Genomic DNA, 111,762 nt, shown 5'->3' on the forward strand with positions numbered 1-111,762 from the left:
ACATCAATGAGGGTCTTTCAAAAATAGGTTGTTGGTCCAGAAATTAGGGTTCAGTTCAGAGCAAGAGTAGCATGAAGGCTTATCTTGTCTGCCTGTAATGTTAAAAATGTCATTAGGGCCACATGGAGTATCTTTTTTTTCACAGACACAGAATAAAGTCATATTTTTTAAGCGAAAAAGTCATAATATTACAAGAATAACGTCATAATATTGCAAAAATAAGGTCACAACGTGTTGTTTTAGAGGAGGAAAGTTGTTAAAGGGACTACAAGGACTTTCTGAAAGCGAAGTGTTTCCACACTGGTTTCACACAGGCTCATAGGAAATGTACCATGAGCCATTCTTGGACCAGCACGAGACAGACAAAAGCGACAAAGAGCTAAACGCTCGAAATGTTGTCCTTGTCTTTCTAATAAATTATTGTACATTTTGGGAGAACTACAGTGTGGCGAGTTTCCTCTTTTTTGTAGCTTTACCCCCCTGGACTCAGCACCTGGCTACTTTTTGGATGCGTGAGCTTTTTTCTTTTTGAATCTACATTACCCACACTTGTTAATGGGTCCATTTTCGATAAATATTTTGTTTTGTCTCGATATATTATTATTTAGTGGTTGACTCGCCCAGCGTTTCCTAGTTTTGGTTCGGACGCTGCCTGGCAGGTCATGGGATAACACAAAATCATTTATTCCTGTTGCCATGAAATATCCCAAGGACAGAAGTCATCATCATCATTATACAAACATGTCCCCTTTAAATGAGAACATGAAAATTAAAAGCGCCCAACAAACACACCTCAGGGCAAATTATTACACCATCCTCCACAATTAAACGTAGACAATCTCGGACTCCCTCCCAAAACCTCCTCACTTCAGGGCAGTCCCACAACATGTGCATTAAGAATCCTTTCTTCCTGCATCCGTGCCAACATAAATCGGACATCTGGGGGTTCATTTTATTCAATTTATATGGGGTTACATATGTTCGGTGTAGGATCTTCATCGTTTTTTTTTAAATTTTGGGCAAGCAACAAAAATCATGAATTCAGCTTGATTGTTATTTTGTTCTTACTGAACAATTTTATAAACAAATTTATAAAATGAAAAGTGCAAGTGTGTATGTGTGTGTGTGTGTGGGGGGTATTTTGTATTTCAAAATGAAAATAGAATAAACCAATGACTTTTTGTTTTTAATTCCCATTCATCAAAATAAACTCCAATGACCAAAAGATACACTGACTGCAAGAGCGTCATTGAGCACTACTGTACCTGTGTACCCATGGAGCTCTACTCAGATATGATTTCAGACATGGCAAAACAAGGCCTCACATCTACAGAAATCTGTGTGCATATCACACCAAAGTGGGGGCAGAAGATTTTTTTTGCAACAAGTTTGATGAGATTTTGAGCTGAAAATGGCAGAAGCTTGAGTCCACATTCTTCTTTTTGAGTATCAAAGAACAATTAACTAAAATTTAAAAACAGTTTGATTTTCATGTTCTGTTTCATGTAACAAAAATAAAATCACTAGACGACAGAAACAAAAAAACAAAGGGTTTTTTCATAATCTGACACTGGAAGTTGTCATTTACAAGGCAAGGCTGCGGGCCGAACTGGTCTATCAGGCCAGTTGATAGGGCCTGGGCCCGGGATGGGACGAGATAAACTTAGCCCCCCGCCCCAAAATGAAAGATTACATAGTTTGTTAAAACAGTATTCCATAATTTAATGCCCTGGGCTGGGACAGTGGGGGACAAAGTCTTCACATGCACACATGCACACTCACAACATACAGAGTAAGAGGGGAAATGGGGAGATATTGCAGGTTCATACTTTGGTTATAACTTTTGCCACGTTGGGGACTCAAGCTTCTGCCATTGTCAACTTAAAATCTCCTTTCTGCCCCCACTTTCATCTGATATGTGTACAGATTTCTGTAGATGTCAGGCCTCGTTTTGCTGTCTGAAATCCTATCTGAGTAGATTTTGGCCTACAGAACCACAGATACACAGGTACCATAGTGCTAATTGGCAGTGTCAAAATATGAAAAAAAGAAAGTGTTTTTGGTCTGTTTATTTGTTTCTGTTCACTGCTGATTTTATTTTTTTGTTATGTGACATAGAACACAAAAATCAAACTGTTTTTAAAATTTAGTTAATTGTTCTTTGACACTCAAAAACAAGAACACTTTGTGTTTCAATTTTATTTTTTGTATTTTAATATGAAATTTCAATGGGCTTTATGCACAGCTCCACTACTGTGTCTGACCATTGTTGTGAGGTCAGACACACCTGGAAATAAAGGGGCTGGCTTATTTCAGGAAGTAGTGGAGCTGTGCATAAAGCCCATTAACCAATCGTTTTTTGTTTCTTAAAGCAGAAGTAAGCGATCCGGTCGTTTTGGCTAACTTCTTGTCAGCCGATGGAGTTAGCAGTCCCCGCCCTCGTCATGGATCTATTGGTCCTTGTCCCTATGTCACCACATTCACGCGCGTCCCTTGGCTGCACACACAGCCCTTCATGCTGTTCTCTCTCCTCATTGGATAAAGGTTGTAGGATACAAGACGTTTTCTCCTGGGCTTACAGCAGAGCAGAGTGACTGACAGACCCGTGTTTCGGTCCAACACTCTATGTAAGTGATTGCTGTCGGAAAAGATATAACTATTTAAGACTTATATTAACACAAATATTCCGCTTACTTCTACTTTAATACCCATTCATCAAAAGAAAATCCAATGACCAAAAGATACACTGACCAAAGTAATAACTAGTAAGTAGCCAATCAGAGGTAAGGGGGCGTCACAGTCTCGCACACCAATTGAACCGAATATTGAGTGGTAAATTTGTTTTGTCAGTAAAAGCTTAACAAGAAATCATGGTGAGTGAATTCTTGATTTTTGTTTTGTTTTTGTTTTGTTTTTTCGCCTAAAAAAAAAAAAAAAGTCGTGGTTTCTAGATATGTGATTAATACCAAAAAAAAAAAAAAACATACCCTGGTCCATTACATCCATTTTTCATCTCCTAAGTATAAAACAGGACAGAATGGAAGTGCAAGCACCTCATAATATGCAAAACGTACAAGATGAACATGGATTACTAATCAAAAACATTATGAATCACTCAAAGGAACACATAAATGTTGGACAGTGGTTTGATTTATTACCAAGTTTTCTATGTACACATGGATTTCTTCACCATTTTAATCAGTCCTCAATGGTGCTCCTGCTCGCAGTAAAACACCTCTCTGTTTACACAATCAGTCAGGGAATAGCAGCCTGACATAGAAGGTTTTAGAAGATGGTGAACTGGGAAAATCTGAGCAGGATTTGTCCCTGAGTGTTTCCATTAATCATTTAAACCATTCAAAAGAATCAAGTAAAGCAGCTGTTAGCTGTTAGTAAATAGTATACATTGATGCCCCTTTTAATATACATAAAGACTTGTTGTGACTATTTGACTATATTAACAAAAGTGAAATGCAGGGACAGCAGATGTAGCATATGTAGGCTATCTGCTGTCCCTGCATTTCACTTTTGTGAAGACATTGACGCTGATGAGTAATATAGTTGAACATAACTATATTACTCATCAGCGTCAGTGTCTAACTTTGTGACTACACTACAGTACATAATCCTATTGCAAAGCTACCAATGTTTATTTACAAATGTTAGACAAAGTATTACTATTGCTTGGTGATTTCTACAAGCTAATGTAGTTACAACACAACAAACCACCTAATCCACATCACGACTGACATTTTAAAGGTCTGCAACATGGAACATTTTTTTAATGGCCATGCATCATCAACAAATGAATTGAGATATTTGGTACATTAACTAACAGGACCACTGTTACGATGACTATTTGCCTCCATCTCACATTGTCAACATAACAGATACAGTATCTATTTATTTGCACTTTGTCTTCTGTTCTGCTTTTTTGTTTGTTTGTTTGTTTGTTTGTTTGTTCAGTGTAAGGCAAATTAACTGCATGTTTAGTAAATATTATTGCAGTGAAAGAAATTCATAGAACATGGGCATCCTTTACTTTCATGATACCTCAACTCAAAAAGAGGCTTGTTCACTCTGGTGTCTCACAGAAAGCTGTCCTCACTGGCAACAAATGAGAACCCATTGAAGGCATTGTTGGAGCTGGTGCTGGCGTTGAGCTCCGGGGTGCGGCTCACAGAGTTGGGAACCAATTCTCTGGTGAACTCTGGATCAATATGCTGAGTGTCAGCTGGGCCTTTCTGAATGGGGAGATAACAAAGTAATGAAGTGAACTTTCTTTTAGCAGATGGCTTTCTCTACATGGAATGTGTAAAATCATTGTCATTGTTTGTACACATATTGCCCACACTAATTTAGGACAGTGGTTAACCTGCTAACCACTACTATGTTTCAGCTAAAACCTGACCTGTCACAGACTTAATCAGAACTGTGAAATTGCTACTATTGGGCCTTTAAGATAAACATGATAAGAGGTGAAAGTGAGTTGAGATTAAAATAATTATGATAAAACCTTTCCTTGGATTACATCTCATTAAAGTATGTGATGTGAGGAAAGTAGGATAGGATGACAGGATTTTAAATTTAAAAAAAGGAGAAGAATACAGGAGTTAGTTGATCACAGCAAAAATGTGATGTGGGTGAGAAAACCTTGGATGCACCATAAATGAGTGTGGAGGAGGTATTTGAGAGGGCATCAGGATGCCAGACACACGGATGAAGACAAAAGGCAATATAATGCCCTCCTGTTGTCTCTTGTTGTCCTTGGGCATTTGACATGGGAGGCTCATCAGCTGATGCAGCGTTACCTGAGCCTAGCAGACTATAAAAGCTGGTCCTGGTCCATGTGTTTACTTACCTGTCTTAATTACAATCAACTGAGAAGCAGCCAAACAAAACTCACCACATTAGGGTTGTAAGGAGGAGTGATTCTCTTGTGGTAAAGGTCATCCCAGTTAATTGGAGAAAAGAATGTGTGGTTCTTGATTTCTAACTGAAAATAAAAGAAGTAAAGAAAATAAAAGAAAGTTACATGTGTATTGCGTAAATATACTTGTGTTCTTCCTAGGAATTCAGGAAATAACCACACTTCCACAGAAGAGGCATGATAAATAAATTATGAAAAGGCCTACAAACCCAGCATGCTCAGGCTCTTATCCTGGTCTGCTGGCCTGGGTGATCCCAGACAAACCTGCAAGATTTTTTATTTCACTTTGCAGAGCGTGATGATGACAGAGCTGTCTGTGAACATGCAACATGGTGGCCACCAAAGAGCAGCTACTGTAGCCTACTGTTGATTGAGTGGCTGTAGACAGCAGCAGCCACTTTCTATTTTTTGCAAAACCGGCAAAAGTCCTAAGATGTCATTACTGGATGGCCATCACTCCTGCAAAACTACAACAACCACATTTGTTGACACATTTTCCATCACTCTCACACGGCATACATTATCTGGATCATTGTCAGCATCTGGCTGTCGGGAATAGAATGGTGTCTGGTCAGACATAGCCCAAAAAGGCTATGTGGTGACCTCCACATCCCACCATCCATAGGAAGAACCAGTGGGGTGGGTTGTACTGATGGGTGGCAGAGGTTGGCTCTGGGCATGTGGAATGTCCCCTCTCTGGTGCTGGAGGTGGTGCGCTACTGGTTAGATCTGATGGCTGCTCGCCTCAACGCTCTGGATCTTATCTCCTGAATAGGGGCTGGAATTTATTGTTCTCCAGAGTTGCCATGGGTGTGCTGTGCTTGTTATGATTTGTCCATTTGTCATTTTCTGTTGTACTTTGTAGTTTGGCCTTGGTGTCTCGCACTCTCTCTGTGTTTCCGCAGATCCACCGGAGCTCCATCTCTCTGCACCAGCCACCGCCTACATCGCCCCCCTCCCACCCCTTCCCCTGCCGTTAGACCGGCCTCCCCTCCCTTCCCATGGACCAGTCTGCCACCCAGTCCTCCCATCGAGCTGACCGGCTCTCCCTGCCCCCCCCTCCCCTCACCAGAGACTGCCTTCATCAACCCCTGCTAACATTTCCATATTCCGCACATTCTGTGACAAACTGTAAACTGTTTTCTTGTCTGTAACAACATCTATTGCACGTCTGTCCGTCCTGGGTGAGGGATCCCTCCTCTGTTGCTCACCCTGAGGTTTCTCCTGTTTTTCCCTGTTAAAAGGGTTTCCATGGAGTTTTTCCTCAGTCGATGTGAGGGTCTAAGGACAGAGGATGTTGCTACGATGCCATGTAAAGCCCTTTGAGACAAACTGTTTGTAAAAACGGGCTATACAAATAAAATTGCCTTGCCTTGCCTTGCCATAATAAACACAATGTGCAAACATAAGGATGGGAGGCAGGGAAGGAAGGAGGCAGGGGGCATTGAACCAGAATGGTTGGATGTTCAAAGCCTCTGTTGCCAAAGCTGTGGCTGTGAGCTGTAGTCTTATAGGGTCATAAGTAACTCAAGGGGCCTCGGACATTGTGACACCAATGGTCAGGGAAGCCGTCTCCGTCAGACTGAAAAAGGCGGACATCTTCAGTCGGAATGGTATCCCGGCCGAGAGACTCTGGAGGCAGTTGCAGGGTAATGATGGGCCCATGGGGTGGCAGCCTCAGCCAGAGCATTGGGTGTGGTAGGAATTCTGAGAAGCCATGGAGAGGAATTTTCAGATGGCACCAACGTGCTTCTGGGAAACTGGAGGAAAAGGTGGAAGCTGTGTACAACAAAGATGGAACCCTGTTGAACACAACTGAGGAGGTCAGTGGGAAGTGGAAGGAGCACTTTGAGGAACTCCTCAACCCAACTGCTCCACCCTCTGAAGAAGAGACAGAGTTGGAGGACTATGGGGGATCAATGTTAATTGAGCATCATAACAACATCCTCTGCCCTTAGACCCTCACATCCACTGAGGAAAAACTCCATTGAAAACCCTTTTAACAGGGAAAAATTGGAGAAACCTCAGGGTGAGCAACAGAGGAGAGAATCTATTGGGCACACCTCTTGTAAGTCTGAGGTAAATACACCTTACCCAGACCCATACTCAAACTCAAATGAGATTGACATGCATTAGCCAGGCTACTGGTCTGCTGCCCGGTCTACACGTTGTTATTGTTTCCACCATGGAAAGTTTGGACAGAGAGCTGGATGGCTTCAAATACAAAATTAAAATTTTATCTGATGTATTAATAGAAAGGGGCAAATATTGTTGAGCTGCAGCTACAGCTAGTTAGTTAATCAAAATGAACAGTTATTTATGGGTGATATCAGATTTGCACACATTTCTACACAAACCTGTGGTAAATCAGGCTCAATGGCTGTTGTGGGCTTGGAGAATGCCTTTGGAGAAGCCCAAAGAGAAGTATCTAGAACACTTTGCTTGAAATTCTACCACCACAACTCAACCCCAGTTAAAGGGATAGTTCCATTTTTTTGAAGTGGGGTTGTAATGAGGTACAAATGGCCACTAAGTAGGCTATAATATCCGTTTAATATTACGTGAATCAATAGCTACTCAGTATTACTGTATGAATTTGGTTGGTACCAATAAAAGTATTGAATTCCAGACTCATCCCTACTTGGGAAACCATTTGTTCCAATCAGTAACTACATTGGAAAAATAACACACTCACAAAATCAGCAATGGCCCCCATGCGCCTGTGCTGGTCCTTCTGCAGTAGAGCCATTAACAGGGAGGAAACGGCCTCAGACTTCCCTGGAGGCAGCAGCAGGGGCCTGTGGAGGATCCCATCATACATTTCTCCAACATCACGACTATAGAAAGGAGGCTGAAAAGTAAAGTAATGAGTCAGTACTGTAAAATAATGTCATGTATGTAGATTAGCACACCTTAAGTTTCCAAAGATACACACTTGTAAAGACACAAACTATTCATGTTAACTAATGCCATGTCCTATATCTTGTTCTGGACGTTAGGCAGGCACAGAGGAAAGGATCGCTACAGGGTGATGCAATTATCTAGATTCTATGCCAACATTTCCTACCTTTGCAGCCCAGCTGTCTACTACTGCTGTAGTCTGTTACATGTTAAAGTATTCTCATAATTTTATTTTTTTGACATATTCTAAAATTAGGTAGCTCCTCATTGTAGCTAAATATTTAGCCAATAAGCACATTTCCCCAACCACACAAAAACAAAAACACAGACACAAACACACACATACCAGGCTGTAGATCATCTCATAGAGCACTGCTCCCAGACACCACCAATCCACTGTCCTGTCATATGGTTCTTTACGAAGAACCTCTGGAGCCAAGTACTGCAGACAGAGAGACAGACCGCAGAGAAAAAAAAAACTGAGATAACATGTCTGAGGAGGATATACATATGACTTGGTAATACTTAATATGGATGGCGGCACATGAACAACGTGAGGCTCAACGTCTCTTACTGTAGGCTACATTCATATAGCACATCTGTATAGGAATTTATTTATTTAGGCTATAATCCCCATGCACTTCATATGTATGTTTTTGTTTTTATTATACTGGATATGCACTCTGGTCGATGCAAATTGCATTTCATTGCCTTGTTTTTTAACATGTGTAATGACAATAAATTGAATCAATCAATCAATCAATCAATCAATCAATCAATCAATCAATCAATCAATCAATCAATCAATCAATAATAGACCTGACCTTTATAATCTGTCAGTCAGTACATTTGAGTTGGCTTGTAACAGTTTGATGAAAACGCTGGACCTAATACCACTCCTGACTTGTTCTTGTCATGGTTTGCGTTTCCCCATTTATAGATAGAAAGACTCATATTAATGCGTTCTTAGCTGCCTCAAGTCAAGTTCATTCATTTCAGTCTTAGTGTCTATCAGCAGTGTTGTGCCTGAACGCGTTCATATTTTGGGCGAACGTGAACTGAACGTAGGTATTTCTGCTTGATGAACGTTATTGTGAACGCGTTCATTCTGGCGATTGTGAACGCCGCTCTCGACTTCGTTCAGGATTGTGCCAGATTTCCATAGAAAACCCAGCTAAAACACACTGTAAACAGGCGTTAATATGTAGCGGAAAAAACACCCAATCTGGCAACACCTACAGTATCCGCTGTTTGGATCAGCGGTGCATGGAAGAGGCGGAGTGATACAGCGCGTCGCGGAGCCTGTCTGTGTGGAGGAATACTGACCCAGTTGGTTAGTAAAAGCAAAGATACTCTATTTATTTTATAAACCGTCTTTGGTAAAAAGATAAACGGGGGTTACGCTGGGGCCACACCGGACGCGCGAGCCGCGGCCCTCCTGTTCACTCTCCGCGCGGTCGAGAAGCGCTTCTGCCCCTCAGCTGTGTGTGTGTGTGTGTGTGTGTGTGTGTGTGTGTGTGTGTGTGTGTGTGTGTGTGTGTGTGTGTGTGTGTGTGTGTGTGTGTGTGTAGCCTACTGTACGTGTATGTGTAGGTGTGTGTGTCTGTGTTTCTCTCTCACGCTCTGTTTGGATTAATAAACACAAATAGGCTACAAACGACACATCTAACTCATACTTTTTGGGTAAAGTAAAGTAGTAACTATAACTAATACTACTGGTTAAAACTGCTAAAATAATAGCTGTCTGGTTCGATATGGGCTGAGGCAATCATTTTGAAAAATAATAGCTTGTAGAAACATATTGGGGGAAAAAAAAGAAAAGAAAAAAGAACTATGAACTAGTTCAGCTTTGGAACCGTGAACTTAGTTCAACATTTTGAATTATGAACATGAACTGAACTAGTTCACTTTAAAATTTGTGAACTGAACTTTGAACTAGTTCATGTAGAAAGTGAACTTTCCCAACACTGTCTCTCAGGGACCTTACTTTGTGTTCTGGCCTGTCTGATGTCAGTCAAATTCAATATGGATTATGTAGGTTACTGTATATGACTTGACTTCTGATGTTTGTTTATATGCAGGGGTGGACAGTAACAAAGTAGGCCACATTTCCTTCAGTACAGTAGTTTACCTGGGTATTATTTTTCTTCTCAGAACTTGAAGACAATATTGTATCTTCATTCCAATATTACATAAATCACTGTATTGATGATAGGTAAAACCCTCATGGTTGAACCTGCCAGTCTCCTAACGATTCTACGTTTGAAAAAGATGAGGCAGAAGATCTGATCTAAGCTTAAGTCTGTATTTGAAGTTTTAGAGATAACAGAGAAAGATAAGATTCCTATAACTGTAAGATGTGTTGATCAGACATTACTGACTAAAACATGAAAAGTACAAAAACTTTAATGGTGGTCTGTTTATTGATTGAGTTGTGTTTTCTAACTAGAATATAAGATAAAAAAGACTGTCAGAATATGACACAATCATATTCTACAAGCTTTTTTTTATTGTACACATTCTACAGTTATTCAGTCAGGTTGCTTCAGTTTACCTTTTGGGTTCTGTAAATATGAAACAATACAACATCTATTTATGTGGAAATCTTTTTTGAATACTTGTTAAAGTGTAAAATGAGACAGAACAAGTTATGTCTGTCAACTTAAAGGGACAACGAGGAGGTTTGGAAAAGCGAAGCATTTTCACACTACATTTATGAGCCTCCGCGCGCACCGTAAAATTATTTTGACCGGCGCAAGTCGGACTCATGTTTTCATTCATCAAGAATTAAAGTCAGAGGTTGGAAGACGATCACATACCGTCGTAGTTCCGACCATAAACGGCGATTCAGCTGCGTTATTCTCATGACTCGTTGCGAAACCGAAAGTAAAAAACGCTGGTCGGCTCGACCAGCATCTCCGCCACCACTAATAATAACAAAATAACGATAGAGACAAAACGATATATTTATCGAAAATGGGCTCATTAACAAGTGTGGGTAGCGGAGATTCATCCACATTAACGTGAGACTTTTTTATAACCGAATAGAAACTCCTCGTTGTCCCTTTAAGTGACAGTCATAAAGTTTGTGACCAGAGGGATATAGTACATATGCTGACTCTTCTCGAGTTGTGGACTTGTGACTGTATTTACTCACTTCTGGAGTCCCACAGAAGGTTGAAGTGGTTCCCTCTGGCTCTACACCCTCTTTGCACAGCCCAAAATCTGTTAGCACCACATGGCCCTGCAAGCAGAGAACACAAGAAAGAATTCTTCTCACAATAGTGACAAAGATAGAGGGGTTTAGAGTTCACAACTACAAAACACTTACCTGAGAGTCTAAAAGAATGTTCTCTGGTTTCAGATCTCTACAGTGAAAATTAATAAGCAGACTATCAGTGTTGAAAGCACAATGAATCCCGTGATTTTTTCTCAGATTTTAAGGAATGACAAGTGTGTATGTATGAGTGAGTCCATTGGCCTGACCTGTATACAATGTTGAGAGAGTGAAGGTAACCGATAGCACTGGCTACCTCAGCGGCATAGAACCTCGCTCTGGGCTCAGAGAAACATCTCTCTCTTTGCAGGTGGAAAAATAACTGTCGAGACAGAGAGAGCAAGATAGATGGAGTGGCAGGAGGGAGGGAGGAATAACAATGATGATACATGATAAACAGACAAGGAAATATTTTAGTGGTAATTACACACATCTTGGGTTAAGCACCTGACCATTTGCAGAGCAACACAAAAGCAAGACAACGTCTGAATGTTTAAGTGTCTGAATGTTGGTGTATGGTTTTCTTTGTTTTCAAAACAAGATAAGACAAGATAAGAATTACTTCATTTATCCCTAAGGGGAAATTCATTAAATAAATAAAAAAATTAAACATCAAATATTCTATGACTAAAGGATTACTCTTAGGTATTGACTGTGCATCCTGCTGTGCCGCAGCTTTACAAAATGTTAGTCAGATGCACAATATGAAGTTAAACAAGTTAACAATTTCAGTTAATTAATTGATCAATTGCTTAATTTATCAATATTGGGGATGGCAGTGGCTCAGGTGGTAGAGCAGGTCATCCAATAATCAGAGGGTTGGCGGTTCAAATCCCGCTCTGTTGTAGCGTCCTTGGGCAAGACACTTTATCCACCTTCCCTCGAGTGAATGTGTATGAATAATCATGGTGGTGGGAGGGGCCGTTTGGCGCACATTAGCAGCCACGCTTCGGTCAGTCTGCCTCAGGGTAGCTCTGGCTACAGACGTAGCTTAACACCACCGGTGTGAATGTGGTATGAATGAATAATGGTTTCTGTAAAGCGCTTTGGGTGTTGGGAAAAGCACTATATAAATGTAAACTATTATTATTAATATATTCAAAGCTTAATTGAGGATTATTCAAGGTAATAGCATCGCTCATTTGTTCCTCTTTTGTTGATTAAATCCAATATATTCTGTAAATATAAATAAATGTGATGTTAAAACTTACTGTATGTCTGAATAATCACATCCTCAAGCTGTAAATAATTGAATCATTTCATCTTTGTTGTTTTATTGCAACCAGTGTAATCTATACAACAGCAGTTTCTTTTACCTCTCCTCCATTAACATAGTCAAGGACAAAGTAGAGTTTCTCTGGGGTTTGGAAGGAATAGTGGAGCCGAACCAGAAATGGATGCTTCAAACTCTTCAGCAACACATTTCGCTCAGCCATTATGTTCTTTTGCTAAAGACAGACAAGAAGAAAAAGGAGTAAAATACACATTTTTTCTATCTTTTCTGCCCATCAGGCACCACTAAAAGAGCATCTTTCAGTTACTGATTGGAGACTGAAAAATTTAAAAGGAAATGGACTCCGGACAATGGACAATGGTATCACATCTAGGCATTGTTTTTTCCCGCATTGGATACATGGATGTATTATATTATTGGATAATGCAGGCACATGAATTATGCGTCACGTTGCTCATGATTCATCAGCCACTGATATTGGATCCGTCATCCGTCAATCAAATGTCTGAGACACACACACACACACACCGAGCTCGGTCTCGCCCTCTTTTTTATACAGTCTATGGTCTCGCCCCAAACATTGAATATCACAAACCGTAGCATTAGCCGTAGCAACAAGCCGCGCCGCTTGAGATGACATCATCCACCGTCAGAGGTCAGTAGGTCAACCTACAGACCCCGGATGTTGATAACAGCTAACCCCGGACTCAGAGGGGAATAGCACTAGCCTATCAGAACTAAATATTGGTGAAATGAAGGAGTTTCTCTGCAGGTAATGTGTTATTTAGAGGCTGCATTCTGCTGCCCTGTAGACTCCATTATACGGATGTACGCGCCTCTCGGCTGGAGCTCATTTCGTTGGAACAACTTGTAATGACACCAAAGTTATCTGGGTGAGTAAATGATCGTATTTTATGCTAGAAATAAGGTCCAGATTGTAAATAACGGCCAGTGTTGTGCCTGAACGCGTTCAATGAACGATCGTTCATGAACTCGTTCATATTTTGGGCGAACGTGAACTGAACGCACTGTATTTCCGCTTGATGAACGTTATTGTGAACGCGTTCATTCTGGTGTTTGTGAACGGCGCTCTCTCAAAGTATGACTTCGTTCAGGAGTGTGCCAGATTTCCATAGAGCCTTCCAGACAAAAAACAGCTAAAAAACTGTAAACAGGCCTTAATATGCAGCGGAAAAACCACCCGATCTTGCAACACCTATCAGCTGTTTGGATCAGCGGCGCATGGAAGAGGCGGAGTGATACAGCGCGTCGCGGAGCCTGTCTGTGTGGAGGAAAAATGATCCAGTAAGTTAGTAAAAGCAAAGACACTCTATTTATTTTATAAACCGTCTTTGGTAAAAGATAAACGGGGGTTACGCTGGGGCCACACCGGACAGCCGCGGCCCTCCTGTTCACATCAGACACATTTTTTCCGCGATTCTGCCCCTCAGCTGTGTGTGTGGCCGTGTGTGGCCTACGTGTATGTGCGTGTGTGTGTGTGTGTGTGTTCACAAATAGGCTACTGTACAAACGTACACACATTGGACTCTGGTATTTGTCATGTTCTAACTCAGATATGGGCTGAGGGCAATCATTTTGAAAAAATAATTGTAGCACTTGTAGCAACATATTGGAAAAAAGAAAAAAGAACTATGAACTAGTTCAGTTTTGGAACCGTGAACTTAGTTCAACATTTTGAATTATGAACATGAACTGAACTAGTTCATTTTAAAATTTGTGAACTGAACTTTGAACTAGTTCATGTAGAAAGTGAACTTTCCCAACTCTGAAAACGGCAAATACCCATTAACTCAGAGATGACAAAATACAATTTGATGGTCTAATTCCACAATTCAGTAGATCTGAAACAAAAGGGCTAATTTTTCCCAACCACAAACAAAATTAGCTAGCTTTAACAGGATGAGTGGAGGAACCAAATGGAGGAGTCACACGTGTGGTGTATGAAAATAGAATATTATTATTAACTAACTGAATTACATACATGTTGTGGTTCACATGAAGTTTCAAATTGTATGGAGTTGCTAAGGTGATATTAGAGTCCTGAGTTTTTCATGTTGTAATATGTAGGCCTACTTAAGTTATGTGTTTTTTTCTGTTCCCACACTGTATTCCCCATTGGAGCATAGTCTGGGGTTTGCTTTTTCTCCTCCCCTCTCCTCATGTTATTCTGAATTTCTTACAAACTGAATTTCCCAGCAATGGGATCAATAAAGTATCAATCAATCAATCAATCAATCAATCAATCAATCAATCAATCAATCAATCAATCAATCAATCAATCAATCAATCAATCAGAGTCCTGTTTGGTGATTGGTCAATATGGAAAAGGGGTGACCGTTTGTGTGTCACCATGGTTACGATTCAGTCACCGGTGTTAATCGAGATGTTCTGTGCGATATAAATAAATAAGTGAGAAACTAAAGATCAACTATAGCTCGGAGTCATCATCAGGAACCCACACCCCGGTACATGACAACAAGAGCAATGTGAGTGGAGAGGCAGGGTCACAAGTGAACTGAGCATGAGGGAACAGGAGCGCACAAAGCAGCATTTAACCAAAAGAACTAAAAGGACACTGTTCAATGTTTCTTAACCTCTGGGCTGCATAGGAGGATGCAAATAACCATAAAGAAATAACCCCACATACTCTCAAGAAAAAAAGCCTAGATATTTCAAAATAAACATACTGTGTATTTAAGTGTATTTGCTTTCTCTGCCACTGAATGTGCTTTTTTTTTTTATTGTTGTCCGGACCAGGTGATTGTCACTGGTCTTTTTTTAAACAAGCAGCTATAATGGGCAGATTGGTGGCAGTGAGTCGTATTGGAAAATGCAGTGACAGATCGGAAAATTGGCTTATAGAACACGAGAAGAGTTAACATTGGTGTTGATTTCCACCTCTCTAGAAAACTAGGGAGAAGGAATGAAGTTTGATGCTGAACGCAGGATGTCTAGGCTGGTACGCAGAACACTAGCTAGCAAAAAATAACTATAGCATTTTAGCATTAAAAATGCAGCAGATTGCCCCACAAATTAAATAGATGCATCCTCCATTGTAGTTTCAGCAGTTTGTTTGGATTTCTTTGTTTTTTTCTACATAGCTTTAAATTGCTAAACTAGTCCAAATGATCTATGAGCTCCATTTAAACAGTGCCTTGACATTCCTGATGTCAAAATGTCTGGGTTTAACATGAGTCTTAAAGTCTAAATGCTGTCTCAGACAGATACTGAATCTTTGTAATTAATCTAATTAAAATTAAGAATTGAAGTGAAAATCAGGCTGTGAACAACAAATAAATATGCCATGCAACTCGGTCAGGAATCAGGGCAAATAAGTGTGGGGGACATCTGGTGTTTTAATTTATGGTTGAGAAAATGATAAACAGAGGAATGGAATGGAATGGAATGGACAGACCATCTCTATTCTTAACACTCAACAAGTGCTTGAACAGATAAAGTCATTATGACATAACACAACAGTGACCCAATTTAATTTCTAAGAGTCATAAAATATGTCCTTTGTACAGAACAAGCTGTAGATAAGATAAGGTTTGATTATGTTGCTGGGTCAATACTGTTCATTAATAACACTCAAAGATACCTGCGCTATTTATGCACTTTATTTGTCTGGGCTGAAGCTGGGATATGTTCCATCTTCATCTGCATAATCTGTGCGCATCAGAGCATTGCGTAGTTTAAAATGAGTGTAGTGGACGGTGTTTAGCTCAGCTGGTAGAGCAGCCGGCCCATGTGTTGAGGCTGTATTCCGCACTGCTGCCCGGTTCGAATCCCGCAAGTGGCTTTCCTGCACGTCATTCCCCCTCTCTGCCTCCCCTGTCCATTGCTGTCCGTGAAAAAGCCTAACTTTTGCTACATCACAGACAGTATTCAAATGAAAAGTAAAAATGTCAAGCCTGATCACAAAGTATATGGAAACAGAGTTATTTATCTTTTCTTTGTGAGAGTTGACCTCAGCTTTACAACTATCACAAGTAAGAAAATAAATACTGTCCTGGTTTGTGTTCATGTGGGGGCTGCCATTACTAAAAACTTATAGAATTAGAGAGGAACAACAAACAGCAGAGCCAACCTCCTTCTTCTTCAAGATGACTTTTTTCTGCAGCACTTTGACGGCGTAGAATTTGTTGTCAGCTTTAAGCTTGGCGAGCAGGACCTGCATGAAGGTTTGTTTGTTAGTGGTTTGTTTGGTAAACAGTCAGTGCCACCATCTCCATACACGCATCCAATCTTTCTGAGAACAGCACACACAACACAGATGCGTGATATGATGAGATACATGATATGATAAACAGGCGATGAAGAAAAATCTTATAAGTGATTGTTTCAATACCTTTCCAAATGTACCTTTGCCAATGACAGCCAAGAAGTCAAAGTCAGTGGGCCTGGCACTGAATACAAGACAAGAGTAGCATTAAATATATATATACTGTATTTGCAAAAGCAGATAAGTGCCATTTTGAAAAAAAAATGAGCTGAGGCTTTGTAATTATTCTTTGCATAGTGTTGTTTTCAATGAAACTTTATTTTTTTTGAGATATGTCTGTTTTGTTACATCTCAAAGTCACTCAACTTTGGTTTGACTGATATAACCTTATATAAATAAAAAATGATTCTAGAATTTTTTTTAAACGGAGTTATCTGCTTTTGCAAATGAACTCTTCATATATTGTACGTATTATAAGTGTATATCTTCTGAGAATATTAGAGTCATGTGGTGGTGCCCAAGCTACTGACTGTGGGTTTGCTGAAGGTCCCAGGTTGACATCACCATGAGGACAGGAGGAGGATGGTGAGCGCAACTGGAAAAAATGGAATAAAACAAGATGAACGGATTTTAAGCCCCTGTACAGACTTTTCATTTAGTGTTGATTTTGGCGGCCCCTGTGGACGAAAGCGGTGGTGTTTTGCCGGAATGAAGACTGCATTTCCCACCGTCGTGAAGACATTTGTCTGGCCAGCGCATGTAGATTTGTTTTGGAAACGTCGGAAAGAAGACAGGACTTTTTTTTTTTAGCAGCGTAATGTATCTATTGGTATGGTTTGGTCAGTGGTCCGACCCGACCATGCCTTCCACAGGTATAGAATTAGACTACTTAGAAATAGCGTATCTTCACACTGATGGGCTCATGGCTTATTTGCTGTTGTAGGTAACAGAGATACATGCGTATCCGGTTAAAAGCTCCGTACAGGGGCTTTAAGTGTGAATGGACAGTGCCTCTGATGAAAACCTCATGTTTTTATTTAGTGTGAGTTGCCACTCAATTCAATTTTGGAAAGGTTATGGGCTCTAATTTCGTACTTGTTTTCCGGCGCAAGGTGGCACAGCGTGGTGCAGCGTGGTGCAGCGTGGTGCAGCCCACGCAGTGCAAATTTCATCCGGCAAAACAGTGCGTGCAGCCAATCTGGCAATTTGGTAGACCAAGGTGCACTGAGATGGGTGTGGCAGCACCAAGCCGAATTTGTCGACACCTCCCCCTGCTGTGTCACCACACCTATCTCGGCACACCTCGGTCTGCCAAACTGACCGTGTGTCAATGCCCAGGGTTCGCCACCCTGCGCTCTGCCAGGAAACTAGGGCCTATCGTACTACCAACTGGCAAGGACACTCTGATATGTTGACTGGAGGAGCCTGGAATTAAACCTCCAACCTTCTAGGGAATGACCTGCTCCCTAGCCAAAGCCACAACTGTGCCTCTGTACTGACTGCGGTCAAGTCCCTTTACAGTAGAGGAGATGAGGACAGAGGTCAGATGCCTCGCATCCTGGATTGTAGATTTCAAAATGACCATAGTATGCTACAGGACATGGATTGGCTGGGTAACGGTGTCTTATGGATAGTGATGAGCAGCACTGGGGATGGTTATGGCTCTGTCTGGTGGACTTTAAATAAAACACTGAGTCTTTCCACATCCAGGAATATTTGGGTGATACAGCTATCAGGAATGGGCAGGAAGTGGAACAGGGATCTGATAAAGGTCTTCAGTGTATGGAACAGGACTGTCTCCTTCTGAACACCCCCAAAGCCAAGGAGATGGTCAGTGATTTTCTGTGGTCCGGTTGACATACACTATAAGGGGGTGCCGGGTTTCCCATGTTGCCTGTAGTTCTATATCATGGTCTTGGTTTGTGTGTGCACACTGCATTGGTACTCGGGTGGAGGGTGTGTGCTCCATGGTTACTTGTACTTGTGCTGACCTGTGCTTGTCAAGATACTGGATGGCATTGTGTTTTCTGTGTGCTCTGGACGCTTGTGGCAGTTGGGGCTTCTACATCGCTGTGATAAGTAAGGGACAATGCCCGATGAGGTGTCCACTTATCAGGAGTTAATGGAGAACATGGAGGTGTGAACTGGTTGCTTCCGCAAAGTTGGACACCTCGAAGGGCATTATCCTGCTTATACCTTGGTCACTTCCCAGATAAATAATTTAAATATTCAATAAAATTTGGAATGGACAGATGCTGTTTTTCCTCGGGAGGCTCAGATCCTTTAATTTCTGCATTGAAATGCTGAACAAGTTTCATCAGTCAGCAGAACACAAGGAGATTGCATAAACTAGAAAACTAAAATAATGTAAAATAAAAGCAACTCGCAAACATAAAATGGCCAATCTCAAAACATATACTTACATTACAGTGTGCCATGGCCATGACCCATTCCACTGCCACTAAAGTGTCAACAAGAGAAGAGAGGAGAGAAGCATTGGTTGAAGTCTGTGATTCTTAACTTAAAGTGTGAATGCTGAGTCCTTCACACTATTGTTATCTCATTTTTTGTATGAAATGTATGTTTTTTTGGCACCTATCTCAACCATTCAACTACAAAAATGTTCAGGTTGCCCAGGACATTCTAATTACATTTCTTATTTATGCTATAATAATCAAATCAATTTCAGCTCAAAGTTTGAATAACTATTTCATTATGCTTTCTAGTATGAAAATAGAACCTAGAGACACACACACGCACACGCACACGCACACACACACACACACACACACACACACACACACACACACACACACACACACACACACACACACACACACACACACACACACACACACACACACACACACACACACACACACACACTCACTCAAAGTATTAAGTCATTCAGTGTGTCCAACAAAACACTCACAGAATTGCATGTGGCAGGATTGGCAACTGCTTCATTATCTCATATTGTTGTGCTCATATATATTGTTCAGCACAATTCAGCAACAATATCTTACTGGAAAACTTGAATTTAACATTATTTGAGTTTCTAGTTTCAAGTGTGTGTGCGTGTGTGTGTTTGTGGGACACAAGATGCTGAGCTCAGTATGACAACCTGAGAATCTGGAGGAGCTGGTAGTTCAGGTTTGTAAAGATAACGGTGCTGGTAAAAGAAACATAAAGAAGGGCCCTGTTAATATATTTTGTGTGTGTGTCTGAGGACTGTATCAGTATACACGTTTACAGAGTAAATATTCCAGTGACACTCTAATCTCTGCAAAAGAAAAGACCTTCCTCTCTCACACACACACACACACACACACACACACACACACACACACACACACACACACACACACACACACACACACACACACACACACACACACACACACACACACACACACACACACACACACACACATTATTTGAGTATATTCTTTCTTGTGAAGTTCCATTCCTCCTCTTTTTTGAATAGTCAATAAAGACAATGGTGGTGAAAACTGAGCTTTGATTTTGCACAGTGCCTGTAATTTTATGTACTTCATTCAGATCTACAGTATATTAAATAAATCCAGGTACACCCTCAAAACATGCTGCAGCAATTCAAGATTTTTTTATCCTGAGTATTAAAAAATCTTGACACTCAATGCAAGAAAAATGTGAGGCATGGAGATCACTCATTTTTACATAATTAATAACCAATCCACCAGTGATAGACAATGCATTTTTTGCATTGAGGCTAAAATGCATATTGTCCAAATAGTTATCTCCTCAGAATGTGCATCATTGTATGCTAAAATGTCTTGAAAAGAAAACCAAGGCTTATCCCACACACTGTCCATCAGCTGAAATATTGTAATAAAGTGATATTGTCCGAGTGTAAGATTATTTTATTTTTTGATCACAAGTCCCTGTCAGAAATACCTCTGTTTTGATTATCTGAAAGTGTTTCATCAAAAATGTAAATTTTACAGAATCAGGGGCGACCTCATCCCATCCACAGCAATAAATCATGATAACCATCTTTTCGATTACAATGATCTTCCACACATGTACAAAAGTCTATTTTTGCCAGATACATTCCGGGAAGAGCTCCTAAAGCAAACAGCTGCTCTCTGACCAAACAGTTATTCCTCAGAGCTAACACGAGACTCTGAAACTCTGACTCAACAAAAGCTTGCTTTCAGAGCCTTAAAAACCCTGACAGAAAAGACCGCACATTTCTCTCAAAACAGTCGGAATCAAAACACTGTCCTGTCTTTGAAGCCAGAGCCAGAGCAGATATATATATATATATATATATATATATATATATATATATATATATATATATATATATATATATATATATATATATATATATATATATATATATATATATATATATATATGTGTGTGTGTGTGTGTGTGTGTGTGTGTGTGTGTAACAATGTTAGAACATTTAATTTAAATAAATAAGTTGTTTCATTTCTCTGCACAGATTCAACATCCTAGAAAAGTATGACCATGAATCCACTCATTAACCCAACTACACTAAAAGAGTCCAGGTAATCAGTTTGAAGTCAGAAGTTTACTCACCTCCCAGAGAATGCAGAGGTCAGAGTGCAGGCAGACCAACTTGGTTCAGGAAACTGAAATGATTTAAAACAGAGCCGTCAAAACTGCAGCTGATCTAAGGTCATTTCAGGAAGGTCGACTTCAGGAGAGTGAATCATTTATAAAGAGTTTCAGGGTTTCAAAGCGAGGTGGAGCAAGTGAGGTGACTGTATGTGGGTGTGTACGTGTGTGTGTCACAGGACACAGGTCTTTCAAAATAAGACAAGTAGCAAATAATCTTTTTTCATTTACAATATATTTCTTTTTATAGACCCTTGTATAAAACACACACACACACGCACATTGTCAGATCCTTAGGACATCTGGGACCACCTACTATGACTATAAATGTTTTGCACTTTTCCTTTTTTATGAAAATACATCTTTCATGCTGTTCTGCCCCTTTGTTGTTTTATGTTGCAGTCTTCTTAGCCTGTTCTTTCAAATGATAAGAACCCCGACCAGCTGCTATGGTACATTTAGCAGCTGAAAGTGAAGTGGGTAGACTCTGCTGTGTCAGCCTGCAGCAGCAGGTTATCAGTGACACTTGTTTTTCTGGCCTCTGTAGTGGAACATGAAGATAAGCAGTGAGAGGAAGAAGGGCGTGAAGGAGTTGACACCACCACAACCAACTGTTGACGACAATATGGTCAATAGGGGGACGTGATATATGCAAAGTAAGTTTATAGTCAACAGAAGACACCGGCAAGAACAGGAAATGTAGTGTGTGTGATCCCTTTTATCAGACAAGAAACAGAGACATGAATTAGACAGGACAGTTTTAGACATTTATTAATTCATGTGGATTGAATGACATTTGTGGCCCAAGATTATCTTGGCGCACGCACGCACACACACACACACGCACACACACACACACACACAACGCGCATACACAAATCCCACCAGAGAGACGCAGAGAAGTCAAATTCAAGATTCCAGGAGCCCTTAAAACTTTCCACTAAAATAACTTTGATCTCACAATATCAAATTCACATATAATCCCATTATCTAGTATAACACACAATGTAAACATTTCAAACACATTGTGAATAGAGTTTTGCGTACATGTAAAGAACGCCATTCCCTTCAAATCAAATTTATGTTAACATTTTCTAATGACCCAATGTGGGAATATCTTTGTGTGAAATCCATTTAGGTTTCACAGTTGTGCTAAATTGTCAATGCAGGTGTTTTGCAAAAAGAGATAAAAGGTAAAAACACTGTGTTGCTTCACTTCTCCTGGGTAACATTTTAAATCACAGCTCTAGCTGTTTTCACAGTTACAGTATAGCTAGGATGAACAATGTGGGGAATTTCAAAACAGTGAACACAAGAGACTTAAGAATGATTAACCAACCCAGCCAAGGGTCATTTCTTTCTCTCATGTGTCAAAATCCTCAACATCTTGAACAAAGTAGCTTGTTTCTGAACATCAGAATTAGAATTGTCTTTTTTTATTCATCAAAATGTCTTTCATTATTTCTCAGTTCCTTTTAGTCAATCTCTCTGTTTTGTTTTTTAAATGGTGTTTTTGTTCAAATCTGTAGTAATTTGTAAAGTTAGTTCTAATGAGTCCAAAGGTGGTCTGACTCCAGCTAACGTGTGTTGCAGCTTGCACTAACAGGACCTCTACTTGTTCAGAAGGTAAACTGACTAATAGTGTTACGTTTTTGAGTGTCTCCAGAATGGGTCTGAGTAATAGCAGGACACCACATCTACAGAATGACAAAGCAGGTCAATAGTTTTCTATTTAAAATAAGTGATTATGAGGTGGAAAACTTGGGATGTCCCCCCTCACCTGCCCCAGCCTGCTTCTATCCTCCCTCCTCCATTACTCTGAAAAAATACCTGCATGTCCTCATTTTCCTGTCTCCAGACTCTCCCATTAACCCCCTTTACCATGACTGGACATCAATAGCCTCCACCCCCCAACCCCCTCCTACTCTCTGATGGGTACGGGACACCAAATACATGAAAAGGGAGTCAGGGTCTTTCCCTGCAGGAGAATACATTTGGCACATGATGATTAGTGGCTCAACAGCCCCTGTGAATGAGGGCAGGATCACTTGAGTCCCTCATCTGTGCTCTTGAACATGAGAATGGCATTGGAGATCTTGAGGGCGGGACCAAGCTTGATGCTCATGATTTTCACAATGTCGGTCTGGGTGAGAAGCAGAAAGGCCTCCCCATCAATCATCTGAGGAGATAGATACAACAGTTATGATATGCCAAAATAGCAGAAATACTTTATAAAACAACATATTAGCCCTAAAAGACTAAGTTCATCTGTTAAAGCTGATCATGGTCTGTTTTCGTAGAGATCACAGGTGTATCTAAGGCCATAGTTTCTGGATTAAACTTAAGTCTTGTGTAATTGCTATATACTGTATTATTTAGATAGCAATGATCTGATTAATTGTTGAACCTCAGATTCAGGGGAGCACTGGAGATCCTGTCTTGAATGTGAACCAGCTTTTTCACCATTGCAGGAGTACTGAAGGGCCATGGGTGTTCTACATGTATACATCTGGAGAAGGCTTTTGACCATGTCCCCCCTCCATGTCTACGGAGGGTACTGTGGGATGTGGGACATGTTTTCAAGGTATCTTGGACTCCACTAAGGTCGCCCCTTGTCCCCAATCCTGTATGTGGTATACATGGACAGGGCAGGCAGCTGAAGTGAGTTTGTCTGTTTTGGAAGCCTGGGGATTGCATTTTTTTATTTGCAGATGGCTCTGATGGCTTCATCAGAATGTGCCCTCCAGCACTCACTGGGACGGACTACAGTGGGATGTGAATCAACACCTCCAAGACTGAGGCCATGGTTCTTGGCTGGAAAGCAACGGAGCCCTGAGTGAAGAGTTCAGCTATCCCAGGGTCTTGCTCACGAGTGTGGCTAAGATGGAGGGGGATTGACTGAGAAATCAGAGTAACAGTAATGCAGATTACCAGATTCACTCCACCCTGACTCATGGTTATGAACTTTATAGTGACTGAAAGAACGACATTGTAGATGCAAGTAGGTAAAATGAGGTGGAAATGGTCCTCATTTGACCTCCTTGCACTTGTTGCTGCGCACGCACACGCACAGCCTTAGAGATAGAGGGAGCAGCTTAGACGCCTGAAGGGAGCTCAGAGTAGAGTCACTGCTCCTTCATGTCCAAAGGAGACAAAGTTAGTGCAATTTAACCCTGACAAGTAAAAAGCCCAAACTTCATTCCCACCTGTTGTACCTGCAGAACCATGAACCTGTCTGTCCACAGTCACACTGCTACCTCAGCAGCTGTCTGTTCAGCTTAGTGTGCAGACAGCTGCTGACTGAAGCAGAAGGTGGAGCCGGACACATGGAGGAAAGGGGGGTCTGATTCCAAACCATGTTCCTCATTCTTTCTAAACTTCGGTCACTGTGATATCAGAAATGTCATGTCATTTACTGACATTTTAGATTGTCTCCAGTGAGATATTATTACCTGTATTTAGAATAATTTGGAATATGTTCAGAATGAATGATGCACTCTACAGTGTAGTATACAATTCAGCCTTTCATCTGCAAACAGTAATTGTTGGGAAACAGGGAAAAGGATAGCATTGCTGGGGAGAGGGATGTCAGGGATCCCCTGCTTTACCTGCTGCTATCCATACAATGTTATACTGATCACATGACAAGAGTTCACATGGAAACATTATGTCATTATACCAAGGACATATTTGTAAGCATTCACAGCAAGTTTAATGTCCACTGATCAATGATATGATGTACATATTAAAGATATGACTTAATTGGAACTTTTGTGGCTACTTTGGTTATGGTTGAACACTTTCAAAAAGCCATGTGTTGTTGTGATTCTTGAAGAAGATCATCTGTGTCAACTTGCTTGGGGCAAAGGCTGTCCAAGAGCAACAAACACACAGTTTCCACTAACATGGCAGGTGGATGAAGTACAATGACATTTCTTGACCTAAGACCAGTGCACCCCACTTTTACCATATCATTACAGACAGAGAGACAGAGAGACAGAGAGACAGACAGACAGACAGACAGACAGACAGACAGGTAGATACTTTATTAATCCCAAAGGAAATTCATCTGTTGAAATTCAGGGGTGTTTCTTAAACGTCTACAGGCAGACAGCTACTCCCAGTGTACACTAACACTCCACAACAAATGACAGAGGGGCGGTTTGCAACTAGAAGAAGAATACGGCATTTAGCAACTGAAGAGACCGATATCTCCCTCAGACATTTCTGAGATCAAAACAGAGACAAAAGACTAAAAGACTTTCACTAGGTGGACACAAACACAATTCCCAATGAATGCTAACATTGGGCCTCATTCACGAACCGTTCTTAAGAACAAATTTGTTCTTAAGTCCTACTTACGAAGTTTTTACGAAGATTGTGGCATTCATGAATGTTTTCTTATCCAGAATTTGTTCTTAACTAAGATCAAAATCTAAGAACAGTCAGGAGTATACTTAAGCACTTTTAGGTGCTGAGACTTCTGCAAAAATAACCGATTATAGCGTTTTCTTTTGTTCTGCAGTTGTATGACATTATATGATTTGAATAAGAATTATTTTCTTATCTTTTATGATGTTTTTAATAATCATTAATAATAATTGACAAATCATTGCAGTCTCTTAAAAAACATTATAGACACTAAATTCATATCATATCTTTTTTGGGGGGAGGGGGGGGGCATACAGCTGCGGATATGATTTTTTTTCCCCTAATTGCGGGCTGCAACAGTGCACTTACTGTAAGTGTTCACACTACACACAACTGTTTTTTTTTTTCATATGTGATAATATTTATGATGGCACATGTGAGAGTGTGGTCTCTCTGATAACAACCGAAGAGCTGCATCCACTGCTGACGCTACTAAATATAAATATAAAAATATAAAGTTTAAACTAAATATAAGCCTTTTGTTTATTTCTTTGTTTCATTCCTGCTGCAGTAGCGCCACTTCACTACTTAAGTTCTTTTTACGTTTGGAGTCTGGTGCTCCCTCCCAGATTTTCATTTGAGCATTCAACTTTCTTTCTCACTTCACCTCTCTGCTCAGCGCCTGTGGGTGCTGTTTGCACACGGCCCTGCAGTCTCATGCCCTTTTATGGGCATTGATGGGGCCGTTACCTATGCTAATCCTATGTTAATTAGACTCACCTGGCACACGCCCTCAACTTACGAGGAGTTGGCATAAGAACACAGCTGCCAACAATTCTGAGGCTTACGAACGCGTTGATGAATCTGACGTAGGGTTTTCTTAAGGAACTTCTTAAGAACAACTTAAGAAAGAATCTAAGAAGATTCTTAAGAAGATATTGGTGAATGAGGCCCATTGATCCATGCCAATGTGTAGGGCAACTGTGCACTAAACATTTTGTCATGTCACCTTATTGGTAATAATGGGTCTGTATCCAGATTGGTCATATGTTCCCTTGATTTGGTCAATGTGCTTATGTTCTTACAAGCACTGCTCACTAGAAAGATTACTGTGATAATGTCATGACATGTATTAGTATTAATATGACAATTTATGTATTTTGATCACATGTGCCGATAGTAAAGAAGAATGGTGACAATAGTAGATATTACCTGAGACTTATCAGGCTGCAAAGTTCTACAATTGTTTTTTCTCATCTTTATTTTAGCAGGAAAAACATTAAGCCATGTGTTTTTGGCCTGGCAGTTAACCAAATGAACCTGATAACTAATCACACACACTGAGTGGTCTCACCTCTTCTTTGAAGAGACGAGCCTGTTCTTCACAACCAGTGAGATTCTCGACAAACCTGAAGACCTGCAGTGCAAAATTCAAATGTTGAATTGTCAAAACGATCAGACACATAAGAGGAAGGAAACGAATAAATCTGAAACTAAGTGATAATATTTGCTGACCTCTTCAACACTCCATGCTGCCACCTGGCTGACATGTATGCCCTGAACGCCGGGTAACAGCTTACAGTGCTGCTCCCAGCACAGAGACAGAGTCCTGTCCGACTGACTACTCAGAGCTGACATGAACAGGGATGGATACACACCCTCTGAGGACATGTCTCAGGGGAAACACACACAGAAAAACATGTTTTTCACCACAGACATTTTGACACATAATAACAGAAAAGTGATGAAATCCATGACTTCACTGGAACAGATCCATGTTTAGCAGCATCAGTTCCACATGTGTTTTTTCTATGACAAGTCTGCTGAAATGTCCACTTTGACTGTTTATACCAAAACTACAATCACTTTTTCATGGTTGTCTACACCTGACACCCAAACTGGTTTCAAGTTACATCTTTGCTGCATGAAGCTTGACTTGTGACTATGAGGTCTTTTGTCAGGTCACTGTCACTTTGACCTTTTGACCTTTTGACCTTGAGTTCAACGGAAAGTTTGTGCCAAGTTGGAAGAAGTTTCTTCAAGGTGTTACAAAATATCATGTCCACAAGGATGAGAAAGACAGACAACCTCTGCAGTGTGGGGGAATAACACTTCTAAAACTTCAGGATATGCAGAATGCACTGAGAAGACTCACTCTGGTAGTCTCTTTGCTGATTCTTCCTGTATTTTGGAGGACGACCAATCCTGAAATGAGGAGAAACAATTAGCGTGAAACAATTCCTGCACACTTAGAAGGACACACACACACCCTCACCTGCCACGGTAATGGGTCTTCTTCGATCTCTGGCCAAAGAACAGGTTCCTCTTACACTCAGAGTCAGACAAGTCAGCCTTCAGCCTGCCCTGGTTCCGCTCAGCCAGTGGGCAACCAGATATGCAGTGATGGGCAGTGAAACGACCAGTCACATGGCCTGATCCATCACAACCAGGTGTTGGACATTTCCTGTTTCCAAGAAAAATGTCCACAGTCAAAGGGGAAATTGGCCTTAAGTGCATTATAAGATCTACAATAATCTTTTGCGACCCAAAACTGATATCAGAGTAAATCATTGATTATACAACTTCAAATTGGAATTGAGTTGAGTGCTGACCTGTTGTGGAAGCTGTATTTGTTGGTTCTGGGGTGGTTGATGGGTTTACAGGGGACAGAGGGGGGGTAAGAGGACTCGCCTGTAGTAAGAGGCTCCCTCACTCCTGTTTACATAGATACAGACAAAGACACGCGCACACGCACACAAACACACGCAATATGAAATTTCTCTTTTGACATGTTGAGAAGTGTAGATACAGCAAAATAAAACAACTCAACATACCAACAAGATACAGAAAATGCCTTATATGCCAGAAAACGGCTAAAACAAATAGAAAAGAATACGGATTGACTTATAATAATTAAATTCACACATACATACATACATACATTATGTAGGTGGGGGTATGTATAGGAAGTTCTACAAATTACAATGTATGAATTATAAAAAAGGTCAAAAGCAATAGAGCAGATTCTGGAGACAATATATTTATGGGATCATGTTCTAATACATTTCTGTACTAACCGAATCTAGCTTTCTAAAATTATACATTTTTCAAAGTCATTTCATTTAAGAATTGAGGTATGAACAGCCAGAGGTTTAGAAGTTGCTACCATGTGGCTGCTGTGTTTTGGTGTCTTGGGGGGGGACTTTGAGTGGGTGACTGGTCGCTTCACACCAGCCTGCTGGATGGATGTCTGGATAATCTGAGTCCATCCACTCATCATACACATGACTCCAGCCATCGTAATGGACCTGAAGAAGCAACAGAATTGGACACAGCTGAAACACATGCATAATAGCTACATGACTGGTTTGTTGAAATGTGTTAGAATAACTTACATTCACAAATCAGAATAGGTTGACTATGGTTATGTTCAATTGATCCATAATAGACCATAGCCAATACTGGAGTGCTTGCCTTTAAAATACCTCAGTCTTCAGAAGTGCATTTATTTTTATTTTTTTAACATCACCACAGTATTACACACAGTGTATTATTATTAGTATTATTACAGAGAACCTAAAGACTCTCAAACAACCTACTGAGGCACCAACTTATTGTAAAACCTGTAGAAAAAAAAAGTAGAATAGGATACCAAGTCTGTAGAAATGGCTATGAAAAAAAATAGGATCAAGCAAAAGGAGAGCCACACTGGTGAGGAGCTTTGTTAACTGGTGCCATGGTAACCCCTCAACACATCTAAAACCAAACAACTGGTCACAGACTTAAGGAAGTCTAGGCCAGTGGTTCTCAACTGGTGGGTCACGGGCCCATCCTGGATGGGTCGCAGACAGCTGGTCAAAAAAGTAAATAATATTTAATGCACATCTGATGTTGGACATGTCTTATTTTGAAAAATAACTTATTTTGAAAGGCACGAGACACGTGAACACATGCAGTTGTAATGGTCCTCCTCACTTTCTTATTATTTGCTCCATTTGCTCTGAATGCAAAGATATCAGTTTCTTATTAATGTGGCCTGCAGTGAATCTTGTTTTGTTTTGTGGGTCTTTATTTTGTGCAATTTGATATTTATTCACTTTAGTGAACATGCTCTGAATGCAGAGATGCATTAGTAGTCAAATATATCGTTTTGTTGGTCTCCATTTTGTGCAGTTTGATATTTTTTTATTCACTTCCGTACATGCAGTTGTCATGGTAACTCCTCAGTTTCATTCATGTGCCAATAAAGAGCAAAATGAGTTTTTAAAGGCTTTAAAAACTAATTATTGGTTTGAATTCTATAAAAGTGGGTTGCGACTTAATGACCATGGGACAATGTGGAGCCCAGAGTGAGACCAGTTGAGAACCCCTGGTCTAGACCATGTGTACATTAATCAGAGAATTGAAGAAAAAAACTAAACCAATAGTTACTTTCCCATTAAATCATAACATTTATGAAACTGTATTTTGTAAAGTAATTCAATTACTTCTTGAAAGAAGTAACTGTAACTGAATAGTAACTTGCCCAACACTGCTCAAATGACCATGCTAGTACAAGTTGTGTTGAAGATGTGGCCTCTTGAGGAGCATCCATAGAAAGATTGATGACAATAAACATAGTCTGTCCTCCCAAAAGACTGGAAGACTTTGTTTAAGCAGTTATCAGCAGTATGATGACATCAAAACCATTAGCACCAAGGCACCAACAGGCAAGTATACTCAAGTAAAGCTGTGGTGCACCTGGCGGAGCTGGAGAAACTTCTTTTTTTTTTTTTTTTTTTTTTACAATATCACACACATACAAGATCATAAAATTCATTCCAACACATCAGTATGTGGATTTACCTGAATACACATTCAGCCAGTATTACCTTAATGCGGTGAGTCTCAACCTCTTCCACTGTGGCCACTCTGATCAGACCAGGACTTCTCTTGTCCACAGCCTCTAGTTTCATCTGAGGCTGGAAGCTGTGAGCCGCCCGCTGGCAGCAGAGCAGAGGAGCAGGGGAGCAGGGAAAACAAGCTCAATCATACTTTAAAGGTGTACAGAAAAGAAAATTGAATTTGAGCCCACTCTGGATCATAAAATTAATGTAATAACTCATCTTTCAGACGATGTAGGTCAAACTTTGTGCAAAATTCTATTTTTGAGTAAATCCGGGATGAAAGTGTGTATTTTTTTTTTCGCATTGGATAATGCAGGCGCACGGATTATACGTCAGCCTGTACACGATTCACCAGCCACTGCTATTGGATCCGTAATCCGTCATTCAAACGTCTGAGACACACACACACACACGGAGCTCGGGCTCGCCCCAAGCTTTGAATATCCCGCCCGCTCGATAACGACCAATCAAATTCGTTTTCCTTACTCGGGTAAACTCGTGTTGCAGCTCGTGACAACTCGGCGCGACAAACAGGACAAACGGCCATTTCTGTACACCTTTAATGTGTGTTGGCTTAACCAGCTAAATTCATAATCAATTTTAATGCTGTTTTGTTTTTTGTGCTGGACATTTTCTGTATTTCATTAGAGAAACTATGCTGGAGAGATGACAGGAAATAAAGAGAGTTCTGCAACACACAAGCCAGGGATGTTGTCGTTTTTGGTCAGCATCTAAAAGTTTTTTTTTAATACAACTTGAAAGTTGCTTTGAAAGAAGTTCATATGCATCACAGCCCTCTCCAGGTTGTCATAGAGATTGACTGGTGACTCGAAATTGCTCATAGGGGTGAATGTGAGTTTGTGTTGTTGGTTGCTATATGAAGCCCTGTGATGGACTGGACCTGTCAACCACAACATCTGCAGCCTGGGACATCAACCACAACATCTGCAGCTGGAGCAGAGACTTTCTGACAGACCGCCCTCAGTCAGTGCAGATGGGCCCTCAGTACTCATCAGTCCTCACACTCAGCATGCCCCCCCCCCCCCCCCCCCCAAGGGCTGCGTCCTGAGTCCGCTACTGTATACCAGAGGTGGCAAGTAACGAAGTACAAATACGTCGTTACTGTACTTAAGTAGATTTTTCGGGTATCTGTACTTTACTTGAGTATTTATTTTTCTGACGACTTTTTACTTTTATATATATACGCAAAAAGATGTACTTTCTACTCCTTACATTCTAAAAACAGGCTCGTTACTTGTTTTTTTTTTGACACGACGTAAAAGCAAAAAAAGACGTGACGAACTAGAGGGAGGAGGGAGAAGAAGAGGGAGGGAGGAGGGAGGGGGGGCTGTACAATCAGCGCGATATAGAGCATTTACTGTTTACGAGCGGCAAAGCGCAATGCGACCGCACGCGAGAGAGACGGCAGGTGGACTGACTGGCAGAGATGAGAGGTGATGAAACGCTGTTTAAAAATTATTATTATTATTATTTTGTGAGTCTGTGATCCCAAACGTTGGGAACCACTGCCTCTGGTCAGTTCAATCTGGATTATAATTCTGTCTGAACTTTTTTTGTTGAACAAAATTATCAAATGATGTAGGTTTCATTAACGTTTCATTTTACTTTGAAAGTACATTTCAGAGCCTGTACTTTCTTACTTTTACTTGAGTAAAGGAGTTGAATCAGTACTTCTACTTTTACCAGAGTATTTTTTTTACACATGTATCTGTACTTCTACTTAAGTACAGAATATGAGTACTTTTGCCACCTCTGCTGTATACACTGTACACTTACGACTGTACACCATCACACAACAACAACATCTTTGACACTACAGTAGTGGGGCTCTGTCTGCTCATAGAGACCACATCCACTAACAACCTGCCCTCAACTCCTCCACAACCAAGGAAATGCTGATTGACTCCTGACTGCAGGAGAAGAACAGACCCTGCCCCTGTCCACATCAGAGGACATGTAGTGGAGAGGGTCAGTGACTTTAAAGGGATAGTTCACCCAAAATTCAAATTCCACTCATTATCTACTCACCCTCATGTCAACTAAGAGCTGTGAGAATTTTCAGAGTCCTCCGTTCCTTCTCTGAGTTACGGGGGGGGGTGGTATGGGGCAGTATTTGTCAACAAAACCCAGGACAGTTCCCACCCAGGCCCTCTGGGAGGCGCTACAGCTTCTACCCCAGCGCCATCAGGCAACTGAACTCACAAACATAGACGGCCACATGCCTCCACACTGACTGACTGACTGCACTTTAAAATGTACTGCCACACTTTAGAGGAATGTGCAGTATTGAATTTTATTATTGTTTTATTGGTGTTGCTTATGTGTCTTTCTTTTTCACTGATGTATTTTAAACCACATGGAGGTTTGCTTTTGAATGTCATTTATACCTTGGTATAAATGACAATAAAGGTATTCAATTCAATTTTATTTAATGCATATCCTCTGTTTTAGTATATTTTTTAAATATCTTTTTTCATTTACTCACATTCCCAACCCAATTTACTGAAAGCCCATACCACATACCATGCACCACTTCAACTGTATTAATGCTGTCAATGATATAAAAAACTAAATGTTGTTGTTCTCACCACTTTAAAGGCGTCAGCAGGCACCGCCGTAGAACCCGTCTCCTCCAGGTAGTGAGACCAGGAGAACCTGCCTGGGTCTGGGTAATCTGGTGTGCCAAAAAATGATTTCACATCACACAAACAATACAGACCCCCACACAATCATGTGAAAGTATCTACTATAAACCCATTCAAATATTATTTTAGGATATATTTCAAGGATTTATTTGCCAAACTCACATTTCTACATCAAGTATTTACTGTGAATAGACACGAAAGGAACATAAAGAGAACTGGGCAGAGCTTTTGAAATGCATGACCCAATGTATGACTATGAACATGATTAAATTCATGATTGACAGGGAACACATCGGTCACCTTGGGGTGGTGTTAGGGGCAGGGTCCTCTCCTGGCACCAACCAATAGGATGAATGTATGGACTACTGGCATCACACCTGCGTATTATGACAACCCACAATACTTAATACATAAACAGTGCTGCATTCTGACAGTTTGTGTGTATGTTTATGATTGTAAAATGACTCAATTTGCAGACTCGGATGCATTCGAACAAGGCTTTCATTGCTTTAGAGGCTTTTGCACAGGTGATTTGCTGTTATGAGAAATGCATTTAAAGTACACTGATAGGAGTTTAGGCAGAAATTGTTGTTATATTATTATAAACATGGGAACAGTTTTATGGACATATCCAATGGGGGGGGGGGGGGGCATTTCAGAGTGAAAAGAGATTAATATTTTTATAATGAGTTAGTTGAGTGCATATCAGGACTAAAAAGGAAATGTAATATTGAGCTTTATTTCATCAGGTGAATAGAAACATAACTTCAAAATGAGTGTTAATGTTTTCTGTGTCTGCTAGATGTCCAGGTATGCAATCTGCTTTAGCCACAGCAACTTAATGTGGAGATAATGTATCAGCCGGTTTTCTTTGTCTTAAAGGGATAGTTCACCCAAAATTCAAATTTTGCGGTCTGCGCCGGCGTCAGTGCAAATCGCGCGAGATTTGGACGGACCAGGAAGAGCAACACTGGGAGCTTCCGCTACAAACAAGCTTAAAATTAGGGCTGACCCAAAAAAATTGAAGTTTCGAAGCTTCGTTTTGACACCGGTTCTCATCGGCAATTGTTACATTACAATGAGTAGGCGACTTGGCATCCTGGAAACCTGCCTGATTTCGGAGACATGCAGTGTTCGTTTGCCATTACTTTCATTATTTCCACTACGCCCCCCCCCCCCCCCCCCCCCCCCCCCCCCCGTCAGACGTTACGATCGCGCACCCCCCCGGCTGCCGAAGCTTAGATTAAAATCGATTTTATGTCCGCGAAGCTTCGATTATCAAAATATGATAATCGGGTCAGCCCTACTTAAAATATAGTCTAATTGAATTTTTTTCAGAAAAATGTCTCATGTTGGGGCTTCAATACATGACATTACAGACGAGCACTATGGAGGTATTTGGATGTTTTTTGGTGTGTCTTTTTGGACGAAGAAAAGTGAGCTCTATTCGCTACCGTCATATGGACATGCAGTGCTGCACGGAGCCCCGCTGTAACTCAGAGAAGGCACGGAGGACTCTGAAACTTCTCCCAGCCCTATGGCGCTTTTCCACTAGCCCTAGTAACTTGGAACCAGGTACCATTTTTAGTACCTCCTCGGCCCTGGTTCCAAGCGAGCCGAAGCGATACTATAACGTGACGTCAGCCGACTGCCTTCCGCTGATTGGGCAGAGCGTCGGCGCGAGCGTTACGTCCGACATGAGAATCAAACCCGGAAATTTCAAAAACAGAGCGGCAACCGCGCCAGCTGATCTGTACCGAGACTGTTGTTACTCCTTCACCTGAGTTAAATGTTGCTGTTTGTAAAACCACTGTGGTCTGTTAACGAGGTGCAGACGAGTGAGTTTGGAGCTGACGAGTGGATCGAAAAAGGAGGTACTAGAAGAACTCAGCTGTAGTGGAAAAGCACCTTTACCGAGCCGTGCCGTGCCGTGCTGTGAAAGTGTAGTGGAAAAGCGCCATTAGTCGACATGAGAGTGAGTAGATAATGAGTGAAATTTGAATTTTGGGTAAACTATCCCTTTAACACTGCTTACACCTCCCTTGATGCCAGGAACGATGAGATCAACGACTTTGTTGTCAGTATTCCAAAACTACATTTAGCAACTTCTAAGCACATTGCACGGCTCAGTTTCTTTGGGCTGCTGCTGTGCATCATATTCATTCAATCGTTTCCAAAAGCCCATGCATCCAGAAAGATTCTGAGGCTCACCAGTAGTCATATGTGTCATCCCAGTTGTCAAAATGAACCAGGAAGCGGTCATCCACCATGTCGGTGACAGTTGCTACACAGATGAGGGAAGGGTTCATACGGTCGACAGCCTCCAGCTTCATTCCTATTTCAAAACCGCACTTCATATTGTTCTGAACAGATGGTAAAATGCATTAGAATAAGTATATAGGAGGACATAAACAAGCAGAATAAAGTTTGTACATTTCTTTTAGAATGACCAATGACCACTAATTATGAAACATAAATTGTGTGATTTTGCTTGTTTGAATGTTTTCTTTATGAATTTGTCAACTATCTAAGACAACAGCAGAACACTAAAACTTGATGTCTGCTGGGATTAAACATGAAAGTGCAGGCCAAGATCAATCCAGGCAGACATACATCTTTATGGTGTCCTCATATTAAATATCAATAATAAAACATATGGTGGACAGGGCATCAGATTTAGCAAAGCAATGCAGGTAGAGCCTATTAATACAATTCAATTCATGTCACAATTTAGATTTTGATAGATGGATAAAAACATGCAAATTATTTTAACTTAACCCTTTCCTAACCATACATCTTTCCCCTCATCCATTCATGCTTGTTGATAATCTACCATATATTATACTGTATAGTGGCAGTTACCCTCCCAGGACTGGCAAAGACTTCTTTGGGAGCTACTTGTGCTTTAGTCATTCTTAGGTAGTTGGTCCAGGTAAACTCCTCCTCTTTGCAGCCTGCAGAAACAGAAACATTACCAGGGTGTGTATTTTGGGGAAAAGAGCATAACACTTAAAGGAATATTGTCCATCCATCCATCCAGCCATCCATCCGCGTAAAGGAATAATATAAGACAGCAAATGTATTTATTGTCATGTCCAGGGTTAGATGAGAGGATCTGTATGGTAAACGTACCAGTACAGCTGAGAACAACAGGAAAGAGCTCCCTTAATTCTGCTCTTAAGCTGCTTCCAAATTCACTTAGCTGACCTGCAGCGGCAGTGTAACAGAGGTGCTACAGAGGTGCACATGTGAGTAAAAATATGGAAGTTTGGCGGTTGAAAATCAGAAGTCCTGTTTTCGTGTGTTGATAAACTGAAAATGTTCTACATGAAGCAAGTATTAAACAGATATTGGAATTTTGTGGTGGCCCTGTGCACAGATGCAGCTCTGCTGGACTGTTGGTGCTAAGTCAGCTGTTCTAACTGGCTCTTCTAGTGTCCTGACCTTTGGGAGTGTGCAGTTTGTGTCCTGTGCTTTCACACCAGCCTGGAGGATGGATGTCAGGGGAGTTGGCATTCACCCAAAAGTCATGGCAGTCAGAGTAGCCATCAAAATGGAGCCGCAGCCGGTAACCACACACCTTAACGATAACAGAACACATTAGAGAAAAACAAAGCAGGCTGGAGAATGCCATATAAGATGAACTTCTCTCACATCTTTCTTCTTCCCCATGCAAAGCAGGAGCATTCTGTTCGTGAAGCCTTAATTTTACTCCTAAAGAATCCTCCTGGTCATTAAAGGGATAGTTCACCCAAATTTCACTCATTATCTACTCACCCTCATGTCGACTAAGGGCTGGGAGAATTTTCAGAGTCCTCCGTGCCTTCTCTGAGTTACGGGGGGTCCGCGCAGCAGTATTTGTCCATATAATGGTTGTGAATGGATACCACTTTTCTTCATCCAAAAAGACACACCAAAAAACATCCAAATACCTCCATACTGCTCGTCTGTAATGTCCCTCTTGTATTGAAGCCCCGACATGAGAAATTGTTCCGCCGGTCAGTGCAAATCACGCGAGATTTGCACTGACACAGGAAGAGCAGTGAACCGAGACACTGGGAGCTTCCACTACAAACAAGCTTAAAACATAGACTTATTTAATTTTTTTCGGAACAATTTCTCATGTCGGGGCTTCAATACAAGAGGGACATTACAGACGAGCAGTATGGAGGTATTTGGATGTTTTTTGGTGTGTCTTTTTGGATGAAGAAAAGTGGTATCCATTCACAACCATTATATGGACAAATACTGCTGCGCGGACCCCCCCCCCCCGTAACTCAGAGGAGGCACGGAGGACTCTGAAAATTCTCCCAGCCCTTAGTCGACATGAGGGTGAGTAGATAATGAGTGAAATTTGAATTTCGGGTGAACTATCCCTTTAAGATTCATCACCCATGTTAATGGATACCTAGCTCACCTCAGCCACAGTAAGGACAAAGTACATGGATGGATGCTGGGGGTCGATTCCTTCCAGCTTCATCCCCTGTTTAAAACCATTCTTCACTGTTGGCACCCTCTGGGACTGAACACACAGGATGACACAGCTAAATATTTCAGAATGGGACATAAATGAATATACGAGTAGGTGAAAACTATTTCTCCTTGAGGGAACATCAGTTCAGAGTTGGGTTGGCTTGGATTGTTAGAGAAATAAATTACTTTAAATTGAGATCACGCTGACACTCTCCCTCAGCACTATGGTGATAAGATAAAAATATTAATGAATACAGGTAGATAAAGGTAGATATACTTGTCTTGTTTCCTCACTTGTCAAGATTGCAATTTATTTATCATCTAAGGCCAACAAAATCACTCCTATCCTGTAAAACAAAGCTGTAAATGTAGCAGTAAAAAGTCATGGCAAGGCAAGGCCATTTTATTTGTATAGCCTGTTTTTACCAACAGTTTGTCTCAAAGGGCTTTACATGGCATCATAACAACATCCTCTGTCCTTAGACCCTCACATCCACTGAGGAAAAACTCCATGGAAAACCCTTTTAACAGGGAAAAATTGGAGATGGGTAAACTGAGATAACGGAGCACTAGTTTAGGATGATACTTCAGTCTGGATATCAAACTCTAACATACCTCTTGGAAAAGCTTGTTGGGAGCAGCACCAGCTTTGGTCTCGTCCAGATACTGAGCCCAAGTCCACTGTTCTGTCTTACTGTCTCCAGCTACAGCAAAAATCCCAGTTAGTACATCTATTTATACAACGTGCTTCACCACAAGATATTGATGGAATGTAAGCTCAAACTAAGGAGAACTTTATGGCAAAACAAATAAGAGAAATTAGTTAGGAGGGGAAATAAATAGACTCCCTGGGCAGCAGCTCCTGTAAATTTACATGCTAGTTATACGTAAACATTTTCATTAAAAGAAAAAATGTTTTGTTTGTGGGAAAGACACAAAATAAATGGGGTAATTAAAGGTCAGAGAAGGACATGATCAAAGGGTTATGGGTGCACAGGGGCTGGATGATGAAATGGCTCAACAAAATTCAATGCAGCAGTCCAACCTCCTCTGATGTGTCTGCTGTCTGCTTTAGAGTCATCCACTTTCTCAGCCTAAAAAAAACATGTTACAAAAGTCACCATATCACTTACAATACAGGAAATGCTCTAATCAAGCTAAAACCATCAAACTCTTGAGACATGAGAATTTTTGGTTATATCTATCTATGGATATTAAAAGGAAATAACAATGCTGTCCCACCGTGCCCTCAATGTCAGACTCTTCTTCAGAGGGGCTCGGGTACTCTTTCCTCTTCCTCTTCCTCATTGATTTCAAGTGATCCAGATTAAGGGAGGAGACCCTCGCACCGGCTGGCACCTTCTCCACTCCCCCACTTCTCCTGAGGTGTAGAGAGGACATCACCAGACTCCTGGTTTTCTATTTCCATTATATTTAATTTCACCTTAAACATGCAGTAGTGAAATTGACTTTGCTGTATCTTCACTGTACCTTTACATATGTGACTTAAAATGCTATACACAGTGACTGAAAGTTTGGGACATCCTATGATTGCAGCCCCACACGTCCACTGCAGGGGTCCCTCACTGTCAAGACATGTTGCACTGTTGTGCAGGTTTGCTGCTCAATGATGTTCTTCTGATTAAAATAGTTTTTCTTGTCAGTATTAATATTTTGTTTTACAACACACACAGTTGCTCTTATTAGTTGGATGTGTTTTTGGTGTTCCATACCCAAAACAAAAAGAAAAAAAAGGGACAGCTATGCAGGGTGACATTATCAGTAGTTTTAAAGAGTTTAACGATTTAAAGTTAGTGATGGGATAAGTGTTAATAAATAATGACTGATTAAAAAGAGAAAACAATTATGAGTATACACCCACACACACAAATACAGACATGGACAAAATTGTTGGTACCCTTCCGTTAAAGAAAAAAAAACTGAAATAACTGAAATAACTTGAAACTGACAAAAGTAATAACAGATAAACATTTTGTGAAAATTAAAGCAGAAGTAAGTGATCCGGTGGTTTTGGCTAACTTTCTGTCAGCAGATGGAGTTAGCAGTCCCCGCCCTCGTCCCTACGTCACCACATTCACGCGCATCCCTTGGCTGCACACACAGAGAGGACTGCCCCTTTATGCCGTTCTCTCTCCTCATTGGATAAAGGTTGTAGGACACAAGGAAAGTTTTCTCCTCGGCTTACAGCAGAGCAGAGTGACTGACAGACCAAACACTCTATAGAAGTGATTGCTGTCGGAAGATACAACTATTTAAGGGCGTTTTCACACCTGCAGTTGTTCCGATTCAGCAACTAAACCGATACAACTGTTGCGTTCTTTTTTCTGGGCCGTTTGTGTTCACATTGCATGATTCTAAAGCGGTACAGCGCTTTGCGCTGTGGAACAGCGCCATAGCAACGGCCCTAACAACACCCCATCAGCTGATCAGCAACAATGGCAACAATGAACCGCGGGCTGACTTGCAGTAGTGAGGAGGTTCAATTTCTTATTAATATTTGGGCAGACGAGTAGCCTATTTAGTTGAAGTTCAATTAAAAAAAATGGCCAAGCTGACTGGTTTATGGCTGGGGCGAGACCTTGAAGTATGCCTATAACGTGCTATAGCTACAAATGTAGTCTAATAGGCTACATTATTATTTATTATTATTATTATTATTATTATTATTATTAGCTAGTGACCAAGCGTGCTGTCCGCTGTCTCAGTGCTGACACGTGAATGAATGACAGAGCGTGTCACTGCCCGTGAGAGAGAGAGAGACAGAGAGAGAGAGAGAGAGACAGAGACAGAGACAGGGAGAGGGGTGGTCAGGTTGTGTTGGTCAAGCTGTGTTTTCAGTTTCAGGTGTCATAGTTATGTCAGATGAATTGTCCTCTAACACAGCCATTCTCAACCTTGGGGTCCCTCCCGACCCCAGTCGATGTGACTGGAGGGGACGAATGAACGACATGTTTCTTGGCATGCATTGCTGACCTGGGCATTGTTTCTTAATAAATTAGAAAAACTTTTCTTGTCATTCCCCTTTTCCGTGCATGGTTGAAGGAGATTGGCTTGCATCCTCGCTCCACTCGCTCCTGCGCCGACAGGTCCTCGCATGTCACATAAACCAGCCCCGGTGTGTGGACACCGCATCAACTCGCCACCCGCATCTATTTAAACTCGTCACTTTGTTTTGTTCTTTTGCCCTGATGAAAACCTCCAGGTCGGAATATTGGCCATGGAGACAAACCTACAGCAGCCAATTATTTTTTTCAGTGCAGGGATCAAGAACTAAAAAGGCAAAAAAAAAAAACCCACCGCGGACAGCGCTGCGCTTTATTCATCATGCGTTCACACCGGCGTGTGTGTGTTTGTGTGTTGGGGCGGGGGGTCGCGGACAGCAGTGCATGTGAAATTGGGGGTCGTGACTCAAAAAGGTTGAGAACCACTGCTCTAACACACCCTACAGTTTGACTCTTTTTTTCTTCTAGTAAACGGGCAGCGTAGCATGACTAGTTATAGGGGTTGTTTGCGGAGCTCTGCCCGGTGCTGATCGCCGCGGGTCAGCTTGGAAAGGCTGGTGGACTCATGGCTTGAGTTTGCGTCTTTCTTTTCTTTTGGCCACTGGCTTTCCTGTTTTGTGTACATTATGAAAAGGCCAAGACGACACGCTGCTGATGCTCCATTATGTTTTTGGGGCAGTTGCCCGTGGTCCTCCTCCTCCGGTTGCCAGGTAACCAGTCAATTTGTTCCGATACATGTGTCGGTTGCGTTCTCACTACAAACGAACCGCTCCAGGGCTCGGATGGAAACGAGCCGAGACCGCCTCTCCCAAGCGATCTCGGCCCGCTTGTTTTGTTCCGCATCGAGCGCGATTGCTGTGTTCACATCTGACCAAACGAACCGATATATGACGTAAACGCTCCCTGTTTCGGAACAAATGGTCAGGTGTGAAAGCGCCCTAAGACTTATATTAACACAAACATTCCGCTTACTTCTGCTTTAACGAAAATCAGACACTGCTTTTGAATTGTGGTTAACAGAATTATTTAAAAATAAATGAATAAATAATTAAACTGGTCTGAGGGGTATTCCAGAAAGGAGGTTCAACAAACTCTGAGTCTATCCCTGAACTCTGAGTTGACTTACTCTGTGAAGTGAAACTGAGTTTTCAGTTCCAGAACAGCTGATCTGAGTTCGGTAAGTCGACTTTGAGTATGTTGAGCTTGTGTCTGACGACTAGTAAGAAGCCATCATCAATGGAGCTCCGATATTGTGATTCACCATGGCAACAGGGGAGAAAACAGGAAGCAGACATGTTCTGGAAAAAAAAAAGTAACACGGCTGTGGCCGTAGAAAGAATCACTGACTGAGTTTTAGATGCGGTCGTCTTTTCATTTTAAATTTACACATCACTTTCTTTTAATAAGGTTGGGTGTTGCTTGATGTTTTGTTTTATTTTATGGTACTGGTATTTAATTTTATTTAAATGCAGTCAGCTGAAAATGAAATATAAAAACAGTCTTGTGATGGCTCCTCACTTTGGTTTTATTCATATTCAAAATAAAAGTTAAATCAGTGGATATTTCAACGTGTATTAGCACCAACATGCTGATTAACACACATCAGTCTCCTAACATCCTGCTGAGAAGAGAGAAGACTTAGTGTCTACAGATTGAACTAGAAGTAATTTAATCTTATCTTAAAAGCAGCTGCAAATTAGAAACACGAAATTGTGCTGTTGGTAAAAATAGGCTATGAAAAAATATAATAGGCTATGCCTACTTATGGTTACTTTTATCTGTGGGAAATAAAGAAACCCAAGTGAAATGAGTTATTCCTCTTTTTTCTGTCTGATAGAAGGTGATTAACCTGCAACGTGATGGATTAAAAAAAAAAATGAAGTGGATCTGAGAGCGGTGACGACGTGTAGCCTGATAGTCAATGTGCGGTCGGAGGATCGGTACTGTTCGGCTCAGGGAACGAGAGCTAAATGTTGCTCCTGTTGTAAAACTATGTGAATTATTTCTGCTTCAACATGATCAGACTGAGAAGGAAAGGACAGCTCTGTCAGACTCAGGCTTTCTTCAGGTAAACCTGCCAGCGAGCAGGTTATGTTCACAGAGTCAGTTACCGTAGTAACAGACCCAGAGTTTCAGTTACCTCTCTTCCTGGAACTGAAAACCCAGAGTCATTCTTGTGTTTTTAGCTGCTGTGTGTTTTGTGTCACTACCCTGTTGGAGGACCCCTGCCTGTGGACTGGGCAGCACATATGGCTCCAGAATGCCTTGATAGTCTTGAGATTTCATACCTGCACAGATTCAAGACACCCTCTGACAGTTTTCTTTGTATGCTTCATTTTGCATCTGTGTATGATGAGCTGATGTGACTTGCCAAAAAGCGTTAGTTTTGGATCAAAAGGCTCTAGTTTTGTCTCATCTGTCCACAGAGCTTCTGGGAGAATGCCCTTTTATTTGATCCTCTACTTTTGTCAGTTTCAAGTTATTTCAGTGACAATTGTGAGTTTTTCTTTCTTTAACATTAGGGTACCAACAATTTTGTCCTCTGGGTGTGACTGGCTTTACTAATTGCATTAGTATTGTACTATACTATACTATACTGTATATTGCTGTTCTTTTGTACTGTTTTTGTCTTGTTGTGAAGCAGCACTGCTCTTGTCCGAGAGAAATTTCTCCCACGGGAGACTAATAAATGAATTTGAATTTGAATTTGAATTTGTATAGAGGGAGAAATAGCTTTCTGATAGATTCTCCATATGGTCAAACTAACTCCTGTTACTGTTAGTGTGTTGTTTTTTTGTTTCTTTCTTTTTGCAAAAGTCCATGTCACACCCTGACAAGACGCCACTCTGGGTGGCTGCCCACATCACCCATGTCCATATCGTTATCCATTATCACTTCCATATCAAATCAACAGTTGAGTTGTGTGCACACCTGTCACTGATGGCCTCTCCATGCAACTCCTCTGTGTAGGGCCTCTGAAGTCTGGGATCATAGTTATGTTGTCCTGGTCCGATGTGGACTTCAGGTTTGACCGGAACCAACCTTCCAGGCTCCACGGCTGCACCTCTCCCAGAGCTGACAGGAACCGACACATCTGACACACAACCACTAGGTCAGTTAAAAGACTACAGATGAAAACTTACAAACTTACTTACAATTAAAAATTGCAGTGCAGAGGTGAATATAGTCCACAGCTCCATTACTGGGGTCAAAGTAAAGCTCCTCCTAATCTGTTCAGTTAATTTTTTTTGCTTGAGTTTAAGTAGCTACTGGAGTATTTGAATGTAAAAAATAAAAAATAAAAAAAATAAAAAAAATTTAAAATGACTTTTTTTATGTTGACAAAATAGAGTTAAAAGCTTGTAGAATATGATATAAGAAAGGGCCCTTACTCACATGACCAACCACAGCATCAACCAATATAAACTGTCTGTTTATTTTGAATTAAATAAACATTACATATCTCAAGTTGAACAGCAAATCACCTGGCACATGAACTGTTCATCCCCCTCCCCTCAGGCAGAAGGTTGTGCAGCCTCAAAGCCAGAACAACAAGGCTAAAGTGCAGCTTCTTCCCAGAAACAAACACAGATTTCAGATCAGATCTTGGTGTCTTTCACCTCATCTTTTTTTAATGGAGCATCATTTAATTGCTGATAGATTCAAACCCCTGTTGGAAGCCTGAGGTGGACTGTGGCAACACACCGACACACTGCACTTTATATTATATATGTTTTTTTTAATTATTATTATTAGTATTTATTGCTTAGGCTTTTAGGATGAGTATTATTATTATTATTATTATTTTATTATTATTATTATTTTTTTTTAAATGCTGCTATGGGTATCTGGGAATGCCCTCAAATGGAAATTTCGTTCTATGATATACAATGACAATAAATCATCTTCTTCTTCTAAACGAGGGTAGGACAATAACACCAATAACAATAACAAAGTGTAATTACTTGAGTACTGTAGCCTAGTAATGTATATTTGGGCATTATTCTTAGAAGACGTAGTAGTGTGGTAAGATTTTTTTATTAAAAAGGGGGAAAAAGTATGCAGGGATAGAACAGAAGCTTCAAATATAAATAAGTGTACTTTGTTACTATCAACCCCTGGTGCACTGCAGTATTTCTGGTCACAGCATTAACTGTGACATAGGAGATGTGGTTTATCTGATATTAACTCATTGAGTGCCAGCCCTTTTATAAAATGGTCAGTGCCATGTGCCAGCGTTCTGGGGCATTTTGAGTAATATGTCAAGACCCAGAGAATATTTTGTACTATGACTCTGAAAACACCAAACAGCTCAAAGGAAAGAGGAGACTCTCTATTTAACTAGGGAAAAAACCATTTGTTTGTACCTTGTTCCATTCTTGATATATCTTAAGTTGAATTGAGCCTGGTTGCACCAAAAAGACCACTTTTTTTCTAGAAAGCTGAGAAAAATGCATTTTTGTGAAAGAGAGTCTCTCAAGAAAAAGTGTGATTTATCCGTTTTAATTTTGGCTTCAAAAACATGTAAGACATCTGAAAATCCCCCCCCCCCCCCCCCCCCCAAAAACAAAAACAAAAAAACAACAAAAAAAACAACAACAACAACAACAACTAAAATACAACGAGTACGAGCGGTTGCTGCCCCCTCAGCCTCTCCTACGCCCCCCTCCCTCTCCTCCCCCCTCCCCTCTCCTCTCCTCTCCTACTTCTCCTCCTGCTGCATCCCCTCGTCTCTGAAGGAGGGAGGGAGACGTCATGGCGTCTTCAGCCTCTGTGCTGGACGCGGCCGCGGCAGCGACTCACCGCGCTGATCTCTCGGTTCGTCGTCACGTCGGTCACTGACTCCGCGATCCGCCTCCGCTTTAGCTTCGGCATTTTGGTGCTGATCATCTAGATGAGTTTACCTTTCCTGCCTCCTCCGATCACTTCATGCTGGAGCTATGCTAATAGCATCCGTAGCTAAGCTTTCCTCCAGCTCCACGTTACACTTGTTCCAGGCTCTGCCCGTCGTTTTCTCTAGAAATAGAAACTTTTTCCGACTTTGTTATCTCCGTACCGATCGCGCTCGTCTTCTCCTCCTTCTTCACTTCTTGCTCTGATCTACAGTCTCATTTGTTCTACACATCCCAGAAGCCCCAAAATTACTCAGAGTGTGCGCGAGAGCGTCCCCATTTACCAGCCGCAGAAAACTGCATTTGACGTCTATGAACGTCAATGGCACTCAAGCGTTGGATTTTGATTGACGTCCATAGACGTCAATGGCACTCAATGAGTTAAGAAGTACTTCAAGATATTTTAAATCACCAACTATTGGTTGAGTAAGTTAGTGAAAGGGTTTCACTAGACTGTATGTTGTATAGTTGCTGACGTCACTGCAACATGTAGCCATGTGTCTACCTGTTTTTCCTGCTGGAGCACCTTCTGCATCAGCTGATCTCCCAGAAGTCCCTGCAGCTGGTTCAGTGGTGCTGCTGGTGGTCCCTGGAGTGATTAGTGTGCTCAGCGTTCCCACGTCACTCACACAGAACTGCAACGCACGCACACACAGATGTGTATTAGACATCTAAGCAGAGGTGGCAAGTAACGAAGTACAAATACTTCGTTACTGTACTTAAGTAGATTTTTCAGGCATCTGTACTTTACTTGAGTATTTCTTTTTCTGACGACTTTTTACTTTTACTCCCTACATTTATACGCAAAAATATGTACTTTCTACTCCTTACATTGTAAAAACAGGCTCATTACTTTTTTTTTTTTTGACATGACGTAAAAGCACCGGTAAAATACGTGAACTAGAGAGGAAAAGAGGGAGAAGAAGAGGGAGGGAGGAGGGGGGCAGTAGAGAGAGAACCGAGTTACCAACTTGTAGCCTACTGTAGTAGCAACATGGAGGCAGCTTGCATGGAGGAAGGAAGCGATGGTGGTCGGACCATCCGACTGGGGGGGGGGGGGGGGGGGGGGGGTTGAACACTGTACAATCAGCGCAATATAGCACATTTATCGTTTACGAGCGGCAAAGCGCAGCCTGTCCATGTGCCTGTGTCTGTGTGTACGTGCGCGCGCGCGCGCGCGTGTGTGCGCGTGTGTGTGGTGCGACCGCACGCGAGAGAGACGGCAGGTGGACTGACTGGCAGAGATGAGAGGTGATGAAACGCTGTTTAAAAATTCTTATTATTATTTAGTGAGAGTCTGTGGCGGCCCAAACGTTGGGAACCACTGCCTCTGGTCAGTTCAATCTTGATTATTCTGTCTGAACTTTTTTTGTTTAACAAAATTATCAAAGGATGTAGGTTTCATTAACGGCAAAAATTTATTTTTACTTTTTACTTTTACTTTGAAAGTACATTTCAGAGCCTGTACTTTCTTACTTGTACTTGAGTAAAGGAGTTGAATCAGTACTTCTACTTTTACCAGAGTATTTTTTTACACATGTATCTGTACTTCTACTTAAGTACAGAATATGAGTACTTTTGCCACCTCTGCATCTAAGTAGTGTGGCAGATCATAACACTTCAGTTTGAAAGAGCATTTACCTTAAGGTTGCTGCTGGGCAGGATGGCCATTCCTTCCTTCCACTCTAGGACATGGACAATGCTACAAGCCCCACCCATCTGTGCTGTCAGGGTGGGTGTGGTTGTCTGACCTGCCCTCCCTATTTTCCCTGGGTCTCCCACAGCAACAGTTGGAGTCATATCCACCTTCTGATGGCTTGGAGCACGAGCTGAAGAGAAATGGAATCTGATAATATAAGCTTTCTCACCTGAAGAGCATAATTGATCATGCATCATGTATTTTTTTATGAAAAGAGAGAAAATATCAGAAATAATATAATAAATTGTACTTTTTATGTTTTACTTTAGTGGTATGTCTTATTTCACATTCATGTTGAATAAATCTTTTTGCTATATTTTGTACTGTCTTTGCATGGATGTTCTCATAGATGAACAGACAGACAGACAGACAGACAGACAGACAGACAGTCAGACAGACAGACAGACAGTCAGTCAGTCTCTGGTCTACTAACTATCCATCCAGATACATGATAACAGATGGTTTCTGTAGTCTAATATCTATATATTTAGTTGGCTACCCCTACCCTTTGGCTTTTCATTAACCCACACGTGTGCCCTATGACTTATGTAACATGACATTAAGTGTTATTATCATTTTAAGATTCTTGGATAAAGACATAATTCCAGTGAATGAAATCAAACATTGTGGGTGTTTGGTTGGGCACATCATCTGTAATGATAGTAATAGTAGCTACAGCCTGGTCCTAACCAGTCTCTTGCACTTCATTTAATTTGTGCAAAGAGACTAGCCACTCTCCATTGAGAGATGTTTACTTCCTGGTAGGGGGTTACTCTGTTGAGGTTTCAAACTATTGGATCTGCATTTACCCAATCTTGGAGGTGACATGTCATGCCCCAGAACCAGCCGGAACGTAATGAAGCTGCATGCTGTAAACAACAACCATCCCCCACTGCAGTGAGCAGAACAAAGTGAGTGTGTATTAGATGTCCGTCAATGATAGCTGCAGGTTTTTCTCAACATATTTAAGTTGCAACAGTGGCACGAATGGATTTGCAAACATCTCTGGCGCCATTACTGAACTACAATTTCAAACGAAGTGCATAACCTCAACTTCATTGTCCTCAGCTACTCCCTCTGTTTGCCTATTGGGCGATAGACCCTCTGCAGGAGAAACGCTGCAAAAGCATTTCAATCCCAGGCGGAGTACTGAAGAGAAATGAAAGTTGAGCAGAAGTAAATAGGCTGACAGAGCCAGGCTACATACTACCTGGTATTATAGGGTGATTTGAATCTTTTACCCTCAGATAATCTTGCCCAGGCGACCTGACTTGGAGTGATCAGTTTCCGGCCCATGAAGCATTTAGTCCAGTTTGTTCCTCCTGATCCACAGCCATCTTGAAGCGTTCTCCTCTGTCTCTGGATGCTATAATCTTTGCAAGGAGAGCTTCCTGCAAAGCCACTCATCCCCACTTTGATGGGCAAGCACCATGCCCACCAACCCTTTTTTGCAGCGCTCCTCTACCAGCTCTGTAGCCTAGAAATGTAGCTGCACCCTAGCAGCAGCAAATCTCTTTGCTCCGTAGGTGGGTCTAGAAACGAGCCATAGGAACTTTTTGAGTCTCGAACACCGTTTGTGTTCACCAATCACAGCGCTCTATCTGTTTAGAGAGTCGTTGGGCGGCTTAACGCCATGACGACATACATTTTAATTGGCTTGTCAGGCTAACGTCATCCTGCTCTTTGCTCTGATTGGTCGTAGCGCTACCCTATTGCGTGCAGAGGCAGTTTGAAAGACAGCCTTCATCCCGCCCCCTGGATTCAGCCGAGGTCTACCGCTCGTTGCCAGACTAGACATGTTAATTACAGTCTGGCTTGTCAGGCTACCAGCTCTGTGTTTTTCTTCATCTCCCCTCTCACTGTTGTCCTCCATCCATACCTCCCAAGATACTGACAGTATGCAGTTCTCATCTTTATCATATAAGGGCCACTCATTCTTGGCTGATTGTAGTGATTGGCCCTTCTTGCTTGGGATGCCATCTAATGGCGCGTTTCCACTAGCGCGCTTCGGCTCGGCGCACTATTTGCGTGTTTCCACTAGCACGCAGTACCTGCAACCAGGTACACTTTTGGTATCACCTCAGCCCTGGTTCCAAGCGAGCCGAAGCGTTACTAAAAGGTGACGTCAGCCGACTGCCTTCCACTGATTGGCCGATGAGTGTCGTCACTGGAAGCATCATAACCGCGCGACGACCGACAACAGAAATGTTCCTGCTGAAGCCTGTTATTACGTGACTTTATTAAGTTTTAATATTTTTTCATGCGAGAAAGTAACTGTTTAGATCCCCAATGTGCGGTTAGTTTATCCAAACGACGGCTGTTTAGAAGTTTGCCCCGATGTTTTTGGGAGAAGTGAAGCTCCAGGTCCGAGCAGCGACTGCGACATCATAGAGACAGCAGCCCGGCTCCTGACGTGCTCCGCCGGGCCAGCCTACCATCGTCACCCCGAGGAGAAAACGACCGCTAATTAACTTACCCGATGGCTTTTAGAGGTTTACCACCGGCTGGTTAAACTCTTTTTAGGGGATAAATGTTGGTCTCATTGATGAAATCTAACAATTGTGGCTGTAGCAGAAGTTTGTTTGTGGTTAGACAGAAGAGCAGCACTGCCTTGGGGTCTGTACACACAGAAAACACCACATTTACATAAATAAATGTTTTACAATGAACCAGGCCGATCTCAGAGCTGGTAGACTCTCCGGTAAGGCATATTGAACGGTTAAATGCCGTTAACGGGACGAGAGCATAGGAGTCAAAACGGCGGTTTAAAGCTAGCTACAGCGAGGGTAGGTTCACTTCCTGTTTACAAAGTAAAAGCACCAATTCTATCGTAATGGCTTTCCCTATGATAAAAGGCAACGGGTATTTTATTTTGTGAAAATAACCGGAAGTGCGTTGCTCACTACGGCTAGCTTTAGTGACGCCGACTTCGTCGAAACAAAATTGTAAACAGCTGGTATTTAGTCAGATTTTCAACACGTTGGGGATCTAAACGACTACTTTCTCGCCTGAAAATGTTTCAAATGTTGCTAAAGTTATATATTTACAGAGTTTAGAGCGTTGCTCGGCGCCTTGTAAATGACGTCACGGCGGCACTAGTGATACTCAGTTGTAATGGAAACACAACCAAACCAAACCGAGCCGAGCCGTGCCGTGCTAGTGGAAATGCGCCATTAGATGGCCATCCAGTCCCTTGATTTGATTTATTTATTTAGAAGTCAGGACAGTGCACATTAATAAAACATGTACCGTAGTACGTGCAAATGTGCCAGATTGTAGCCCGTGGGCTAATTTCCATCTGGAGTCCTCTAAGCAGGTGGTGTTACAATACAATACAAAAGGTTAAATACATTTTTAAATAGAAAATAAGCTAACTAACCCTAACCCTTCATGGAAGTCACTGGCTGGGCCAGATTGACATGGCTGTATAACATCTACTGGGCATGCACTTTGGCACATTATCGGTGACAGTATGGGTCTATAAGGGACTGTCAGCATGACCACCTGTTTTGATGTATCTGAAACCAGCCCAATGTCTGGCCCATGAGTGCCAGACCAGAGCGATTGAGAGTGGCGATAGGACTCCCATAGAAATACCGACCAATTTTAAGTCATAAAGTGGTAATAATCTTTGCCATGTACAGTAATCATGTTGACATAACAAAATAAAATGTATTAGACTGATCGGTTAATTGTAAAACATTTATTTATTTACGTAAATGTGGTGATATCGGTACGTAGCCCAGAGGCAGCCCTGCTCACTTTTCATTCAAACAAACCGTTGAGACTAACATTAATCTGCTAAAAAGAATTTAACCAGCCAACGATAAACCTCTAAAACCGTGTGGATACGTTACTTGGCTCATTTTCTCCCCTGGGATGAGGACGGAGCCCATTTCTGTTAGCCCGTCTATGGTGTTTTACATTATACATTAGCATTAAGCTAGCGGACTTTATGCTTAGTTGTGACACTGGCTGTGTGTGTTTTGAACGTTGTTTTAAACTATGTGGGTTTGATTGAACATCTTTGATGCTTAAATATATATTGCCGCTATATTGCTTTACTCCTCTTCTTATTTTATGTGCCATGCATTTTTACTGTAGGGCAGGCTAGGACACTAGCCACTGGCTCGCGGTCCGGTTGTGTTGTTGTGCTTCAGATATCCGTCGCGCTGCGCGATGACGCCATATGCTCGACCAATCACCAACTCTGGGATTGGTCCTGGGTCCTGTGTGCTAGGTACCCCAACCAGAAGGGTTACAAAAATGGTAACGGGTACCATGGGACCAGTACGGTTCCATGGTAGTGGAAACGCTGAAATAAGCGTACCGACCCGTACCGTACCGCATAGTGGAAACGCTGAAATAAGCGTACCGACCCGTACCGTACCGCATCGTGGAAATGGGGCTATACCCCCCACCGCTCTACCTGTAACCTGAGACACACCGCTACAGCAGCTACACAGTCTATGGACGTAACGTAGCCTAACAACAACAACGGCCGACTACCGCCGGGTCTCTCAGACGCTGCGGCTGAATTGCGCCTGTTTAATCATCACTGATGGTCATATTTACTCTGACACGACTCCCTGTCAACATTTAATCCATGTTTGAGTTTGAATACAGCGGGGACTTCTTCTATTGAATTACAGCGGGGGACTTTCCGTCTTCTTCTCTGTCTTACAGTTTTTCTCAATCGCTTTGGTGCTTTTCTCACATCACTCTTAACATTTGCACAACAGTTAGTGCATTTCTCAGAACAATTATCACAAACTGCAAAACCTAGTGGATGACCTGCAAAAGTGCGTCACTTGCTCAAAATGGATAGTTCATCCCTCAAAAGCAAGTACTCATGTCAGTGAAACTGTCAGTGTCGTCAAAATGAGAAGTCCTGACACCATCGTTTATGAACAAGATGGTCAAATGGCTTTGTCATGTTTTCATTAGGACACTTTATTCTCTAAGTGTGTTCCAATGCAAAAAGTGATGATACCTGAACATGCTCCAGACACTATACACTACTTGTACAGCCATGTGAAAACTACAGTAAAGTTACACATTACTGTATTTAGTGGAGATACTGAATATGTATGTTTCACATTTCTACTGCATATGCTCTTTGCAATTCTGATTTGTTCACAGCATTGTGCAAAGGAAAAACACACTACAGTCAACTACAACAAACATAAGAAACACTCTTTGGGTACAACTTTACGTAAACAATGTTGCAGTACATATAGTAAGTGAACCTACAGAGTACTGTAAATCATTCCTGCACATCCAGACGTTCCAGTCACATTTTCATCTACATCACTCTGTCAATTGTAGCGATTGAAACAGATTCAATATTCCCAAAGATACAGTAATGTCATCCTTACATTGTATCTCTTTCAACCTTATGCCATTGTTTGTAATCACCATCGCACAAATGTCTTGTTCTTGTAGCAGAGTAAAAAGGGCTCAGTCTCTTCACCTCTGTGAGGTTGTGTTGTAATCCTATGTGATGCAGAGTAAAATTACAGTAATGTACAGTACATGTACTGCATCAACCATTATTACTGTAGTGTACAATACTGTCAAAGTGCTTCCTACTTGTAAAATGCTGTAGTACCGTACTGTAAAGATGTGGTTGCTGTAATACAATACAATACAGTAAATCTGTTCTCTAGTGAAGCTGTGAGTCTAAATGTAAATGTAAAAAAGTTCTTGTCCCACTGTATCTTACAGTAATGCCTGACACAATGACAGCAGTGCAGATTGTTTAGTGCTGAATTACTGTCCAATACCATACTACCTGTTGTTCCTTACTGTGAATGTTTGAATCATTGAATTCACAGCTTCTCCCAACATTTCAAATTAGTTTGACAGATTTTGAAAACTAGTTCAACAATTTTGTATGTAATGACTCAAGCACTGAAATGAGGACTATTAGTTTTATAGGGAAAGACTATTCAGCGTTCAGAAGTATAGTTCATTTTGACTGACAGGACATAAACAAATGATAATGTTGTAAAACAGCAGAGAATTGTATGAGAGCAACTGATACATGTCCAAAAGCATTTGCAATTTGTTCAGAGGAAGGAGAAACTGCTACGATGATGTGAACAGATGACTACTGTACATGTTGTGGAGGTTGAACTAATAGTTATGAGAACTTTCATTCTGATCTGAGAAAAGCACCAAAGCGATTGAGAAAAACGTTAAGTGTTTATGTGTGGCTCCACACACGCCTGGAGGATGTACTACAGCGTTTTGGGTCGTTTTCAGTGGATCCGTTTGGACGCAGATATTTCTGGAAACAATGCCGTGTTTACGGAGATTTTTTTCAAAACGATTAAGAAAAAGATCGGATTCAGTGAAGCCGCGTATTCTTGTGGACGGGGCTTAATATTGGTGAATTATAACACTTCCAATCTCCAAAGAGGAACAAGTTAGGGATCAACTGATTGACAGGAAGTAGCTCCCTGTGACAGACACAGACTAAAGTAAGAGAGCATTTGTTTTTGTTTTTTACTTCACTCAGCCCAGAGAACGGCAGCTGCAGGTCTTTCAAAGGAGGAAGCAAATTTTTGGCCTACATCATAAAATGTTTTCATTTATTTAATTAGATAATTTTCCAAATCTGGTCGGTAAAATCTTAGGACATTTACAATGCTAAATTGTATAACTTTCTCTGTATCCTGTAGGACCAGCGATGAGATACTAGAAGACAATCGTCATCTGATCATGAAAGTAAAGGAAATGTTTCTCAAAACTATAATGTACCAATGTTGTGTAACACTGCAGAGTGGCCTCCTGCCAGCAATCCAATCATCTGCAAGAGTGTGAGGGTCTTTTTTAATTAACTATTGTATTTCTGAGTTTTTAATTCTCTAAACAAATAACACTAAAACAGATGAAAATATCACTTTAGAAGACAAGAACAGAAAAGGAAAGAAAAATAACAAAATAATAAAAAGATTTAAAAATATATATATAAACACCCCTCCAAAGGATATGACTTATTAGGATTACCATAACAAGCACCAGTCAGAAAAAGCAGAGAGTGCATCTAAAGCATGTCACACTTAGCAAGATAAGCATACACATACAAACACACCAACACTCCTACCATCTACAAGCAAATATACTCTATACTGCATGTGCAGACATACTGCTTTACTCACTTAAAGCAGAAGGAAGCGATATATTTGTGTTACAGTTTTTCTCAATCACTTTGGTGCTTTTCTCAGATCAGAATGAAAGTTCTCATAACTATTAGTTCAACCTCCACAACATGTACAGTAGTCATCTGTCCACATCATAGTAGCAGTTTCTCCTTCCTCTGAACAAATTGCAAATGCTTTTGGACATGTATCAGTTGCTTTCATACAATTCTCTGCTGTTTTACAACATTATCATTTGTTTATGTCCTGTCAGTCAAAATGAACTATACTTCTGAACGCTGAATAGTCTTTCCCTATAAAACTAATAGTCCTCATTTCAGTGCTTGAGTCATTACATACAAAATTGTTGAACTCGTTTTCAAAATCTGTCAAACTAGTTTTAAATGTTGGGAGAAGCTGTGAATTCAATTATTCAAACATTTACTGTAGAGTAAGGAACAACAGGTATGTATGGTATTGGACAGTAATTCAGCACTAAACAATCTGCACTACTGTCATTGTGTCAGGCATTACTGTAAGATACAGTGGGACATTTACATTTAGACTTACAGCTTCACTAGAGAACAGATTTACTGTATTGTAGTGTATTACAGCAACCACATCTTTACAGTACGGTACTGTACTACAGCATTTTACAAGTAGGAAGCACTTTTACAGTATTGTACACTTCAGTAATAATGGTTGATGCAGTACATGTACTGTACATTACTGTAATTTTACTCTGCATCACATAGGATTACAACACAACCTCACAGAGGTGAAGAGACTGAGCCCTTTTTACTCTGCTACAAGAACAAGACATTTGTGCGATGGTGATTACAAACAATGGCATAAGGTTGAAAGAGATACAATGTAAGGATGACATTACTGTATCTTTGGGAATATTGAATCTGTTTCAATCGCTACAATTGACAGAGTGATGTAGATGAAAATGTGACTGGAACGTCTGGATGTGCAGGAATGATTTACAGTACTCTGTAGGTTCACTTACTATATGTACTGCAGCATTGTTTACGTAAAGTTGTACCCAAAGAGTGTTTCTTATGTTTGTTGTAGTTGACTGTAGTGTGTTTTTCCTTTGCACAATGCTGTGAACAAATCAGAATTGCAAAGAGCATATGCAGTAGAAATGTGAAACATACATATTCAGTATCTCCACTAAATACAGTAATGTGTAACTTTACTGTAGTTTTCACATGGCTGTACAAGTAGTGTATAGTGTCTTGAGCATTTTCAGGTATCATCACTTTTTGCATTGGAACACACTTAGAGAATAAAGTGTCCTAATGAAAACATGACAAAGCCATTTGACCATCTTGTTCATAAACGATGGTGTCAGGACTTCTCATGTTGACGACACTGACAGTTTCACTGACATGAGTACTTGCTTTTAAAGGGATGAACTATCCATTTTGAGCAAGTGACGCACTTTTGCAGGTCATCCACTAGGTTTTGCAGTTTGTAATAATTGTTCTGAGAAATGCACTAACTGTTGTGCAAATGTTAAGAGTGATGTGAGAAAAGCACCAAAGCGATTGAGAAAAACTGTAATATAAGTCTTAAATAGTTATATCTTCCGACAGCAATCACTTACATAGAGTGTTTGGACTGAAACACGGGTCTGTCAGTCACTCTGCTCTGCTCTGAGCTGAGGAGAAAACATTTATCGTATCCTACAGTTTTTATCCAATGAGGAGACAGAACGGCATGCAGGGCTGTGTGTGCAGCCAAGGGACACCGTGAATGTGGCGACGTAGGGACGAGGACTGTTATGGTGCGTTCAAGGCAGCCCGTAACTTGTGTTTTTCCGACCTGTGAAGTCGTACCAGTTCGATCTGGTACGAGTTCACGGGTCAGAAGTTACGAGTGGCCGTTATAGTGACTTTCACAGGTAAAACAGGTCGGAAAAACACGAGTGGGTTGTCTGGAACGCTACAAAGTCGTAAGTTGTGACTTGAAGCTGTAATTTACGGTTTCAAAAGCCTGCCTGGAACGCAGCATTAGCCAAAACGACCGGATCGCTTACTTCTGCTTTAACTGTGCGTTCACACCAAAAGCTTCCAAAGCGTCAAAAACGCTCGAGGGGGGGCGTCAGACAAGACAGCTTCCAAAATGGCAAATATTTTCAGCCGCTTTGGTCGCTCGTCACGTGACTGACGTCAAAGTTCGATCGCGCTGGTCATTGGGGAGCCGAAATACAAAAAGAAAAAGAAAGAAAAAAAGGCAGCCGAACCGCGTCATAGCTAAGTACCCTAAAGTTAACCAGGGCTCAACTTCTTGTCTGGTGACGCTTTGGAAGCTTTGGACGCTTTGGAAGCGCGGCGAAGCAAAAGATGACCTTTGTCTCTCGTTTGGCCTTCCAGCGTGTAAAAAAAAAAAAATCAAAAATAAATAGATCAATAAATAAATAATCAAAAATAAAGATAAAAATGATTATTTCCAGAAGCTTGGGTCTAGATTTAAGAGTCTGACAGCAGACGGGATGAATGATCTGGAGTAACGGTTGGTTTTCCGTAGTGGAGCTTTAAGACGGCGCCCTGAGGGCATCAGCACAAATTCAGATGACAGGATATGGTCATGCCGATTAATAACTGCTTTTGCTTTTTTAGCCACACGTTTATCTCAAAGGGAACTCAAGTCATCCTGCTGCACCCCTATTATTTTGGAGCACACCTTTACAATCTTATTCAGACAATTTTTGTCTTTAACACCCAAGCTATTGTGCCAACAGATAAAAGAAAAGGTCAGGATACTTTCAATAAAAGACTTGTAAAACAAGGACTGAATCCTCTTACTGACATTGAATGAATTTAACTTCCTGAGTAGGTAAGTCCTCTGTTGGCCTTTCTTAACAATGGCATCTGTGTTGACATCAAATCTTAGCTGTGAGTCAAAAACAGTTCCTAAGTATTTGTATGAAGCCACCATTTCTACCTCCTTACCATGAATAAGATTTGCAGGGGGCTTAGTACAATGCTTTTTCCAAAGTTAATGATAATTTCCTTTGTTTTAGACACGTTGAGGTCTAGGAAATTCATGTCACACCAGTTGACAAATGCTGTAAGAGCACCCCGTGACCAGATACAGGCCCTTGAAGGAGGGACAAAAGAACTGTATCATCAGAGAACTTAACTAAATAGCTGTCCTCTTGGATGGACCTACAACTATCCGTGTATAAAATAAAAAGAAGGGGTGAAAGAACACACCCTTGGGGTGATCCTGTGCTCGATATCAGGACATCTGATATAGCTCCATTTACTAAAACCTTTTGCTTCCTCTCCGTTAAAAAAGTATAAATAAGAAGCAAAAGCTGGTGAGGAAGATTAAAATAAGCATCAAGATGATTGATTAAAAGATGCGGTTGCATTTTATTAAAAGCTGATGAGAAGTCAGCAAACAGAAGTCTTGCGTGTGAATTTGGTTTCTCTAGGTGCTTATAAATCTTATCAAGGATAAAAAGTTTGGCATCTTCTACCCCCTTCCCAGCCTGATAGGCAAATTGCAGGGGGTCTAGTTAGCCTGCGACCCAGGACAATGCTACTATAACTGAGAATATGGACTGAATTGCATACCACTCCTTGTGTTTACACTCATCCACGGACATCTGTGTTGCAAAGATAACACCTAAACCATTTAATAATGTATTCAATTTTGATCACACAGTTTAAATGACACAGGCACAAAATAAAGCATCCCATTGCGTGGATGTAAATAATGTTAAAAGGGTCATTCTTTTTTGATTGTTATATTTCACCCTCAGCTTTTTCTGGGGTTTTTGGGATCAGAGGTGTTGTTTCAGAACACTTTGCTAAGGTGTATTATTCTATTTGTATTGTTTATTTTTTACACCACACAGCTAAATGTAATTGCACCACAGTTAGCTAATCTGTAAATTGCATATGTTGTGTCTGGGCCAGTAGGCAAATAATATATAGATAAAAGAACAAATGGGCTATATGGCAAACACACAAATATGAACATACACTAAAGAAACCTACACCATGAGAAATGTTTATCAGCACAGAAAGTACATCTGTAGAGATATGCAATTGCAATGCATGCACATGGTACATGGTCTGTGTTGTATGTAACTGCTCACCTGGTAGGAGAAGAGCTGTGGTGGTGTGGGGATGGGGCCGCACCTTTTTAGTCACACCATCACTCCCACAGATGAGGACTGCCTCACTGGGGGACGAGGAAGACAAGTCTAAAGATATACAATCTTCTTTGGGTGGAGCCTCCATGTTCACTTTGGCACTCATAACTGCATCCCCGTCCCTCTGTCCTTTACTCCAGAGCACTGAAACAGTATGAACAGTATAAAAATGTATTCTTTGGGGCGAAAGGGGACCAAGGCAAAAGGTTAACAGTTTTAACAGGACACATTTTTGGTATTGAAGTTTGAACATTTTATAACAATGTTTTCATATGTCCAGATCAAGCAGAAGAAGTCAAGTTGATGTATGTGATTTGGGGCTATGAAACTGACTTTCTGTTTTGTTTACATTGGTTGGATTCACATGAACATTTTCTCAGAATTAATTGGGGGGCGACCGCCATTCCGACAGTCCGTCATTCCGAAAATCCCAGAAGGGCCGTCATTCCGAATGTGTTTTATTTTAAAAATTGACCGGATTCTCTCGTGTTTCTGTGTTTGACTTCCTGCGGGGTCTGTCAGTCACTCTGCTCTGCTCTGAGCCCAGGAGAAAACTTTCCTTGTATCCTACAAGCTTTATCCAATGAGGAGAGAGAACGGCATAAAGGGGCGGTCCTCTCTGTGTGTGCAGCCAAGGGATGCGCGTGAATGTGGTGACGTAGGGACGAGGGCGGGGACTGCTAACTCCATCGGCTGACAAGAACGACCGGATCGCTTACTTCTGCTTCAAGTTTAGTGAAAAGATCAGGTAGAGGCCAAGAAAGTCTTTGCTAAAGTGCACCTCCTCCGGGAGTCGAACCCCGATCTCCCGCGCCGGAGGCAGATACTCTGCTAACCACTGTAGGCTACTACCAGAACTTTTGCTGTGCCAGGTGCCCTAATCCTTTCGATGGCGAACATTTTTTCAGGTTCGGAATGGCACTCCGTTTCAAAAAATAGTCAAGGGCCGGCATTCCAAAACATGAAAGTAAACGTTTGGAATGGCACCCTGGACCCTAATTAATCATGTGATCATGTAACAATAATGTTATTAGTCTGGAATACACCACAGGAAGGCATTCAAGATGATATAATGAAGATATACTCTGCAGTACCTACTGTGTTTCTGAATAAATGTAGCCTATTTATTAGCCTACCTATGATAACATTAGATCTTCTGCTGATACACTTTCATTTCGTTTTAATTCCCCCCACCAATTCCCCCCAAATGCCTCTGATACAGCCTATTGATTATTGAAAAAAAAACTAAAAAAAAAACTTATTGCCCCCCCCCCCCACGAAATAACAAAAGTAATTTTAATTTGACACAAAAAAAAATGGCAGAGATGATTTCACCCATCAGCACTTATGACCCCGTGTGACTTAACAGTCATGCATTACCTAAAATAAAACAGGCAATAATATGACACAAGTATTTACGCACGAGCCTCCAAGTCCACGCACACACATTAAATTACAGCATTTCAGTTAAAATGGCGGAGGATCTGAAACCCTTGAACGAAACATTAAAATGTGTAGAAACTGCATCTCAAATCCAGTCAAAGTCTCTCTCTTTTTTTTTTAAATGAGCCTTGTCACCCATACCGACAACGTCTCTAATGTCAGAGAAACGTTTAACCACAAACCATTTGTCATGTTAGAATATTTAATTCATGTCGGCGCGCTTTCTCTTATTATTTCCAAGTATTTAACTCGACTAGGTTGATTGAACACGTTCCATTATCACAAATTTCAAGATGAAAAGCTTCATGGTTGATTACATCAACGCCAAAACGCTTTACCGCAGAAAAGAACCATACTTGACAGTTGTCCCTTTAAACCACATGTGGTTAAATGATGCAACGTATCTGTCGCAATTGAAAGAAAATGATAAATGTGAAATAAATCCGTGGTTGTAGATCAATTGAGAATTGAATTTTGGCTTACCAGCTCTGATCTCCTGCGGCTCCGGGGGTCACACTGCGCATGCGTAGACAGTCACCGCTGGCTGACCAGAATACAACGACGAAGACTTCAGTGCAACCCCTCCACTTCCAGTTATGGTCGATGTGAAGACACAACTAGCACACTGCCGTTTCCACTGACGGCTGCTCATCAACAGCCGCTCCCTCCTCTTCTCCTCTTCCCTTCACACATCAACAGCGGTGTGTGTGTAAAGCCGTCACCCAGAGCTGCTTCATTCCCCCCATAGTCTAGTACTGAACCCTTGATGAAAAACCATTTATTATATAATTAGCAGGATGTAGGTCATGTCGGCACCGCAGACAGGGCTTTCGCAATCCCGACACAAAACATGAGACACCGATTATCATTCTTATTTTTTTTTATTAATTTCTTTAATTGAACATAAAATTAAAAATACATTTTCTGTAAGATCCCATTGGCATGGAGTTAACATACACATCTGTTCCACTAGATGAAGAGTGGGAGTAAAAACGCCAATACTAGCCTTATACTTTAAATAAGCAATTGCTTGACAAAACCCTTAAGTCAAACAAACTGAAGTCTCAAGGCTGCTGGTTTTCAACAAAAAACAAAACAAACATTACATTTGAGGCCTTGGAGGTATAGCCAAACTAAATTTAGCCAAGAGGGAAAGGGGTCTTACACAGACAACCTGCTCAATGTTGTACAAAAACAGCAATAAATCAGTTTCAAATGCTGATCATAAGGTCTATGTACAAGGGGTTAAAAGGGATTATGGTAGTCCACCTATAACGCAAGTTGTTCAAATATGAAATACAAACCCTTATTTTCTTGTAAATATGTAGTCCTGCAGTGCAACTTCATGCATCCTGTGCATTTCATTGGTCTGCTAGACAACACCAAGATTGATGACTCCTTGAAAAGCAAGTATTGAGACTGCAGGGCAACAAAAAAAGAAGGAAAAACGCTCTAATACTGCAGCCATACACTACTTTTCTCCCACAACCATACAGTTTGAATGACTAGAAACAGCTGTATGAAACAATGACTGATGGATGATACTGACATCTGTGGTGGTAAATTTAATCAACCGAACATCTGCAAACTGAGGTGCTTAAAATCTTAAAAAAAAGACAGTTTACACCAAGCTACAGCTTCTCATTTTAATAGATCAGAATAACAAGTTGGCTCTTTGAGCAGATTTGGTGACTGTGATAAAAAAAAAATAAAAAAAATAGCCCTGCCACTGTGGTGCATCTTCAAATACAACTGCATCTAAAACATGTCAAAGACAAATGCACACATGAAGGAGAAAAGTAGACAAATCAGGCAGCGTAAGCCAGTATTACACTCATTATGCTCATTATGTACAGCATAGGGCTCAAACTGAACAAAGAGAGAAACATCCTTCTGCTTTTCCACTATTCCTGAGATGCTGATCTAGATCGTGAGCCAGATCTTGAGCGGGACTTTGAAGGAGAAGCTGAATGTTTCTCCCTCGACTTTGATCGGCAGTTATCCTCACATGGAGAGTGGGAAGGAGACTTGGCAGGACGCTCCTCCTTCCCATTCTCTACTGGGGAAACAGAGCGACTGTGGGACTTCTTGTCACGAGACATCTCCTTGGACCGACTGCGAGAATCCCGCTCCGACTTTACCTTAGAGCAGCTCTTTGAACGTGACTTGGATTTTCGGTCTGCAGAACGTGATCTGGACTTGTGGGAGCCTGAACGAGATTTGGATTTACGGGACCGAGAGCGTGACCTGTGATTGCGAGAATGAGATTTTCTTTCTCCCGACTTGGAACGAGACTTCCTTCCAGATCTGGAGCGGGAATGATGACGTTGCTTGTTGCTATGGGAACGAGATCTGTAGGGAATAAAATGTTAAATCAATTACAGCCACAAGAATTTACAGCTTCCAGCACTCTTAGAAGTGAATGCCAGTATATAGTATAGAATATAGGGAGGTTAAAGGGATAGTTCAACATTTTGGCAAATTGGCCCATTGCCATAAACACCATAGTCATAGCAGTAGGTTTATCTTTATTTGTCGGTGCAAACTGTTTTTAGAACGGTGGCACGCAGCCGTGAGCTGCTCAGAGCTACGCTACGGAGGCTCATGGGATTTCTTGGTTTTCCTTTTGACTTCAAGTCATGATGCAAAGCTCCCCTTTGGCATGGAAGTACCTTAGGGTCCTACAAATAAATCTATCCTAAGACACAAGTGAGATCACACTTTGTATATCCAAAATAAACAAGTTTTTTTAAAAATGGCCACCGACCATACTTGAGTAGCTAAAATAACTAATATGGTGTCAAACTGTATATTTTTGGAGTCAAGGAATCCAATAAAATAGGTTCCAAGACACCTCTACCAAAATAATGAAGCTTACCAGTTTCTCAGCATTACTCTGACAGGAGGATCTTAGCCAGCTATACTGCGCAGGTGAAAGAAGGCAGTCCTAATCATATGCTTTATGTGGGAGCAGCGAACCTAAACTTTCCTCAGTATAAAAAGCTGAACTTTGCTTATTAACTCTTTCGCGACCATTGCCGAGTAAACTCGTCACAGCGTGCCGAACATTCAGGACCTTTGACGAGTTAAAGCAGAAGTAAGCGATCCGGTGGTTTTGTCTAACTTCCTGTAAGCAGATGGAGTTAGCAGTCCCCGCCCTCGTCCCTACGTCACCACATTCACGCGCATCCCTTGGCTGCACACACAGAGAGGACCGCCCCTTTATGCCGTTCTCTCTCCTCATTGGATAAAGGTTGTAGGATACAAGGAAAGTTTTCTCCTCGGCTCAGAGCAGAGCAGAGTGACTGACAGACCCGTGTTTCAGACCAAACACTCTATAGAAGTGATTGCTGTTGGAAGATACAACTATTTAAGACTTATAACACAAACATTCCGCTTACTTCTGCTTTAACTCGTCAAAACCGTTTTTTTTTTTTTTTTTTACAGATTATGATAATAGACACTCTCAGGTAGCCTGTGTGTGAATATGGTAGTCCTCTGATATGTAAAAACTGTTTTAAACTACAATCAAAACATAATGGTTTTTATAAACTGTGTGATCTTGGTTTAATAGTAATCGGTCTCCTTGAATGCTGCTCTGGGGACAAAGTGTAGCGTGCTGTACGGCTGTCGGCTACAGTGTGTTGCCAACTTGGCGACTTTCTCGCTAAATCTGGCGACTTTCCAAACCCTCTTGGAGACTTTTTTTTTTGTCAAAAGCGACTAGCGACAAATCTAGTGACTTTTTCCGGTGCTGTTACAAACGTTTCTGGTTTGGAGATTCAGACCTGAAAGCACGTTATCACAGCTGTTTTCACCGTGCAGCGGAGTGGGGCTGTGCAGCGGGTGTTGTGAGCCGCCGCCCCCGCCCCGAAGCACTCACCGGCGGCCAGTCACACAGGAGTGTCACAGAGCTGCTCCGCTGCAGCCAGAGACCTGCACCGCTACACTCCACGCCGCCGTAGAAATGATTTGGGAGACATGCCACACTGCAGAGTAGCGGTAAAATGAGCCGGTTGCCACTTGACACAAAAATGCATTTTTCTCTGAAACTAGAGCGGGAGCTCTGTTTTCGGAGAAACCGAGCTCTCTTCTTCTCCTTCTCCTTCGTACTCACGAACGAAACGGCGGAAAAACTCGCCGTTTTTCGAGGAGCACGTTGGAAAGTCACTCTTCAACCACGTGAACCGTTTGTTTCTAGGTGATGTACAGAGTTAGCTTCCATGTGAGAAAAGGTATACAAATAGCCAAAAAACATGCGGTCTGGAGGGAGATGTGATGAGCAATTAGTGTGGTCGCGAAAGAGTTAACAAATGTTAGTGTAGAGCGCCTCCAAGACCTGGTGGCCCGCCAATTGGTCTTGTGCAACCACTGTGATATGAATTACATCTTATTATTTAACTACTTGTAGGCTATATTTGTTGAACTCCGACTGATGTTCAACAAATCAGTATCGTTGAAATTAATGTTTTTACATTAATAAAACCCAATTTCCTGTCACAAAAGCAGCTCCATGTTGTCTCAGAAGCTGTAGATAACATCCAGGAGCTGAAGGCATTAGGGGAACTGCCTGAGTTTATAGTGGACATTCTAAATGGAATTGCATCATGACTTGAAGACAAAGGCCTATTTTTGGGCTTAACCTTCCTACTATATATATTAACTAAATCTCCAATCTGCATTTTATTGTGAAATCCAATGAATTATGCACACTCACCTGGAGTGGGATCTGGAGCGACTTCGGGAGCTCCTGCTCCTGTGGCTTCTGCGGCTCCTGCTGCGGGAGCGGCGGTGACTGCGAGATCTGAAGATTACAGCACAAACTTTGAAAATATAGCCAATTCTTGCCCAATTCCTGTGTTGTCGGTTTACATTCAGTGGTTTAACCTTTAAAGGGAGAGTTCAACATTTTGGCAAATTTGCCCATTGCCATGATCCCCATAGACATGTGGGAAGCCTCCTAACGACACACCCCCTTCAGCAGAGCAACAAGCCTGCCAGCACAAACCAAACACAGCTTTGAATGAGGAGTAAAATGTCGGAATCAGTCACAACTTCTACAATAAAACCAAAGATTACCTGTTCAACATACTCTGCTTATCAGCACCACCACTGCAGCGCTCTGTGCTGGGCCGCCCGGCGCAACCAGCCTGCCTCCAGCTCTGGAGCTTTGCTCCGCGCCGCCACCATGCACCAATTAGAAAACTGGCGCCGCCGTCATTAGCGGTCATTACCAGTAGCTGGTGCAGGTGGTGGCAGTGCTTGGCCTGCATCTTGTTCCTTTCATAGGGAGCAACAACACGGGAGAGGTGGGAGAGGTTTCACGGGGGGCGCGCGCTACAGATGTGGTTTGCGGGCACGTCCGCAGAGTCTGCGGATAAACCGCGGGTCGGGCGGATGACATGACGAAAAAAATATATTTTAATTAGATTCGGGCGGGTGGCGGTTGAACCAATTAGGAAAAATATATACATGCCTTGCATCGTCCATATTAGATATACAACAACGGGCGGATGGAGGACGACATTTGTGATGCGGTTGCGAATTAAATAATTGCCTATCCGCGCATCTCTAGCGCACGCACTCTGAACTACGAGAGCCCAGCAGGGAGCGTTGGTGGTGGATGTTGAAGAGAAATTCAATTTTCATTAAAACAAATCGATGTGAAGTACAAATTCGAATTAATCAATAAAATCGATTTATCACCCAGTCCTATGTAATCGTCGGTGCATGTTGTATTGAAATCCATGGGGAAGAGACGCAAGCTGCTCAGCGAACACAATGGAGGCAACGGTACCACTAGTGTTGTCACGATACCAACATTTTGGTACCGGTACCAACATGTTTTTCAATACTTTTCCAAATAAAAAGAGAACACAAAAAATGTCATTATTGACTTTATTTTAATAGAAAATCTTAGAACTGTAACGGATCAGTAAATCAGTAAATAATGGCCAGGGATTGGCTTCACATTCTCTGTGCATGTCTCTGTGTTCCAAATCCGTCCCTTCTCCATCATCTTTTAGCTCCTGTGGCACCAACTTCTCTATTCTGACCTTCTGACACTGCAGTTGTCCAGAGACTGTCAGATGGACAGTAGCTGGCACTGAGGTTGTCACGATACTAACATTTTCAACTCAATATCGATATTCGGGAAAATATTCAATACTCGTTCTCTCTCTCTCTCTTTACTGTAACTGCTCTGAAGCAGTACGCGTCTTGTCTGTTCCTCTGAGCTCCTACAGTAGATGACCATGGATCAATGGGCTCCTACATTTAGCCTAACTTCTCAATGGGCCAGTACCGAGAATGAAGTCGGGCCGTGCCGGTCAGCGGTCCCATTAAAAACAATGAACACCGCCGGACATGTTCATGATTTCATTTAGAAAGAAAAAAAAACCCGGTCGCAGCCCCCGCTGCAGAGCGCCCGCTCCGCTGCACCGTGAAAACAGCTGTGATAACGGGCTTTCAGATCCGAGTCTTCAAACCAGAAACGTTTGTAAACAACACCGGAAAAACTCGCCAGATTTGTCGTTGGTCGCTTTTGTCAAAAGAGGGTTTGGAAAGCCGCCAGATTCAGCGAGAAAGTTGCAACACTGTAGCCGACAGCCGCACAGCGCTGCACGCTGTCCCCACAGCAGCATTCAAGGAGAACGATTACTCAAATAAAACCAAGATCACACAGTTTATAAAAAACATTATGTTTTGATTTTAGTTTAAAACAGTTTTACATATCAGAGGACTACCATATTCACACACAGGGTACCTCAGAGTGTCTATTATCCTAATCTGTAAAAAAAACGGTTTTGACGAGTTTGCTCGTCAGTGGTCGTGAACGTTCGGCAGGCTGTGACGAGTTAACTCGTCAATGGTCGCGAAAGAGTTAAGAAATTAGGTCGCATATGCAACCTAATAGGCCGCACTCTGGAGCCCTGAATTAACCAGAAAAAAAACAAACACCCGTGGCACGTAGTCATATGCAGATACAGGACACATCACAGTTTACACCGGTCACAACACGTCCATGACAACGTCCGGAGGTGGTTTGGCCGATCGGATCATTGTACTTTCATGTGGTCAAGCGCCATCTGATTGCAATCTGATCGCTGGAAACGCAGTGTGAACGGGGTTGAAATTTATCTTGGTCTATAGACCGAATCTCCTTGTTTACATTCTACTTCCGGGTAGAAAACCAGCACGTAATTTGAATGAGATCAATAGTATCGAACGAGAGTTTAGCTATATATATTATATTTTTCACGCCCTATCACTGTTTAGACAAATCTGAAATGATTGAAGAAACATTACTATTTCTGTGTGTGTGTTTTGTGTTGCTATGTGTGGTATTTATTCAGTTTGGGGGAATCACGGTGTCTAGAAAGCATCAGTGGCTGCAGCTGACAGGGACAGCTAACGGTAGCTAAGCTAACGGCGGTAACTAAGCTAACGGCAGTAGCTAAGCTAACACCAGGATGTCAGCTGTTAAAACCCTCCCGTTGTGGGACACGACATGAAACTACTCCAGTTAGCTCAGTCATGTTGGAACTCAGATATCCGCTGGAGAAAATATTTTTTTATGGAGCGTTTATTGAGTCACTGAGATATTAAAGTTAAACAGGTAGCTAACCGTTAGCCCGGCTAATCTATGATAACCATGACTAATTACAAAAATGTGCACACGTAAATAGTAATGTTTGTCCAATCATTGGTTTTATAAACTTTACAAACATCAGATTAGTCTAAACGGCGATATAGTGACATGAAAAAGTAGATATATATATAGCGAAACTCTCGTCCGTCACTATTGTTCGAATGCTGGTTTTCTACCCGGAAGTAGTTGTAAACAACAAGGCGATTCGTCCTATAGGTCGCACCCAACTTTTTAGATGAAAAAAAAAAGGGGGGAAAAGTGCGACTTATACACCGAATTTTACGGTATTTGCTTCATGTGTCGTAATGTTACCTGTTGTACGTTATTTCATAGCGTGGTGATGCATCAGCAATTAAAGGTAATTAACCAACTGCTATGACTATAAGGAATATGGCAATGGACAAATTTGCCAAAATGGTGAACTATCCCTTTAACAAGTCTAAAGGTTAAAGTGGTGCAGTGTTCGAACCTGGAGCGGCTGCCAGAGTAGGATCTTCGTCTGCGAGGCCGGTCCTCCACCAGACGAATCTTCCGGCCATTGATGTCGGTACCGTCCAGCTTGTCCAGCGCCCTTTTCATGTCCGAGTGACTACGGAACTCAATCACTCCCTCATTGGTGCGTTCCTTGTGGGCATCTGCATAGGTCACTTCACCTGCCTGACGCATGAAGTCCTAGTGAACACAGAAAATATGAAGGGACATACAATAAATGTAACCATCTTAATGGCATTGACCACAGTTTACAAAACAAAGGAAAAACAATGGCTTTATTGAAACATGTACCTTCAGGTCCTGCCAACTACAGCGGCTGGACAGGTTCTCCACAGTAAGACGGTACTCAGTACGGACTGGGGGTCCATACTTATCTCTGCCAGAGCGACTTCGGCTACTGTAACCACTACCTTTAAAACAACAGCACATGAAAAAAAAGAAATTAGAAACTTCTAAAGTGGCCAAGACAAAAAAAAAAAAAAAAAAAACTACTGACCTTGGTTATTAAATAAACACAAGGCAGTGACATGCCAGATAAAAGCCCAAGGAGGTACAATTTCAACTCAATAATGCAAGGACTCCCTGTGATCCCATTTTCAAACACAAAGCTTCAGATAAGTAAGCCACTGTATGGGATCTGTACAGTCTGTAATGTTCAGCATTATGAAGTTGATCTCTGCTGCAAAGAACACCACTGCATCTGTTTTCGGCAATACAATGCCCGTCTTACTTGCGTACATCAGAGTTTGATGCTTTAGCTGTATAAACAAATTGACAGTGATGTTCTTTCAAGACCCCTGAGCCCTGTAACACATGGAAAGGAGGCATTCTCATAGGTTGCGGTCAAGGACACTGTTCAATCAAATTGAGAAAGAACAGTGTAGAGAAACACATTTTTTTTTTGGATTGAATGTCAGTCTGAAAGTTTGTTGTTTACCAGTTTCTCCACTTAGATTTCTTTTGATCGTAAGTTCTTTACTAGAGCCGATCCACTTATGTTTGCTGTCAACATAGAAACCAATGGCAATCCTCACCATCGCCCCTGGTCTATTGGCAAAAGGCTGCTGTCATCATGGCTTCCGGTTAGGTCAGCCAAGGATCAAGGGGGGGGGCAAAGGTCACACACACATTGTAAGGTGAAAGCCAAGGCCAAACGGGACAGGCAGTCATCTTAGCCAGTCATCTTTAGCCTCAATGGACTCTCAGCCTCAGCCCGCAACTGGACTCTTTCAAATTGAAACATCAAGGACTTTTGTTAATGTTGAATATAAAAATATATATACCAAAGTTAAAAATACACATTTCACAAGAAAACGATAATCTAATCATAATGATTAAGCCAATACTACACTAGCTAAGTTTGAGGTGATTATGATTATTTGCAATTATCTTCTGTGGTGCAAACAACAAATTTGGAAATTCACACCTTTGAAATTATGGCTCACAATATGATAAAGCCTAGACTGCTTGAGGGCACTAAATTGTTTTTGTTTTTTTGTTCATTCCCAATAATGAACAAAATTCAGAGGGAACACTTACAAACTATAAAAATGTTTGCATGCAATCTGAGATATAATAAATATATGTTTACAAAACATCTTAACACTGGGTTCAAGATATGCTGGGCAATAGAACGCTACAGAGTGCCTGGCAAAAAAGTCAGCTTATAGGTCAAATAATAAATAAAACAGAAGCTAGAAAACAGCTGTTTGTGCAGTCCGCATCGACACCTCACCCCAAGGGGGAGGGGACGAGAGGGCATCTTGTAATAGACTGCACTTACTGCGCCCACCACCCCCATAACCCCCACCGTAGCCATCTCGGTCACGCCGCGGACCCCGGGCATGTTCGACGATAACCCGCTCCCCGCACAGTTCTTTCCCGTTCAGCTCATATACAGCGTCATCGGCATCCCGATTATCTTCGAACTCCACGAATCCATACCTAAAGAACGAAAATAAAGTTTGAATATAGATAAGTTTAAAAAAAAGAAAAGAAAAAAGGACATATCCCGTCAACACGCTGTTAATACGCCCTTAGAAGCTTGCAGAGGGGGTTAGCTGGGCCCGCTAGCTCCCCGCTTAACAAACATAAAGACGCCATGTTGGCCATGCGATATTTTTCACACGGGAAACATCAAAATACAACTTTAATTTGCAGTTGTAACCTTCTAGCAAAGTTGACTTACATCAACTTAACGAGATGAAGCGACAGCAGATGTAAAGTTATGTAAATTTGCCTAAGAGCGTGAAACGTTCTAGTATGGGCACTGCCGTCGTTTACATGAGTCGAACACTAACGTTAGTGCTAAACCGTTAGCCATCAACCGACAACTCACCCATTTTTTAAATCGATTTCCATGAGTTTCCCGTAACTGCTGAAAAACCGCTGGATGTCTTTCTCGCGGACATGGTAGCTCAGCCGTCCGATATAAACCCGCGGCATGATTTTCGACCGTCGGTAAAGAAATTAATGTAAAGGAATGTTCCAGGCTGCACGCGTCCACTCAGCAGACCGCTCCGCTGCCGCAGTAACAAATGAAGCTCCGCCTCTAAAGCACTGCCTGCGCCTGCGCCTGCGCCAGCCGACTCTTCTTCTTCCATTGGATTTGATTGGCGGCTGGCGTCCAGCTTACAGGTGCATTGCCGCCACTCCGGACTGGGGTAGGCTACTACATTCAATTAGCAGGAAAGGAAAAGGGAGAGAAAAAAAATATTAATAACTAAACCTTGTCAATTGCTTACATACCGGTACTAACTAACATTTTCCTTTCGTAACATGCTATGGTTGGACCAGTCCCAGCCTGGTCAGATGCGAGCATGTCATGAACTGATGAAGCCTCTTGGATGAGGTGAAACGTCTTCGAGCCATCGGTGTAGCATGGATGGACAGTTAGGCTAAATTCTCGCTGTTACTCCTCATTTTCTGCCATTCATCCAAAGCTCGTATTTGTTGCTCTGAGCCTTTCCCCCATTTTTATGTGAGGTGGCTTTGACAATTATCCAATAGTTAACCAATAACTAGTTATTGCACATAATGCACAACTACATTTTCCAGTTTCTACTTGAAGGGCACACACAGGGAAGGTCATTACTGCACCAATACAGACTATTAAGATCCGTGCCTGAACAGCCGCTAGTTCTTAAAGAGCTGTTTCTGTCTAATGCTGAACTGATCTCTACTGAGCAAGTTCTGTTCTGTTCAGAGCCTCAGTCAGGGCCTTCATAACTGACTTGTTGACTTGATACTGCCCAAAACACTTAACTGAAAAACATAATATAAACCGATGACAAAAAAACACATTAACTGTAGGCCTACCCACAATACTCTCAAATCTGTCCTATCAGTTATGAAAATGATTATGGTTATGCCCTTAATAGCCAGTTTTCAGTGTCAAGTTTTATAAAACGAACACAATTTGTGTATATTTGTGACAAATATAAACTAAAACAAAACCTTAAGGTGGAGGATGTCTAATAACATTCAGTTTCATCAGTGCAAATTTCAAACAAATTTATGAGTACGTAATCAAATTATGTGGCCTAAATGATATAGCAAGAGTAAATCTTGGGGTTTAGTTGCCCAGTTGGGAATCCAACAAATACAACAGTGAGATAAAGTAAAAACTGTGATTTTCCTTTTACATAAAATAAATTACACTCTGGTAGATGACAATATCTAAACCTGAAAGGTTCTTCATGAGCCAAATGTAACTTAATGCATTTTTTAAAAGTAACATTTCCTTGTCCTACCAAAAGTAGCAGGACCACCATACTGCTGCAAACAGCCATCGGGTGCAAAATAAACATGCTGCTGGGTAACTAACCAACGGCCCTGAAAGAGCCATTTATATAGTTAATTGTCATCACCAATTCATTTTTGAAAAAAAAATATACAGGACTCACATTTCTAAATTGGACTAGACCCAGTAATTCTTGTGCAAAACCAAACAAACAAGTACAGACAGCAGTGATGGAGAGAGAGAAGAATAGTTTATTTTTGTAAAAACCAGGTTTTAAAATGATTCCAGCCAGACGTTGTTATCCACTTTCTTTTCAAGCCACAACAGAACCAATATCATGTATGCACCATCATTGGACTGAAACTCTTCATATCCTCGCTAGCTTGTGTTGAAGTTCTTGAATCTCATTTGAAAATAATGAGCTGCAACAGGAGACCGAAGTGATAGTGCTCTGAAGCAATTGTGTAGATTTAAACTTTTGGAGAAATCAAACTACACAACTGCTCACAAGTGTCCCAATAACACTCAACAAAAGCTCAACTTCTTAATTTCTGTTTCTGTCTCGCACACACACTCAGAAACTAAATTTGTTGGCGAGGCCGCACTTTCCCCATTATCAAGCCCTATTAGTGTGACTTAGTGGTCATGTTATGCTATCAAACCATCAAAAAGAGGTCTGTGCAATGAGCATGTGACAGCCATGTACGGAACAGTGACATATATTTCTGTAGGTACTACAGTTGGGTGATTTTCATCTTCGATGAGCTTGGGCAAAAAAAATTCTGGCTGGCAGTTGTGTGATTTGGAGCCAGACCAGGAATATTCATAGTAAAGTGTATAATTCTACCCTGATCCACACAGTTAGAATTAAACTGTGCTCTGAACTACAATTTATCTGGTTGCATGGAGAAATGGATTTCTTATCCAAATAAATATTCATGTCAGGTATGTTAAGTGGGAGATTTTTTTTTTGCAGGAACCAAGAATCACAGCAAATGGAGAAAAAAAAACCTAGGAGGTGCAGAAATCATCAGCATGACAACAAATCAAATGCATCCAACAGTGTGCACGGCGCACATCATGTGCTTACAGTGCCTGAACCTCATCTGTCAGCTTTCATTACTCTCTTACTCCTTTGCCTGGTCAGGCTGTGACAACTTAACAGCCAAACCCTCCTCCAGTTTGATTCAGAGTCCTTTTAGCAAATCAGGGGGGCATCCAACCCCAGCTTCAACCCCTCTGAGGAGAAAGGGGAGGCCAAGAGAGGAGGGGGAGCCCGGTATCGGTGGCCTTTAGTTAGCTTTAGCACGGAGCTGTGCCCTCTTGCCTGTCACAGCCTGGAAGCCAGTCTTGATGCTGGCAACAGAGCAGCGGGAGTGGCACGTCTCACACTGCAGGAAATAAAGGCGAGTGTCTTTCTGCAGAATGGTCTCTGGAGAACGGCAGGTGTGACACGTCACATACTCCTCTGCAGGCGAGAAGACAGTTATTAGCACTGCATTATGGAAGAGTCCACGGTATATTACTTACATAGATTCTTAGAAATAAAGTACAAAGCTACACAAAGGCAGTAGTTCTAACCAAGACCTGTAAACAAACTTTTATGTGTTACACTGCAGTCAACATTGATGAGAAATGGAATAAATTCTAAGTAGGCATTTACTGAACTTTATATTAGTTTCATTTTAGAACTTTCGCATTTAAATGCATTTTGATAAGTAATAAACAACATTGTCACTAATGTTCTAATTGTAGATTTTATTATTTTGGACAAGATTAATTCCACCAAATGAAAATAATCATATCTGATATTGCATTTAAGTATCGATATAAATGCTAAGAAATAATTCCTGGATCTTAAAGCAGAAGTAAGCGATCCGGTGGTTTTGGCTACCTTCCTGTCAGCAACAAAAGCTCTGTTGGCTCGGCTTACAGCAGAGCAGAGTGACTGACAGACCCGTGTTTCAGACCAAACACTCTATAGAAGTGATTGCTGTCGGAAGATACAACTATTTAAGACTTATATTAACACTAACATTCCGCTTACTTCTGCTTTAATGGAAATCAGACACAGTTTGTATGGTGCAAAACAAAACTTATAATGGTTACATTTCCACTTACTGATATATCTTCTCAACACATTTTCTATCTGTTTCTGCTGAAATCTGCCTTTGATCACAAGCTGGTTATTTCCATCTATAGAACCACTGTAAATAGAAAGAAGAGAAAAATCAAACTTTCACACAGATCTTTCATTTGTATACAATAAGAGCTGTCCACAGTAAATTAAAAGAAGTACCTTGTACCCAGCTCAGCCAACAGGAAAGCAAGGAGATGTTTGGGTTGACGATGCAACCTGTGATGAAGAACATGAGAGGTCAGTCTGTAGAACTGGGAATGAAGTATTAAAGGGGAACTATGCAAGTCAGTTGCTTTTTTCCTCTACGCAGCTCCCCCTACAGTTTTGGAGTGCATGTTTTCACTGTCGTAAAACCTCACCGCTCTGTTCTGTTTTACAAAACAATGACATGTGCCAAAAGGAATGTTGTTTAAAGGTGTTCAGAAATGTCAGTTTGTCCTGTTTATCGCGCCTCCTTCTACGAGTTGCTGCACGAGTTTACCCGAGTAAGGAAAACTTGGTCGTTAACGAGCGGGCGGGATATTCAATGTTTGGGGCGAGACCGAGCTCGGTGTGTGTGTCGTCTCAGACGTTTGATTGACGGATCCAATACCAGTGGCTGATGAATTGTGAGCAACGTGACGCATAATTCGTGTGCCTGCATTATCCAATGTGAAAAAAAACTACCCCACTTTCATCCCGGATTTACTCAAAAATAGAATTTTGCACAAAGTTTAGGCTCCATCGTCTGATAGTTATTACACTATGTTAAGACCCACAGTGGGCTCAAATTCAATTTTCTTTTCTGTACATCTTTAAGTACCAGATCGCCACAAGTTCCAGTAAATCTGTGCTGAGAGTTGCCTGACCCAACCCTTAATGAAATTGACTGGAACACTCTGGGATGGAAGGTGTGATGCTCACAGTTTGCAGATGTCAGTGAAGTTGACAAAGGAGGTTTTCTTGGTTCCCACTCGGACGACCTGAGGAGGCTTCATCACAAACTTCCTCTTCTCTCCGGCTACCATGTCTGGGTTCTTCTCCCTCATGATGTTGAAGACTCGGTTCAGAAGCTGACATGGATGCCACAAAGGTAAAATATCAACTCTACTCTATGATACAGGCCGCATGTGCATCAGGAGAAGAATAAGATGTCAGATACCGGTACTTTCATTTTAGACTTGGAGCACGCGTCAGTATTGTTTAACTATACATAGACACAAACAGAACCAAAATCCTTGCCATATTTATAGTTAATAAATGAAGTTTCCTAAGTAACAAAGGGATTTATAATCTGCCTTTAAAGAGCAGATTGATGATCAGTTAAAATAAAATGTAAGATTGTTCATTTACAACGTCAATTTGTTTGTGGGGTACTGGCCAATTAAGGTAGATACCCCCAAGTAGGTAGATTTCAAAGTTCTACTGACTTATGAGACTCTTAATGATAAAGTTCCATCCCATCTGAAAGACCTCATGGTTCCTTATCGTCCTTATTATTTCCTGTATATTTACTTCACGCCTGTCTGTCCTGGTTGAGGGATCCCTCCTGTTGCTCACCATGAAGTTTCTCCTGTTTTTTTCCCTGTTTAGGGTTTTCCTGGGAGTTTTCCCTCAGTGGATGTGAGGGTCCGAGGGCAGAGGATGTTGTTATGATCCTGTGTAAAGCCCTTGCAGACAAACTGTTTGTAAAAATTGGCTATACAAATAAACTAGCCTGGCTCTAGGCTTTTTCCTGCTCCAACCTCTCATTATTCTATAGGATCTTTAAAACCCCACTATGGTTCATTTTAATTTATTGTTTAATTGCTGAGGACAGTGCACATTAATGAACATCTGCTTTCTTTTACAGGACAGAAATTATGTTTAGAATTAAAACAACAGATGGACCCTACCTCATCATAAGTGTAGTCTCTTTCTGAGCCAGCCCAGGCTGGTCCTGTGGAAGAGCTGAATGAGATCCCATCATTGTTCTTCCCCTCATCATCCTCCAGAGCTGGAAATGCATCACAAAACTATAAATCTCACACACATCTTTCTTTAGTCGATTAAAAGAGGAGGCAACTTATTCTCACCATCATCCTTCTCAAATGCCTCTCCCTCATCAAAATCTACTTTCTTTGATTTTTTCTTTTTGGTGGGAAGCATCAAGTCCAGGTTGTCCTCCTCCAGTGCCTCCACCTGCTCTCCTTCAATTTTTAGCTCCTGATTTGAGCCAATTAAAAAAAGACATTTAGTGAGATGATGGGCAACAACCAAGAAAGGAGAGCAATGAGAAAGCAGTAGTAAAAATGGAAGAAGATTCAATGTGTTAATGCCAAATAAGAAAGATGTACTCTGACTACAAGTGGCAAGAGTAGAAGGAAGAAAATCACTGACCTTCAATCCCTCCTCAACATCATTATCAAATACTTTCTTGGGTTTCTTCTTCTTTTTCTTCTGGTTGAAGAAGTTCAGGTCATTCAAATCATCAGATGGCTCTAGAAAGGGTTAAACAAACCCAGATTATCTCCACCTTTCACAAACTGCTAGTAAAGTAATAGCCCTAAAAAATATATATTTGCCACAGCCTATTTCTGTGACACAATATTAAAAATGAGTGAAAGAAAACAGTGTGTAAGTGACTGTGTATGATTATATGATGATCAAATTTAAGTATGGATATTAATTATACGTGTGAACATTAAATCATTAGCTGTGCCTCTTTGGAGGGATGTCGTCTCAGAGGACATGGTGTCAGGGATGTAGCCATCGGTAGCCATTGTAGACCATGAAGACCAAACTGAAATGAGACAGTCTGGACTACGGATGATTTACACTGGTCACCATCAACTGTGTCTAACATTAACTCCTGTCAACTAGCAGTCTTGACAACATAACTGTCTTTAACAAAACTCAGGTATTAGTTATACTGTTAACTTAACTACATTAAGTCACTCTCTGCTGTTGGCTTTCATTACCAACATGCAATGAATCTTGGTGTAGGTCAGGCAACAAAGGATATCAGTGTATCCTTTGTTCCTTTTCAGAGACTCCATCAAATGTGCTTGACAAATGCAGCCCCTTTTCTCAGGGCAACAGTGTAGTTTTAAAGCTAATCGTGCCTCTGAAGTGTGACACAGTGAGCGACTTACATCATTTCCCCTTTTTGTAGCCCAATTTTATAGTGTTCAGCTCAACATTGTTTTTCTAATAGAAAACACATATGTCCCCAAAATATGTCGAAATGTTCGCCTTCAATGAGAACCTTTTTCTCCCCAATCACACCTTTCTTCCTGCCTTCATCTTCCTCCAGATCCATCTCTTTGTCATCTCCAGCTTCTGGTTCTGCCTCCTTTGCCTCCACCTCTTTAGCTTCTTCTCCGACCCCCTCTCCTCCCTCCTCATCAAGCATGAAGGGCTTCTTCTTCTTCTTCTTCTTCTTGGTCATATTAGGATCAAAAATCATCTGCAAGAGACACATGAGAAATTTTGTTTTATGATTTCTGGCGTAATGAATATCTGACCAAGTTACAGCAGCACAGTTGCCCATTTTGCTTCTGACTTATATTGATATCTCCAGGAAAGTCATTTTCTGCATGTCTTGCTGTGCTTATTAAGAGTAACAGGAAATTGTGATCAAGTATACAACACCACCCGTCACCTGATAAAGGGTACCTCTATTTGTTCTGTTGTTTTTCCACATCAGGTATCCTCAATTCATTATCACAGTGATATCCTAGTTTATTATCATGTTATATCAAGTTGTGTTATTACGGCTGTTATTAGTTGGAGTTATTGTCAGAGTAAGGAATTGTTACTCTCAAAAAAGTCAACTTATAACATCAGGACTATTGTTCCTATACCAGGCAATTTGATATATTTTGTCCCCAAACACCCAAAACTGATTATGTCTAAGGCTTAAGCAGTCATTTTATTAATTAGCTCATTAATCAATCAGTAGAGTTTATCTTGGTTTGTCAGTTTCTCCATAAATGTCAAAATCAATGTTACAATCAGGCCACTGTGCTCTCCTGTTACACGTCTTATTGTTCTCCGACTGGTCGTCAGATAAAGCCAGCAATCGACAAATGTCTACCTGGGATTGGAAACATAGGCGGAACGACATGAATCGATGTAACAGTGTCCTTCCTGCAGTTAAGTGACCAACTGCTAATATCTCAGCTAACTGTTGGAATCTGTGGAAATTGTGTTACTGTTGTAGCTCCACGAAACTCGCTCGTTGGTCGTCGTATCCATTTAAAACATTAAACGTTATGTATATTTGTTACACACATCGCATTTAACACGTTAAACTGATTTTAAGGTCACACGTGGCTGAATGAAAAGAATGTGTCGCCATATCTAATGTCGACTTTGTTTATCCGTGCAATGGTTTCACCCTGCTTGAGAATAAAGCGGTGGAGAATGAGCCGTATGCGCCGCAGGTTAGTCGAGGGCCAGCTAAAGCTAAAGCTAACGTTAACGTTACTTCGCTAGCGTCAATGCTTCAAACGGAATCACCAAGAGACTGTGACGGAGCTTTGACGAAGCACTGGACATAATTATTTACACGACGCGACTGACCGCGACACAGTGGCCTGTTGGGAACGGTCTTGTCTTTTTGCTGCGAGCGGGCCGTTGTTAGCTCAGCTCGGCTATAGCCATGTGAGGACCGCCGTGGACAGGAAGGGGAGCAGCAGCGCCGCGGCCTAAAGTCATCCTTAACACTAAGCTCATCTAATAAGTCTAGTAAACGCACCCAGCCAGTCTACACACCGACACGGACGAGGCACCAGTTATTTCACAACAACTCACCTCGTCTCCTGACATGTTTGCGTCCTTAAAACTGTCTGAAATCTGCCTTTTTGTCTTTCGGTCAGTTCCACACTTCTGCGCCGAAAATGTCTTGCATCAGCGGTAGGGTCGTTATACGCTTGCGCAAAACCGACGACGTAAAACCCCTGCGACAGCACGTTACAGTTTTTTTTTTTTTTTTTTTTGTGAAAATTAATAATTTAACCTACTAAATATTATGGCATATTTACCACAACAATGAACACCTCTTAACAAGAAAACTACAAATATATGACTTAATAGTGAAAAAATAAATAAAAATGATAGGCTAAATGAATAAATAAAAGCTAAATAATTAAAACAAATGAATGCCTCTGCACACCCTACATCTTATAGGGGGTCCTCGAATATTTTCATTTCCCTGTATGCTGTGAGAAGAGACTTGGCATGCATTTTTCTATCAATCTCAAAGCACTGGGATGATTATCCATGAGTCTTTTTAAAAACAGAAAAAAGGGATTTGTTTTCCTCCATTTGGATGTGTGGATGAAGAAATGTCAGGAGAATCGTGTTGTTCAAAATCAGATCACACTTGGTGTCCTTTATGTTACTACCAAACACAAAAATGTTGCTTGTGAGGGGAGTAGGTTGGATTTTGGTTGATAGCCAGTCCTGCAAATCCTCCCAACATATGGAAAAACAGATGATCAATAGTTTACATAGGTTTCACAGAAGACAAGATCAATACCAAATGCCATTCTTGGCAGCTCATTGGATGGATAGATATTATAATTTTGAAGTGAATTTCTTTTGTTGTGCTACAGGATAAGTGATAGGTAGCCTATGTTTAGGCTACTTCTCAATTTCTTAATGTCTGATTTAGAAAATAATTGGATAATGGCATTTCTATTTGATTGTATTGGGGAAAGTATATTGTACTTTGTTTGAATTTCCCTTCGCCAGAAAATCAAGGCCATTAAAATGAAGTGGGGGTGCCAAGTGGCGCAGGAGGTTAAGCAGGCGCCCCATGTGTAGAGGTAAAGTCCTCTCTGCAGGTGACCCCGGCTCCAATCCCACATCGGGCTTCCCTTTCCTGTGTGTCATTCTCCCTCTCTCTGCCTCTCCATTTCCTGCCCTCTCAACTGCACTACACATCTTATAAAGGAATGAAAAACCAAAAAATACACTGAAAAAAGTGCAGGTAGATCTATCACTTCTGACAGTTGAGAAGTGTTCAAGACAGGCTGACACCCACTGTCATAATGATATCTGTTTATTGTCTTCTTGTGATTTTACAGCATGCCCTTCTAAAAAGCAGAATTTAAAGCTCAATCCATACCATTCAGAGCATGTTCAGGAGTGTCAACACACTGATGACATGTTTACACAACTGGTTGGAATCAAAGCATCAGTTTAGAGTTTTCTTTGTGGCTCAAGAGTGTCACTTAACATTTTCCTGAAATGTTGTCTATGTCTCTCAACAAGAAAGAAGTGTGAACCTCCTGAAACGTTACACTGCCAGCATTACAAATGTTTGAATAGGGACTGAAGAATGATTATGGTCTCATTAGCTATTTACATGTTTAAATGCTATTGTATTTACAGTGCATTTACATTACACACCTACATATACAAAATGTGTAAGACTAAAGTGCCTGAGTTAGCGCTCTGGTTTTTACACTATATTCTGACACTTCATTTGGTTTTGACAACAGCAGCTGTAGGCTACATTGTTTCAGACTTACTTATTCAGTAGATTACAGCATGTGAAGATATTCAATCCTCATTTCTCACCATAACAAAGGGGTTCCACAAGGCTCTGTTCTCAGACCAGACTTGTTTTTCATTTACACGATGTAACCTTTTTGTTACATAAACACAATTTCAATCCTTATGCTGATGATACAGTATAACTCCAACACCGTTAGATGCATTTTATCACTTTTCCTCAAGAATTCTCATTGATGATGACTACAAAACACACATTTTTTTCACTTGATCAAAAAACAAACAAGAACAACTGGTTTTCCTGCTTTGTCTGCAAGAACATATCAGCACTTGTTCTTATTTGTTAATGAACACGTCTTCAAAATCTCTTGGCCGGTGTTCTGGGAATGCCAGATACAGTTTCTCAGGGCTTATCTTCTATAGTCGAAAAATCCAAAGTGAATTGGGTAACCTGTGTCCAGGCTATTCATTTTCTTTTAAAACTGTTAATTGTATTTTTTTCCTCCTACATTGTTTTCAGCTGCTTTAATTTCAATAAATGATGATGATGAAATAGTTAAAGCAGAAGTAAGCGATCCGGTCGTTTTGGCTAATGCTGCGTTCCAGGCAGGCTTTTGAAACCGTAAATTACAGCTTCACGTCACGACTTACGACTTTGTAGCGTTCCAGGCAACCCACTCGTGTTTTTCCGACCTGTTTTACCTGTGAAAGTCACTATAACGGCCACTCGTAACTTCTGACCCGTGAACTCGTACCAGATCGAACTGGTACGACTTCACAGGTCGAAAAAACACGAGTTACGAGTTGCCTTGAACGCACCGTAACGTCTTGTCAGCCGATGGAGTTAGCAGCCCCCGCCCTCGTCATGGATCTATTGGTCCTCGTCCCTGCACACACAGCCCTTCATGCCGTTCTCTCTCCTCATTGGATAAAACTTGTAGGATACGAGAAAAGTTTTCTCCTCAGCTCAGAGCAGAGCAGAGTGACTGACAGACCCGTGTTTCGGTCCAAACACTCTATAGAAGTGATTGCTGTCGGAAGATACAACTATTTAAGACTTATATTAACACAAAAATATCGCTTACTTCTGCTTTAACTAAGTAACTGACAAAATAGTTGCCAGATAAATGAATACATCACACTGGACATACAACTATAACATAATGGCAAAGTGAAAATATAAAACTTCAACTACAATAAAAGAATTGAAAACCTTTAATGATTTTGCAAATAATGTTCTCACCTGGATAAATAAAACACAGAAATGCAAACATGCTCATCTGTCAAACCTTGCATTATGTTTTTTTTTTTATTTTTTTGTAAAAAAAAAAAAAAAAAAAGTACATCATGACATGATTGAAAAACCAAAGGAATTAACTCTTCAAACTCCCAAATGCTGATGTTGTAGATTGACTATACCCTAATCTGTTTTTAAACCACCATCTCCTTCTGGATTAAGTTAATAAGGTGTGACATTACTTTATTATCAGGTTATTTTTAAACAGTACACAATTTGAAACAAATGAAAGGAACCAAGACAGACAGAGCAGCATGAAAGGGTTTGGTAAAACATTTCTAGCTGTGTGTTGTGATCTGTTATAGTGAGTTCCCATTGTTGCATGCTTCACACAACCTCAGAACCTCTCAGTGATGGCAGGAATACAGTATATAAAAAGAGACATATTTGGGATATTTACACGAAATATCAAGGACCACTAGGGATAATGCATTTGAGGGGGATGGGGTGGGACGTGGGTCGCAAAAACGCGACAAGAGTGGGGAGGGAGGACAAAGCACGCAGTCTGAAACAAAAAACAGGGTTCAGATTCTGCACACAGCTCAAAGCTTCTTCATCCAGCGCATGCTCAGCTGTTCTCCTATTTTCAAGGGCAGTAACAAAAAACAAAACAAAAAAGGGAGCAAAGGGTTATTACTTTTCTCAAAATCCAAAAAACATCCCAGCAACTTCAATGCCACAGGTAAATATGTAAGTCAGTAATATTTGAGGTTTAAGCTGCAATGAAAGTTCCAGTCACCCAGTGACATTTATAATGCCACATCCCATCATGCTAACCTGACAACGGTTCTATTATCGCAGCACAGGGCTCACAACATTGCTTTTCTATATGAGCTCAGTGGGTGTCCATATAGCCATGGACCATGAAGTGCTAGCATTGTATTAAAATCAGGGGTAAAAATATTAGATAACTTAGCCAAGGTACAGTGAGAGCTTCAATATAAAAGCCCCCAACTGGCCCATTTTATTGCACACTGATGGGTATCTGGATTTAGATAGTGAAGGGAACAGAAATAGAAAGATGACAGCACTTTTCTCGTTTTGTAGTGTTACACAAAGTAGAGGGTCAGCTCTCCCCAAACACACAAAAACACTCATTCACCACATCCTATCAGTCCATTCATCCACTCGTGTTCCTTCTTCTGTCTCTGATGTAGGCGTGACATGGCTGATGCTATGTTTACATGGCTTCCATCGCCCAGCGCTGCAAATCCTCCATGTCGTCCTCATCCTCCTCTTTCTTGGCTAGAAGGGTAAAAAAGCAGAAAAAAAGGGTAAAATTAAATAATTTGGTCATGTACCATTTAGGTCAAATACAACATTATATGCAATACAGGCACTGCCAAAGATAATACATGTAGCAGCATTTATAATATAACACATATGTATATCATATTTTCTGTCAAATCTGCAGTTTCGCAAGATAACTGAGATAAGCACTACACCATACAGGGTAATGTTACCATAAACTATATGAGGGTCAAGAGCTACAAGTGGTAGAAAATACACAATTTAGAAAATGATACATCTTTGCAGAGCATGTACTGTAGGTTTACTCATCGATATAGACTTTATGTAATTTTTTGGTGTATCTGTTTGATAAGAATAAATTTGTTTAAATTTGAATACATTTTCAGTGAATAAAACCTTGTGTTGAATGCTAATCATAAAACTAACAAACTGAGATTCAAATTCAGAGAGGAGAATAAAAAGTTTTAAATTCATCATTAACATCATGAGGGTCACTTCATATCAAATGATATTTTGAGTAGTTTTCAGGGATTTTAATCTTCTAACTAACAGATGCCTCTGTCTCACTCCATTTAAATAATGTGTAGCCCTACATCTCATCATTGCAATTCATTCATTTTTTGTCACATATATGTTCACTTCTAAAGAAAGAATGAGTCACTGTCTGTAGAGATACCATATATCATAGATATAGATATAATATCTTCATGATACCTTGAGTAAGAGATGTGCTGTTTTTTCCTGTGCAAACTGAAAATGTGGTGCGTTTCATTCAGACCAAATACATTTGTCACTGTCTTAAATCACTGATTTCATTTTCAGAAATGAGATTTAGAGAATAGTTTTCTGTCATTCATATATGTTTATGATCGATTGTCATCTGCCATCTTTGAAAGTGAAGTCTTGTCACATCACTTCCTTGCACATTGGCTGCAGTGGGTGAAGTCACAACCAATCAGAGTGACTGATGACTGAGACTTGGCCTGTCTTGGCTGTATACCACATTAGAAGAATGGAGTGCTGTTTGACTGTGAACTTAGAGTAAGCTAAGAGAGGAAGGTGAGAAGAGGGCAGACTAGTTACATGATTAGTAAAAGCAGTGGGTTTGCAGCTGCTCTTTCCTGGAGCAGACAAACAATTCCCATAAATACAGCTCCAGAGAATGATGCATTTAATAGTTCAATCTAGATCTTAACAGATACAACTATTCTCTTCATTAAAGGTCCCATATTATGCTGTTTTTTAACCATTTCACATGGGTCTAAGTTGTCCAACCATATTGTATTCCTAGTGTATTGTCCCCAAATCAATCTGCAGCTCTACATCTCAGTAATCTAAAAGTGTCTCTCCAGAGCTCTCCTCTCCTGTGTCTGCAGTGCACCTTGAAATGCAAATAAGATGTGTAAACCACGTCCACTCCACACCTGTCACAGGGAGAGGGTGTGGTTTTCACTACAGGTACATGTGCTAATGTTGACATTGGGAATAGGGATGGGGTCGGGCATTGATTTCCGAAAAAATTTCTGAGACTCTAATCTTGTCTGAAAAATGTAAATATTCCTTTTACTGTGACAGAAGGAGATACGTGGACTCCTACAGCCATCAGAATGTTCTGTGTGAAACTGTCAAATAAAAAAACAAGTGAAACTGAGGAGCAGCACAAACTGTGCACGGTGCGACTGATGAGAAGCTACTGGAGAATATTGAGGTGGTTTTGCGCCGGGAGAGGAGACTTCCTCGTTCAGATGTCTCTCATTCCGTGATGAGGAGTCGGACCGCTGCGCTGATGAGAAGCGGAATCATCCCAATATTGTCCGGTCCGCGATTTCATTTTTAATGACAGGCGGCTGTTTTTCAGCCAATGATTCAAAACGATCATCTGGCGGCCGCGGTACCGACCGCTTCATGTCAAATGACGGACGGGGAGAGGGGGTGGGGGGGGGTCGCTGTTATGGAAATGCCTCAGCGGCCGGAGTTCACGTTTTTCCAGACTGGCCCAGGGGGAGTATAAGGAAGTACCGGGAGGTGGAGTCACTTGAGTTCAGCGCATCCTGACGTCAAGTCTGCCAGCACTTCCAATTCGCCCGTTTGGAGACACGATCTCAAAAAAGTGTAACAATCAATGAAGGGAGTGAACAGACTTGTTTCACCTCCAGGCGTCATAGAAAGGCCACGGGAACACATAGGACCACTACAAAACCTGTAGAAAGTGGATTTTGCATAATATGGGCCCTTTAATGGAAACCAATGCTACAGTCAAGCTCTGGATTGTAGAACAGGCCTGTCTTTAGTTTCTTACCAGGTCTTGAGGGTAATGAAGTAGAAGGCACGTTGGGCAGCGGGACATTCTCTGGTCCCCCGATCTCCAGCAGGTTTTTGTCCAGCTCTTCCTGTTCCAGCTCATCCAGCTCTGCCAGCAGCTCATCCTGAGACAGACAACAGCAGCAGAAACACCAAAGACACTGGGTTATTGATCCTTACAAAAACAACAGATATTAAATGAAACCTTTTTCTTCAAAATTGTTGTTGTGGTGTAGTCAACAGTCCCCACAGCCATAAGAGCGTTTAGAATGAGGGCTGATTCAGTCTTAAGGCCACTTGAGAAACATGGCAGGGTTTTGTCTGGCCATTCCATTTAGGAAGCACAAGCCAATGTGAATCATTCACCTGCTCTGATGCAATTAGTGATGTGATGTGTGTGATGTATGATGAGAAGGCAGAATGACTCATTCACTCACCCCCTCTCTCTCTCTTTCATTTCAGTGATTATGGCTTGAAACGCTCAAGAAAATGAAATACCTCAAATATTAACAATATTTCTTTCCTTTTGGGTTATAAATTGTTTATCAGCAAAAGCTCACCTTGAAAAAGGCAACGCTGTATAGCTAGCCATGTCAGCTTCCTCTGCCATAACTGCAGACAGAACAGGTGGTAAAGCTAGTGTTGGTCCCACCCAATAGAAATCTGAGTTCACCTGTCACCCTCTCCATAAACATACACTGCTGTGACACTTTGTCCAGGTAATGAAGTCCTAACCAATGAGTGCGCCAGCTCTAAACTCTTTTCTGCCTGAAGCACTCGAGCACTCTGAAGGTCTCACCAACCTCATCAAACTCTTCTCCGAACCCGACAGGTTTAGAGATGGCGTCTGAGATTTCCTGGGCCAGCTCCTGTTGCTCTGTAATGTCCTGCATCAGATCATCCACTTTGTCAATGTCCCTGAAACAGCAGCAAGGAGGAGACACACACCTGATTATAACACGTACAGCTGAGTTGGCAAAGTCATTTATAAGGGATGCAGTAAAAACATATGAAGCCAGTAAATGCAACTAATCTGCAAGTTAGATGTTCCCTGTGATCTTTCTATTGATTTATCACACACTGAATCTCTCCTACTGTGCCCACAGTGCCATGAAGGCAATCAATGAAGAAGCACTGGGCTACAAATTTAAAGGAATAGTAGCATTTTTTTTTAAAGTGGGGTTGTATGATCTACAAATAGCCCATAAGTACTTTAATTGCAGTAGCAGACTCTCTGCACTCCTCCCGTTAGCAACGCCAGCCCATAGCCCTGCCCAGAGATTTACAACATAGTGTTGTGAACAGACCCAAAGAAACGGCCTATTTTCGTGGCCTAAAAGAGGTTTTACCTGAAAAAAAATACACAGTTCCATTGTTCACTATAATATAATTTTTTCCAGCCCCTCAAAGTGCAGGAAAAACACAGTTTTTATTTGGACCTAACCAACTGCTGATCGGCGGGTGCTAACCCTGGGCGGAGGGATACGTGAGTTGGTTAGGTCCAAATAAAAACTGTGTTTTTCCTGCACTTTGAAGGGCTGGAAAAAATTATATTATAGCGAACAATGGAACTGTGTTTTTTTTTTTCTTTCAGGTAAAACCTGTTTTAGGCCGTGAAAATAGGCCGTTTCTTTGGGTCTGTTCAACACTGTATGTTGTAAATCTCTGGGCAGGGCTATTATGGGCTGGCGTTGCTAACGGGAGGAGTGCAGAGAGTCTTCTACTGCAATTAAAGTACGTAGGGGCTATTTGTAGATCATACAACCCCACTTTAAAAAAATGCTACTATCCCTTTAAGATTGAGTGATGATCAGTCAAACTGTGAGGAAAGAAATCAGTGACTGCGTGCTAGCTCTCACATGTTTTCATGGGCAGACTTCATGGCCTTGGCAGCAAAGCCCATGTTCTTGAGCACTTCAGTGTTGGTGTTGGCGTTTTCCAGAGCCTCCCTCTGGAACTCAATGGTTGACAGCGTGCCATCGATCTGAGCAAGCTGCTTCTCGTACCGCTTCTTTCTTTTCAAAGCCTGCAGAGCTCCTGAGAAGAGAAAGGCAGAGAGAGGATGAGAGAATGACTGGGGACAGGCAGGGCCGCTGCTCCCTATACACACAACACACGCTGTGTGTAGGGCCCCACCATCCATGGGGGCCCCCCATTTTGTGTGGATGCACATTGCGGGCGCACATAGCACAAATCATCCTGAGGCAGGAGAGAAAAAAAGAGACCACAGTGTTGCTGCAGTGATTGACAGCAGAGCAGCATCTGACCAATCAGTGGTCAGATGCGCCAACAGGCAGTTGGAGAGCTACGTGGAGCGATCGCCTCCAAACGCCGGGAGCAAGCAAAAGGAAAAAAAAACTAAACCAGAGAAGGCTCTTGCTTCACTTATGTATATTGTTGAAATAAAAAAGTAAACCGGCTTTGTGGCATAAACACTTGAACTGCTGCTCAGGAGACAGAAGAGAGGATCAACTCTGTCTAGATGTGGACTGGAGATGAAGGCACATTGTTCCATTGTTAGAGGTTTTTGTAGGACATTCAGGTTGAAATGACTTACAACAAAAAACGGAAACATCTTTTTTTCTTTTTTTTTTAATTGATGACTATTTGTGACTCAGATTTATTGATTGGTTGATTTTAGTTTGAAGTTTATTTTTTATTTGATTTGTTCTTACTAATGAATGTTGTCAAACTAAATGGCACATCAGTCTCCTCCTTCTTATAATAACCTCGATGGTCTGATGGGGGGTGGATAGCAATTTGAACACATTAGTGCGATTTAGCGCCTATGTTTATTACCGTCATAATGCGACCTGTCCATGTGCCCGTGAGTGTGTGTGTTGGTGCGTGTGTGTGCGACAGCGCAAGAGAGTTTATTAATGGGAAACGCTGGATGCACTGGTCGATAGTTTGGTTTTTACTGAGGAGGAACTATGAAGTACTCAGCTGTGATTGAAAAGCACCTAAACCGAGTCGACTCGAGTTGTAACTGTGTAGTGGAAAAGGGTGCAAAGTAGGGATGGGAACGACACGGGATTTGGAAAATCGATTGTCGAGGCCCATGTAGCCTATCAACTTTTTGAATGAGGGTCAAGTAGCTATCCCATTTAGAAAAAGTGGTTTTGTTTTATTTAAAATATTTTATTTCATTAGGGGAAAAGTGGCACTTTCTGCTGTTTATTTGTATAGGAAATATTGAAAGACAAAATGCAATTTACACATTGAAATCCCACAAGCCCCGGCCCCTCGACATGTCGACACTCTATTTTTTTTGTCGAGGGGAGCATGTGTCGAATGTTGGTTGTTTTGTTGACAAAAAGTCCCATCACTAGTGCAAAGTAAAAAAAAACATCATTCTGAAGGTGTGGGGGTTTTTATTTTGCCGTGGCGGTGCGCAGCGCCACAATCAATTACATGTAGTGGAAACCCTGTATTATACATATGGAATTGGGTGAGGTCGGCCAGGGGAGGGCCACCAAATAAAATGCTGCTTAGGGCCCCAATCTGGCCAGGGGCCGGGGCGGCCCTAGTCACAGGTCAAACAATAAGGAGCAGAATTACACAGAACGACAGTGGAAGCTGACAGATGAGATGGAAGATGGGAAAGTAGAAACGAGTAGCTACAGTCATCACCAGAGCAACCACAGATGTGTGTAATCTGACTGTAACTGACTGTAACTGTCAGGAGAGTGTCATGCTGGACTGATCATTCACCATCCTCTGTGGAGCTGGAGGAGAAGTCATGAGAGTTAAAGCTCTGCAGTACTCCAGCCAAGTAAAGACACAATACTTTTTTCATTTAAAGAATTGTAACTCCTTCGTGACTGTTGCCATTCCCCCACATGGAATGAAAAAACAACCACACCTACGATTATACATACTCACCACTTGGTGGAATCATCCTTGGCATTTTATCTGTTAGCTTGTGTCCTTGCTGGTGTGTTGACATGTTGTATTAATGCATAGTAGGTGAAGCTTTTTTTTTTCATGTTCATCTGCTTCATGTTTCCACCAGCTTTTACCCCTGCAGCTTTTTAATGGCTAATCAAACAAATGGGACATTTGTTGAAAAATTGCCTTTTTACATTTACAGTGAAGGAAACCAATGCACTGTACTTGAAATACAACTACATTTTTGATAGGTTAATAAATTATGGCCAGTGGTAATTGTGCTAGTAATTTATTTCCATGTTGCCCATCATTACTAGCAATGATAAATGTTTCTTATATTACTGACTTGACCATCAGCGCTGCAGGCAGCTAGCTGCACAGACTGATCCTCATCTATACACTGTCACATATGTTATGGGGCACTCGATTACAGCTAGATCCACCTTTGACTGACTGGTCCGTTTAAATGGCCTCTAGTCGATCACACTAAAAAGATGTTTGAGACGTCTTGCTAAGACACGCTGCTGAGTGGCTGAGAGAAAAGACGCAGTGAATGGAGCAGCCATGTACCCGGGCTGGGACGTTCCTCTGGCCGGGAGAGCGACGTTCGGTGGGGCTGCCAGCACTCACGACACCTCGGTAAACTTAGCCAACTGAGCTAACGTGCTAATTTTTCGCTTCAGACTGTTGACAGGAAATTTTGATGGAAAAGAATAGAAACCACGAGAAAATCGGTCCCTGAAATCTCACCTCGTTTGTTTTTCATGCCATTCTTCTTGGCGATCTGCAGCTCCTGTTCGATCTTCTTCTCCAGAAATTCTTGTTTCTTCGTTAGCATCTCCTCCGTCTCTCGGAGTTTCTGGATCGCTTCTTGCGGACTCGGTCCCTTTCCTCCTTTTCCTCCTCCTCCAAATATCTTACCGAATAACGACATATCTGTTGATACTTCAACACACTATTTACTAAAAAAAAAAATCGACGAGCCTCAAAAATTGCCGTGTAGATAAGGCTAACCTAACGTTACCTCACTGCTACACTACACTGACACTTCGCCCCAGCCTCAACCTGGAAGGATTGTTGATGTTTTTCTACTTCCTGGAGGCCTGGTGACGTACTTTGCCTGACGACGGGAGGGCGGGGCTTTTAGAATCTAGCTGCTTCTGGAGTCATCAGCCAGGCAGCAGGTGTCAAGGCACATTTCAGAAATGGTCAAAATCTCACAAATTTCGTTCTAAACAAAAATCTGATAATACAAAATTTGCATCTCGACAGCATGAGAATGTTGGTGATTTGTTTTTAATAAGTGTTTTGCTTCATAAGAGAAAATCTGATGTTTAAAAATGCCACTCTTACATTGACTGCAGTTGTTCCCATGAGAGCAGAATTCAATCTCAAAAATTCAGTGTTCGAGATAAAATTACCAAACTTCATCAACCACGACTCCAAAATGTTGTGAGTTTTTTTCAACAAGATTGAAACTGTAGCACGCACCGTTGACTTTGTAAGAAGAAGTATTTTAATTTAAACGCTTATGCTCACAGTCACTACTGGATTTATTTATGTGATTAGTTTCAGACTATTGACAGTTGTGTGTGCACAAAGTTTTGGTCATGTTTTCTAAAGTCAAAGCAAAGCTATTTTGTGTTGCTGTTCTTGGCCACAGAGGACTTGTACAATGGAGCAGTGACCTGATCATCTACAAAATAGAGTTACCCTTTTATATTTCAAGAGCAACTTAACAGCTACTGTTCTCCAATACAAGAGGTTGAGGGTTTTTTCTGATTCTCTGTCAGACACATGCACACATTACCAATTTACAACAGGTTTCCACTGCTTTACAGAGACTGCGTTCTGAATGAGAAAAAAAAGAGTGAACTTTTCACAGAAGGAGACCATGGAGGGTTTATGTGTTTTAATTCATTATGATGCTACATGATCCATGGTGGTTGTTTTTTTCCTTTACTACATTGTTAATAACTTTGCCAGTAATCTTTTTAAGTCTTTTTATTTTCATGTACATACAAAAGAGTATCCAATTACTGTGTGATTACATCAGTGTGTGTGACTTTATATCTGCATGTATGGCCTGAAGCATTGATGCCATTTTTTCTTAAATGTAGTGTGTATTCACAGGTCAGTTCTCCCTCCAGCTGCCCACACCCCCTTGTCTCTGCTCTTCCTCAGGCACTGGAAAATACAGATATTAACTCTTTCTCCGTTTTTTAAACAACCAAGTTTGGTGAGATGGTCACATGATAATGGAGATAATAAAGCTACGTTGTCTCTGTTATCTCACGATCACCAGAGCCCAACAGGAAACAAAAGAAAAAGATGACTGAAAGGAAACAAAACACACAGGAACTGATAAACCAGACTCAAGATGGTCCCTTTTGTCAAGACGACATCTTTTTTGTTTCGCTATTATAACTCCAACACTCAAACAAAAATCATAGTAATCATAATAAACCTAGTTAATTTCATGCAGACTGCAGAGTGGACATTTGAATATAGTGCATTTAAATATAAACAGAAGCATTGTGGCTACATGATAATATAAGGGGGGGAAGCAAACAAGTGCTGTAAATACACTAGAGGACGCAAATACAATACTCCATGGGCAACATTAAGTAATGCGGCCAAAACTATTGTTACATACTGAAAATGTCTGAGTTGCTTTTGTTGTTCAGAAGTTTTAGGGGGTAACTGGGTCCGTTTTCATACTAGTGTTACCCTTCTCTTCTGTAACCTGAAGATGCAATAGATTACAGCTTTATTTTGGAAGTATGGATTTACTGAATTTCGACAGACTCCCTAGTTTGGTCAGCAACTGAAATAATTTAGAGTTTATAATCAAATGCTGTGTACAAGAATCTGTTAAGATGAAGATATCTCTTCCATTGTTCTAAAACAGTCAGTGATTTTACTGCTCGCCGTCTCCTCATGAAAACATCCACACACAGTCACATCAGCCCTCCTGCAGGAGCCAGAATCAACAAGACACACACACATGCATGGCTTCTACTGGCTCACATTTTTATCACATACTGTTCAAAGGAGAATACGCAGGGTCTGAGTCATGGAAAAAAGGTCTTTCACCAATCACTTGTGTTCACATCTCCTTGTAGATTATTAGTAATAGTAATAATTGGAAGAGAGATTATCAGGAGAGGAGTGTTAGATAGTCTGAACTCAAAGACTTAAAAAGAATCACTGAAAGCCTTTAGACGCTCTGCCAGTGTGAAGTAACTTCCACACACCACTAACTGTGACCTGTGCAAGTTGGGGAGGATCATTTAGAAAGAAGGGATGGACGGGAGATCAGAGGTGGTGATCTTTTCACAAAAAAAGAAAAAGGCAAGACCTGTGACAAAAATGCTTGCACTCAAAGTTTAACGCCTTCCTTTGTTTTCTTTTTACACATTAAATTATTTTCCATCCAGACAAACCATCATGATATTGCCAGAAATGTTAAAAAACAAACAAACCAAAAAACAAAGCAAATTGAAAGAGAAATCAACATAAACCCAGAAAGCATCCCAGTTGCCATCGCTGACACGCGCCCTCCCCGAGCACGCTGTCTGTACATCCGTCTGTCACTGTGCTCTGTCCGTCTGTATCTACAGGAGCAGCTTGCCAATGATGACTCCAATGACAAAGAACAGCACACACAGCGCCAGGACGCGGGTGCTTAGGCCTTCATCTCTCACCACTGAGGTCGCCATGGTGGAAGAGTGAGGAGGACCTCCTGACATCACCTTTCTCTTTCGCAGCCCGTCATCCTCCTGAGATGAAGAAAACTGAGTCAGATACATTCAGCCCAGCTCAGACTCCTGCTTATTACAGATATATTTGATTTTGATCAAAGTCAGTTTCAACTGCTTTTGATTATCATAGCTCATTCACCAGGAAGTCCTAACAACTAGCTACTGATCAATATTAGTTGATTTTCATTTCAAATGTGAATGGAAATGATGAATGCCTTTTGTCACCAATCACTCCCTTAATACTCTGGTGTCTGCAGCTGAGAGAAGCACTGTACGCTGCACATTGAACCCTGACATGTTGTTCACCGACACACAACAGATGCAACATGTGGTGCGAGAGCTTAGTTGTGTGAATCCTGCACCAGCGCAGTCATTTCTAAAACAGCATGCAATGCCTTTGTGTTCTTTATTGTGCATTTATAAAACTGAGTGACTGACAGGTGGGTGAGTATATGTTTGAGACAAGCCAGCATGAGATCTGGGCTCCACATGGGCCTCTCCTCTTTGTGCATCAGTACTTGCCACACGTTTTGCTGACAAAATGGAAATGTTGGAAGGACTCAACTGTGAACTCTTCAGTAACCTATGGACCGAATCGCCTTGTTGTTTACATTCTACTTCCGGGTAGAAAACCAGCACGTAATTTGAATGAGATCAATAGTAACGAACGAGAGTTTAGTTATATATATCATATTTTTCACGCCCTATCACCGTTTAGACAAATCTGAAATGATTGAAGAAACATTACTATTTCTGTGTGTGTGTTTTGTGTTGCTATGTGTGGTATTTATTCAGTTTGGGGGAATCACAGTGTCTAGAAAGCATCAGTGGCTGCAGCTGACAGGGACAGCTAACGGTAGCTAAGCTAACGGCAGCAGCTAAGCTAACAGCAGTAGCTAAGCTAACGGCGGTAGCTAAGCTAACACCAGGACGTCAGCTGTTAAAACCCTCCCGTTGTGGGACACGACATGAAACTACTCCAGTTAGCTCAGTCATGTTGTAACTCAGATATCCGCTGGAGAAAATATTTTTTCATGGAGCGTTTATTGAGTCACTGAGTTATTAAAGTTAAACAGGTAGCTAACCGTTAGCCCGGCTAATCTATGATAACCATGACTAATTACCAAAATGTACACACATAAATAGTAATGTTTGTCCAATCATTGGTTTTATAAACTTTACAAACATCAGATTAGTCTAAACGGCGATATAGTAACATGAAAATTTAGATATATATAGCGTCACTATTGTTCTCATGCTAGTTTTCTACCCGGAAGTAGTTGTAAACAACAAGGCGATTCGTCCTATAGGCGACGTCGCAGAGGCTATGTCCGTCTTTATTCACAGTCTGATACCACTGTTAGGTCAAGTCAGCATAGAGTTGGACTACCCAGATCAATTATCAAAATGCAGGGGCATTGGGCCAGTAACAAAAACAATATGTCTAGTTTTATGATGACCTTTAATTTCAATAAAACACAATTTATATATTTTTCATTATCCACCTTTTTTTTCCAAACCAGTGACACCACATTCAAGTGTTTGGCTTTGTTAATGTACATTGTCCTTTTTAAATAAATAAATAAAATAAAATAAAATGTTATGTATAATGGAGGAGGTGCTGGAGTGGGTACAGGCCTACTGCATCTACTCCAGCACCTCAAGTGGATAGACATCTCTACCTGTAAGTGAGGCCTGGGAGAAAATAGACAGATTATCTCTTTTATGGATTCTGCAGTCTCTCACCCTGATCTGTTTGTTTTCTTCCCGTAGCCTCTGCACCTCCATCTGCAGCCGCTTGCACTCCTCCATGATCTTCTTCACCTCTCCATCATCCAGCGAGGCACTGGCTGACTTTGGCAGTGCAGTGTGCTCAGTCTTAACAGAGGAGGAGGAAGACACAGTTTTGTTGCTTTCACTCTCATGCTGTGGAGATAGAGAGAGGGTGAGGGGGGTGATGGGGTGAGAGTAGAGGGACAGGTGGGAAGTGGATGAAGAGACATGCAGAGACATGGCAGGGAATGAGATGACAGTACAAACCAACAAAATCATAAATTAATAAAAAAAAATATGTAATGAGTGATGCACAGTCATGTTTTGCTGACAGGTGAGAAGAACATCCACACTTACAGTTTTGTCATTTTCTAGAGGCATCTCAAATGCACATCTCAACTTTGAATCCATTAATTCTTCAGGTTTCGCCTCTTTCCACTGTGGATGATGAAAATACACATGGGTTATACAATAATTCTCAGGTATGTAATCCATTTATTTGATCTATGTTATGTGCTTTTCAGAAAAGCCTCTGAACAATGACACAGATTCAGGAATTAAGCTGGCATTACATTAGCTTTCTGAAATACACAGATGTCTCCAGAATGTTTCATCCAGGTTCTCACATTCAGTAGGTCACATATGAATAACAAGATTTTTATCCCAAATCATATTTTATGCACTGGTACTCACAACTCCTTCCATATCAGTCATGTCATATGGAGCAAGCATGGACTGCACCATGAATTTGTGTTTACTCTTTTCATTGGGGTCGTAGTCGAAAGGCTGTAGCATAACTGTGGGCAAAAACAATAACAGAAGGAAATCCTAGGATATTAGGGAGAGGATGAACTTCCTGTGTAACCCATTCACAAATTTTACACCACAGACAAAAACATTTCAAATGTTAGACAGGTGTATGATTTGGGCTGCAGTGTCACCCGTTTACTCAGGGGCTCAAATGATGAGCTGAACATTTTTATGACTGCAGTTTTTAAAACTTTCATTTACTTTGTCACTGAATCAATGCTAGCAATTCAATTTGTCTGTCTGACTGTAGGACCATTTGATTTTAGCCAGAGATGTAATAGAGTTGAGAATAAAATCACAAATAGTTCTGGATGTTATTGTCCCATACATCCTCACTGAGCTGTGAAGGATTCCTTCCGGAAAATGCCAACAAATGTCAACGTTACTAAGACAAATATTACAATAACACAAGATTTAATCTAGTTTCAACACAAAAATGCCAACAATGCAACAAAAGTCATGTAACATATTCATCACACAGTTACTATACGATAATAATATAAATTACATTTTCAATTCTCAATCACATTTCAATATTCAGTTCAACAAACTAACTTGACCTCTATCCATCATTTCCAAACCTTGTTTTTTTCTTAACATGTTTGGAACAAGATAGCTTCCAACTATCATTGCATGTTTTTATGCTCTCCTAACAATATTTCTAAGCTCAAGTAGCTAACTTGTGTATCAATATAATGACTTAAGATTTATTTTGGTGCTGATTCAGCACCAAAATAAATCTGAAAGCTGAAACACAATACATACATGCTGGCTGGTAGTTCAGAGATTAGATATCATATGATATTTTGATGATAACATGATATTAATATAGTAACTTGATGTAGCTTTAATGCTGTATTTTCTTTGTTTTATAGACTGCATTATATTCAAATTGGATAATTTATTTTGTGAACTTATTTGATTTTTGCTTCTGTGTACAATGATCAATAACTACCCTTCTCTGCTGGGCCAGTTGAGCGACAGTTGTTTTGCTGCAGATGCCAAATATCTGATCCTAATTTAAGCGCACAGTCTAGAAGTCCAATGTATACACATCTCAGTCTATCAGTTATACACAGCTGCCTAAATGGCATATGAAAATCATACCATAGGTATGAACCTGACCCAGACTCATCATCTGTGTTGTCAGAGGCAAAAATGTCTACTAACCAGAAACAATGATGGAGGTTCCAGCGTCAATGATGCCACTGTTTGGGCGCACACAGTATCTGCGAGGTGCGGTTGTCTTGACTTTGAAACACACATTTCTATCTGTGGGGTTGGTGAGCTTCAGAGTGGCAGTGACGACATCTGTAAATGGGCCTTAGGAGCACACAGAAACAACACAATGACTCAAGATCATATACTGAAGTTTACAGACTGGCTTGGCTTCTACATTGCATGTTAAGGTAAGTGAACACTTCAGGGTGTCACCAGGACCATTCAGATATTGTGTGCAATAACAAGGATGAATATGACAATGGTGAGAGAGAGTTTTAAAGGGACAGTTCAACATTTTGGCAAATTCTCCTATTGCCATAATCCCTATAGTCATTGCAGTAGGTTTGTTACCTTTAATAATCGGTGCATGTTGTTTTGAGATCTGCAGGGCAGAGACGTGAGCTGCTCAGTGAACACAATGGAGGCGAACGGTACAGGTCCCCTGTCGCTCATCAAACTAATCAAATACACAACCCAACAACTCCAAAACACTCTTGTGGACAAGTAGTGACCTGAACATTCACCATGCTATGAAATAATCATGTATAATTATGTGACATTAAGACACATGAAGCAAATATTCAGAACTACCCAGCAGCTGTGTCTGGGATGTAGGAGTTCTGGCTGCGTTTGCCTGAAAAACACTCTGTCTCGTAATACAGAGAATAGTGTTGGGCGATCCTGACATTCTCAGATCGTCCCAATCGGCCTCCCAGGAGATCGCCGATAGACCTATCTATCGCCGGGGTGGGGGCGTGGGGGCGACCGGAGCGTTCCACGTGTTTGTTCGATGGGGGGGGGCGGCGGCGGCGTATGAATTTCGCTTTTACCGTGCACTGCTGTCATGCATGCGCGCTTCTCTCTCTCTCTCTCTCTTTGTGTGTGAGGGCTAATAACGGAGAAAGAGCACTATGATCAATGAACGGAACGCTATTGCGTTGCCGAAAACCGAAAAATCTATCTAATCTTCGTGGCGGACGTAATATATTTGTGGCATATCAGTGAACACCTCGTCGGGCTGTGACATACAGTTACAGGGCTGGCGTCGGCAGCCTAGTCACAGCCACAACACCAGCTAAACGTGTTTCCTCAAATTTGAGGCGGAGTGGCCATCCTGTTTACCACAGAGATTTTGTGTGCGGTCATATGACTACCTGGCTCCGTCTGATTGGATGTCGCCAGTGGCTGCATTTGATTGGTGAAACACTGTCATTTGACAGAGTAGCTGTTGGAAGCAGCCGGAGAAGCGGCTTCATTAAAACAGAACAAACAGATCACGCATTGGATCAATAAAAAAAAGTAGCGAGAATGTGTGTGTAAAATCGGCAAGAAAGATCGTCTTTCCAATCGCCGATAGACGATTGGATCGCCAATCGGCACAACCCTAGACTATAGGGATTATTGCAATGGGAGAATTAGCCTAAATGTTGAACTATCCCTTTAAGGGGCTCCAAACTGTGTACCATAAACACTGAAGAAGACCAAACGTTAAAGCGGTTGCAAGGGTTACAAAGTGTGCAAGCATTTACTGAATCAGTCATGCCACACCCTCTGCTTTACACAACAGTCAGTTTACTAAAGGGGCATTTCTGTGACATACAACAAATGCAAATGTCTTTTTGCTTGTTAGAGCATTGAAATCATCTGCACACTACACCATGTAAGTCTCTTATTTAGTCTGCTCTTATTTAGTCTGCTCTTATTTAACTCTGTGCATCAATATTTCAGTTGTTGCAACAATAACCTCACTGTGCTTTAAACTCTGATCGGCTCCACTGATCATCCTCTCCTTAGTCATATTTTCTGACACTGCATTAATCAAGCAGTGAACAGTTCAGTTCAACTGACTGATCCCCTCACCTTAAGACATCACTTGACCCATTTCTCCAGCAGGATCACACCCAGAGGCAGCTATCTGAGAGCACAACCAGTATTCCTGGCATTACAGTAGACTGCATTTTTGCCTGGATTTAGCAAAGATGGAAAGGGATTAAGGTTGCACAATGAGTGTAAACTATATACCGTAGCTCCTTGTCGGGACTTGTTAGCTTCTGATATTGACATCGGCATGATGATGAGGCAAAGCAATGACGCCCTGGTCGTAGAAAACTGCCAGGGTTAATCACCCTTTGACAGCATAACAACAACGAGCCTTGGGCATACGTCAAGTATTATATCACACTGTGGTGTTGTTTCACCTTCTGCCAGGTGAGCAGTGAATTAGAGCAATGGGTCGGCGGGCCTGGCTGGACGCTGCAATGACAGCTAGCAGTTTGATTTGCTTGCTAGGTTAGCTGAATGCTACCTAGTTAGCATCGTCGCACAGAGTGTCGTTTCACCTGTTTCAACGCAGACTGTAGACTCACTACGTCGATACAACTTAACAAAAGTGACGACACATCACCAAACGTTAAGCGGTTAATGCAGAAGTCGATACACTGGCTGTCATTCCTGCTATCCCCAGTCTCTAGTTTAGCTAGCTGACCCCGGGCCCGGCCCTCTGTGCCAGTGTTACCTCTGAATTTCAGTTCGTGTTGTGGTTCAAGCACCAGGACTTGTTCTTGTCTGGCCATGTCCCAGAGCTTCTTCTTGTACTGGCGGCGAGGACGACAATGTCTCTAGCAGGTACCCGGAGAGATTAAGCAACTGGTCCAACAACCCAAACGTCAACGTTTGTTCTTCAGGAGGAAGGAGGATGAGAAATGCACTACGACTCGACTCGAAATGACTGAGTGACTGCCACCGACAGCTGCTAGGTGCTAACGTATGGATGCTAACACTGCTAGCAGCAGAGATTGAGACGGAAAGGAAGGAGGGCGACGTCAAGGGAGGGGCGGGGCCTAAACTTCTATTAAAGGAATAGTTCACCAAAAAAATGAAATTCAGTTATTATTGACTCACCCTCATGCTGATGAATACTCCAGAGTAGTTTTTTATTCCTCAAAGTGCATCTGGAGACCCGGGAGGGGGATTCGTAGTTCAACGAAATCCTTATATAAGAGTCAGCACCCGACATAAAAAGGTCCATAAAACTAGAAAAACCTGGCAATATTCCTCCTTACTGCTCGTCCACTGCAAGTGTCCTGAACATAGACTGTAAAAGGTCCTGAAGGGATGTAGTCCAGAGTTTACTCCAAACGACGTCGTTTAGGACATTTTTACAGCCTAAATAGTCATGTATTGAATTTGCCTGGGCGCTGTCTCGTTCACGCGCGTGAACGTCAGAGCGCAATAGAGTGCCGAAGTGGAAGCAGGAAGTAACGGCGCCATGGGTCCTCAATTCGAAAAAAGGCTCCATACAAATGAACGGGACTCCAAGATTTATTTCGTGATCCGATTGAACTGTGCCATGACAAAAAAATATGTCCTCTACCTGTTTAAAACATCATGTTTCATGCCGAGAAATCAGCAGTTTGTTGTAAAACTATTGTAAAATAAAATTCCGAAGAGTCCGTAACCAGAAAGACTACAGGTCGCGTAGGTGACGTCACACACCAAATGCCGCCCTTTCCCGTGTCAGTTGGTGACGTATTTTTTGTGGAACACCAGATTTGTAGTCCGCAGAGCGTCGTCACACAAAATACATTCTTCGGTTGCCGTTTTACGATAAACTGCTGATTTCTCGGCATGAAACGTGATGTTTTAAACAGGTAGAGGACATATTTTTTTTGTCATGGTACAATTCAAACGGATCACGAAATAAATCTTGGAGTCCCGTTCATTTGTACGGAGACTTTTTCAAATTGAGAACCCATGGGGCCGTTACTTCCTGCTTCCGCTTCGGCACTCTATACAGGACTGTAAAAATGTGCTAATGTCCTGTTTTGAATTTTATGGACCTTTTTGTGTCGGCTGACTGAATTTCATTTTTTGGTGAACTATTCCTTTAATAATTGTGCAGTTACTGTGCGTTCACACCAAAAGCGATAAAATCCCCTGTAGTCGCTCTGGTCACTCCTATCGCGTCACTTGCCAGCTCTAGCAGGCCCTTGCACCAAGCGACCAAAGCGGCGGGACTTTCAAGCTGTGCTGCAGATGTGTCCATTCAGGCTCTCTCAATTTCTCCGGCTGTGAGAATCCCAGTCCGCAATTGGCTGTCGCCGCGGTTGCGCCGCTGCTCATTTGCATAAAGTTAAATCTCTCCCAACTTGAATCGCCTTGCCTACAGGTTGGGCTGTTGTTGGCCATAACATGCTAGCATTCTGCTAATGAATGCTGATTGGTCAGTGACGGACTTGTGACTATTTACGACCAGAGATCCCATCTGATGACATCTGAAGACAAAATAGCTGTAAAACAAGCTAAAAGCTGTTTTATTTCCTGCTGTAACGTTGTTATTATGCACTTTATTAAAGGAGAATTCCGGTCATATTTGACCCCTAAATCGTTGTCTTGATGGTCACCCAGTGTTTTTTTTTACAAAAATAAATGGTCGGAGATCCGTTTATTTTTGTAAAGAAATCATCACAACAAGGAAAAAGTGTTTGTTTCTGTGGCGGGGAGAAGGCGCTCTGCGATCGCTTAGTAATGTCTTTCCAGGATGTTTCAGAGTTCAGCTGTCTGAGGTGAGTGATTACATGCAAAAACACAAAGTTTATACTGTTTATACTCAGCATAACTGTACAGTTTATGAGTTCAGTGGTGTGTCATAAGGATTTGAGTCATGTACCATATATTTGATTGTTTTTTGAGTGTTTGTTGTGGTTGAAAAAATTGCCCTCATACTTTAGCGTTGTCGCTATCGCTAGCGGCGTCTAGCCATGGTGTAACTCCGGTTTGCCTGCATCAATTTTAGTCGCGTTTTTTGCTCCCCCCAACACTGGGTGACCATCAGGACAACGATTTAGGGCTCAAAAATGACCGGAATTCTCCTTTAACTTTTAATATTTTTTCAAGCGAGAAAGTAGGCTAACTGTTTAGACCCCCAATATGAGGTCAGTTTATCCAAATGACGGCTGCTCCGATGTTTTCGTAGACGTGAAGCTCCACCTGTGGAGCAATGACCGGGACATCACAGAGACAGCCAGCCGGTCTGCTGAAGTGCTCAGCCGGACAACCTCCGTCATCATCCTGGGGGAGAAAACGATCGCTAATTAACTTACCAGTAGGTTTTTAGAGGTTTACCGCCGGCTGGTTAAATTCTTTTTAGGAGATAAATGTTGGTCTCATTGATGAAATCTAACAATTGTGGCAGCCGCATTAGTTTGAATGAAAAGTGAAGCTTTGTGTATCGGACAGAAGAGCAGTGCTGCCTGGGGGCTCTGTAGCCTACGTTCACTACATTTACATCAATAAATAAATGTTTTACAATGAACCGATTGTCTGCATTAAAAAAAAAATTGTATTACGTTATATAACATGGTTACGGTACGCGGTTCTGTAGACGGACTGGACGTGGATGGTTTTGTGTGTGTGGTGTTGTGGACCACCTCATGTGATCACCTCACTGCTCTCTGGTCCATGACCAAATAAGGTGCTTGTCATACCAGTGCTAATTGGTCTATGTGTCACAGGTATAGGAGAGTAACGACACACATTGGTCCAATGGAAGCGCCTCCTGATGGAGGAATATGGGTATTGCAAAAGTGCCCAAGAACTGACAACTCTGCATTGTTGGTGAATGAGCAAGTGTGGTGTTTTCAATAATGTAAGGACATTTCTAGATCACGTTAATAGAATCATAAACATTAACACATAAAACAAAAAACAAAAAAAACACCAAACTGTCCCATGATGCACGCATGCATTGAAGGACTGAAAGTAGATCTTTAGGCCCTGTGCTTCAGCTCTGGCTTCACTGGTGAGGTTACCTGTAGTGATGAGGGTGTGTAAAGCCGCATTATGTAATAACGCCGCATTTTGTAATAATCTGCCACATTTTGTAATAAAAATAAGAGGAACAATCACATCAATTGGGAGTAGGGATGCACATGTTTAACTGTTTAACTGATAACAAGAACTTTGACCGGTTATTATTATTATTATTTTAATTAGCTATATCGTCAACTCATGGGGGCGTGTCAACCCATGCAGACTTCCATGTGCCTTCAGTCATATTTCCCAGCAAAAAGTTATACAGGAGGACTGACAGTAGCCTATGTGCTGTGCAGTCCCCGTGAAGGAAGATCAGACAACAAATGTAGCCTACACAGACATACAGTAGCTAGATGTGCATCACCTGTAATAAAAGTGCTGCGCAAAAAAAAAAAAAAATTCCATGGTTCACCTGCGGCTGTTCCTCTCTCTTCAGCCTGGTGTTTGGCTGCACTTAGTATAAACAGTTAAACATTGGATGATCTAACCTCCATATGAGTGCGATCAGCTGAGACAGAGCTCAGTGGATGTGGCAATCAGCTGTTGCAGAGCACGTGTATGTTTAACGGCAAAAAAAAAAATCGCCCCCGCAAGCGTTGTTACGGAGCCCGTGATATGTCATGTAATAAAAAAATTATAATTTGTGGCCACGAAATAGCAATTTGTTCCCACGAATTAGTAAGTCGTTCCCACGAAATAGTAATTCGTTCCCACGAAATACTAATTTGTGGCCACGAAATATTAAGTCGTTCCCACGAAATACCTAATTCGTGGGAACGAATAACTATTTTGTGCGAACGAATTACTATTTCAATCCCACGAAATAGATATAACGTGCGCACGAAATACTAATGTACTCCTGGACACATATGCGCGGATTCCGTGGGCGCTCCGGTGCACGAGCAGCCACCCACTGACCAGGTTGAGCACCCACTGAGGGGGCACGCCACCAGATGTGCATTTCTCCGTGCCGCCTCGGCCCTTCAGCTGTGTGTCTGTGGGTAGCTCGTGTGTGCGTAGCTTGTGTGAATGTGTGTATTAATCCCTCTGTTCAGCATCTCTGTTAAGACGAATAAACACAAATCGCCGCAGAGCGCGAGCCTGGCACAGAGGTGCGCGCTCTGGCGCATCTGGCACAGTCGGTTAACGACACCGAAAGGAAACTGGCTTCCCTCGCGGCTATTTCGCGTCCGACGTCTATGTTAAGCACATGTTGTTATTGATATTGTAGCGTCAGACCCGACGTAACTACAACAACATAACACAAACTTATCTGACAGCTCTCACTTCTTCCTCTGCTCCTCCTCACTCACTCACTCACCCACACACACACAGACACAGACACACACACACACACACACACACACACACACACACACACACACACACACACACACACACACACACACACACACACACACACACACACACACACACACACACACACACAGGACTCTGTCTTCCTCACACTCACCCCAGCCCCTCAGTTGTCAGAAATCACACAACTTAAACATCATAACAACAATATTACATTACTGCGGGGTCTTTACAATATTTTCAGAGCGAGGGGAGGATCCTGTAGACTATAGACTATTGAGAGCCAGGTCGCTGCACCAACGTCAGGACCCCCGCTCGCTCTCGCGCACGCGGGGCGACGCGCGGGGGAGTCCACACCGGGCCCGTCGCTCATTATTAATGCTACTGCACAACTGAAAATATTGTAAAGACCCCGCAGTAATGTAATGTTGTTGTTATGATGTTTAAGTTGTGTGATTTCTGACTGACTGGTTGGATGAGAAACTGAGGGGCTGGGGTGAGTGTGAGGAAGACAGAGTCCTGTCTGTGTGTGTGTGTGTGTGTGTGTGTGGGTGAGTGAGTGAGTGAGGAGGAGCAGAGGAAGAAGTGAGAGCTGTCAGATAAGTTTGTGTTATGTTGTTGTAGTTACGTCGGTCTGGCACTACAATATCAATAACAACATGTGCTTAACATAGACGTCGGACGCGAAATAGCCGCAGAGCAGAGCCAGTTTCCTTTCGGTGTCGTTAACCGACTGTGCCAGATGCGCCAGAGCGCGCACCTCTGTGCCAGGCTCGCGCTCTGCGGCGATTTGTGTTTATTCGTCTTAACAGAGATGCTGAACAGAGGGATTAATACACACATTCACACAGGCTACGCACACACGAGCTACCCACAGACACACAGCTGAGGGGCCGAGGCGGCACGGAGAAATGCACATCTGGTGGCGTGCCCCCTCAGTGGGTGCTCAACCTGGTCAGTGGGTGGCTGCTCGTGCACCGGAGCGCCCACGGAATCCGCGCATATGTGTCCAGGAGTACATTAGTATTTTGTGCGCACGTTATATCTATTTCAGGTATTTCGTGGGAACGACTTACTATTTCGTGGGAACGAATTGCTATTTCGTGGCCACAAATTATAATTTTTTTATTACATGATATATCCCGGGCTCCGTACTGTAATCTCATCGGTTTATTCGTTTAATGGGCGTCGGTTATCGGTCAGAAAGAAAATTCTAAATGTGAATCCCTAATTGGGAGTCCATGGTCCAGTCCATGTAGATATTCATATAGGGTGACATCAGGTAAATTGGGCCATCAGGTAAAATGAGCCATTTAAGGTTTGAGCCTCCTAGCTTTTTAAGTTTTAACAGGCAATGGCTGTAAATTATTTCAAATTGTTGCTACAACTGTACTTGACAAAAAACAATTGATTTGAGTGGTCTCTGGTTGCTGTTTTGGGTGGGACCAGGGCCGGTTCTAGGCAGGCATATATGAGGGGGCAGTCAGAAATGTGAAGGGGGCATCATGTGAACACATCATGCTCCAGCACTTTTTTTTCTCTGTGCTTATAGTAACTTCATTGAATTGGGTTGTTGGCTATGTGTCCAACCCTTTTTTTTTTTTTTTTACAGTCTATGGTCCAACCCCAACCTGGAGAAGCGGATTGCACTTTGTCAGGCCTCTACCTTCAGACCTGTCCAACTCGGGGCCGGGGGCCAACCAGGGTCTTTAACCAGGGGGTTAGGGGTGCATATACCTGAAGATGCATTGCAAACCCAGAGGGGGTGAAAAAGGTGAGTAGCTAAACCTCTGTAGGGTGGTCTGAGTGGGGGCATCCCCCCCAGAACATTTTTGTGATTTTAAAATGTGAGTGAAGCATTCTGGTGTACTCTGAGAAGAGGGGGGGTCTACTATGGTCAAGATTTACAAAACTGAAAGGTAGTCTTATGAATACAAAAAGAAAAAGAAAAAAGAACAGAACATTTTAGAAAAGAACAGTGTCCGGCGGATTTTTGTGCTACTGTAGATAATTTTGTCAACTTGTAATATACACATTTTTTGAGTATATTAAAATGTGCTTTCTCAACTTCTAAAATTGGGATTTGAGGGGGCAAGACATTTATTTGAGGGGGCACTGCCCCCTCTTGCCCCTGCGTAGAGCCGGCCCTGGGTGGGACAATGCTTTATATCCAGCCTGCTGAGGAGAAGTGTGCGAAAAGTGGCCTGGCAAACAAATTTCACTTGAAACTGATAAGGTTGATAACTCCGTAAAAAAACAGATCTACAATAAAAAAATTGATTTATGATTCCCCCCATTGGATAGAATGCAAAATTCTAGCTAAGCTTACTTATTTTTAATTTAAATGCATTTTTTGTGGGTGGCTCAATTTACCTTATGCATCATGGTAAATTGAGCCATGCATTTCAGCTAAAACTAGAAACAGCATTTCCTAACGGAACATGCGTGTGAATGCTGAAACCCAATGCTGAACCATGCTGAATTAGAAGAATAAATTGACAAACACATGCGGAATGGCATACAAGAAACATGTCCATGGAAGGAATTGAACCCACAACTTCATGAGTGGTAACCTAACACACTAACCATATGGCCACAGAGAACCTGAGTTACAATGAGCTTTATACTATGAGGAATCAAAGACTGTCCAATGACAGCTGAATAATTGGAATCAAAAGTCAAGCAATGATGTGAAATGACTGAGGCAGGAATCGAGAACCAGAATTTTAGCCAGAAGACAAGTGTGGCTACAAAACTGGAGAAAATAATTTGTCTAGAGTTTAATTTGCAGAAAAAGTTAAATATTTTAAAAAGTATAAATAGTTAAAAAGAGAAAAGTAATGCCGATAAAGTTCAAAAAAAGCTGCACGTTTTGATATATGAATTGTTGAAATAGCACAAAGTATGAAGGACTAGAAGAAGACCGTAAAAAGGCGGAAGAAAATGGCCGAACAGAAGAACAATAGTGTGAATGCTGCCACCTTCACAGTTGAGTTTTGATGGTTTCTCCAGCATATATTACGTATCTTCACATTGCTCTTGTTATTATACAGACCCGGTGTGTGTGTGTGTGTGTTTTAGCTTTGGTGCAGGAGGCATCGTGACCTGTGCACACACATGCACGCACACTAACATCACGCACGCACACTAACACCACACACACACATACACACACAAATGCACGTACACACACACACACACACGCACGCACACATACAGACACACACACACGCACACTAACACCACACACACACATACACACACAAATGCACGTACACACACACACACACACACGCACGCACACATACAGACACACACACGCACACTAACACCACACACACACACACACACACAAGTTCCAAAATTGTCATGATGTTATTCTAATATTCTATTCATTCTTAAAGCAGAAGTAAGCGATCCGGTGGTTTTGGCTAATGCTGCGTTCCAGGCAGGCTTTTGAAACCGTAAATTACAGCTTCAAGTCACAACTTACGACTTTGTAGCGTTCCAGGCAACCCACTCGTGTTTTTCCGACCTGTTTTACCTGTGAAAGTCACTATAACGGCCACTCGTAACTTCCGACCCGTGAACTCGTACCAGATCGCACTGGTACCACTTCACAGGTCAGAAAAACACGAGTTACGGGCTGCCTTGAACGCACCATAACAGTCCTCGTCCCTACGTCACGCGCATCCCTTGGCTGCACACACAGCCCTGCATGCCGTTCTCTCTCCTCATTGGATAAAAATTGTAGGATACAAGAAAAATTTTCTCCTCGGCTCAGAGCAGAGCAGAGTGACTGACAGACCCGTGTTTCGGTCCAAACACTCTATGTAAGTGATTGCTGTCGGAAGATAGAACTATTTAAGACTTATATTAACACAAATATTCTGCTTACTTCTGCTTTAATGCTTCAATGTTATTGTTCATGAATTCAAATGTTATATAATAATATTAGGCTATATATGTGGATTGTTTTATCATAAATGATAGTGTTTTGAGGGCATTGTTTAGCTCAGTAGATAGAGCAGGTGCCCATGTGCAAAGGCTATAGTCCTTGGCCCCGGTTCGATTCCTCTGGTGGTCCTTTGCTGCATGTCATTCCGTCTCTCGGTCTCTCTACAGCTGCCCTATCACTTAAAGGCCTAAAAGCCCCAAACTAAACTTTAAAAAAAGAAGAAAAAGAAGAAGAAATGCCTATGTTTTGCTTGAGTGGCTCATTTTACCTGAACACGTGGCCCATTTTACCTGAACAATGCTCATCTCAAAAATGTTGGACAGCCGATGTTTCAAAAGCTATAGGACTTGAACAATTATATTTTATTACGTCATTTCAACAAAAAATATTAAAAACAGTCTATATTAACTACAAAAATATAATTCAGTGTCACACAGTGCTTTTTCTTAGTTTCCTAAGTGATTTACCAAAAAGTGGCCTAATTTACCTGATGTCACCCTAGCCACACATTGGTGGGTGTTGGTGGTTTATTACATAATGCACCAAATTATTACATTTCCTTCATTAAAAAGTTTAACACCCGCAATTTGTAATAAGTGATGCAAAATGTAACAACTTATTACAAAATGCGGCAAAGTTTATTACATATTGCGTTCAAGATTTTTATTACAAAATGTGGCAGATTATTACAAAATGCGGCGTTATTACATGATCACTTGAAGATTTATTACATTATTACATAATGCGGCGTTATTACATAATGCGGCTTTACAGGGTGTCTAATGCCTGGATCACACTGGGCAAATGTTTTGCCACTGGGCGCACTGCCTCTATCCGTGCACTCCATCGTGTGTCAGACAAGCTGTGCAGAGAACAACCCAAAACTCTTTGTAAGATTTCCCATCTGTGAGGGCTGCCACTGAAGAGTTTGTACAGCTGATTGATGAAGCCAAAGAATATGTCAATTTCTGGGCAGGCCCGGGCTGCATGGACACCAACTAAGTTTAACGTGTGAGATGCACACGGTGAGTATGTGGCCAAGGGATTGTTACTCAGTATGTGAGCTTGCCATGTTGGCTCCATTATCATAGCACTGGCCCCTGCAGTCAGCTAGATCTATCCCATGTTCACTTAGTGATTGTTCCACCATTAAAGCGATTTCCTCTCCTGTTTTTTTTTTTTTTTTTTGAAAAGTCCTTAAATTCAAGGAAACGTTCATTTATTTCCCACCTGCTGTCAGGGGAGGTTTGACTGATATACCTCAGCATTCAGCAACATTACATTTTGCTCCAAGTGTGACACATCAGGGGTTGCATCACACATAATGGAAAAAAAAAGGTTGTTTCTTGCCTTTCTCTCAATAGAGTTTAGGACACGCTGAGCACAAAGTTCAATAAATTCATTTTGGCTGTCAGGTGAAAGGTAATGAGCTTGAAGTCTCTTTCCCTGTTGCTGGTGCTCTCTAATGTTTTGTAAATGCTCATTTAGGATACTACCATACTTTGCCAACAGCTCAATTATGCCAAGAAAATGTCCATTGTCTGGCTCATCTAGTGTATTTTACTGCCCCTGAAAGGCAGATTCCTGAAGGCTAAGTACAGCGTTACATCCAGTAGCTACTTCAGTAGTGCTTTGTTTTTTTCAATTTCTGTCTCCATAATTTTTTGTTGATGGCTGTCAATTCCAGAGGTCTGAAGGATAGAATGTTGTAAGTTCTTCCATTTCCAGTAACAATGTTTCTTTCATGTTCAGGAAATCTCTCATATAGTTTTCTGTATTTTATGTTGGATATTATCATCCCATCTGTGGAATTTAGTGCACTGGTTGACTTTTTCTCTACTTTGCTGTTCTCTTTCTCTAAGAGAACAGCAAACATGGTAGGCAAAATAAGGCCTTTTTTGAGCTGCTATATGTCCCTATCATTTTTTTCCCGTCTATTGTGGGATGCGGAATACGTCAAATAGTTAGGAAATTCCCTGCCCTCTGCATCTGCCGGCAATTCCTTTGCCCTCTCTGAAAAAGGCGTTTGTTTTGCCATCACCTGGCCAGTAGCCAAGGGGGATCGGAGGGTTCGTTCGAACCCCCCCCCTTCACACACACACATGCGTGTGCATGTGTGCGTGTGTTATACCTGCAACCTCCAAATGGGAATGGGAGCCTCCTTTCATTTATTAATATCTGACAGTAGCTACAGCCATCATACAGATGAGAACAGGGCAGAAGTGGTGGTGGTGTGGTCTTAAAGAGGCTGAAGCAGAGGAAACTGGCCTTGAAAGGCTGGTCCAGGTCAAAAGATTGAAAAAAAAGTTTTGTTTTTTCTCACCAGCCACAGCTCCCCACTAGACTAGTGTCATACAGTCCAGCCATTCTTGCCATTACAAAGATAGAAACCTCAGTCAGTAGTATTTTTTTTTTTTTATGTGAAGTGAATGTTGTCTTCCCATTATATTCTTCTCAGAGTACACCAGAATGCTTCATTTACCTCTTAAAATCATAAAAACTTTCCGGGGGGAGCATCCCCCCAGACCCCCCCTACAGGGGTTTACTTTATCATCATTTCCAGTTTGCAGGTACCTCTGTGTGTGTGTGTGTGTGTGTGTGTGTGTGTGTGTGTGTGTGTGTGTGTGTGTGTGTGTGTGTGTGTGTGTGTGTGTGTGTGTGTGTGTGTGTGTGTGTGTGTGTGTGTGAGAGAGAGAACTACATTAAACATTATTATGATTATTGTTATGAAAAAGCTAAGCCTTTTTTTTATAAATGAATTACATGGTGAAAATTTTGTTGTAAATGAGAGCAACAGTAAAGGATAGTGGAGGAAGAGAAACATGTCATGTCAAAGTGAAGTTATAATGGGGAAAAAAAGAAGTGTGTGCCTTTATTATTATTATTATTATTATTATTATTATTATTATTATTATTATTATTATTATTATTATTATTTATTTACTTTTTTGGGGGGGGGGGGTCCACTTTTTGGGAAAAAAGAACCCCCCCCTCCACAAGGCTGGCTACGGGCCTGATCACACGTACGACGTTCACTCTATCAGAGTCGGTCATTGTAGTTGGCCATAATGCAGGATCGCTGAAATTGTGTGACTGACGATCAGTCTTTGATCCCTGCTCAGCGGTACCTGCACACAACCTGTGACAAATATGCAAAAACAGGTGAACTGTCAAAGAGACTAATTTTAATCTTCTTAATCTGCAAAACTTGATGAGAGTAACTTCAATACTCAATACATAAAGTGCAAAACAGTGGCATAGCTTTCAAGTGTAGGCTACCTATATTCAAAACAAGTAGGACATGTCATCAAAAAGTGCAAAAAGTGCAGTTGCATCTTGTATGGAATCTGATTGCTCCATTGCTCCTCTGAGCCATGCTGGGATTATCACATTTCACATGGTTTGTCTGAGGCAGGAAGTTATACATGACTGAAACATAAACTGGCTGGCAGACACCATTCAATACACAAGTTTGGTTATGTTTTGGAGGTTGTTGATAGCCTACAATGCTTACTTCTTCCGTTTGCAATCATATCATTAAGCATGGTAGAAGTGAGAGAGAGAGAGAGGTGAAAGATAGTCTTGGATGAATAATGTCATCCACTATACCTATTTTTGATTAGCAAACTGCACAAAACTGCCTTTTATTTCCAAGAACTGCAGTCATATCTATGTATTATTACATTATCGGCACCAGTTATTACATTGTCAAAGGTTTTTTTAATACTAGGCCAATAACGTAATAAACAGCCAATAATGTAATAACTTATTACATTATTGGCAACATGTTATTACGTTATTGGCTCAAAAGTTTTATTACATTATTGGCATGTTATTACATTATTGGCTTTATTACATTTAAAAT

The 111,762-nt window shown here is 41.5% G+C and overlaps 6 protein-coding genes across 9 annotated transcripts; all 6 read right to left on the reverse strand.

The window, feature by feature from the left end:
- Nucleotides 1-3,927: 3,927 nt before the first annotated feature.
- sgk2a (serum/glucocorticoid regulated kinase 2a) lies at nucleotides 3,928-21,317 on the reverse strand. Of its 2 annotated transcripts, XM_083974953.1 has the most exons (13): nucleotides 21,179-21,317; nucleotides 19,012-19,049; nucleotides 17,119-17,183; nucleotides 16,715-16,772; nucleotides 16,454-16,537; nucleotides 12,425-12,556; nucleotides 11,318-11,430; nucleotides 11,163-11,199; nucleotides 10,989-11,075; nucleotides 8,178-8,273; nucleotides 7,626-7,781; nucleotides 4,907-4,996; nucleotides 3,928-4,244 (listed from the first exon to the last, which is right to left on the reverse strand). In XM_083974953.1, the coding sequence occupies exons 2-13, from the start codon at nucleotides 19,030-19,032 to the stop codon at nucleotides 4,089-4,091; spliced, it is 1,095 nt and encodes a 364-aa protein (XP_083831079.1). In that variant the 5' UTR covers nucleotides 19,033-19,049; nucleotides 21,179-21,317; the 3' UTR covers nucleotides 3,928-4,088. The 2 variants fall into 2 exon arrangements, with proteins under 2 accessions (XP_083831079.1, XP_083831080.1); XM_083974954.1 differs by lacking the exon at nucleotides 12,425-12,556.
- Nucleotides 21,318-21,962: 645 nt separating this feature from the next.
- l3mbtl1 (L3MBTL histone methyl-lysine binding protein 1) lies at nucleotides 21,963-60,712 on the reverse strand. Of its 2 annotated transcripts, none has more exons than XM_083975039.1 (22): nucleotides 60,476-60,712; nucleotides 58,493-58,693; nucleotides 47,170-47,357; nucleotides 46,034-46,163; nucleotides 43,568-43,730; nucleotides 38,856-38,994; nucleotides 38,659-38,707; nucleotides 38,229-38,317; nucleotides 37,558-37,662; nucleotides 36,585-36,720; nucleotides 36,003-36,094; nucleotides 35,352-35,503; nucleotides 33,441-33,517; nucleotides 33,084-33,169; nucleotides 30,460-30,570; nucleotides 28,755-28,896; nucleotides 28,201-28,303; nucleotides 27,864-28,052; nucleotides 27,744-27,793; nucleotides 27,104-27,219; nucleotides 26,943-27,005; nucleotides 21,963-23,396 (listed from the first exon to the last, which is right to left on the reverse strand). In XM_083975039.1, the coding sequence occupies exons 2-22, from the start codon at nucleotides 58,653-58,655 to the stop codon at nucleotides 23,262-23,264; spliced, it is 2,478 nt and encodes an 825-aa protein (XP_083831165.1). In that variant the 5' UTR covers nucleotides 58,656-58,693; nucleotides 60,476-60,712; the 3' UTR covers nucleotides 21,963-23,261. The 2 variants fall into 2 exon arrangements, with proteins under 2 accessions (XP_083831165.1, XP_083831164.1); XM_083975038.1 differs by having other exon boundaries at nucleotides 27,104-27,261.
- Nucleotides 60,713-60,922: 210 nt separating this feature from the next.
- LOC310988503 (uncharacterized protein) lies at nucleotides 60,923-70,685 on the reverse strand. 2 transcript variants are annotated; one of them, XM_083975139.1, is made up of 6 exons: nucleotides 70,474-70,685; nucleotides 69,946-70,079; nucleotides 68,427-68,545; nucleotides 68,113-68,315; nucleotides 64,710-64,796; nucleotides 60,923-62,344 (listed from the first exon to the last, which is right to left on the reverse strand). In XM_083975139.1, the coding sequence occupies exons 1-6, from the start codon at nucleotides 70,578-70,580 to the stop codon at nucleotides 61,897-61,899; spliced, it is 1,098 nt and encodes a 365-aa protein (XP_083831265.1). In that variant the 5' UTR covers nucleotides 70,581-70,685; the 3' UTR covers nucleotides 60,923-61,896. The 2 variants fall into 2 exon arrangements, with proteins under 2 accessions (XP_083831265.1, XP_083831264.1); XM_083975138.1 differs by having other exon boundaries at nucleotides 69,919-70,079.
- A 1,423-nt stretch (nucleotides 70,686-72,108) lies between these two features.
- Nucleotides 72,109-78,923, reverse strand: eif2s2 (eukaryotic translation initiation factor 2, subunit 2 beta). Its single transcript, XM_083975746.1, has 9 exons — nucleotides 78,794-78,923; nucleotides 77,264-77,444; nucleotides 76,376-76,476; nucleotides 76,072-76,201; nucleotides 75,892-75,992; nucleotides 74,921-75,069; nucleotides 74,177-74,233; nucleotides 73,999-74,084; nucleotides 72,109-73,345 (listed from the first exon to the last, which is right to left on the reverse strand). The coding sequence occupies exons 1-9, from the start codon at nucleotides 78,806-78,808 to the stop codon at nucleotides 73,170-73,172; spliced, it is 996 nt and encodes a 331-aa protein (XP_083831872.1). The 5' UTR covers nucleotides 78,809-78,923; the 3' UTR covers nucleotides 72,109-73,169.
- A 2,863-nt stretch (nucleotides 78,924-81,786) lies between these two features.
- On the reverse strand, nucleotides 81,787-90,341 carry LOC310989158 (charged multivesicular body protein 4b-like). The gene is made up of 5 exons (XM_083976100.1): nucleotides 89,991-90,341; nucleotides 87,209-87,386; nucleotides 86,153-86,267; nucleotides 85,348-85,474; nucleotides 81,787-83,042 (listed from the first exon to the last, which is right to left on the reverse strand). Exons 1-5 carry the CDS (start codon nucleotides 90,172-90,174, stop codon nucleotides 82,978-82,980), a joined length of 669 nt encoding a protein of 222 aa, XP_083832226.1. The 5' UTR covers nucleotides 90,175-90,341; the 3' UTR covers nucleotides 81,787-82,977.
- Nucleotides 90,342-91,983: 1,642 nt separating this feature from the next.
- LOC310988245 (vesicle-associated membrane protein-associated protein B/C-like) lies at nucleotides 91,984-99,586 on the reverse strand. Its single transcript, XM_083974771.1, has 6 exons — nucleotides 99,324-99,586; nucleotides 96,758-96,910; nucleotides 95,471-95,574; nucleotides 95,135-95,215; nucleotides 94,751-94,930; nucleotides 91,984-93,022 (listed from the first exon to the last, which is right to left on the reverse strand). Exons 1-6 carry the CDS (start codon nucleotides 99,379-99,381, stop codon nucleotides 92,858-92,860), a joined length of 741 nt encoding a protein of 246 aa, XP_083830897.1. The 5' UTR covers nucleotides 99,382-99,586; the 3' UTR covers nucleotides 91,984-92,857.
- Nucleotides 99,587-111,762: the final 12,176 nt, after the last annotated feature.

Source organism: Trachurus trachurus, assembly GCF_905171665.1.
Source record: "Trachurus trachurus genome assembly, chromosome: 7".
NCBI classification, from domain to species: Eukaryota; Metazoa; Chordata; class Actinopteri; order Carangiformes; family Carangidae; genus Trachurus; species Trachurus trachurus.

Coding starts and splice junctions, on each gene's coding strand:
- sgk2a (XM_083974953.1), bottom strand. CDS start 19,032: ATGGCCATGGCACACTGTAAT. Junction 16,773..17,118: donor GGACCTTCAGCAAACCCACA/GTCAGTAGCTTG, acceptor TCTTGTATTCAG/TGCCAGGCCCACTGACTTTG. Junction 12,557..16,453: donor TCATCTTGAAGAAGAAGGAG/GTTGGCTCTGCT, acceptor GTCTGTCTTTAG/CAAAAGAACATAATGGCTGA.
- l3mbtl1 (XM_083975038.1), bottom strand. CDS start 58,655: ATGAGTGCCAAAGTGAACATGGAGGCTCCACCCAAAGAAGATTGTATA. Junction 36,095..36,584: donor CAAACTGCACACTCCCAAAG/GTCAGGACACTA, acceptor CTGTTTCTGCAG/GCTGCAAAGAGGAGGAGTTT. Junction 28,053..28,200: donor AAATACAGCTTCCACAACAG/GTCAGCACTCAA, acceptor TCTTGGAAACAG/GAAATGTCCAACACCTGGTT.
- LOC310988503 (XM_083975138.1), bottom strand. CDS start 70,580: ATGCCGCGGGTTTATATCGGACGGCTGAGCTACCATGTCCGCGAGAAA. Junction 68,546..69,918: donor TTATGGGGGTGGTGGGCGCA/GTAAGTGCAGTC, acceptor GTTGTTTTAAAG/GTAGTGGTTACAGTAGCCGA. Junction 62,345..64,709: donor CGCTCCAGATCCCACTCCAG/GTGAGTGTGCAT, acceptor TATTCCCTACAG/ATCTCGTTCCCATAGCAACA.
- eif2s2 (XM_083975746.1), bottom strand. Junction 76,477..77,263: donor AGATGAAGGCAGGAAGAAAG/GTGTGATTGGGG, acceptor AACCCTTTCTAG/AGCCATCTGATGATTTGAAT. Junction 75,993..76,071: donor GGCATTTGAGAAGGATGATG/GTGAGAATAAGT, acceptor ATGCATTTCCAG/CTCTGGAGGATGATGAGGGG.
- LOC310989158 (XM_083976100.1), bottom strand. CDS start 90,174: ATGTCGTTATTCGGTAAGATATTTGGAGGAGGAGGAAAAGGAGGAAAG. Junction 86,268..87,208: donor AAGTCTGCCCATGAAAACAT/GTGAGAGCTAGC, acceptor CTGCTGTTTCAG/GGACATTGACAAAGTGGATG. Junction 83,043..85,347: donor TTCATTACCCTCAAGACCTG/GTAAGAAACTAA, acceptor TTACCCTTCTAG/CCAAGAAAGAGGAGGATGAG.
- LOC310988245 (XM_083974771.1), bottom strand. CDS start 99,381: ATGGCCAGACAAGAACAAGTCCTGGTGCTTGAACCACAACACGAACTG. Junction 95,216..95,470: donor TGACTGATATGGAAGGAGTT/GTGAGTACCAGT, acceptor CATCATCCACAG/TGGAAAGAGGCGAAACCTGA. Junction 93,023..94,750: donor AAGAAAACAAACAGATCAGG/GTGAGAGACTGC, acceptor TCTTCATCTCAG/GAGGATGACGGGCTGCGAAA.